This window comes from Macaca thibetana, chromosome 18, assembly GCF_024542745.1.
Source record: "Macaca thibetana thibetana isolate TM-01 chromosome 18, ASM2454274v1, whole genome shotgun sequence".
Taxonomy (NCBI): domain Eukaryota; kingdom Metazoa; phylum Chordata; class Mammalia; order Primates; family Cercopithecidae; genus Macaca; species Macaca thibetana.
The window spans coordinates 18,207,504-18,329,399 of record NC_065595.1 but is presented as its reverse complement, the minus strand read 5'-3'; the positions used below and the strand labels follow the sequence as shown (position 1 = coordinate 18,329,399).

The following is a 121,896-nucleotide window of genomic DNA, read 5'->3' as shown; positions in this document are numbered from 1 at the left end:
TCACATCTTATGTTTGTTTGTTTTGAAAAAGGAGGTACCCAGTGGTTGTGAAAGATAGATAAGTTAAATCGTGGAAAGTATTTAGCCCAGAGCCTGGCACGTAGCTGATAGTAAATATTAATTCTTATCATTAAAGAAAATCATATTTAACTTACATTATAATCCCTTTGTATATTCCCCATCTCCTTTCTTCATTCTAAAATTCCTTCCTTTAGGGGCAAAATTTATACCATAACCCCATCTTATCTCACTCCCCACAGTGCCTTCCACACATGAGGACTAAAAAATATTTTAAGTGAAAAAAAATTTATTCAAAATCACACTAATTGGGGCCATGCAAAGCAAGGATTTCCTGTATTTGACTTTACTAGAGAGTATTAAACCACACAGGGTCAAGATGTTGGAACTCAATTTTTGCAACGTTTTATTTAGTTTCACATTTTTTCTTTAAATTTCAAGAACGTTTTTCCTATTAATATAAATTACTGTGACTTCTCAATAACAATGAACTTCATTTACCCTCTCTTAAAATTTCTGTTTGTCATAGCCTCCCTTCTTCATCTCCAAACCACCATTCTTCCTATCACATAAGTCATATCAGTTACAGAGTTATAATCATAATTAAACATTGATTCACTGAAAATGCTATAGCATGAACTTACAGAGCTGCTATCTTCTTTTGGTAAAAATGCCTTTATCATCTTAGGGAGAGCCTCCTTGTGCAAAAATAATCAAGCCAATCCAGAAGCCATGAATTCCTCCCCCAGGACTGAAGGATGAATTTGCATGAGTCCATCATACTTTCTGCCCTTTAAACAAGGACAGGTATTGGCAAAAGGATGAGACATGATAATTTAATTCCATCGGATATGGAAAATGCCTTGACTTCCCAAGAGATGAAGTCCATTTCTTCATCTATGTTCTAGCCATGGATAATCTAGCCTGTCTGCACTCATGAGTCATGTTTGTTCTTAAAGACATTCCCAAACCTATTAATTTATTATTGACAACAACTCAACCTATGCTTGGTGAAAAAAAACAAAAACAAAAACAAACATGTCTTAAGGTATGGTCTATGCACTTGAGGGTCTTACAATCTAGCTGGGGTCATGAGACAGATATATTCATTGACTGTCTTCAGAAACAGAAATAGAGAGTGAGGCAAAATAATTAAATTTTCTTTTTTAGAAAATATGGAACTTTCTGGCATGCCTACATTACATTATAAAAAATAATATGTGATAAGAACCAAGAATGGTATAGACATAATAACTACTACAGGAATGAAGAGACACCAAGGAAGAAAGTCAAAAGACAGAAAAGTTTTACTAAGGAGGTGAGATAAAGGAAAGGTAAGGCCAGGCGCAGGGGCTCATGCCTGTAATGCGAACACTTTGGGAGGCCAAGGCAGGAGGACTGCTTGAGGCCAGGAGTTCGAGACCAGCCTGGGCAGCAAAGCGAGAACTCCATCTCTACAAAAAACGTATTAAAACAAAAAGGAAAAGGTAAGACTTAAATCTGATATGGGGAACTCAAATGGCCACAGAGGCCAACCAGAGAACATAAATGAATGAGACTAAGAATAGGATAGAAATATTAATTCTGCACATCCAGGGAGATGGGGAAGAACCAATACCCACTCTATGATACTGGTAACACACATCTTCTGATTTTTCAAGAAAAGTTAGAAATCCAAATATTTGTAAGAAAAGCCAGATTTTAAAGTATTGGCAACTAAGAGAAACACGTTTGTACGTCAAATGAAACACAGTTTCTGGCTGGATGGGACGACTGCTTTGCAGCTCTGACCCAGGTCAGCTAAATGAGCAGCTTTTTCTCTCATCCAACACTTTGCATTTCAAATGACTTCAGTTTTAGTGTGCGCAGAATATATTTAACCCCGCTTACCCTGATATAGACACAGTGCATTTACTCTGGATAATTCCCAAATTTTAAAGAGGAAACTTAAGATATTTTTCTCCCTGCCACATGATTTTGCTCTGTCATCAGTAATTGTTCTGAGCCTTTGGTGCGCTGGTAAGAGCTGGTGAAAAAGGCCTTGCCCTGATTAATTAAACTCTGTTTGCTGAGAGCAAGTGTCAGAGTCTCTATTACACTTCTCACCTCTTTGGCTGCCTCAGGAGGAAGCTTTAGTCTTACAAAACTGCTAGCATTCTTCCTCATTTGCTTTTTATCTTAATTTTTTTAATTTTTTTAATTTTTTAATTTTTTATTTTTTTGAGATGGAGTCTCGCTCTGTCGCCCAGCCTGGAGTGCAGTGGCACAATCTCAGCTCATTGCAACCTCTGCCTCCCAGGTTCCAGCTATTCTCCCACCTCAGCCTCTGGAATAGCTGGGATTACAGGCGTACGCCACCACACCCAGCTAATTTTTGCATTTTTAGTAGAAATGGAGTTTCACCATTTTGGCCAGGCCGGTCTCGAACTCCTGACCTCAGGTGATCCACCCGCCTCGACTTCCGAAAGTGCTGGGATTACAGGCGTGAGCCACCGCGCCCAGCCTATTTTAATTTTTTTTTTATTGTGGAAAAATAGAAATAATATTTTCCATTTTCACCATTTTTGAGTGTTAGTGCCAAGTCAGTGGCATTAAGTATATTCACAGTGCTATGCAACCATCACTGCCATCAATTTCCAGAACTTTTTCATCATTCCAAACAGAAACTTGGTAACCACTACACAGTAACTTCCTATTTCCCCTCCCCTAGTCCCTGGTAACCTCTATTTTACTTTCTAGCTCTACGAATTTGCCTATACTAGGAACATCATAGAAGTGTAATCATTCAATATTTGTCCTTCTGTGCCTGGCCTATTTCACTCAGCATGTTTTCAAGGTCATCCATGTTGCAGCATGTATCCCACTTTTTAAAAATATTGTTCTTTTCCCCCATATTTCCTTCACCTTTTTTTCTATTTTAGTTGTAAATACATACAAAAGGAATAATGCTTTTGGCATTAAAACTGACATCATTCAAAGCTTTAATTCTCTGAAAAGAAAAGGATATTGATTTATTGAAATCTATGATTTTCAGACAGCTTGGATTTTAACCTTGCCACCATTAGCTACCTATAAGGCCCTAGGAAAGTTATTTAACCTTTCTGTGCCTTAGCACCCTCATCTGAAAAACTAGGATAATAATATTTCTAATAGCCAATGTCATACATAACTTGCATATACATGTACATGGTAGCATGTATTTATTCAGAAAACTTTTAGTAATTTCATTCCATTTCAGGGACTGGTTACAGGATACAGAACTACTGATCTTTATAAATATGTAAATATATTTAAGTACTCTAGACAATTTATTTAAATTAGTCCTTTTTAGTTAATCCAGACCATTTGCAGAGACTAATGATTGATAAAGGATTGTTAATGGTAAGGATAAGAGCTACCCAGGCCCATGCACATTTCCCATAAGACATACAGTGGCCTCATCTTCAGCCTTCACACTGAAAGTTGGAAACAGAGGACACTACACAGCAGGCTCACAGGGACAACTCTCAGTAGGGAAGTTGACAAAAAATATTTGGAAAAGAAAGAAGAAAAAGAGGCAGGGAGGAACAGAAGAAGGAAGGTGGGGGAGGGAGAATCCAGCCTGGTGTGGTGGCTCACACCTGTAATCCCAGCACTTTGGGAGGCCGAGGTGGGAAGATCACTTGAACCCCTGAGTTCAAGACCAGCCTGGGCTACATAGTGAGACTCTGTCTCTACAAAAAAAATCTAAAAATTATCTGGGCATGGTGGTGGGGGCCTATGATCCCAGCTACTCATGAAGCTGAGGCAGGAGGATCACTTGAGCCCAGGGGGTCGAGGCTGTGATAAGCTGTGTTTGCACCACTGCACTCCAGCCTGGGCAACAGTCAGACCTTGTCTCAAAAAAACGAAAACAAGCAAATAAAAAGGAATCCAAGTAGAACAAGCTGCAGCCATTCAATGTAGGTGCAGAAATCCTGACTTGCCTTTCAATGGCCCCTGAGAGCATCAGCTTTTCTGATAGCCAAGGACTGCACAAGGTGGTGTGGACAGAAGGAAAAAATGTAACTAAGATCCTATCCCTCTTTACAGGCAGATCACAATCTAGTAGTGGACAGACACACATAAGCCAATGAATGCTAAGGTGATAAGCATGAGAATACAAATCCTTAACTTACCAGGGAACCACAGAGGAGAGACAGCTGAGGTCTCTCTTGTAGGGTCAGGAAAGCTTCCTGGTGCATATGACATCTGTGCTAGATTTTGAAAATTGAAAGAGTTTCCCAGTCAGATCAGACTGACAGGCAGGGAGAAACAGCATATGAACGAATGCATCCAGGGAACATTTAAAATAGTTTAACGCTGTGGGAGCTTAGAAATAGACTGGAGGGGTATATAGGTAGGAGGAGTTTCATAAGGAACCTGGGTGTTGTTATGCTAAGCTACCTGGACCCTGGTCTTATTGACGACAGGGAGCCAGAAAAGGGTTTAATGAGGAGAGGGGCATCCTCAGAAATCTGTGGTCTTTGAAGGAATGTACAAGCTTTAGTAAAGAGCCAGTGGTAGAGACAGAGCAGAAGACAAGGCCATTAGTCAGGAGGAGATTGGAAATTCCTGATGAACATCTAAATCAGGGCAGTGGCCATAAAGAAATAAAAGAAAAATAAACAAAGACAGTGCTTCTTTTATTGGTCTTTATAGTCATTCATTTAACAGGCATTTAATGAGCATTCGCTATTAAGGGAAGCATTTCATTAACCTATGTTATACTTTTCAGCTTTTTGAAGCATTTTTGCAAGCTTCATTATATTTCTTGATGCCCAGAGTAATTATGATAGGCAAGAAGAATAGGTTTTATCGTCCCCATTTGGCAGATGAAGAAACTGAGGTTCAGAGGGATGAACTCATTTTTCCCAAGGTCAATACAGATAGCAAACTGAAAAGTACGAGTTAGACCCAAATCTGCTTACTGTGGTCCAGGTTTCCTTCCACCATCACTCCATAGAATAATCAGCTCAAAACAATTTCCTGGCCAGGTATGGTGGGGCTCACACCTGTAATCCCAGCACTCTGGAAGGCCAAGGCAGGAGGGTCATTTGCACTCAGGAGTTTGAGACCAATCTGGGCAACACACACAGTGAGACTTCGTCTCTACAAAAAATAAAAAAATTAGCCAGGTGTGGTGGCATACACCTGTAATCCCAGCTACATGGGAGGCTGAAGTGGGAAGATTACTGGAGCCCATGGATTGATGAGCTGTGTTTGGATCACTGCACTCCAGCCTGGGTGACAGAGCAAGACCCTGTGTCAAAAACAAACAAACAAACAAACCTCCCCTCCCCACAATTTTCCTACTTATGCATCCCCAGAAAATAAAAGTTTGCTCAACAATATGCTATCAGTCGTGGGAATGAAAAATTTTAAAGAAAGTTGAAACTTTAACAGACTGTAGAAGTCTCAGAGTTACTGATCTAGACACAAATGGCCTGGCAAATGGGAAGAAATGCAGGAGTGCCTCTGGTTTGCTTTTTAAATAAACAGTGAATCCACTTGCACAGACACATGGCTCTGGCATAGTGAATGAGAATTTATGAGGTGCTTGACAGGAGGCCTTCACCTCCTCTCTGCTGCTTGGGTAAAATTTCTGCTTTAAATGGAAAGGCTAATAGGGCTGTGAAGATCTGTCTCCATCACTAAGAAAACCAAAAAGCATCTGGTGCCCTATTTAGGCTTAATTTGCTTTTAGGCTTCTCTGACATCATGAGAAGTGTGCTGTTGTTTGGCACATTAATATACACTAATTTTGTTTGGTGTCTCCATTCTCCTGCATCCCATATATGAGTGCATTCAAAAGGCCAAGGTCACATCTTCCCCTCTTGCTAAGCACATCATTTATTTGTTGCTCCTGAACCTACTTGTTGAAAAACATTTTCCATTCAGAGAGTTAAATCTGGCTGATTCTGCCAATGTATTTACATGACTGGGTCTGCGTTTATTGCTATAAAAAGGGATTAGTCCTGCTGTAATAATATTTTCCATTTAGAGAGCACTTTGGGCTGAGAGGCCCATTCAAAGCCTCATTGTTCTGAGGCTGCCTTTTAAAAAATCAGCCAGTTTATCCCATCGAACTTTGACTGTGAAGAAAACAAAAGGCCTCTGACCCACCTGGTAGAGGGAACGACCTTAAAGAAGGGTATGTTAGCAGTTTGTTTCGGGAATCCCTTTGAGAGAAGCTGCCCAAGTCCACATTTGGATCCAAACTAGTTAAACAAATTCGTGGGAAAAGACTGGCTAGAGAAAAAGTATAGTAGAACTGGAAAGCACCTTAGAAATCACCAAGAAATCACCTTTTTCCAGTAGAACTCCTTTTCCCAGACAAAATGTATGCTGGATTGGTTGGAGTGGCCACAGCCTTCCCTAGTCGTTCCCTGGTGGCTCCTAGGGCTCTCTGGGAACATCCTTTGAAAACTTCTACTGCAGGGCGACCTCATCATCTTTCATATAAGAAAATGGAGGCCCAGAGAGCTAGGTGGCCTGCTCAAAGACTGACAGCAAGTGACAGGAACAGTGTGGTATCCCAAGGTCTCCTCAGCCCAGGAAGGACTTAAAAGGAGGACCAAAAACAGCATTCTGGTTTTATTTCTATTGTTTCAGTATTAGTGCTTTTCTCCCAAATGGGAATCTTCAGACAATCTTCAACTCTGGTTCCCTTCAACAAGGGAAGAGTTTTGTTCCTTCCTGGCCTCTCTTTAGTGTGGACTAGCATCTTTCCCTTTTTCTCCTTGAATCCAGGTTGAAACTACTAGAGACCTTTGGAGGACACAAAATCATCTGGCCCACAGCCTTTCCCTTATTGAATCACAAAACAAATAGCCCTCCAGGGGAAGAGCCCAGACCTTTGCAGGGCGAGTGGCAGGTGTCCCTGGCCTCCTGTTGCCCTCACACTGCCCCACGAGGCTCCTCTCCGATTACTCCACTTTTACCCTGGGGCTTAGAAACACTTCTCTTGTGCATGTCAGTAAAAAGACAAGCAGTGTGAGCCTAAATGCCCAGATCCAAGAAAATTATAAGACCAACTTGCTTAACCAAGCATTTCTAGAAGGGAAGAGTCCTTTTGACTAATGTTTTTAGACTGTTTGCTTACTCTTCATCTATCACCAGTTCTTGTTTGCCAATCTCAAGCAGATCATTTGTATGTGCCCAGAATCCCTGGGTAGTGGGCAAGCTGTAAGAATCAATGAAATAAATTAGTTCCTAAGCTTCTCAAATAAATCCAGTTGAATTAGATGTATCCAGTCACTCAGTCTTGAAGAGTAAAGTGGAGATGGTAACGAGATGAGAAACAGGTTCTTTATTTGAGGGAAAAGTAAGAAAAGGGGGAAAAAGCTCTCCAAAGGCATGAAAAATTCAATGAAGTCCTATGTGCACAGAGAATCGGTCATTGTTATTTTGGGGGCTTTGTCTCCCAACTGCCTTTTCCTCAACCTCAATTCAGCTTATCTCTCTAGAACCTCCCATTGAGATTTGAATGCAGGTCTTCTCAAGTGGAGTCAGTTGGTTACTTGATAAATACTGTATATTCCCAGAGAAAAGGGAAGGTTGTTTCCCCTCAAGATCTTGCCCTCAGAAAGGAAGAGGTAACCCTCATTTACATCATCATTGTCTTTTCTAGTATGAGGTCCAGATGCTTTGAACAACAAAGTTCTACCTGGGTTAGACACATGGGCTAGAAACACCTACATGTGTGAGCATACACGCACACATGTAGCAATGCTTTGCTGAGATCTCCCAATATGCCAGGAACTGTCCTAAGTCTTTTATTTGCCTTAATTGTTTTAATCCTCACAGCAACCCTCTAAATCAGCTGCTATTACTACCCCGATTGTAATATGAGGAAACTGTTTGTTTTATTTTACTTTATTTATTTTTATATTTTTATTTTTTGAGACACAGTCTCATTCTGTCACCCAGGCTGGCATGCAGTGGCGCCATCTCAGCTCACTACAACCTCCGCCTCCCAGGTTCAAGTGTTTCTCCTGCGTCAGCCTCCTGAATAGCTGAGATTACAAACACTCACCACCATGCCCAGCTGATTTTTGTATTTTTAGTGAAGATGGGGTTTTGCCATGTTGGCCAGGCTGGTCTCGAACTCCTGACCTCACGTGATTGGTCTGCCTTGGCCTCCCAAAGTACTAGGATTACAAGTGTGAGCCACTGCACCAGGCCAGAAACTGCTAGTTTTAGATTCTTATACAGGTCACCTGATATAATTGGCTTTTTAAAAAGGCAAATAGAAAAACATAAGATTTAAAACCTGTTGTACAATGAAGGTGAATCATACGTAAAGTGAACATTTCACATCTGCATCTACAAAAGTTGACATCTTCAAGTTGGCCTAAATCATATTGTGCTTTGTTTGTTAGGTCTTCTCACTGGAAAGATAAGGTATCACCTTGTAATTTGGATTATTTTACACTTTGGCATATGCCGTATTTACCGAGCACTATGTCGAGAAGATTGCTTTGGCAACTGTTGGGAGAACCAGCGATGTGTATCTGATCTTACTTTTGATCTAGTTACAGTCAAGACTAACACATGCTCACACACACTCAAATCTTTCCCCTCCCAGTGCCAGGATGGGGTGAGGCAAGGGAGACCCCCGAAGGAGTGAGCGCCCCCTAAAATGTTCTACCCTAGGCACCTTGCCTGCCTCACCCTAGTGCAGCCCTGCCCCCTCCCTCCTAAACCCATACCAAGCAAGCACCGTAATTGAATACAACAGAATGGAGTGTGATCATGTATTCAAATTAATGGACTATGGGGAAAATGCACAGCATCTGTAAATGGTCAAAGTAGTAGGGCAGATAGAGACTTGACATTAGTTAATTCTGATTAACAACCCAGTTGCCAAGCCAGTCAGCCTTGAGCATGAATATTCTGAGGAAGAGGAAATGATTTTATTTCAGGAAGACAGCAGAACAGAAACAGCTCATTAAAATGGGTTTGATGGGCGGGAAAGAGAGAGCGAACTATTCCCCACAGCAATTGCAAGACTCTTAAGTGCAGAAAATGATGAGATCTGCCAAGAAAAGAGACCCAGCCACCCCGAATATTCCAAAGCTGTTGGTGCATCCGAAGCCTAATGTTACTCAATTGTCTCAGCAGACAGTATGACTTAGACACTCATTCATCCAGCAAATATTTACTGAGTAGCAATTATTCTCTTAGGTGCCACGGGATGCAGTGGTGAGTGGCAAGAATGGATAGATGCAGTCTATCAGTGACATTCCAGGCAGGAGCAACAGGCTCTCCGCTGCCAGTGGTGCTTACTTCAAAATCTCTCATAGGAAGTCTTCCCCATTTCACACCACATTCACTAATTCTGCTTCTCTGCAAAATTTACTATTTAGTCTATCCTATATTTTGTAAGCAAAACATCACTTACATAAACAGAAGTCATTGTAAAATTAATAACCATTTCCATATAAATATACAAAACTATCAATATCTTCTTTGTGAAGGGCTGGAGAAGCTGGACTGAAACTTAAGGAGGTACAAACATTTTACATAGGAATGAATTTTACCTTTCCAAATGTGGGTGATGAGGCAACAATATGGGATTTTTAAAAAGTAGACAATTTCTTGGTTGTCTGACATAAAGCTAGAAAGAAGGTGTGATTTGTCCTAAATGGTTGGGGTGGGGGGTATAATTTCATAGGGAACTTAGCCAATGCATAGTGGGATCTTATGTGTTTAAAGTACATAAAAACTGATAGAAATGTATAGAACATGGATAGTTCTTGTCTTGAGTATATCCTGAGCATATTTGAAAGTAAATATTACAACTATTGATTTTATTCCATGAAATTTTATTTCTATTAAAGTGATGTTTTATGAAATGGAAAATTGCTCCATTTCTCATTTATATGTATTGCCCATGTTCATAAATTTCTTTTTTTTTTTGTTTGCCTAATCTTCTAGGGAGCGGTTCTCAATGCATGGCCCTCTGCCCACTTAGGAAGGCCAATAGGTTTTATTAACAGGTTGCTTAGCAACCCCAAAACTTGTTAAATGCCTGAATGAGATCAACTCATTAATAACTGCCTACAGATGATTTGCTAAATTTTGCATTTTTGAACCAAAATGAGTGCTTTTCAGAGCTTAGAGTGTTTAGCAATGGCTCCAATTCTGTATTTTGTTAATTCGATATTTTCCCAACATTGCTGGGCTCCTACTGCATGTGCAAATAGTTGAAATTCCTACAATTTGTGGGAAGGATACTTATTATCAGTGCTGTCTTGAATTGATCATGTTTTTAAATTGCTATTCTTCTTGCTTAATAGCAAATTACTGTTGGTTTTGCTCATCATTATCAGTTTAGTTTGTTGTGGGTTATTTCTAACCCCACAATATGTAGTAATGAATATTTATAAATTTTCAGGCTATAATTTTCTAAAACTAGACTCTGATATGTTTGCACTGCATTTAAGTATGATTCATCCATACTCTTATTGCTAAAGCAGATGTATACATATTTCCCCCATAATTTACTCATATGAGAAAATTTCATTGGTAATGTCTGCAGTACATATTAGCTTGCAAATTACTTACAATATGTCATCAAGGTAAATCTAATATAAGTATTGGGTTATTTTACAAAACGCGAGCTAATGGTTCAATCTTCTTATGTAAATATGGGCACTTAATTTATAGGTTGGTGGTTGGTTTGCTTTGGGCCAGCCTTTGAGTATCACTTCAACGCAGAAATGAATGGAGTAAGTCAAAATAGTGAATTATCATTCAAGGCCAGTATTCCCCCAACCATGTTCTACTAGACATCAATAGACATTGTGCAGATGATGGATTCTTTACTCATATAAATTGGGAGAAAGCGATACATATTATATTCCCATTTTAGAGATATCCAGGGCCCCTTAGCATATTGTGATGGTTAATTTTATGTGTCAGTTTGGTTAGACCATAATACTAAAATATTTGGTTAAACACCTTTCTGAATGTTGCTGTGAAGACATTTTTTAGATACGATTAACATTTAAATCTGTAGACTCTGAGTAAAGCAGACTGCCCTCCATTATGTGGGTGGGCCTCATGCAATCAACTGAAGACCTTAAGAGAAAAAAGACTGACTTCCCCCAAGGAAAGGGGAATTCTTCCAACAGGCCGCCAGGGCTCAAGCTGCAGCATTATTTTTCCCCTGGGTCTCCAGCCTGATGACCTACCCTGCAGATTTTAGACTTGCCACAATCCACAATCATGTGAGCCAATTCCTTCAAATATCTCTCTCCCCTTCCCCACCCCCACCCCCAACACACACACAGTTGGTTCTGTTTCTCTAGAGAACCCTGACTAATGTACATATTAAAGGCTCAGAAAAGTTATGCAATTAAAAAAAAACTGTTTAACCCAGTGTTTTCCCAGCTTATTTAATCACAAAATATTTTTCATAAAATACCTACTATTAATAATATCTCAAAACACAGCTTGGAAAATGCCCTTTTCAAGACTGTACCTTAGACAGGTTTATTTGCAGCCCGTGTCAGCAATATTGGAGTCTGAATCTGTTTGATTCAGAAACTAGTGGCACAACTATTGGAATAAAAGATACTGTGCATTCTTTTCTTCTGCACAGAGCATAGGCAGAAGAAAATAATTACATGTTATATGAACATGATGAAGCAAATGTCCATTGCAGAGCCAGTTTCACACGTAATTATGTCTTATGAAAAAGTATCTACCTATAAAATCAACCCTATAGTTGTGCTTTTGTAAAATGCTCTTCTATGGGTATCTTAGTCTGTTTGGGCTGCTATAACAAAATACTACAAACTGGGTGACTTATAAGCAAAAGCTTATTTCTCATAGTTCTGGCAGCTGAGAAGTCCAAGATCAAGGTGCTGAGAGATGTGGTGTCTGGTGAGGGCCCGTTTCCTGGTTCATAGATGGTGACTTCCAGCTGTGTGCTCGCATGGTAGAAGGGGCAAAGCAGCTCCCTTGAGTCCCTTTTATAAGGTCCTCAGTCCCATTCATGACAGCCTCACCCTCATGACCTGATCACCTCACCAAAGGCCTCACCTTCTAGCAACATTATCTTGGGGTTTAGCATTTCAACAAATGAATTTGGAGGGGGACATAACATACAGACCTTCACAGTGGATATTGTTGGGGACTGGGATGTCATACTGAAACATCATCAATTGCAGTATAATTGGCACAAGACAATGTACAAATTGCAGGGAGGCTGACAAGAGAAGCCAACTTACCTCAGAGAGAAGTCTCCATGCCCTATGCCTCCTTTTTCTCTTGTGATGCCTTCTTGAGTGTGTTTCCAGAAATGTTCCTCACTGATCCCAGTTCATCCCTTAGCTCTTATCCTAGAAGCCACTTTTTCCAGAACGCCTTTTCTGACTCTGCTCCTACCCCAAACCCATCAGGCAAGCCCATCAGGCAAGGCTTCCATCTGTCTTCCTTCTTACATGCATTCAAATCCCCTACACCTCTGCACTGGACCTGGACATTGTTTATTATCATTGCCTGTCTTTCCTACAAGACTCTAAGGTTCACATGAAGTCAGGGTTCAGAACATGATACCCCAATGTATGGCACCTTGGCATACTGAGTATTTTAAGCCGAAGGAAATTGAGAAAACTTCGAAAGCAGGAAGGTCTCTCTGACCTTCTCCACCCTCTTTCTCTTGAACTGGGCCATAGAAACTAGAATGCCACCTGCCCCTTCTTCTCTGAAGCAGACCTTAAAATCTAGGAAGCTCACTCTCTGATCTTCTTCCTCCTTTCTCCCCTGAAGATCCCCATATGACAGATACGTCACCCTATAACCAGAGAAAAGAAATGGCATGCAGGGATTCCAGGAGGAATCTGAACAAACGGGTCCTACTAAGTTCCCCCAACCCCCAGTTTATCACCATTAGATTAGACCCTTTTGTCCTCCAATTATACTTCTGCATGAGCGTCCATAAAAATAATTTCTTCTGAGTCTTTGGGTCCTTTTTCTGAAGGCTCCCATGTCACATAAAGTTTATATTAAATAAATGTGTTATGCATTTATCTTATTGATGGGTGTCAGCCGTAAACCTTGTGATGGGTGAGAAAAGAAGTTTCTCTTTCTCCCTACGTGGTCAGGGGCTGTTCCCACCTTGCTCATCTCAGCAGCCATCGTCCCCGCCCATCATGGAAACTCTGCGTGAAGTAACAAAAGGTTGAAGGGGCTTTCCTTCTCCCTAATTTTCCTCATTATTCCATAGAAATAATCCTTTCCTGGCCTGGTGCAGTGGCTCATGCCTGCAATCCCAGTACTTTCAGAGGCCCAGGCAGGTGAATCATCTGACGTCGGGAGTTTGAGATCAGCCTGACCAACAAGGAGAAACCCTGTCACTACTAAAAAATACAAAATTAGCCAAGTGTGGCGGCACATGCCTGTAATCCCAGCTACTGGGAGGCTGAGTCAGGAGAATCACTTGAACCCAGGAGGCGGAGCTTGCAGTCAGCAGAGATCGCACCATTGCACTCCAGCCTGGACAACAAGAGTGAAACTCCATCTCAAAAAATAAAAGAAGTAATCCCAAATCAGAGTGTTTTTCTGATCCCTTTTTAAAGATCTTCACCCTCTTAACCTTGAAAAAAATCTATGCCAAGAGTCCATGAAATGTTCACATATGCATGCGTATACACACACATGCACACATACATGTCTATACATTCACTTACTCTTGCAAATGATAAAAACAAATACGCATGTGCCAACACAATAAAGAGGGGATTCAAGGAGCAGTTTTGGGGAGTGAGAGAGACTGAATCGAATTATAGCTGTGTCATTATATGGGTCAAGTAAAATTGTGCAAAAGTTTTCAAATCTATAAAAAGCAAAGCAGAGATTCAGTCTTGATTCTAGAAACCCTTCCACTCCTCCCCTGCCATTTACATAGCCTAGTGCTATATTGTGTACACTGAAAATGGGTTTCTCTTCCAAGAATTATCTCTGAAAACAAAAGGATTAAGAAAAATAGTGTATTGGCAGGTAGATGGGCTTCCATTTCAGGAAATTAGGTGGAGTGTTGGAGGGTTGTGTGTGTGGGAGGCCTGAGGGTGAGGATGGCATGCAGTGAATGCCAGACCTGGTTACCCTCTCTCTCTGCACCTTCATATCCCTCTGCCTAATCTTCAGCTACTCACACGCATTCTTCCTCTGCAGGGATCCTCGAGCTAGCATGGCCTCATCCTCTCCTTCCAGGCCCACATCCAGAGGCAGAAAACCTGTGCCACCACCAATAGTGTCATCTGAAGAGGTTGCCAATGTGTCTATTCCCAGGCAAGATGCACCTATAGAGCTTTCCCAAGAACCCCTCTCCTTTGCTCTGTCCCCATCAAGTCTACAGGTGAGTCTTGATAACATAAGAGTGTAGATACCATTGGCTCCCGGCATGAAGGAGCTAAGACCTGGAGAAGCCAGGGCATCTAAATGCCTTCCTTAAATGCCTCTCTGCCTTCCTCTAATCAAGTTCTTCTGTAGCTGATAGAGAGCTTCGAGAATGAGTAACCAACTCTAGCAAAGAAATTCCTGCCCACCCACCCACCTCTGCCCCATGCTACTTGAAACCAGGGAAATCCACAGATCAGAAATAAACTTGGCACATTTAAGAATACAGACAATACAATACTCCTTGCATTTTTGGTATAAGAAGTGGGTATTGAATCACAGTAATGTCTCTTATTTATTTATTTATTTATTTAGGAGAGAAGGTCTCACTCTGTCACCCAGGCTGGAGTACAGTGGCACAATCAGGCTCACTGTAGCCTCAAACTCCTAGGCTCAAGTGACTTCTAGGCTCAGCCTCATGAGTAAACTAGGACTACAGGTATGCACCACCATGCCTGGCTAATTTCCTCATTAATTTTTGTAGAGACAGAGGTCCCACTATGCTGCCCAGGCTGGTCTCAAACTCTTGGCCTCAAGTTATCCTCCAGCCTTGGCCTCCCAAAAAGCTGGGATTACAGGCATGAGACACTGTGCCTGGCCACATCTCACTTTTAAAACTATGGGGATTACTTTATAATTTCCCAGAAAGCCAGAGCATGCTTACACCTGCACCCAAGCATACCAGGTCATTGATAGCCCTTAATTACAAGTAGGCTACCTGTTAAACTAAATTGAAATTCATTGATATGATCCAGTTATTGAAAGACAGGATGCTTTTCGTCAAAAAAGGCTCTCCAAAATACCCTATTGATGAGAACATTAATTGAAGAACACCTTTCCAGACTCAGGGCCAAGAGGCCAAGTCACTCTACCTGACTACACAGGGGCTGTATGAAGTTGTTCTGTATACGGTGCAACAAGAGGGTTCTGGGGCCTGGGGCATGCAGCACAATTTCTAAACAGTGGAGGATAAAGGAAGGGCCACCAGAAGCCATGAAAACCCAAGTTGCAAAGACAAGCTTGGGCTTACTCATTAAAGATGTGTTCTTTGGCCTCTCAGAGGATCTACTTGAAAGTCACCTCCATTTGAAATCCTTGGCTCAGGATATTCTTACTGCTTTATTACCCAGGTCTACTAAAATCCTTAGAATAACTGATGATGAAAATCTCACCAATTTTTTTTCTTTTCCTGGGGTTAGGAGGGGGGAAAAAAACAATACGTGAGTCTATTTGAAATCATTTTATGAATTTTAATCATAGCAAATGTGTTTTTACAGTAGTCATAAAATCAACATTACCACATATACAAAGGACAAGACACCAGTTTGGCATACAAAAATACCATATATTAAAATTGGGTTCATTGGAAAACTCAGGACTGGCTAAGACACCATCTATAACAGAGAGAGCAAGCAAGAATGCTTTTAAGACATTCAGATTTATAAACAGCAGCTTGATATCCCCTTTATGAAGTCAATATTTGGCAACATTTGGACAGTATTTTCTACACAGCCCAGCAGCTCATTTATCTGTCGGGCTATTTGGCCCTTAAAAAAAAAAGCTCCTAAAATAAATAATCCACATAATTGTAAATGAAACACATCAAGGATTTGAGTTAATAGCCTCTGAGCAGCATTAATCTAGCCATTAGACTGGAATATTTGTTATCAAGAGGGCCAGGGAACCCACCGCTGAAGCTGTAGGGTGGGAGAAACCCTGGGCTGCAGCTACATGGCTTGTGTTGGGAGTTTGTAACAGTCCCAAGCTGAAACCAGCTTCCACACCTATGACTGTTGAGTGAGGCAAACACAAACAAGTGGTGAAATGAAAAAATATATGACAGCGACCAGGATATATAAACTGAAATAATCTTGAACTCATTTTCCCAACAGTACTGACATAATCAAGTCAGGATAGATCCACAGGAATAGGCCTTGCATTCCATGGTTAAGAGGATTCTAGAGTCTGTACTGATGTGGCAACCAACTCTAGAGCGGGCTCTGAAATTGCCTAGTGTGCTAACGATCCAAAGCACGAGCATAGGATAGGGTGACAGGGAAAATGGGGCCTCCTTGGACCCTCGTCAGCTGAGCACATTACCCCACGTGTCTTCAACTGAAGCATCCTGAATTGAACTTGGTAGTCCATACTGGAATGACAGATTGTGCTTAACTAAATTGTCCTAGTTGTCCTGTGCTTTCTCCAGCTGGCTTCTGCCATGTCTGCTTCAGCTCCTGTATGTCTTGTTTTGCAGCTGTACTCTTCCTTTATTAAGTATTTTTTCCCTCTCTGGGTATATCTGCCTGTCCCTTGACATGGATCCAATGCTTCACCTCTCCTCTCTCTCTCCCACTCCCTCTCCCTCTCCTTTTCCCTCTCCCTCTCCCTCTCCTTCTCCCTCTCCCTCTATTTAATAGTTGGGTTGTCCCTCAATCCAGAAAATCCTATGAGGATTTGTAAATGAAATCTTCATAGAATTTTCCTAAAGCACAGTGTAAGGTACCAGCTACTGTGTTCTGCCACTATTTAACAGAGGTATCAACTAGATCCCCTTTAAGAGGCATTGGTCATCTCCGTTTCCTTCTGTTTACAGCCCATGCTCTTCCACCACTATTATATCCAACTGTCTACTTCTGGATCTTCAAAAAGCAAATGTTGAATTAAAAATGGACCATCCCTTTGGAAAACTCCTGTTAGAATAACCCAATAACTCACACCCCAAGGAGATTACAGAAGACTTTCACATGGGCTACTAGCCCTACATCCCATGGCAATAAATTTAGAGCAGTGTTCTAGAACAAAGACAACTACAGGGAAGCACTCCCAGAAAAACAAAGAAAATGCATGCTGTTGCAGACTTCAAGAGGTCCCTCAGTACTCTGCCCCAAATATTACTGATTGTCCCTAAAAATATAATAGTATGAATAATATAAAAAACCTTAGATTAGAATAATAAAATCTAGCTTATGAGATGAGTGTTTCAAGCACCACTACATCATAGGTGAGATATATATATAGTGGGATACCCCAGGCAGTGAATTCTGAAAAAAAAAAAGTCATTGGCTCGACTGAGCAAGAAAATTTGTGCAGAAAAATGGGAACCCAAATTGCAGGGGTTCAGGAATAATGGTGCACTTGCCCTAACCACTTGAGCAGATCCAAAAATAAGGTATTTGGAAGAAATTAAATGCCCCACCTGCTAATGTTCTTTAATGATCAACGGCTTTCCAATAAAATGTATAAAGTAGAACCTACCTCTTCATATATTTGAAAAGTTTCAAGCGTTTATATGGACACTCCCAAAGGTAGTTAGTTTGACGTAATGTATGCAGCCCATAGCAATGGTTAAGAAATTAACATCTAATCCAATATTGTATAACTCACAAATTGGAAAACATGACTAATAAGATTTTACTTGATTTTTAACTCCAATTACAGCTAAATCATGGTGTGTGTGTATGTGTGTGTAGTAAGTCAGTTGTGTCAGAAAAATCAATGGCTTGAATTTCCACTTATCTTTTAGAAGTGTTTCATGTCCGCTGGGTGCGGTGGCTCACTCCTGTAATCCTAGAACTTTGGGAGGCCGAGGCGGGCAGATTACCAGAGGTCAGAAGTTGGAGACCAGCCTGACCAACATGGAGAAACCCTGTCTCTACTTAAAATAATACAAAATTAGCCGGGCATGGTGGCGCATGCCTGTAATCCCAGCTACTCGGGAGGCTGAGGCAGGAGAATAGCTTTAACCTGGGAGGTGGAGGTTACAGTGAGCTGAGATCACGCCATTGCACTCTGGCCTGGGCAACAAGAGTGAAACTCCATCTCATAAATAAATAAATAAATATATAAATAAGTGTCTCATGTTGAACAAAATTCGGCAACTGAACATCATTGCTTTTGAAATAGACTACTACTTTCAAAACAGCTACTGAATTATCTTGACTACCTTATTCTTCTCAGTAGTTTCTGTTTTGGTAAGAATTACCTTGTGGGTGACAATTTACTGAGAATGATGGAAATGTCAAGCAACAGCTTCTCTATCTAGGTCAGGGATGACAGACTGACTACCTGACACTTCTTATGTGGAAACAAAATGCTGACTGGTGGGCAGCATCATTTTTCTGAGAAAAGATAGAAATTGAAGTCTTTTGTGTATCACTCCTCTTGCACTGATAACTTTTGAACTTCTATCTTCCTCTTAAGGCTGAAGAAAGATTACTATCTTGGCAAAAAATAAAATAAAATAAAATAAATGACTTTTAAAGGCAAGCTAAGAAGGAAAGTCTTGCCCATTGATGAGTTCTAGAAAAAAGCCCCAAAAAACAAAACAACCCATTTCTGCTAAAATGAAGTAAATGCATTTTGTATATATTCCATTTGGAAAACAATGAAAAGTAGACTAACCAATTTTGAAACAACGTAAGTTTTCAAATAAAGGGATGGGAACTCTTCAAATCAAAATCTAGACTGGAATAAATACCAGATTATCAGTAAGAATCGGGTCTTTATGGGAAAATATATCTGAAACTGAATTTTCTGCTTCCTTTTATTTAGCTAAAAAGTAATTCTTGTAGCTTTAGTAACCTTCAAGTCTTTAAATTTCATGGACAATACTTTTTACTGTTAAAAGAAGTGCTTTTGTGCAAAGCTTCAAATCTTCAACTCTCAGTGATAACTGAAATTTTTGCTTAAAAAAGACAGTGACTAAAACAATGTCAAATCTCATTCTAAAAATAGTACCTACATTTTAGTCTGGCATCTGAAAAATGATGCCCACATACGCCCACACCAAATACAATGACAAGCTGGCCTTCAAGGGCAAACAAAACCAGTCTGAACACTGCAAAGCATGCTTGCTATTACATTTGCACCTTACTAATACAGCAATGAAGTTTGGATAAGATATTGGAAGTGAACAGGGATTTCATTAGGCTTTTTTTTTTTTTTTTTTTTCCCTGTAACATTTATTTTTTGGCCACAAGACCCAATTTCACAGTACGGGTCATGCATAGCTTGCAAGTCAAACGTTTTACAGCTACTGTCTAACTACTATTTTTGGACAACAGGTTCACATGCAACTAATGATCCCAGAAAAGCGGCTTAATAAAGCACTCTTTAAGCTTCACTGATCATTCCTTGGTCTAAAGTCTATAAGCAACAGTTCCAAAGGGCAACAATGAATTTTTACTGTCATACTTGAGATCATACACTTTTTAAGCCCAGAAAGGAATTTTTTGCCTTTTTCTACCTGCATGTTCCTAGCCCACAAACTCTTTTCTTAGCCTCACCGCTACGCCATTAATACCTTGATGCTAGATCTCCAAGCACAATCACCTAGAACTGCATTGTTCAATATGGCAACCACTAGACACATACGGCTATTTATATTTCAGCTAATTAAAATTAAATAAAATTTGAAATCCAGTTCTTACCTTGTAGTAACCCCATTTTAACTGCCTAAAAGTCTGGTGGCTACTATACCAGACGGCACAGGTTTTCGAGCATTTCCATCATCACAGAAAGCCCTATTGAACAGAGCCCATCTAGAAGATCTCACGGGTTATACTATCACATGGTTTAACCTTCAAGGGACCCAATCTGTAAGCCATGCAAAAAATTAAACTTAATTCTATTTTTAAAGAAAATATCTTAGAGCTTTCTGATCACTAAGTATGACTGGAACCGAAAACCGCGTTGCCTTTTCATCACAACTTATGCCCCAATTCATTATACAAAATTTTTCCAAAGACAATGCTTCTTAGTAGCATTCTTGGCTCTACTTAACATATTAAGCATTCTCTTACTTATTTCAAGATCATTAATAAAGATGAAAACTCATGCTTCTTATAGTTTACTATTTACACAACACTCATTGTCCTTTACATACAAGTGGGGTGGGAGGTTTGGACACCAATGTTTTACAATTTTAAAAACTCAAACCACATGGTTTGATAGTTGTCTTTCAACATCTATACTCATCCCTAAGTCAACCCTCCTTTCATTTTCCCAGAGAGGTAGATGCTAACTAAAATGAGTACATAAACCTATAAAAAAAATCCTTTGAAGTAGTAGTTGACTCAATAAAGGGTATTCATCAACCCTAGAAAGGATCATAGCCAGATAGAGATGTAGACAGACCTAGGATGGAACAAGAAGACACTGCAGTGCAAAGTTCATATCCCCCCTTGTCTGCAGAATTACAAAATGGACTAATCTACAAAATGAAGCCACTGGAGGCTGCTTTCAGCTCTAACTTTCTGTGCTTTCCAGTTGTGACTTTTCATTAATGTGCAAGTATGAATTCTGGCCTCTTGTGTCAGTGGACTTTGGTCACATGGGTAGATGTGTTTGGTAAGGGTCATTGGTAAATTCCAGAAGAGGCCAGAGCAATGGGATGCCAAGCAACATTAAAACATCACTAAGCCTATAAAATTCTATCTGGCAGACTGAGATTCTCTCTCTCTCTCTCTCTCTCTCACACACACACACACACACACACACACAAGAATGCACACCCCAACAAACAGGTACACAAATAACTGCAGGTAGAATCCATTTAAACAATTTAAACAATGTTTCTTAGGTCAGTAAGACTCGCAAAAAAAAAAAAATTAATAATCTGATTTCGGTTGTTATTGTTAAATTTAAGGTCAAGAATCTACCATACAGCCGATTAATCTTGCACGCTTAATGGCAGCTCTAGCACAGGATTGTTTTTAAGTAAAAGTTCTATGGACATTTTTACAGATTTGCACTAAGAAACACAGGACACTATCATTACACACATTAGTGTCTATATCTAACCTACTTTAACAAGTAGAACTCTATCACGTACTACACTACAGAATCAGTCATTTCATACTGTACAGAAACATATGCAGATATCACTCACAAAATTAATCTGAATATGGCATAGCTTAAAATTGCAAGGGTAAAGTCTATTTGAAATGTAGCATTCTCAATGCAACATTTCTGTGGTGTGTGTTTGTGTGTGTGTGTGTGTTTGTGCGTGTGTGTGTGTGTGTGTGTATTTTCCTCCAAGAGAAATAGAAATTAGGTCAGACATGCATTACAGCAGCCTGGGAGAGTTTGAGAAACTGACACTAACCCAACAGTATATTATGTTATGTAATAGAGGATAGTATTCAGCTAATATGATACCTAAATTATTAATACCAAATAAATCCTAGATTATTTGTTGTATAATGCCCAAGAGCTTACACAATAAAATGGCATTTTAACCTAATTTCTATTTTGAGCTTTCAAATACATTTCCTAAAGGTTTTATGACAAATTTGCAAAATCATAGCTCATAATTTTATGTTGAAATTCTCATGCCAATTAGCGGTATTAGCTTTGTATTGTAGTCACTATATTTTTGTTTTATTTCACATTAATTCCATCACTTTTATATGCATATTTTGTGCTGCTTGAAAATAACAGGTAGCATGTAAATAAATTAAATTGTCTTGACCTCACAGGGCTATTTTCTAGCCTTGCTTTTTGGAATTAGCCCTGCTTGTCTTTCCTTCACTTCCCCCCACCCTCCTCACCATTTTCAGGGATTCAGTGGAACATAAAAACAGTTATATTTATAAGTGGAGTCCCTGTCACATACCACTTGCTTCATGAATTCCTTAAAAGAAGTTAGATGAGAACTGTAAAGCTCACAGCTATTTCTGAATGCACATGCACCCAGGGATAGGAATTTATCACTCACTTCTGGCAGATCTTTCTTCATGAGCATCTATAGATCATTACACATTTAAGAATATTTGACAGTTTATGAGGAACTGGTCCACTTATATTGGGAATTTCAGCTGTTAGTTTACCTTGCCACTTTTGTCAGTAAAAACTGTTAAAATGCAGAAGATCTTCTCTCTTATATCAACAAGAGGAAACTGGAATTCTAACTGGCTTAACTCTTGTGGAAGAGCATCTTTCAAAAAAGAATCACAGACCATCTATTAAAATGCCCTCCCGGGTTGGCCGTCAATCACAACACTCATGGCCAGCACGAGACTCCAAAACCAGAAGAAAAGACCCTCTTCTGTTACTCTCCATTTGCCTCTTACAAAAGGCAGGACTTCAATACACAGATGAGGGGTGAGTGTTGCAGGTGACGGGCAGGAGACTCCCTGCTGGGTCAAGATGTCCATGAAGTGGCCACCGCTTCAGAGGCTGGACTCACTCATGCCCAATTAAGTCTTAATCCAGGATTCTTCAGCAAAGACTCAAACACCTGAGGTAAATCAAATTAGACACACATACATACACACACAAATACACAGTATTTACATTTGAAATTCTTGTTTGTGAGATGGCTTGAGAAAAATCGGCATACAGGTTTCCTGTGGGATTAGACATTTCTCATGATTTCTCGGTTTATTGCTCCCCTGTTGAGCTTTCAGTTTCATAAACACGTAGCAAGTTCTAATTGCAAGTGAAGAAAATGAAGGTTCATGACAAAACACAACACATTGGAGACACTTGTTCAAATATTTTCTCCAAAAAAAAAAGGACTGTCCATTTTGACTTATTTTGTTTTGGTGCCATTCAAAACGTATTAAAGCCTTAGCAACTAAATGAAGACTGGGTTTCAATAAAAAGAAAAAAAAAAGTAAAGAAGCCAGCAGTGCATGTCTTCACTGAATTTTTACACGGATTCGCAGGTTTAATTCTACTTGTCTACATAGCATCTTTGTTTGAATCTACCACATTTAGAGAAGGTCACATTGTACACACTTGTACAGTTTCACGTCTAAGTAGAATATGTCTATCTTGTAACATGATTTTGAAAAATCATAAATTACAGTCCATTGAATACATGATTATGAGGATGCATGCAATCATCTTCCAAGCTGTTGCCATCAACACTCAGAACAATTCGCTTGGTATCTTGTTGAGACCTCACCTTCTGCCCTTTGTGTCTGTTTTGGGGTAATCAAGAGGCAATGCAGAGGCCAGCGCTCAGCACCAAATGGTCAGTGTCACCCCCCATCTTCTCACCGGGATCTCATCATCAACCTGCTCAACCCCTAAGTTGGCACCCACAAGAGACTTCCCTGTAGCCCTGTTCAGCCACAGGATATCACAGTGAAGCGCTTAGAAATGCAAGACATGTTGTGGAGCACGATGCCGAGGAGGAAGACCAGGACGCAAGCCACCAAGATGACAGTGCACACCCCCGACCAGGTGGAGCTTTTCACCACGCCCCGCCTGTCCTGCTCCTCCTCCGCTGCCTCCTGGGGAGCCCCACCTTGCAGAGGCTGCTGTTCAGCAGGGATGGTCACCACGGTGACGGACTTCTGCTGGCTCCCGGGCAGCAGGCGGCAGCCCATGTCTCCGGGCAGCAGCGCACGCTCCTTGGAGATGGGCAGGGGCAGCATGTAGCACCCATTGCTGGGAAGTTTGATGAAGACCGGGGTGTGTTCGGAAGTGTGTGGAATGGCGATGACAGCCAGGACCTCCGGGTCATCGGGGAGCTGCGACACGGAGAAGCCGGGGGGCAGCTTGGTGACACCGCGGCACCAGGGGCACCGCACGTCCTTCTGGCTGGTCCTCATCTGCTGGAGGCACACTGAACAGCAGGTGTGCTTGCAGTCCAGCAACTTGGGCCTGCGCCGGGGGCTGTAGTAATTGAAACAGATCTGACATTCCAGCAGAGAGTCCTGGGACAGCGTCTCCATGGTGGACTGTGAGCAGGAAGGGCAAGGCCAAGGTGAAGGGGAAGGAGCTGCTTCTCAGAGGCTGCCGCCCTGTGTCTTTGCAGTGCGGGTGATGGCGAGCTCACAGGCATCCAGTACTCACAGGTGTGTTCATTTCTGAGAGAGACAAACAATGCAAACAATCTTAATCATTTCAAAGAAGTTGAGATGTCAACATATCTAATGGATTTATACCATTGCTCAAAAGACTTGACACTGGGTCAAAAGTCTAAAAATGTACCACTCTTGAGACTACAGGATTCCCATAACGCCCAGTGAAAGGTAAATGAAAGTTGTCTCCGAGACCATGTCATGGCAAATACTTCGTTCATTTCTAAAAAAATGAACACCTCCAACAGGTGTAGATGATGCCTCTGCATTTCATAAAGAGAGAGTATTTTGTTTCTGTTTTGTACATTTCAGCAAACTCTGGGTCATCCTTCTAAAATATACTGGAGAAACTCTCCTGCTTCCAATAAGTTTATAGCATTTCCTAGAAGTAAATTCCTCTCCTTAGATCCTCTGACCTTTTTTCCTGACTCTATTTACCCACTCGTAAGTCTTAATTGCAAGATTTAGGCAACTTCACAAACCTAGGTATAACTAGCTTGCTCAGTTTACATATATGGGTTAGGACTAGTCCTCTTCACAGAGAATTAAAGTGACACTACAGAAGAAGCACGTGAAGGCATCTTTCATCTTTCCCACCAAACCATTTGAAGAGAACAAAACAAAAAACCCCAAACAGCAACAAAACCAAAAGCAGCAGTGAACCTTAAGGCAGTGTGGATCACAAAGGCACACTCATCACAAACGCATCACTGACATTTTCCAGTCAGTTCTTTTTGTTTCATTACTACTTAGGCATGTACCAAGTAGCATGACTAAAAGCAAGTATAATTGACCCTTGAACAACACAGGTTTGAACCACATGGATCCACTTAAGTACGAATTTTTTGAATAGATACAGTCAGCCCTTTCTATGAGTGGGTTCTGCATCTGCGACCAAATGACATCTAAAATACAGCATTCTCAGGATGCAAAGTCCCTGTATACCAAGGGCCGTCTTTTCATATTCTTGGGTTTTATAGTACCAACTGTGGGCCTTGAGTATTTGCAGGCTTTGGTATACATGGGGGTCCTGGAACCAAAGCCCTCAGAGAGAGAGATGACTGAACCATTAATTGACTAATTGAAATAAAATATTCTATAGTTAAAGGTTGTCAGGGAAGACTGGCAAGCATTTCTCATTGTAAAAAAAACAACAAACAAAAACAAAAACAAACAAACAAAACTGTTAGCATCCTGGTATGGAGGGGAGGCAGAGAAACTCAGTTCAGCTTCACTGAAGTTTGGGAATGCCCTCTAATGTTCCACTGGCATTTCAATAAAGGCTGCCTGACTCAGTTTCCCATTGAAAGCATCCAAATTATGTGTCCCTGGATGGAGTCATGATGACTCTAGAAAGAACTACTCAATCACTATTGCAGAAAAAATTGCTAGTCCTAGAACCCCACCAACACCTAGAGATGGGAACTATAACAAATAGATAAGCTCCTTCACATTTTTCTTAAAATTAACTCTTCTTTTTTCTTTCTAATTTCCTTTGTGAAATTAAGAAAGCACCTCCACCCGTGACACATAAGTGTTAACAATCGAAATTAAGAATGCAGCAAAAGCCAACCTGGCTGATGTGGGGGCTCACACCTGCAATCCCAGCATTTTGGAAGGCTGAGGAAGGGGAATCATTTGAGCTCAGGAGTTCCAGACCAGCCTGGGCAACATGGTGAAACCCTATCTCTACAAAAAAACAAAAACTAGGCAGCCATGGTGGCACGCACCTCTAGTCCCAGCTACCCAGTAGGCTGAGGTGGGAGGACCACCAGAGCCTGGAAGGTTGAGGCTGCAATGAGCCATGTTTGCACCACTGCACTCCAGCCTGGATGACAGAGTGAGACCCTGTCTCAAACAAAACAAAACAACAATGAAAAAAAAAAAAACCAGTTCAAAGACAAAAATAACCACTGTTAAAAACTAGTAACAATCAAAAGATCAACATACTTTAAAATAAAATATATTAGCTACACTAAAAGCACTTAAGTTACCGAAAGTGAAATACAGTAATGTAGCATTCAGAAAGTTCATATCAGGATCAACTACATAGCTATCCACTAATTCAAAAAATATTTATGGAATATCTATTATGCACAAACCACAATGCTAAATACTGTAGGATATAAATCAGACCCAGATTCTACCTGAAAACAACTTAAACTTCAGTAAGAAGGAACACATGAATGTATTTTCTTCTTTCATTCATTTATTCATTCAAATTTTCATTGAATATCTGCTATGTGTCAAGCATGATGTTTCTTTCTGTCCCTTGTAACTAAGATTTTGTCATTGCCCATAAGAAAGTCCTGGCCTAGAGATGGGAGTGCTAAGTACTTAGACAACTGTAACGTAAATACAAGGTACCCTAAGGGAGCCGAAGGAATCAGGGAGAGTTTAGTGAAAACTCTGGATTATGGAATTAGACACATAAAATCAGGGGATTTGGTGTTATGGAATCAGCATGAGCAAAGGAAAGAAGGTTGAGTGATTACAGAATTATTTCCTATTCTACGTGGGACACTGGCTAGAGGATTGTTTCTAATACTAGAGTAACTTACAGAAGTCTTCTCTAAGAGTTTGATCGGTTTAGCTCTTAACAGTCTCTGATACAGATGCCTTTTAAAGAAATAAAACTCTCAGAGAACCTGCAAGCACTCTCCCCAGAACCAACCAGTGATAGCAGATCACACAGGGAGGGGAGAAATGAGCTTAGTCAGGCAGAGGCCACAGACTGCGGACCATGGGCAGCTCCCAGTTCAGGCCAAGGATTCAGGAGTAAGCAATGGGAAGACACCAGAAAGGTTAAGGGTAGCAGAACAATTCATTCAAGGGAAGACTGGAAAGACCTATTGGGAGGCTATCACAACATTAGGCCAGAGTTAATGTGTAGCTGAAGTGAATGGTGATGATTAGCACGGAATGATGAGATGTGTGAAGAGGTTCACAGAATTCCAGCAGGATCTTGCAGGGTATTACAATGAGGTTGTACAGGGAAAGAAGCCAAAAATGAAGCCTTTAGAGGAAGGTAGTATCATTATGAGAAATAGGGATCACGAAGAGAAATACAGTGAGTTCTGTTCGGGCCATATTCCATTGGAGGTGCTGGGGAAGGTATTTAAGTTAATCAGGAAGATATTAAAGAGTCAAAGAGAAGGTCAGGCACAGTAGCTCACACCTGTAATCCCAGCACTTTGGGGGGCCAAGGCAGGCAGATCACTTGAGGCCAGGAGTTCAAGACCAGCCTGGCCAACATAGTGAGATGCTGTCTTTACTAAAAATAAAAAAAAATTAGCTGGGTGTGGTGGTGTACATCTGTAATCCCAGCTACTCAGGAGGCTGAGGCAGGAGAATCACTTAAACCTGGGAGGTGGAGACCACAGTGAGGCAATATCGCACCACTGCCCTCCAGCCTGAATGACAGAGTGAGATGCCATCTCACAAAAAAAAAAAAAAAAAAAAAAAAAGAAGAGTCAAAGAGAGTAGGATAAAATTCTTCTATAATTTTATACCCAAGGTAATACATTTTTTTTTTCTTAAAACAAAATACAGGGTTCGTTGGTGAATCCTTTTCTATCTCTCTCCAGGTTAAAGTGCACAGACAGAGATCAGGTGAGACTATGATTGACCCTACGGAGATGTGGCTGTGCCTGCGGGGAAGGATTGATCACGCTGAGCTACGGGTGGGTAGAAACAATAAAATGAGGCAGGGTATAAAATTTTACAGACTCCTGCAGTTTTATGAATTTGGAGAGACTTTTCCTTAACAACTGCACCCAGGACAACCACCCTCAATTGTAAATGAGGTTGAGGACAAAAATGTTTCATGACATTCTATCAAAACAGTGACCACCGATTTACTTATTAACCTTCTTTCCTTCCATACTATTTGCCTTAACTTCTACATAACAATGTGGGAAGCAGCTCAGCAGGGTGGGAAGAACTGACATTTCGGACTCAAAGAACCTTGGGCTCTAAGCCTAGCTCTGTCACTAACCAGCTGTGACACCAGACCAAAGTCATTTACCTTTTCTGAGGCTGCTTTCTCCCTGGCCAAGCAAGGATGATGGAGCTGTGGTTGAAGGTCAAGCGAGCTCAGGGGATCCACATACTTCCACACAGTGAAAGGTTCAGAGAGGACAGGGCTTGTTCTCCACTTCCTCTCCACTCAGTCTAGTGCTCTGCGCTGAGGCACAGAGCTGCCCAGAGGCCCTTCCTGGCTATCAAAGAGCTGCCACTTGGAACAGCCTAGGAGGAGGCACGCAAGTGTTCTTCCTGGCCCTGCCCCGAGACCTACGCACCATCATTTGTCAACAAAACCACTAGGCAATTTTACTCATAAATTTATGTTCCAAGTAATGTTCTCTTGATTTGTGTTAAGCTTCCTTAAAATTAGATTATCCTATTCAATTTCCAACTCTATCCAAGTAAGTTCTAGGCCTTACAATTCAAGCTGAACGTAAAAACAGAATGGGAAAAAGTTCCTATTTTCCACGCTCAGCCACTTAAGCCATTTTGACAGCAGCCTCTCTGATTTATGCACTGATGTGTTCTACATGAAGCCAGCCTGTACTGCATTCCAGTTTATTTTCTGGAGCATAATTAGTAATGATGATGATTCGTTAGGTCAAGAGAAGGAAATTTATGAGGCTATGGAGTGAAGCTAATGATAAATCATTCTTTCCAAACCCTTTCATCATAAAGTCTAAAGATGTGCGTCAACTATAGAAGAAAGAATGGAAACAAAGTCCACATAGACCAGAGAAGAAATTCAGAGTTCCCTATCAAGTGTGTTATAATAAACACATATCAGTGATTACTTTAGGGCAGGGGTCTGCAACCCCCAGGCCACCAAGCGTTACCAGTCTACAACCTGTAAGGAACCGGGCTACGCAGCAGAAGGTGGGCAGCTGGTGAGAGATAATCCCTGCCTGAGCTCCACCTCCCGTCAGATCAGCGATGGCATTAGATTCTCATAGGAGCATGAACCGTATTGTGAACTTCATACGTGAGATATCTAGGTTGCACACTCCTTATGAGGATCTAACTAATGTCTGATGATCTGAGGTGGAACAGTTTCATCCTGAAATCATTGCTCCCTGCCCATCCGTCCTGTGGAAAAATTGTCTTCCACAAAACCCATCCCTGGTGCCAAAAAGGCTGGGGGCTTCAGAGACCTGTGTTTGGCCTTGTTTACCTTACGGGAAGAGAAAGATGTGATACTCCAATAGAATACTCATTAAGATTTAAAGGGCAAGAGTACTTCAGTAGAATGCATAAGAACAAGTATATAAGAAAATATGTGAGAACAATTTTTAAATGTCACCACAATTTATTTGAAAATAACTTAAAGTCAAGGTCAAAGAGAAAAACAGACCACAAAGAGAAGAACAGTAGCTCAGGGAGGGCATTCTCAAAAAACGGATGGCTCCCAAGATAGAACTTATTTCAAACATAACCTCATAAAACAGCACCTAGTTACATAAATAATATTAATTGAGCAACACACAGATAAACAAAAGGGGTCTTTCTGTTGTTGTTGCTGTTGTTATTTTGAGGCCATAGATATTGGGTACTTTTGAAAGTCCTTTACAATAACAATTTACTTTCACAAAATAAAATTTCTTTTTAAAAACTATACATAATTTTATTCATCTTTTGAAAAGGTACGGGTGTGACAAAGTGCGCCCATTCATTTGGTAGGTGGTAAAATAGCAAAGCTCTCCAACATTGAATTTTTATAATCCCAGTTGCTTTTAGAAGTCCAGGGATATGAGCCCAAGGACAAAAAAAGCCAGTGAAGTAGATAATCCAGATCGTTTTACTCTGCTTACACTCTTAAGAACCTTCATACATTCTGCGACAGTGGGGTTAATTATGAAGCCTCTCTGTAGAATTGTGGCCTTATCTGATATTGATTACATCTGGCTGACCTTGAAGCGTTCCAGTTGATAGTCTCTATGAGGACCTTAAATTCAATGGTTGTGTTGGGAAAAAACTCAGATGCAGAGATTAAACTAGGCACTACGTTGCTTTTCTTTTCCTATTGAAATAGCACATCTTTCTGATACAGGCCATCTACTCAAATCTTCAATAAAATATAAATATTTGAAATGGGATTAAACAAAATAATCACAATTCCATTTCATCTGATATTTCAGCTGGCTTGCCAGCCACTTAGTTATATTGGATCTTAGCAAACACTCCAATTAGTGGCAAGAATGGGAATGCCCGGTGACAGATGTGTCATTGACTTTTTGTCCTCTGGTAGCAAAAAGCAATCCTTCCAGGACACAACTGCTGCATACATGCATCGTCCAACTGATGTAACTACAGTCATTGTTTTAATGGAGCAGGACTCTGACAAATCTCAACTGAGAATTCCATTGGCTCGAGCTCTAATATTTGCACAGTTTCCTCCTATGAGCATCCTGGTTTTGCTGTATTTGATGAAGCAAAGAATCCAGAAAGTGAAAACTGTCATTTATACATGTTTTTTGTTTTTTTGAGATGGACTCTCACTCACCCAGGCTGGAATGCAGTGGTGAAATCTCAGCTCACCGCAACCTCCGCTTCCTGGGTTCAAGCTATTCTCCTGCATCAGCCTCCTGAGTAGCTGGGATTACAGGTGTGCACCACCATGCCCAGCTAATTTTTTTTGTATTTTTAGTAGAAATGGGGTTTCGCCATATTGGCCAGGTTGGTCTCGAACTCCTGACTTCAAGTGATCTGCCTGCCTTAGCCTCCCAAAGTGCTGTGATTACAGGCATGAGTCACCATGCCCGGCCTTTTGGTTATTTAAGATGTTTAAATATTTAAACAGGGAATAGGGCAGGGGATGCTGACAGTACTGGAGGCCACCTGACCGAGGTGGCAGAGGCAGGCAGGATGGGACAGAGAGAATAACAGTGGCTGACCCAGACAAAAGCAGCACACCATCTAGAAGGCCAAGGTCACTCCAGGAACTCACCACACAACTGAAGGCCTGGCCCTGCCAGCACAGCCCGCTAGGAAAAGTGTGGGCCCAACTGGCCTGGCTGCAGCCTAGGTGCTGTCCCCATCTGCATGTGCCATGGAGCCAAGGGCATCCTGTGCCAGGGGACTCTGCTAGGGCATGTGCCAATTCTGTCACTACAAAACTCAACTCATCAAGCTCCACGGTCACCAGAGAGGTATTTACCCAGCCCCGGGTGCATTTCATTTACGTCAAATTAACAAACAATGAATGAATTTGACCCCTCCATGGTTTGGTGATGCATATTTAAAAATGAAAGTATATTGGAATCTAGACATTTTTAGGAATTAAAGCCACATGTCATTATTGCAATGAGTGATGATAACTACTGGTTTTTGTTTGGACATCTGCCAATCATTACTATTAGGAATCAGGAGATAAGGATTCTAGCTCTTATTCTGTCCTCACGTAGATAGGTTACCTTAAGCAAATAAACTCTAGATGAACCTCCTATTTCCTCCCCGACAAATGAGGACTCTGGACTAGATGGTCCCCTAAAGCACCTTCTAGTAAAAATATTCTGACCTAAATAATTGCTTAAAACACTGCTGGGTTTCCAACTGCATGGCAGTACTACCAGGCCACTTATTCTATGCTTCTCATCCCTGACAGATGATCTACAAATATTATCTTTTAGTGATCTGGCAAGAATGCACATTTATGTGAGATGGGGGAGTGGGCATGTAAACTACTTAGAAAGTTCTCCCTTTATGCCTTCAACTTAATGAACGCATCTAGCTAGAGCCCATACCCTAACAGAAAATGCTACAACTTCAATTTTTTAGCAACTGTCAAAAGAAAAACTCCTTCAAGTCTAATCAGTATCCTTCCCAGATGAAGAAAGATATTCCTAGTACCCAAACTTGTTACCAGATGAAGGGGTTCCCAACTCTACCTTGAAAAGAAGCTGCACAGTTTTCTGGCTTGTGCAGGAAGCCAAGGTTAGCACTGGCATTTATCAAACACATGGCTTTATCTTCATTTGCTCTGATCACTCAATGACAGTCAAGAAAAAGTTGCTCATGGTCATTAAAGAAGGAAAGAGCTACAAAAGACTGTCAGGAGATCCCCAGGCTCCCTGGAAAGAGGGAGTGATAAAAGATGCCAACAGACAGACAGACAGACAGGTAGAGCAAATAAAGATGATCAATTACCCTGACTGCTAGAATTCTGAATAGAGTTGAAATAACTGACAAATCAAGCACACAGGGAAAGCCAAAGAGATGGAAAAACAAAAATCCTACTAAGTCTTACCAGCAGCTGAACGGCTGCAAAGCACATAGTGGTGAGTAAGCAGATGTTTATTGTGAACTCACCTTGTGTACTCTTCAAGGCACTGGGGTTGCCATGGCAAACAAGAGTCCTACCCTCAAGGAGCCTGGATGTACAACCAGAAGGAAAGAACCATACAAAGAGAACCACGGGAAAGAGAGAAGGGTAGACAGAACACTGGAAGAAGACTCTTCTTCAACTGAGCCTGTATGTCCAATTGATCATACATAGGGATTAAGCAGAAACATTAAACAGAACTATCATCGCCTGTCAGAGCCAGAAAGCACATGTGGAATTTAAGGAGCCTACAAGCTGGCCCATTGTTCTTTCCACTCCGGAGATACTGGAGAGAGAAGAAAACTCAGGGGAAGGAAGGACAGTGGCATTTCCTCTATTTGATTAAACATCACAACTGACCCTGTCAGCATCATACAGGTAGACTCCAACCACAAACCTCAAGAGATGCAAGATATTAAGATGGTAACTTAAGGTCTGGAGGCAGCCACAGACCAGGGAAGCACACAAAGTCATCACTGGAAGTGAAGAGTTTGAGGGCTGACAGTTGTGCCTTAGGGGCTGCAAGGGCCTCCAAGTAGCTAGGCTCCCTTGGAAAGCAAAGGCCTCTCTCTGCTACAGCCCTCCAGTGCCCCTGCTCCTCATGTCCAAGATATACAGGGCCCCCAAAGGCCCAAAGTTACCATGTACAAATTTACATTTTAATAAAATGAACTACACATGTTCCCTATTCTTAATTTTTTTACCAACCACAAATTCCAGAACAAATTGAAACCTTAAGTCAATTTGTTGGCTTTCAAAAATATTTTCCCATTATATTTTATCTATGTCAGGGACCCACAACCTTTTCCTGGAAATGGGCAGGTAGTATATGCAGCTTCTAGGCTTTGAAGACCCTACAGCGTCTTTCACAGACACTGAACTCTGCCATCAAAGTGTGAAAGCAGTCATAGACAGTATCTCAAGGAATGAGCAAGGCTGTGTTCTGTGGGGACCAAATGGAAACCCCAGAGTTGGTATAAAGACTATTTTAAGCTGGAGGCATTTGAGACTCAATAGATGCAGAAAGAAGACTTGTGGAACATCCCTTATCTAACCAAAAGCAGAAACTTCTGAGAAATGAGAACTGCCATAAATTCCCTCTTTAGGGCAGGTCTATTTCCAGGGGAGAAACCAAGAGAAATCCACCATAAATCCCCTCTCCAGGGTAGTTTCATGGCCACAAAGAAGAGAGAAAAACCACTCACACATGCAAACACACATCTTACCACAAATCACAAACATTCTTATCTCCCGTTTGAACTCCTAAAAACCCATTTGTCTTTCCTAAAGATACCTATTTGTTCTTCCCATAGAGGCCTTTCTCACCCCCCTCCCTTTCCCCTACTAAGTTAGGTATGTAATCCTTACATTCATCTGGGCACACGTTGTATGCATCTATAAACTTTTTCTCCTCTTTACATGTTTTTGGTTACTTTCATTTGCATGTCCGTGACACTGAACCTAGGACAAGAACTTTTCCTCCCCAACAGTTCTAATGAAACTGCATTTATTAAAACAGGCTATTATTTGTTGACCTCAGATCTATACCATTTTCCATTAGCCCTTTCCTGATTCTCCTAAATTTAGTATATTACTCTGGAGACACCTACCTGGAAATCAGCTTGTTGCTCTAACAGTGGTTACCTTACCTGAGTTTTCTGTCAAGATCCAGAATGCAAAATATTTTCAAAATTATTGTGCATTCTATTTTGGAGACAATAAGGCTTACAGATGCAATTTTGTTTTTAAGTAACTGTTTCCAGACAACCAGAAAGAGCTGAGCAAAGAACATAAACAACGGCCATTATTTGTCATTATTGAGAACATATAGGAAGGGGTCCAAGCTTTCTTCATCCTTTGAAATAGGGATCTATTATTTCAACAATATGTGCAATGATACCAAAAGTCATAATGATAGCTCCAGATTAAAGCTAATTCCTTATCTGATGAAACTCACAAAGACATGATAATAAATTCCTCCTTACAGTCTGAACTTTGGCCATAATTCCCGTGTTCCCTTGCATAGCTATAGCAGGCTACAAAGTAGCTGAATAAATTTCGATTTGGCCAGGTTAATCTCACTCTACACAGCAGTATCGTATGGTGGTTCACCCTGACAATCAAGAAGGGACACTGAATAAATTGCCCAAACACATTCAGTATTCCTTCAAAATACTAAAGAACACGTACGATTTATGATGAGTAGAGCTTCATTAATTTGAGGTACCCTAAGACTGGAAGGAGATGCATAGAGGGAAAATCTTGGCTCAATGAAAAAACAAACAACAATAACAACAAAAACCTACCTAATTGTTAAGACTCATTTACTTTCACACATTAAAAAATATGTATTTCTTTAAATTTCCTCAAATTACCCAGAGAACATTCTATAGTAACATTTGGAAAGAATGGTAAAGTAAAAGCCCAGTGGGTTTTATAGATATCTCTTTAAATAAGTCTATTCAAAAGCCATTCATAACCTCATTTTCTTTGAGCACAGAGTGTTTATTGCTGCAATTTCTCTACCTACCCTCAATATTGATGATTCATCGCACGAGTTAAGCCTTACACTGAAGTTGCAAAGAATTCCTAAAGGCATTGGTACTAAAATTAAGCACTACAGGGAGTCAGCTGTCAGTCTGCTCATTACTTCTGCTTTTTCTTACTTCCAGCTGCAGTAACTCAATGAGGGTTGATTTTCCATTTAGGCAAGGTAACAAGGAAAGAAAAAAGTACAAACCTTGAAACTAGATATGGAACAGCAGTGCAACCCAACACCATCCATCATTAATCCACCTTTTCTAACCTAACAAAAAAAAACCAGATTTCTCCTCTTGCTTTCTTAAATTTATTTTGAGGCAAAGTGTATCAGCAATAAAATGCACATATTTTCAGTGTACAGTTCAACCAGTTTTGACAAATGTACTCACCTGTGTAACCACTATGCCAATCAAGATATTTCCTCCACCCCAAAAGGTTCCCTTGTGCCTCGTGCAGTTCATCCATCTACCCCTATCTCTGCCACGAATGGCCACTGCTCTGCTTTCCAGAGCATTTGAATTTGTGTTTTTTTCTTCCTTCCTTTCTTTTTTAAGAGACGGGGTCTTGCCATGTTGCCCAAGCCAGTACAGTGACTATTCACAAGCATAATCATAGCTCATTGCATCCTTGAACTCCTGGCCTCCAGCAATCTTCCTGCTTTACCCTCCCGAGTAGCTGAGACTACAGATGCACACCACCATGCCCAGCTACTTTTCCAAAAAACATTTTTTTGTAGAGATGAGATCTTGCCATCCTGCCCAGGGTGCAGTGCAGGGACACAATCATAGCTCACTGCAGCCACCAATTCCTGGCCTCAAGTGATCCTTCTACACCCCAGCCTCCGGAGTAGCTGGGACTACAGGTGTACACCATTTCACTGGCAAATTTGTGTATTTAAAACCCAATCCATAGGTATTGGTTTAGGAGAAAAAAAAAAAAAGTGGTGATATTCTCAGGGTACTTTAGTGTGCTTTTAGAAACAAAGTTTTCGTCCAACTTCATATTCGTATTTCCCAGAGAAAGCCATAGAGTAACAAATACAACTATTAACACAGGCATATTCAAATACATATTGAGTATGAGGCACTACTCTAGGTTTGTGGAATCTAAAGAAAAAAGACAGGGTACTCTCCTGCTAAGGCCGGTGGGGAATACAGACAGCCATGCTCAACATGAAGAAACTGCAGTCATGTGATTGATCTGGGCTTCACGTGGAAGTATCAGGTTGAACTGGAAGAAGGAGAACTTATGTCTGTCTGGGGCAGCCAGGAAGGATTTTTCAAGAAAAAATACCATTTCAATTTCAAGGGTGAGGACTCAGCAGACACAAAGGCACAGAGACCAAGACGAGGGGAGGCAGTGCCTGGGGTGGTTACGGGCAGGGACCAGAGCCTGGGACCTCCAGTAAGTCAAATCCCCCTGCAATAGAGTTGTTAAGATTAACATGCATTCATACATGTTGAGCATGTAGGGCGGCACACGGCAGGTGGTTTAGCTCTTCTCACAGCAAATATCACCATAAGGGGAGGCGGGAAGGAGACGCAGGGCACAGCCTGGAGGACTGGCCTGCCCAGCGGTGTGCAGTGTGGCAGTTCTCAGGATGACTAATCAGCTCGGCCAGAGGAGGCACAGACCCAGAAACAGACGGGGGTTAAGGTCCACTCTGCTGGCCCCAGCGCTCTAAAGCAGGGGTGGTCCGGAGGACCAGAGCGGCTGTCCCTGCAGCAGGGATGGGCCAGGTCACTAGGGGGCAGCAGAAGCAGAGAGCAAAACAAGGCCCAGGGAGAGAGAGATTGGGGAAGGGAGAGAGAGAGATTAGGGGAGGGAGAGAGAGAGAGATTGGGGGAGGGAGAGAGAGAGATGGTAGGGAGAGAGAAAGAGAGAGACATCGTAGGGCAGGTGAAGGTGAGTGAAGAGGGGAGAAGGGGCAGGATGCCATCCAAACCTTTCCCCTCCTCTTCCAATCCAAAGCAAGGGGTGCTGAGAAACGCCAGGCCTCCAGGAGGAGCTGGAAGCGGAAGTTCTTATGTTGTGAGAAGCAGCGAGAATCTGAGGAATGGAAGAGAAAGGTCGGTCCCCTCCTATTCTGTAATCTGGGTTTTGTCCTGTAGGCTGTGGGGCTTGTGAAGACTTCGGAAGGGCAAGTGTAACTGTTATAACTGCGTTATTATTGCTATTAATATTCTTACTCTTTTAGCCATTTCAAAGTGTATAATTTGATGGCTTTAAGTCACCATCATGTGTAGCCATCCCCATCTATTTCCAGAGTGCCTTTTTTTTTTTTTTTTTTTTTTTTTTTTGAGACAGAGTCTCACTCTGTCGCCCAGGCCGGAGTGCAGTGATGTGATCTTGGCTCACTACAACCGCTGCTTCCCGGGTTCCAGTGATTCTCCTGCCTCAGACTCCCGGGTAGCTGGGACTACAGGCGTGCACCACCGTGCCTGGCTATTTTTTGTATATTGAGATGGGGGGGGTCTCGCTATTTGGCCAGGCTGGTCTCGAACTCCTGACCTCAAGTGATCCACCCACCTTGTCCTCCCAAAGTGCTGGGATTACAGGCGCGAGTCACAGTGCCCGGCCCTTTCCAGAGCTTTTTTTATCATCCCAGACAGAACTCCATACTCATTCAACAACCGCTCCCCATTTCTCCTGCCCCCAGCCCCTACTAACCTGTCACTGTTCTGGCTCTATGAATTTGCCTGTTCCAGGTACCTCTTAAGAGTGGGACTGTACACTATTCATCCTTCGACCAGTGTCCTAATATTTGTCTGGTTTATTTCATTAAGCATGTTTTCAAGGTCCACCCACGTTGTAACATGTATCGGAATTTCCTTTTTATGGCTGAGTAATATTTGATTGTGTATTATTTTTTCTTTTTAAGCCACTCTGGCAGTAGAGTGAGACATGAATTGGCAGAGCCTGAACTAAAGGAGAGAGAGGCAAGGCTGGAATGAAGGTAGGGATGAAGGAGGAGGAAGAAGGCTTGGAGATTGGCTTGAAGTACAGAGAGCTGAGAGTAAGGGAGGAGTATAGAAAAGATCCGTGATTTCCCAGTGAGGCAACTGGATGGAGGAAGCATTTCTGAGGGGCACAGCTGTGACAAAGTTCAGCAAAGAGAGCGGTATCTGAAGGTTACAGAAATGGCCAATACTCTCCTGCCCCTTGAGATTTTGTAACTAGCAAAGTCCTGACTTGTATGTGTAATTTAGACAACTATTGGGAAACTAGCTTTACCCTATAATTTTATTTATATGAAGTTATATTTCACCAGGTCTATTATCAGACAATAAAGAAATAGGTATTTCCATTAATAGGCCTTCTAGAAAGAAACAAAGGATATGGAAGAGACTATGAATCACAAATATTTATGTTTATAGAGATTAAACCTTAACAGCACTCAAATTCTCCTCATCTCTGAAAAGCTGCAGCTAAGTACTTAGAAGGGGTTCTGTGCGCCAGGCTGGAGCTGGTCTTTAGGTCCTCAGATCACCACTGTCTCTAGACCACAGCCACTTCTCGTCTTGTAAATCCCTCCCGCTCTAAACCCTGGGCTGTGATTACAGAATCAGCCAGGGGAAAAGCTCAGATCCATCATCTTTCCCTTTGCTGCTTATTCAGCTTGAGCTCCTTCCTCCTCTCTGAGTGGACACATTTTACAGACGAACGAAAGCTTGCCCAGCACAGTAGATGGCACACACTGGGCACTAATTTATTCAATAACACCAGGATGAAAATGCACCCTGCTCTTATTGTCTCCCTCATTATCTCCGTAATAAGAATATTCAACTTTCTAAGGATCCAGGAACTGAAATGTGAGGTTATGGATTATTCACACTTTTATATCCAAGACTATACACAAAGTATTTAAGATGTAAGAAAAAAAATAAGCAATTGAGAACACAATGCTCACCTCCTACTGTCACTAACTACCCGCAAAGCAAAACAAACAAAAACCACTGTAAATACATTTTCTATGTCAGATAGAAAACAATAATTCATTTAATTAAAAATGTTACATGTTAATGACTTCTGTTTTAAAAAGTGTCCTGTTAAATGGTAAAAACTTTGAGTCCTGTCATCAATAAGAAACAATTTGGCTGGGCGTGGTGGCTCACGCCTGTAATCCCAGAACTTTCTGAGGCCGAGGCGGGCGGATCATCAGGTCAGGAGATCCAGACCATCCTGGATAACATCGTGAAACCCCGTCTCTACTAAAAATACAAATAAATTAGCTAGGCATGGTAGTGGGCACCAGTAGTCCCAGCTAATTGGGAGGCCTGAACCTGGGAGGCAGAGCTTGCAGTGAGCCAAGACCGGGCCACTGCACTCCCGCTGGGTGAGAGCGAGGCTCCGTCTCAAAAAAAAAAAAAAAAAAAAAAAAGAAAAAAGAAAAAAAGAAACGATTTACTTCCGGAACATTTTTAAAAATTATGTAACCTATTTAAAATGTAAATATTATCATAAATATAGTAGTATGTGGGGGGGGTGTGGGTGTGTGTAGGGGAGTATGTCATGATCTATAATCATACTCACACATACAGGCCAAATAAAATCCAATTCATTTTCTTGAAACTACGAGACACAGTTCCTAAGCCTTGAACTGGTTTTGTTACAGTCGTTGCAATTGTCCTTCATAACATCAAATGTATTCAATTTTAGGGGAAGTAAAATATTCAAGTCATATTTGTAAACTTGTGAGAGCCATTAAACATCTGAATTAATCGATAATGATCAACACTTAATAGTAATTTCTACCAATGCAAAAGGATATATTTTTGATTGGGGTGAATGCATTCTAAAGCATTTCAGATGTGCACAAGTAGGAAAGTCTGTACTAGTGTTATTCACAGTATATGGATTTTCGTTTTTAAGTGCACATGTATATATGTACTACTTAACTAAAACTACTTTAAAAATAAAAATGTCTATTTTTACAATATAAAATATTTATTTGTCCTAAGCTAGTCATTTTAGTTAAAGTAATTAAGTTTCATTTGGTAAAAACTGCTATTCTAATTCAGTAAGACAAAAATATTTCCCAAATAGCTATGCATACCCTGTAGAATTAAGCCTGTTTAATCCACAAATAACATCTTGAGTTTCAGCTTTCATTTCCTTTGTGAAAATATTCTCAATAACTTATCTTTCTCAGAATAGTCATGAAAAGTATCTAAAATCAATAAGTTAATATTTTTTAATTACCCAAAATATTTTAATTACCCACAGGTAGAATATTTAATTCTACCTATGAATTAAAAAAACAGCCTGATTTAACAGGCATGCATTTTATAGGCAGAAAATCCTTACAAGAATCTTCTGGGCCAGCAAATAAAACTGACAGGGTTTTAAAAGCCACCCTGTGTTTAGAGCCCACCTGTATTACTAGGTCTCGCCAGATACAAAGAACATGGTTTCAATCACCAAATAGTAATTAGATGATAATACATCTTGCCACTCGGCATATCATGACCTTCACTCCACACAGGGATATTGCTATGGCTTTTATCAGTCTGTTCCCATTTTATGAGTACCTATAACATGGAAAATCTATATCTGCTTAATTCAAGATATTTATCAAAGCAGAAGAAATTGTAAGGCATATATTAATTCAGTCACTGTGCCAGTTAAGGGATGGCAGCGTGCTTTCTTCCACTCCTCAGCCTGTGTCTCTACTAAAATGCACTGACTTCTACCAACAGAGAAAACTATTATTTCCTTGCTTTATGCATATTCTGACGCCTTTCCTGGGGATGCAGCAATACTAGGAGTAAAACAACAAATACAGATTTAAATGAAGATAGATTTCTCACCAACCATTAGCTGATGTAGCTCTCAAGAATCAGATTAAATTGGCTTATTGAGACAGCCAGTCTATTTCAGAAAATAATTCTCTAACTAATACTCTCAAGTTATTGAGTCACTTAAAATAAAACAAGGTGAAATTTAACCTACATTAAAAAGAAGGCAGAGGTAGCAAAGCCTCAAAGAAATCCAAGTTTAAGGTGATTCACAATGCCCCACTGCCACAGCTGCAAATCCAATTCCAGCTTCCACCAAGAACTCCTGTCCTTCAAATGATCGTTTTAATTGTCGAAACTCCTCTGCATTTCCCCCTAATGGAATATCAATGAAACCACAGAACCACAGACACACACAAACACGATTTCCTGAGGAAGTGATTCTAGGGCTAACATAACTGAACACGAGGGCCGTCTGTTAGTCTCATCTGTTTGTTTTTCTTTAGCTGATGGGAAACATTACAAGAGCTCTCAGGGCCAAAGGGACTATGCATTTTAAAAATGTCATCCATCCCTGAAGCTGGATTATAATAAGCAGATAAAGAGACAAAAGCATTGTGACAACAATTTGAAGAGATTTTTCTTTCTGTCCATAGATCTAGAATGGGGTGATATATCACCTCAGGTGACCTCTCTCAATTATAGCTACTTTCATAATCTGGTTGCCACTTGGGCTTTTTAGAAAAAAAAAAAAGTTTTATCCACACGGTAAAATATCAGATACGCTAAGAACACCAACTCCTTTAATTATGTGTGGTTAGCAAAACTCTAATGCAAAACTGCTCTTTTCCACAAATCAGCAAGTCATCATTCACTCAATCAACCATCCAGTGCTTTATTAAGCACCTACTATGCACCAGACACTGGAGCAAAAGCTGTGACCCCTGGTTAGTTGTCCAATCTTATTTTTGTTATGTCCTGGCTTGAATCCCACACTCCAGCAACTCTGAGTCACTTGCACATCTCAAAAAGCAACGTGCGTTTCTCATCTCTAAGCCATTCTTTCTCTTAGCTTGGGATGCTGTCCTTTTGGCCTGGAACCAAAAAAGAGAAGGACAGCATCCCAAGCCAAGAGAAAGAATGGCTTACAGATGAGAGAGGCACATTGCTTTCAGCTCAAATGTCTATCACCTCCTCCAAGAAGCCTTCCCATTCCCCACCAGCTGGCTTAGACACCACTTCTATGTTCTCCTAGGACCCCTTTCTAGAATGATCATATTCTGTGTCCTTGTGTCTCCCACACTGAAAAGTGAGTTCTTTAAAGGGCAGGAATACACCCAGCATCTAGCCAACTGATGGACTCTGTTGACCTTTATTTACCTTCATCTCCCTTGGCTACAAAGAAGACCCCAAGGACAGGGATCTGGTCTGGCTTGTATTCTTTCTGCAGTACGTAGGCAATGACTGGCACTCAGTAAGTGCTCAATAAATGCTTGTAGAAGGGGTGAAAACTAACTGAAATTAGGCATTTAAAAAAAAAATTAGGCATATCTGGCTACCAGTATTTGTAGGCAATTCAGAAATCATAAGTATAGTAAGATTCATACATGATGAGTATGCTTTTATTATATCTCCTCGCAGAATGGTTAGTTAAAAGAAAGAGTTACTAGGTAGGTAACTAAACTCAGTTGTTAAACTAGTACTTCTACAAAATAATCTGAATCCATGCTTCATAATGTCCACAGAAAACCTGATAAATCAGTGTCTGGGGGTAAGGTCCCGCTGCAAAGATCTGCAAAAAGGCAAGGTTCCCTGGGTGATTCTGATGCCAATTGAGGGTTGAGAGTCACTGATAATTCCTCACTCTAACTAAAAAGGGCTCTAACAATTTGCCCCAAAATAGACACTCTCAAACATTGCTAAATGGGAAGACAAAATGGTAGCAGGGGAATGTGGCATTATCCAATAAAGCTACATATGATTTAACTTTTGACCCCGCAATTGCATTTGTAAGTATTCACTCTGAAAATACAGCTCCATAGTACAAAACACCATATTTACAAGGTAATTCATTTCATCATTATTTGCCATAGGAAAAAATTCTAAATTCCTATCCATAGGAATCTGACTAAACTGTATCTCTCCACCTGATGGAGTAGTATGTGTTTGTAAAACAAGAATAAGAAAGATGTTTATGAATGGCTTTGGAATAGGAGCCAGGTTATATTGTTACGTGAAAGAGTTCACCTTATTTCAAGGTGAAAGAGTAAGAATATATATTTGCTTATTTTTACAAAAATAAACACAGAAAGGACAAATCAATTAAAGGAAAGGGTCACGAATAAGGAGGCAGGTGGGAACAGACAGTAAAGGCATGGGAGACCTCTTTCAATATGCCGTTTTTGAATTTTTGACTTTTGATCCATGTAAATATATTACATATCAAACATAATAAATTAAAAAGGATGAACAAAATCAAACCCTAAAATTAAATACAAACAGAAACAAGTAAACTGGATTCAACTCAACAATAGAACCACATTCAAATCTCTTTTGAATACAAGCACTCCATACGCCTTTAGTGGGGTACATTCTGTAACAATAATAACTGTAAAGCAGTCTTGAACTTTACCTAGTTGGTTAGTTGTTGGTATTGGTATTGATACTAGTATAGTAGTAATTCTGAAACTATTTTGTATAGACCATATGCTAAAACAAATAAGCAACTAGATTGATATTGTCAGAAAACAAGGCCAAGACTTTCTCACTGTGGAAGGAGAGACAAAAATTTTAGAATGGGAGAAGGTGAGAAGGAACATAGTTGTACTGAATTTAAATTGGAACCATCAGATTATGCCCATGATTTAAAATAATACGTAAATTTCTAAGCCTTGTCAACTGAAAGGCCTAGAAACAGTGACAGTCCAGTAACAATGAGCACACTTAGTTCCTAGATCTTGGTGTCTAAATAGCATTTCTCACTAAAAAGAAGCTGACATCCTTGGAGAAATGGTTGATTCCAGGTCTACGGGAGGGAAAATACAAAGTGAGCCTGGAATGTCCTTTTGTGCTATCAAGTGGGGACATGGGTACATGTCAAAAGGCCCCAGGAGCCAGCTCACAGTGGAGTGGCCAAATTTGGAAACATCTGAATATTTAAAAAAAAAAAAAAAGGGGTGCTATAGACGTAATGTCTGTGTCCCCCCAAAATTCATATGTTGAAACCCTAACCCCCAATATGATGACATTTGGAGGTAGGGCCTTCGGGAGGTAATTAGGTTTAGATGAGGTCATGAGGGTAAGGCCCCAAGATGGGATTAGTGCCCTTAAAAGAAGAAGAAAAGATCAGCACCCTCTCTCTCTCCTGCCAAGTGAGGATACAGCAAGAAAGCGGCTGTCTGCAAACCAGAAAGAAGATTCCCACCCGAACCTGACCATGGTCAGCACCTTGATCTTAGACTTTCCAGCTTGCAGAACTATGAGAAATAAATGCTAGTTTAACCCACCCAGTCAATGTTGTTTTGTTAGGGCAGCCCAAGCTAGCTAAGACAGATGGTGATGTTTTATAAGACATTGAATTAAAAAAAAATCCTTGACTCCATAGTAACACTCAAAGAGGAAAACATACAGAAAAAGAAGGGGAAAGAAAGGCAGGGATAGAGGGGGAATTACGATTGACTAAACTTTTTGAAAGCCACCATTTTACCATCTCCAATGTAATCACCAATTTAGGCATAAATCATCAATAGATGCTAAAATCATTAGATTAAAGCTTTTGAAAGACAGGATATTTACATGTCTCAAAGTATCAGCTCACAGATTGCTTATTAAATGATAAAGAGAGTTATCTTTACAGATATCACCTTAACCGAAGATCAACTTTAGCACCCTCAATAATGGAAGAGCTGACATCATGCTTCCCAAGGTGATGCAATGGGAAGAAGGCAACATCCCTTATGAGGTATCAGGCCTAAATGTTCGTCTTGCATCCAGTCATGACAGGGATGATGAGACATGTAGGACTAGTCCTGGGTCCTCAAAACTGTCAATGTCATGGAAAGGAAAACAAAAAGCAAAGAGATTGTTCTAGATTTTACTAAGAAGATGAGGAAACCAAATTTTATTCATGAACCACAATGAGATCCAGGATTGAGTGGGGAAAATGCCCACAGTGATACAAGGCATTTTAAAATATGAACTGCATATTAGATAACATTATTTAATTAATGTGAATTTCTTAGGTGTCATAATGGTGCGATTATGTCAGAGAATGTCCTTATTATCAGGAGATATTTACTGGAAGTATTCCAGGGAAAAGGGTCATGATGTCTGCAAATGAGATGAAATGTTAAGACTGCTGACTTTGTATCAATCTCTCCACATTTCTGCATATTTTACATTTTTCAAAGTATTTTTTTAATTACTATGGACTTATCTGCATCCCCATATAACAAAATCCCTCGCACAGATCTCCATTCCACCTGTTCCTTTTATTTCTAAGATTCTTGATAGGAGAAAGCCTCAAAACAGGGATAGCAAGCCTCTTGTGCTTCTAGAAAAGCTGCCAATAGCCCTTTAAACAACTTGTGTGAGGATCCACAAAAATAACGCTTCCTAACTTGGTGCTGTTCTTGATATAATTTCTATTTTGCGCAGACAAAGTGTCTAGCAGAGTTCCTGGCTCACAGCACCCAAATGCACTCTTCCCTTCAGACTTTGCAAGGATGGCCCACAAGGTCCTGGGGATCTGGATCCAACAAAACCTAGGCCTCATCTCCTGCCCTCCTGTCTTCACCAAGGCTCCACACAATCTTCAACCTCTGATGTCTTGCCTCTGTGCCAGTCTTTGAAGAAACACACACATGGTTCCTCTGACTTGAAGGCTTCCCGCCCCCACATACAAAAGTAGAGGTTCCTTCCCTCACAAACCCTCAGCCTTTATCAGTCCCTATTAAACAATTCCTGTGCTGCATGATAATTACTTGTTCATTCACCATTCTCACCCCCATCAGACTTTGTTTCCTGTAGAGCAAGAAACACATGTTCATTATCTTTGTAAACTGCCGCATCCAAAGCACATACTAGGCATTCATATCCTTTGGTGAATTGAATTAATATGAAACACAAACAATCCTAATTCAATTTCAGACTCCTCTTTTGGCTCTTCATTTGCTTTGGCATGTTCAAGGGACCAAAGCAGCAATCATAAAAGACTCCAGAGATCGGCCCTGTAACCAGAGACAGAGGAGTCGTACTTACATCCTCCCATTTTGGATCTGCACTTCCAGCCAGCCAAATTTTCATTAACATTAGCAGAAATGAATCTCAAAGAACCAAGATTCAATGAAATGGACCTCAGTGTGAGCTTAAACCAACCTCCTTTTCTAGAACGAACAGTCATCATTCCTCTGAAGTCCCTGGCAACCCCCCAACTTGGTCCCAAAGCATCTATAGATAGCCACAGACAGTCCCCAGACAGCACTAACATTCACGGCCGGGAAGAGAAGGAAGAGCTGCGGTTTATCAGGATGGCACTAGAGGGCCGACAAAGATTGATGCGCCTCCCTCCGCTGTTCACCTCCACGTTCAGATCTATCAGTCTTCATCCAGCCTTTTCTCATGACTCGACTCCTTGACTCCCTCCTTTTGTCAGCTGATGCTTCTTGACCCTAAATTGGCTACAGCACATCCCACCTGCCCTCTCATCCTCCTTGTCCCTGTGAGAACCTGCTTCTCTGCTGATAATATTAGAAACTGCCCATTCACTCTCACCTTCCTTACACTTCTCCAATCCAAGCTGAACTTGGCCGTCATCTTCTACAACTTCAATAAACATAATGTTCACCCATCAGATCCCACTTTGTGGCAAAATAAAAAAAAAAGTACTAATAACTTTCCCTCCTTGAATGATTTGACAGTAAGCTGCAGGCCTGAGGTCCTGTTATGCCCATATGCTCCAAGTACTTTCTACATAACTGCAGTACGGTCATTAAAATCAGGAAATCTACTTTGGTACACTACCACAGATCTCATCCACATTTCACCCAGTGTTCCTCCAAGAATGCAAAGGGATAGAGCCTAAGATCACAGGTTGCATTTACTTGTCATAATCCTTTAGTCTTACTCAATCTGCAACAGTTCCTAGTCTTTCTTTGACTTTCATAACGTTGACAGTTGTAAAGATTTCCAGAAGTTATTAATATTTCATAGAATATCCCTCAGTTTGGGTTTGTGTGATGTTTTCTCATGAATGGATTCAGGTTTACCTTGGTTTTTGTTTTTATTTTGGAGAGGAGGAGCTATTACAGAAGCAATGCCATAATGTTCCCACTCCATCCTAGCAGGTAGTGGTGTTGTAGTAACTTTGCTCACCTGTCCCTCCTTGGATTCTCCTCCTCTTTTTACATTTAAGAAGTATTTTGTGGAGCAATACCCTGACTATGTAAATATCCTATTCTTTATCAAACTTTTGCCCACTAATCTATCACTCTTAAAAATGTCTCGCCTAAATTAATTACAACTGTAATAATTGCCAAATGATTTTTTAAATCCCATCTTTTTTTTTTTTTTTTTTTTTTTTTTTTTTTGAGACGGAGTCTCGCTCTGTCGCCCAGGCTGGAGTGCAGTGGCCGGATCTCAGCTCACTGCAAGCTCCGCCTCCCGGGTTCACGCCATTCTCCGGCCTCAGCCTCCCGAGTAGCTGGGACTACAGGCGCCCGCCACCTCGCCCGGCTAGTTTTTTGTATTTCTTAATAGAGACGGGGTTTCACCATGTTAGCCAGGATGGTTTCGATCTCCTGACCTCGTGATCTGCCCGTCTCGGCCTCCCAAAGTGCTGGGATTACAGGCTTGAGCCACCGCGCCCGGCCTAAATCCCATCTTTTCTTCCACATTTATTAGTTGGCATTCTAGTGAAGTTAGAACATTCTCACTTATTTCCTATATATTTATAGTGATATGGACTCATAGATTTCATATTATTCAGTGATTTATGATCTATTACACTATCTTTATTCTGATGCTGAAACTGTCCCAGGTTTCAGGTTTCAGGCCAAGGTGCTTGGCCAGGGCAACCACCTCCAAGCTGGCTCCTGTGCGCTTTTGATATGTCCCCATCATTCTTTGAGCACTGTCTTACTTTGTGACATGAAAAAATATTTCAGGCTCAATTTGTATTTCCCCATCCCCAGGCCCAGATTCAGCCATTTCTCCAGGGAGCCCTGGCTCCTTTTAGTGAAAAATGTCACTTAGAAACCAAGGCCTGGGTAACAGGTGTGCTCACTGCCACTGGGTATCACTGCTCCCATGCATGCCCATGGGCACGGCTAGGAAATAAATGTAACCTAAATGCCCAGGGGAGCTTATTTGCTCTTTCCCTCATGTAAGAACACAGCAAGAAAATACTGTGTGTGACCAGGAAATGGGTTCTTACCAGACACTGAATGTGCCAGTCTCTTGATCTTGGATTTCCCAGCCTCCAGAATTGTGAGAAACAGGGTTTTGTTGTTTATAAGCCACCCAGTCTATGGTATTTTGCTATAACAGCCTGAATGGACCACAGTGTCCAAAGTCTTGCTCCCACAAAGTAGGCAAGCCTCAACATCTGTAAAATCTCCTAGGATCCTGGTCTGTCTCTTCTTCATAACCCAGAACCCCAAGGGGCTGTGGGTACAGGGCAGAGGATGGGGGTGGGGTGGGTATTCTGTCTCTAAGTGGTCCTTCTTCTCTTCACATTTTAGTCTGGAAACTCCTAGTTCTATCTGACTGCATCATCCTTGCCATACTCTGTGCATATGCTTCTAGCTTGTGGCTTCACAGATGGATTTTTTGGAGTCCCTGGGTCCCAGGGAGCCTGAGAACTAGTCCTGAACCTTGCACAATTCCATTCCAGCTCCCAGAACCCAGCTCCTAGAAGGGGGCCTAGCACCCAGGGACCTATTTGTTCTAGAGAATTCTCCCACTGAAAAATCCAAAAAGGATGTATATTTTTAATAGCAATAGTCCATCCTTCCCTACATTAATCTCTAATGGATAGACAGTGTAGCATGTACCTTTCTAGGTTCATGGAAGTGACAAGGTCTGTTCTCTTCGGCTAGTTTTGCATTTCGGAGTCTTTTTCCTTCCCTACCTGTGAAACCACAGCTTTCTAAAAGCACGACTGTTATTCCTCCCTTAACTGCTCTTCCCAGCTTCCATCTCCAGAAGCACCTGTCCATCTGGGTAACACAAAACCACACATAAATTATCTGGTTCCTACTACCTACTGCAGGAGGCTGGCATGGGGTGAGAAAGACCCATTGGGCACATGAAGCAGCAGTTCACAGGGAAGCTGATCAGAAGTCAGGCTCGGTCCATTTCAGATTTCATCTTCTGCTTTTTAGAAATTCCTGCAGGGTTCCATACATGATGGAAGTTTAATAAGACTGTCAAGCTAACTAGCTGTGATTTCTAGTTTCCCATTAAAAGTCACTACAAAGTCCTAAAATTCTGGACATGAGAGAGTTTTCACTTTATCAAGGTGGGAGAGGCATGTAATAAATATCTGCAGACCTGCAACATAACATGACACTAGTTATTAAGGCACAAGGAGCCAATATTCATGAAATAGTCCCTTCTCCATTAATAATAGCTACAAAATGACATAGCCCACCTCTGTGCTGTGCTGCAAATTTATACTATTTAAGACTAACGAATAAATGAACTTGAGCTGGATCTATTTTTGGTGTAGAAGAGTAAGATCTTTCCAACCATCATTTCAGACATGAACCTGTACTGAGTCAAGGTCACCCTTTCTAATCTAGGGATTCTTAACTTTTGGGGGTTAGAAGTCACTCTGAGAAAGTGATAAGGCTTACAGACCCCTCTACCTCTGAGTGGGTAGAGATGCAGAAAAATACACATTTGTACAAAAACAGAATTGTGTGTATAATTTCATGGAGTGCAATCACTTAAGCCTCTCCATGAAACCACAAGTGAAGAACTGGTCTCAAACTTCAACATGCCAGTGAATCACTAATCCTGCTTTCAGTGGCAAAGTTGTAGAACATGGGTCAATACACTCTTTGTACAGGGACAGATGGTAATATTTTAGGCTTTGTGTGCCACACAGCATCTGTTACAACTTCTCAACTCTACCACTGTTAACAGAAAGCAGACATTAACAATATGTAACAAATGGACATGACTGTGTTCCAATAAAACTTTATTTACAAAAACATGAGGTGGGTTGCATTTGACCCCTGGGCTATACTAAAAGGTATCACTTTAAAGCTAGCACAAGGAATCTAACAGCAAATCACAAAACTAAATCCAGCTCTGAGTTTTATTAAGGGATCACATGTATTTTTACCACAAGTTTATCATATTCACTTTGTTATTTTCTTAACCAGAAATTCTGCTTATGACATTTTTTCCTACTGAACAATTTGTCATGAACAAGCCATTGTTCCATTTTCTAGCCATCACAGTGAGTGTCAGAATAATTCCACATTATAAACATTTCCTGAAAGCCCCTTGGTGGCCTAGTTTTCTAACTCACAGCACAGTTCTATTAATTGACAGCTGACCACATACCAGACATAAAAGCAAAACACATTCTTTCGCGTTCCCCAGTGGCCCATTTCTCTTCTGGAGGCTGCTGTCATTGCTGGAACAAGGCTGGCAGCTGTCACACCCAAGCCGGTAGTCACAAGGGCTTTGTTTCCCTGGAGACTTGTTTCCACAAAAATTAGGACCCGCAAGAGACTCTTCTCTGGCCTCTCTCCTCCTTCATGGCAAAAAGTCAAATGCTGGACTATTGAGCACCTTCATGAGTGAGTTTCTGTTCTTCCGATGTATTAGTCTATTTTCGTGCTGCTGATAAAGACATACCTGAGACTGGGCAATTTACAAAAGAAAGAGGTTTATTGGACTTACAGTTCCACATGGCTGGGGAGGCCTCACAATCATGGTGGAAGGCAAGAAGGAGCAAGTCACATCTTATGTGGATAGCAGCAGGCAAAGGGAATGCTGGTACAGAGAAACTCCCATTTTTAAAACCATCAGATCTCAGGAGACCCATTCACTATCACAAGAACAGCACGGGAAAGACACAGCCCCATAATTCCATCATCTCCTATCAGGTCCCTCCCACAACATGGAGAAATTATGGGAGCTACATGACAAGATTTGGGTGGGGGCACAGAGCCAAACCATATCATCCTCTTTCATGACTCGTTCTGGTAACCTCTCCATTCACAGCAACCTGACTCTACAGAATGGAAGTGGTTTAAATGTGTTTTCCTTCCAAGTGTCTTGCATTTTAAAGTTCAGGGCTAGCCAGGTATCTGATAACCTGCTTTGTGGGAAGGATTTTAGAATGCCAGGTATGTGCCAAGAGCACCTGAACAACTGTTGCTGAATGACTGAGAAAACTATTTTCTTTTCAGCTCCTGCACACCCTACAGAAAAGCCATCTCTCACTAGAAATGACTACGGTCAGTGGTGTGTTTCTAGTCAGTTTCACTGGTTTCTCAACTTAAGCATCACTAAATTAGATATTAACATTCTTCAGGATTGTTGGCTATTGTTTAAAAATCTATAGCAATAACTGTTGTTTTAAAACAGTATGGCAGTTCCTCAAAAATTAAATATAAAATCAACCTATCATCCAGCAATTCCACCTCTGAGTATTTACCCCAAAAAATTGAAAGCAGGGTCTCGATGAGTATTTCTACACCCACGTTTGTAGCAACATTATTTACAACAGTTAAAACGTGGGAAAATACCCAAATGCCCATAGACAGATGAATGGCAAAGCAAAATATGGTATGTCCATACAATTGAATATTATTCAGCCTTAAAACAGCAGGAAATTCTGACACATTACAACATGGATGAATTTTGAGGACATTATGTTCAGTGAAATAAGCCAGTCACAAAAAGCAAATACTATGTGATTCCACTTACATGAGGTACTTAGAGTAGTCAAAATTATAAAGACAGAAAGAATTAATAGAATTATGGTTGCCAGGGAATGGGGAAGGAGGAGTTATTATTTAATGGACATAGAGTTTAAGTTTTACAAGATGAAAAGAGTTACGAAGATGGATGGAAGTTATGGTTGTACAACATTGTGAATGTATTTACCACCACTGAATTGTATACTTAAAAATGGTTGAAATGCTCGATTTTATGTTATTTGTATTTTACCACAGTAAAAATAAATAGATAAGCAGATAAGGAGAATGAGAGAAAAGAAAGAAAGAGAAAGAAAAAGGGAGAGAGAGAGAGAAAAAAGGAAGGAAGGAAGGAGAGAGAGAGAGAGAGAAAGAGAGAAAGAAAGAAAGAAAGAAAGAAAGAAAGAAAGAAAGAAAGAAAGAAAGAAAGAAGATACTAATCATTTTATATGAAAGTCAAAGTCAAATTCATGAGCAAATATCTTTTATAACATCTCACACCAACAAACCTGAGAGGAGTTATGAGTAAAAGACTATTGGACAATCATAAAAACAATACCTTACCACTATCCTTCACCTTGGCAAAAGAAAACCATCCATTATGTCGATCTGGTGGAAAAAGCCACGCTGGTTCTGGTGAGTTTCATGTGCTTGTTGGTATTATTGTTTGTGTGTAAGAAACATGTTCAGGACTGCAGAATATTTACAGTAGCATTTTTTATCTAAAAGCTAAGCTTCCTTTTTGAAATCACTAGCACAAACAGGCCAACAAATTGTTCATCTTGTGTCTACCCAATGACTGGGGTTTACGACAGAATAAGCGTAACCAGAGCATGGGTCGGTAGGTCATACGTGCTTAAAACCTGTATGTCTAATGAGGGCAGTAAGATGTGATGAAACTTGATTTATCAAGGGAAGGTGCAAAACGCATTTTAACCCAGTTTTAAAAGGCTCTGATGACCTTTAGATATTCACAACGGCCTTGTTAAAAAAAAAAAAAAAAAAAAAAAAGGCATTTATTCACCTACTAGCCCCAGTGATTAACAATTTATGAAGGGCAACTAACAAAGAGCCTATTTCATTCATTTTATTCCTTCCGTTCCTCCTGAGGGCCATAAGTGGACATGAGGGCTGAAAACATTGGTGCCACTGGAGGATTGTTATACAAGTGCAAAGGCTGAGTTAAGATGATTTTATTTTGTTGATGGGTGGTGGGTTTTTTGTTTGCTTTTACAGACAGGATCTCACTCTGTTGCCCAGGCTGGAGTGCAGTGGCCTGATCATAGCTCATTGCAGCCTTAAACTCCTGGGCTCAAGCTATCCTCCCCCGTCAGCCTTCCAAAGCAATGGGATAATGGGCGTGAGCCACTGCTCCCACCCAAGACGATTTTCTTATTCACTTGTAGAGGTGACAGTTTTGGCTGTGCTATGTAAGAAGAGCAATGCTAGGGATCTCAAATAAAACCTCATTAAACAATGAAGTCTGCTCAGAGTGCCAGACCTCTTGCCAAGCCCACACACCAGCCCCAGCCAGCTGGGCACGCAGAGCAGACCACTCAGGCCGCCGCCGCTCAAACTTACTCAGCCACCTGGGAGCTTCTGTGCTAGGAAAACATCAATCTCTCTTCTATTTAGGTGAAGTTTGAAGTTTATAGTCAAAACGGCTGCTTCCCCTAAAGCAGGTTTGGAAAGTTTTTATAATGTTTCATTTTAAAATGGCAGATACATTTGTACTTTAAGACATTGAAGGGTTTATGTGAAGTCAATTTTTCACCAAAACAAGGCTATAGATTACTGCCCTATAATGCACTCGCCATCTTCATTCTTCAAGGAACTGACCTCCCATAGCAGAGGCAGTCCGAATAATAGTACTCCTCATTGCAACCCTCCTCTCAGGAATCACTTTTGTTTGATGAACCTGACCATAGGCCTGTTCAAAAATTTAGTCAATGCACACTGCTACAGTCTCAATGTTTGTGTCTCTCCAAAATGCATATGTTGAAACCTAATCACCAAGGTATTAAGGTATTAAGAGGTGGGACTTTGTGTGTGGGGGCTGGGGGATGGGGGGGGTGACTAGGTCATGAGGACTCAGCCCTCCTGAATGGGGTTAGTGCCCTTATAAAATAAGTCCAACAGAGCTCACTTATCTCGTTCCACCATGTGAGGACACAGCAGATGCCCTTTATGAACCAGAAAATAGGCTCTCACAAGACACCAAATCTGCCTTGATCTTGGACTTCCCAGCCTCCAGAACTGTGAGCAAGAAATTTCTGTTGTTATAAGCCACCCAGTCTATGGTATTTTCTCATAGCAGCCTCAAAGGACAAAGATATACACTTCATAATTCTCAACCCAACCACTCTCTCTTGTTCTTGCCTTTTCCTCAATGTTTTCTTTCTTTTTTTAATAAAAAACAATCCCAAAAAACTATCTTTGGGGAGTTCCCATGGTGTCATCTAATAAAAAGTCAAAGGTACAACAGTCACACAGTCACTTACTACCAAATAGTAAGCCCCCTTCTCACCTCCCTCTACCCACTGTGCCTGTGCAATCTCATCTCATTCAATCTCATCTCATTGCTACCTTGAGCCTCTGTTCATGTTGCTTCTGCTGCCAAGAGTTTCTTCTCTACCTCCCTGACCCTGGACAATTCATTGTCTTACAGGTTGAGGTAAGGGGAAAAGTGGTCCCCAACTCACAGATGCACACTCATTGAGCACCTACTCCTTCCTTTCCCCGCAACACTTTTCTCCTGAGTGATTCCTTACTAAATGTTTGCTAGGGTGGAAGCTCCAGAAGTCCTTGCTGCCACCAACTCAACACTGAGCAAACACCTGGCACCGGACAGGTGTTCTGTACAGTCTGGGAAATTCATAGAAACATTTATGAAAGAAGCACCAGACATAGAAATATTAATACTGCTCTCCTCACCTTCATTAGTACGAAAGCCAGACAATGCAATGCACTGATATCTAGAAGCACTAAACTGCCTGCAGAGAAAGCTTTGCCTGAGCTGTGGAGACTCTGGAGCTTGGAAATCCACTAGTCTGGATTTGAGTCTCAACTCTTGTCACCAATTAGTAATGCAGCCTTCTGCAAGTTAACCTTACTGAGTATCTGCTTCTTCATCTGTAACTCAGGGACAATCACACCTCCATCAAAATACTGTTATGAGGATTAAATGGGGGTAAGTAGCAAGGTATCCAGCCCAGAAGTGCACATAGTAGCTGTTCAGCAAACACTGGTACTCCTCCCCCAAACTTAGCCTCACCTCACTATTCGGAGCAACTGCAACATTGCCACCAAGAAAACAGAACTTTCAGAAATAAATAAAAAGAGAGAAGTGGAGAGAAAAACATACAAAAAAAGAAGTACCAGAGTAACATTTAAAAGCAAAAATACATCTAAAAGGGCAGCAAAGCTTTAACACACAAGCAAATTGGGGCTTTGAGAAATGTGCTATTTCTATTTGCATGGGGTCTGCTTTTGTGGGCGACTTGAAACTTTCATTGCATAATGCCATAAAACACAGCTCTGCTCTAAAAAAGGGTTTGGTATTGTTACAGTCAGAGCTGGTCAAACAGTGGCAGAAATCTCTCAGCTCAGAAAAAATTCCCGCAAGTGTCCTCAAATCTGTTAACTATGCAGAGGTGGTTTTCCTATCAAGGGAGGATACAGGCATTGCATATTCTGCCCCTAGGCTTACTCTCAAAATCACTACCGAAACCATGGTGTAAACATTTATGTTTCTTAAAACACACCTCAGAGAAAGCAAGCCACCAACAGTGATACAATTTGAAACTTAAAACTACTAAACATCAATAGTCATGCGTTTGAGATCACTCCTTGGGTTTCTCACAGGTGTCTCAAAGCTAGTATTTCCAAAATGGAATTCCCAGTCTCCCTCCCATCCACTTCCCAAACCTGCTCTAGCCACAGTCCTCCCCTCCAGTCAATGGCCTGGCCTTCCTACCTATTCTTCCCTCTGCTTGGAATCTCTTCTCTCAGATGCTGATGTATTTTTCCTTTTCACCTCCTTCAAGTCTGAGCTCAAATACCACTTTCTTCAGAAGGTCTTCCTCGACTGCCTTTTCACACATTGCAAACTCTCACAACACTCACGCTTCCCTTTCTGTGATTATTTTTCTCCAGATACAGATCATCTTCTAACACCTTATGTAATCTACCCATCTGATTTTACTTGGTGTCGCCTGCTATCTCCCCAGAACATAAGCCCCCTGTGTGTTTCAATCGGGGCTGCGTTCCCAGCATCTAGAACTGTGCCTGGCGCACAGTAGACACCTGATTTTAAAAGTGCCTCTGGGCTCTTCTCACATCAGCTAACTAAAACCCTATGAGGCTGTGAGGTAGCATGAAGAGCAGGCTCTAACTAACTCTGCCCTGTCTCTCCCTCTCCCTCTCTCTCTGACCCACCACAACAGCTAGTTTTCTAGCTTTCTCAATATTTTTGCAAGATATCAGTGCTTCCACAATTTTTCTAACCATTAGTAATTATGCCACATTTTTTAATGATTCCATAGCCTAAAAGAGAAGCTCTAAGTTTATATGTCAAATATAGTCAAAGAAAAAAAAATCAACGCCACCCTGCTACCATCACCTTCCCCCAGATAAAACCACAAGTCAGTAAGAGAATAGCAAGCAACATCCGTACGCTTTCTACACACAGCCCCCCAGACTGTATGTGGGCTAAGCCTAACACAGTTACCTTCCTAAGTAGTATTTGTGGAGAGGCTTTGGAAGGAACTGTGTGTAGGTCTATGCAGGGTTAATGGTCCTACAAGGCCCCCAGAGACCAGCACCTGTGGAAAGCCCCTACTGACCTCAGAGAGGAGGGGTCAAGACAGCAGCTGTCACCAGAAGCAGTGAAAGTTTGGAGCCATGGAAGAGGCGTGCCCGGCAGGAGCTGATGTACAGATGGGGATAAGAGGCTCAGGCAGGGAGGAGGAAAGTACTCAGAATTCTCCATCTTGTCTTTCAGTCTCCTGCCAGTGGCCTAACCCAACCTGAAGCCAGAGGACAGGAGAGCCAGGACACAGCCCACAGAGGTCTCAAAAGACTGCAGAATGATCCACAGGGATGCAGAATGATCCATAGGGATGCAGAATCTCCAGCACAAACCAATAGCCCATGGAGATCCTGGACTCTGCACCAGCCCAGGGAAGACAGGGAAGGGGAGCCTGGAGAGGGCCTTCGAGCATTCCTTACTTTCCTGTCATTGTCAACTGTGAATCCCCCGGGATTTGGGAGCCAAGTCTGTGTCAACCCGTGCTATGACTCCCTGCCTCCTCTCTCTCACTCCACTGAGGGGAGATGGGTGGAGAATCGGGGGAGTACTGCCCTACGGGGCTTTACCAGCTCATAATCTGAGTACTAAATCCTTTGTCTGGGGCAAATGGTCTCCAGTACACAACACATAAAAAACAAGACCCAATCACTATGTGGCATGGCCAGAAATTTTCCTTTTTAGAAAATCTACATTTTTGCTACCTTGAAGTTAACCCTGAGGAATTTCCCTGGACCCATAATTACTTTTGAGAACTTGGCTCCCTTTTCTAAAATTATGTCAAAAGTATCACAAGTGGCCAATCCCTGAGCAATTACAACAAATGCCTACAAAGCTTTAGGTGTCATTAGCGCCTCTTCCTCCCAATAGCCATATGAAGGGGGTTGAAGTAACCTACCCAAAGTACCACTGAGCTGATGCCAAACCCTGTGCAGTGTTCCAAAATATGCAGAAAGAAATTTCAAAATTTAACTCAAATGGAAAGTTCTTAAAACTATGGTTTTAGATTATCCAAAACAAAATGGATCTCTCCTCTATCAATTAGTTTGAAAGCACGCAATTGTATGGACTGAATCCTCATTGAATGAGTGTTGTTGTGGTTGTTGTTTTGGTTTGGCTTGGGTTTTTTTAAGAGAAGGGGTCTCACTATGTTGCCCAGGCTGGTCTTGAACTCTTAGCCTCAAACAATCCTCTGCCTCAGCCTCCCAAACGGCTGGGACTACAGGTTTGAGCCACCATGCCCTGACATCATCAAATGAGTTTGAGGAACACCTGGCTTCTGGGTTAAGTTCTATCAAGTACTGTGTGACCTGAGGCAATTCTCTCTCTCAGTGCTTACTATCTCTAAGATGTCTAAATATGGTTTCTCTTCATCCAAACCTGGCAGGGACATATTGGGGTGAATTAGCCAACATTTTCTTCCTCTCTCTTTTAGAGCTTCTTCTCTCTCAACCACCTAACTCTGGATTCTACCCAAGGCAATAATACAGTAGTGTTGAAAGCACACATAAGTATGGAATCAAATGGAAGGCCTTCCACTGAGAAGCTCTTTGAACGTGGGCACGTTATCTAACCTTGTTATTCCTCAATGCCCCTTGTCAGTAAAATGTGAACACTAAGAAAGCACGACGTCATACCGCTTCTGGCTGATAAAATGAGAAATGTGTGCAAAGCCCTTGACATATCGCCTGGCACAGAATAACTCCTTGAATGCAGAATGCTATCATTATCATTATTACAATCCTCTCATTTTTCATATTGGTTTTTAAGTGAAATTGGTGACAGAACAAAATTTCTTTGAGCATTTGCTAGAATTATTCTATACCCTTGAAATAATTCTTTTCCACTCTTGAAAAGCAGAGTTAAAAATAACACAGTGCAATTATGATCACCATCAAACTTGGTTAACAGTTCTAATCACTAATAAATTTCAAGTTACTGAGAGGCAGACTCAAGCTCCATATACTTGATTAGAGCACAACAAATATTTACTAAGGGAATCTTGGAAAAAGGAGGATTTCAGTTTGGACCGTTTGCTATGAAAAAGATATAAATTCAGGACAACAAAGTAAACCTGTATGTGAATGTTACTCTAAAAACAGAGAGGTTAAAATATAGACAGCTTTATGGTTTATCCAAACCACTTCTTTGAGCTCATGGAACTGATGAGAGCTTACTCACCTTCTACCTTGCATCCTCCCCCTGAGCACCTCACCCTTAGGCTGTGAGGTGTGCAGGTACTCAGGAAGCTCCATCCAGCAGACAGCTTGCACCCCTGAATGGCTAGTGAAGCTCTGGGCACATGGAAATGCCCAATTACCATGTTTGCTTTGATACATGATTGACTGTGTAGCCAATCAAATCAGAGAATCACGGCCACTCCCCAGGGTACCTACCACCCGGTGCATCAGCCAGCAACCTCTCTCTGCTTGGTCCTCGAGACCATCTGCTGATATACACAATGATTAAAAACAAAACAAAACAAAAAAATCTTATGATCTGACACTGGTCGGAGCAAATAAACCTTCTGAGGTCTTATCTTTCTGACCCATTAGAAAGAGACAGGCTGTACTCACCCCATCCCTCCCTCCCATCACTACTTTGTGTCAATATTTTAAATCAAACTTTATTTTTTTATTTTCATTTTTTAAATCAAACTTTAAATCACTGAAGTCCTTCACAAGGGTGTCCACTTTGCATAAACACTGCATCTATACCATATTTCTACCAGTAGTAGGTGTCCAATAAATGCTTATTGAAGAGAGGAGGGAGGAAGGAAAAAAGGAGAAAACGCTTACCCAAGTGCCTGGGCTGCCCCAGCTTCAGGGGTGAGGCTACAGTGAGACGCTCAGGAACGGTGCCCAGTTTTCCCCGTGCCTTATCTCATCCTTACAACAGCCCTGTGGAAGGGGATCTTATTTATCCATTTTCTACAGATGAGGAAATGGAGGTACACATAAGTGACGTAACTACCTGAGAATCCCCCAGACAGTAAGTTTCAGAGCCAAGGGTTAAACTGAGACAATATAATCCAGACTGTCTGGACACCCAAGTTCACCCAGGGCAACCTTAAAAAAGCCAAGCATTAATGTTTCCATTTATAGTTGAGAAAATTAAACTCAATTGCTTAAATAACCAGTAAGAAGTTACATGGCACTAGAGCCTCTACTTGGTCAATACCATAGGATACTAGAAAATAACAACCCCCATCTGTTCTTATACAGCAGTACATGAATATAATAAACTTATTCTACAGGCTTTCTATCATCTTTCCAACCTCAACCTAGAAGTCTCATTGAAAATACAACAACGACATCTGCAGAGCACCTTGTGGCTTATTAAAACAATTTTATCTATAATATCCTCCCTGTGACATATATAAGGCAAATGACATCACCTACTGTCAAAGGCCAGGGCGCTCTCAGTGACAGGCAGCCCAGAGCCAGCCAGGGGGCACATCTGCTCTCAAAACACCCAGGAATATGACAAGGCCAGCAGCAATGGTAATTTTCAAAAACCGTGGCTTCTAGAAACAGTGGTTCCAAAGGAAAACATTCCAATATGATTATTTCTCCTCCAGACTGGAAACATAAGGACATAAGACAGAAGTAAAAACAATATTCCTCAAGTCTAAAGGGACTCACCCATTTGAGGAAAAGGCCTAGACATCTTCCTTTTTTTCCCCTCACTACTGCTTTTTAAAAAACCTCTGGGCAACAAGAGGAGAAAAATGTTGGCTGATTGAAAATGTGTTTGCCACCAGGACATACCAACCTGTGTGCTGAACATACTCAAGAGTGTTAGGTAACAAATACTTTTGTATTTCCTGCCACAATTACATCATCGCTCACTGTATATATCATTGAAACATACAAGACAGAGTCCTCAACAGACCACCCACTTCCCCCAAAACTCAAAAGAACATCTAGATTGTCAGTCTTCAAAGAGAAACTGATTTATAATCTTATTCAGCAAACACAATACCTCTGCAGTGAGTCTCAAACTTAGCTGCACACTTCCATCACCTAGAGAGATTTAAAAAATTCCATTGTTGTGGTTTGACTTCCTGAGGTTCTGATTCAATTGTCTTGGGGGTGCTGCCTGGACATCAGGACTTTTAAAAGCTCTCCAGATGACTCCACTGAGCTTACAAGGTTGAGACCCACAGCTACATAAAGTGAGGCACACACCTGCCTGCTCCCCTAAAAAGTGCCTCACAGGTACTAATGGCCATGAATAATTTCACAGTGAAGAAGCATTCAATAACATGGGTTTAACATTTTCAGAGACAGTCTGTTCACTGCCTAATTAAGAAGCCCTTTTTATTGTTCTCCTGGTCTTCCTGACTCATTCTAATCACAACCTGGAAATCTAGATGAATGTAAAAAGATCCATTTAAAAAGGGTAACATCTATGTAGCACTTTGAAATGTATAAATATATAAAATACAATGTCACATATGACCACTACAAGAACTGGCATAGGCTAGTTTATTAGTTTCCTATTGCCACTGTAACAAATTACCACAAACTTAGCAGCTTAAAGCAACATGAATTGATTATCTTACAGGTCTGGAGCCCAGATGTCTGAATTGGTCTCCTTGCTAAAGCGAAGGTGTTGGCAGAGCTGGTTCTTTCTGGGGGGCTCTAAAGGAAGAATCTGGTTCCTTGTCTTTTTTTTTTGGAGACAGAGTTTTGCTCTTGTTGCCCAGGCTGGAGTGTAATGGCACAATCACGGCTCATCACAACCTCTGCCTCCCAGGGTCAAGCAATTCTCCTTCCTCAGCCTCCCGAGTAGCTGGGACTACAGGCACGTGCCACCACACTCAGCTAATATTTTACATTTTTAGTAGAGACAGGGTTTCACTATGTTGGCCAGGCTGGTCTTGAACTCCTGACCTCAGAAGATCCACCCACCTTAGCCTCCTAAAGTGCTGGGATTACAAGCTGAGCCACTGCACCCAGCCAGTTCCTTGCCTTTTTTAGCTGCCAGTGGCTTCCCCAGCTCACAAGCCCTTTCCCTGCATTACTCTTGTTCTGTCGCTGTATCTCCTACTACTAACTCTGACTCTTCTACCTCTTTTTCATAAAAATCCCTGTGATTAGATTGGGCTCAACCAGATATTTCAAGATAAACTCACCATTTCAAGATCCTTAACCTAATCACTTCCTTGAAGTCCCTTTTGCCATGTAGGGTAACATATTCACAAGTTCCAAGGATGAGGTTCCAAGGATGAGGACAAGGACTTCTCTGGGGTCCGTTATTCACCACAGAGTAAGGCAAATATCGCCACCCCTGTTGTGCCCATCCTCCCTGCGCACCTGCCCATTTTTCAACTGAGAAAACTCAGGCTGAGGGTTGCATGACTTGCCCAGGTCCACACAGGGAAATGGTCCAAGCTGATACCTAATCTTACAACTCCAAGCCCCACTTTCTTTCTGCCACTGCTTATTGACTCCCCGTGATAAGGTGATGTTTGCAATATTTTTTTCTTTTCCAAGCTTCCACTATACAGTTAACAAGAAGTGTTTTTACTTTCCCTCAGTTATCTCTGCTTCTCAGCCAATGCATACCAAATGAAAACTAACCAAGCCTTTCCCTAAGGTTCAAAGGAACCAGAAAGCCCACCAAGGCAGGAATTCATTATACAGACTACAATGTCACAATAATCTAAGAGACTGGTCATGCAAGAAAGTATATGGGGGTAAAAAGCAAACTTTCAGTTTTGAGAGTGCAAAATAATCTGAACTTGCTAAGACATACACACAGCAACAGCCTTGAAGGAAATGCACAATAGGTAACACCAGTGTTTTCCATGTTCAACACAGTCTATTCAAAATTACACAGGAAACCATCCTCTCAATGATTTTCCATAGTTTCTTCCCCTCTTCTTCTTTCTCAACTGAGGGAATTAAAGAGGGCTGGAAGGTGGTATCTGGAGCCTCATTTAGTCGTTTTTTGAATGAGGTATTATTTTAGCTGGGGTAATCAGAAGGTAGTGACTACAATTTGCAGTTTTCTACTATAATGGTCATACTGCCATTGGTAACCTGGAATTTCCTCTCTCTCTCCTTCCACTAGCACATCAGGGAGAAAAGAACCCAGTGCTGAATCATGGCCACTTTACCAACGAGAGAAGTAAACAAGCCAAGCAAAGCTCGCTGCCAGGCTTATATTTCGCCTATGTCTGTGTTCAACCTGATGTGAAAATAGCGGGTGGAAAAAAATCAATGTCACATCAAAATGCAACTGGTATAATAGCAGCAAGTTACATGACTTTCCTGAACTACAGATAACTCATAGACTGTCTCAAATACTATAAAATACCAGCAATAGGGCTTTTAAAGGTCATGTGGAAGAATTCAAACAACCTAAATATTGTATTTTAAATAAGCTAATGGTGGTGGGGAGAGGGAGCTGCTGGCTTGTGTTCACGCCAAAGCCATGTTCTGAAGCTATCATCTTACACAATTATAACCAGTGGGAGGAATGATTTGAAGGACAGCAAGATTCCCCAATATCTAGGAAAGAGTCAACTGTGGTCACTAATTCAGAAAACTAAAACAATGCATTTTATAAAGCCTTTCAATAAGGATGTCATTGTAAGAGAATTCTGGTTTACCAGGAGTCAACCTTAAAAGTTGAATAAAATTAGGAAGTTCTGGTTCATGTAATTCATTATTATGATGATATCATAGTGATGGGAGAAGTGGCCTGTCTGGAGCAGCCACTGCAGGGATGCCAGCTGTAGTGAGGGAGGCGCGGCCAGGACTGTGTACTTCATAGCCCAGACTTAGGGGCTCCCCGAGCCAGGGCTGTGACACCCTCTTTGGGGCTTTGCGGTTCCTGGCATCTCCAACCTTCTGGGTGCCACTGCGTTCTCGTCCAGATGTGGGTGCCTGCAGTGGAAGCCACGTGCAGTACATATGATGCAGCTGCAGCCTCGCATGGAGCCAGCACCTGTGCCAGCGCCTGGAGCTGCCTGCCCCACCACAGCCCCGGGTGTGCCTGGCTGCGCACAGTGGCTGGACCCCACACTCGTTCACCATACAGTCTCATCACTCCATGCCTGGCTCATCCTTGGCAGGTGTGGGATCTGGGCCAGTAGCATGAACTGAGCGCAGCTCGCCAGGCCAAGTGGGCAGAACGAGCCCAGCAGGCACGAGCAATACTTAGGCAGAAGGTGCCGTTGGCCACAGAGGTTTCCGGCTGGCGAAGTGACTCCCCAAGGATCCCGTGACAATAGCATCAAAAATAAACTGAGTAAACTGAAAGAGAGTACACCTGCTAGGTATTCACTACTCCACATACTTTAATATGACCACGCCATGTTGCCCTACAACGAGGTACTTAAAGAACCCTGGGTTCTAGTCCCCACTCTGACACTAACTCACTAGCCTAGTCACATGATTTCTTTGGGTGTCAAGGTTCTCATCTGCAAGGGGAGAGGGCTGGATGTGATGACCTTCCAAGGTCTTTTCCAGTTCTGACTCTAAAAGCTTCCAAAAGATCCATTAACAAAATTCACTGGCTGATTTCTATCTGAAATGAGATTCTAATTGAGTTGGTGAGTAAAGCAATGACAATGAAGCCAATGTCGAAGACTCTTGAAAACTAAATGCTGGAGAACACATGTAAGCTGGAAAACGACACCAGGAAATACACAATGGGTTCCTCCCCTGGGAACACTACAAGGCTGGGGGTCCCAAGAGTTAATTTCGAAGATGCCTGTTGGGGACTCATCTGCCACAGCACCTGTTTCTTTCATGCCAGCTCTAGCACTCAGCGCCCCCTGAGCACAGGCACAGAAAGGGGTGGGAAGACAGTCGTGAGATGCAAATCCCACATAAAGGGTCATCGCTAGGACCCTTCTAGCCACCAAGGACCCAGCATCACTTCCGGGTCTCTTGGATCCAGGGATGGCTATTCCTGGGGGTTGAAAACTGGAGTGGTTAGGAGATGTGATACCCCTTCTTTCTGCTGTACGTACTCATTCCACATCCTTACTAGCGGTGAGGAGTTTGGGGAGGGGTGGTTGAGCAATCTTCTGTACTTCTGAGGATTTGCAAAGTTAGGCACGGAAAATGAAAAGTGGATTCACAGAGCTGCTGACGTCTCTGGGGATTCAGTTCCCGGAACAGCTAGCTCCACGTAACAAATGTGCTCCCTGAAGTGTAAGAGCCCAGGAAAGAAGCGACGGGAAAATTGAGGACTAGCTATAAAGCTCATCTTCAAAAAGCTATAATTATCACAATAGTGTCACCTAAGCATTATTTACAAGCATCTGTACACACAATCCCTCCTCTTCTAACAGCCCTCATTTAGATACAGAGCTATTACCCAGGGCAACATTTGAAATTAATTAAGTAGTAAAACAAGGAGAAACCAGCATTATTCAATCAAAACTCTAGAGTGAATATAATTAAAATACAGGCAGGGTAACAGGCATAAAAGAGAGGAATCTCACTTTTTACTTTGTGCTGATAATTCCTACCCTGACTTGCATTACACGTCAGGGTTCAAGCTCTGTCTCCATTACCCTCAACACTGTAACAGGGAGAAAGTGCAGACACTTTTCTATCTTACAGATGAGAAAACTGAGATTTAAGGCGATTAAATGATTTGTCCAAAGTCAATTCATGTCAAAAGCCTAGATCTTCAATGCCTGCTCCGGGAACCACACACTGTGTCCACATGATTTTATTTTCATGGTGAAACTGAAATAATTTTTATACTAAAAGCTGCCAACTATTTTGCCTGGGAATTGCTTAGAACCTTTAGGGCCTCAGAATAGTCTAGTTTGAATCCTGGCAGAATGAAGCAAATTTTCAAAAGCCATAAAAATGGCTTTTTCTCTTCGAACAGCAATAGGCAAGAGAATGTTCCCCCACAGTCTGTCGTTATTGCTATAATTTTTCTTCAAACCTACCGTTACTTCCTTTAAATGACCACAGCTTCCATCTCATGGCCGTGTTCTGACAATACAGGGGCACAAAAGTAGCAAATGACCCCACAAGTTCCATATCCTCCGGGGACTCGCCAGTAATAAATAAAAATAAATAAATAAATAATAATTAAAAAAAAAAAAACTACGGGCTTGTTCATTCTAGTTTCAGATAATAGCCTATCACAAAACACCTTTCAGCCTCAGTCCTGTTCATCAATAGTCATTTAAAGTAAATTTGTCATGGAAGTGTATAAACATCTACATTCAAGAGCATTTTCCAAATTAACACATTTTCCTTGTGATTATATAAATAATTAGACAACTAAAACAATAACAGCAGGAGCAAAAAACAACTCTAGTCAATCTGAGGTAGTGGGGATGGTTTTAGCTTTATGTTTGGGTCTCCTCTGCTATAATCTACTAAATAAATGAAGCAGAGCCACCCCAGCAGAGGCTGAAAAAGACAATTGTCTGTCTTTCTGAAATCTTCCTCTGCAGTCACACGCAAACCCTCTACCCCAATTTCCAGGACCAGCCCTAAACTTAGTAAAGACATTTAGGTAGTTTGGTATAACTCTCTGGGACTCCACCCAGGTCCCGCTGACTGTGGGCTTGGCTGTGACCTCCTGCCCAGAGCTCTGTGACATTGAGTGCTTTCTTGATTCCTTAGCTCTTTGAACCTGACACTTGTTAGATTCCTGCCAGCCCCTCCCTCCCCCAAGCCCTCTGGACCTATCTCCCCTGCAACTGTATACCCTAGGATAAGGAATCTGCCCTGAGATCCAGCCACTTGTTAGATTCCTCTCAGCCCTTCCCTCCCCCAAGCTCTCTGGACCTATCTCCCCTGCAACCGTAAACCCTAGATGAGGAATCTGCCCCTGAGATCCAGCCACCTCTAGAAATATTTCCCCAATACCTTCTCCCTAGATTTCACATCCCAACCCATCACCCTGCCTGAAGGATGCCCCGGGCCCCCAACTCTACTGCAGCCCCTCCACTTCCCCCAGTTTTCAACTTCCACTCAGGGCTCCCACCAAGCCAGTCCGCAGTACCCATTCCTAAGTCTGGCCTTGTTCTTACTGAAATCCTGTGTCCCAGCCTAAAACTTCTGTATTCCGTGGAGACGAAGCTGGAGAGCGGCCATCCTCATCATCACCCCTGGCTGTTTACTTGAGGTCTGCCAGAAGTTTGCATTCAGCAACCTATTAATTGCCTTGCAGACATCATGATGCAGCAAATTTCACTATTTTCACAAAAATGGAGATCCCGTTTTAATAGGAAATGTGCTTAAGTTCGGTCAGCAAGCCTGCGACAAAACAAAAACTAAATTTGGGGTCCCCTGGCTTTGTTCTTATTGTATAAATCATATTTGGGGAAACTCCATGTTTCTCATGCACTGGGTGATGTCAATATCTAATTACAGGAGGGTGAAGGAAGCCCTTTCTAACCCACATGGGCCCGTCTGATGTCCCTCAGCCATGACCCCCTATTATAGATGAGGGCTGGTGGCTGCCTACAAGTCATCACCACCATTCAGATGCCACTGTGCACTTGTTCCACCCCACAGACTGGGACGAGTATGCACTTGCTCAAATTCCCACCTCGGTACTTCCAACCAAACCAATTGTTTCAAATAAAACTGGAAGGACTTTTGTCCTCCCACCGGTACCATCAAAGGCCCTCAGTTTCAGGCTTAGTTGACTGCAGTGGAATAGGCAACAGAGCATGAGAGGGCATGCTCTGTTGCGGTGCAAATTCAAACCTGACATGCTTCAGAAACGTCACGTCTCTTTCACACAGTGTTCCCGGGGCTCCCAACACATGCGTCAGAGACATAATTGCAAGGCTAAGGGTTCTGGAGAGTCGGGGAGCTTCATTCCCATGCAGAGCAGGAGATGCTGCCTTCAAAGAAGGGCCTGGAGGCTTCGGAGCAAAGGAGCATCGCCCACCTGTGTGGGGCAGGGGAATGGGCTGAGTTGTGTCTCCCAAAAAGAGATGTTGAAATCCTGACACCTAAGCCGGGCACGGTGTCTCATGCCTGCAATCCTAGCAGTTTGGGAGGCCGAGGCGGGCAGATCACTTGAGGTCAGGAATTCAGCACCAGACTGGCCAACATGGTAAAATCCCATCTCTACGAAAAATATAAAAATTAGCCAGGTGTGGTGGCAGGCGCCTGTAATCCCAGCTACTCAGGAGGCTGAGGCAAAAGAATGGCGTGAATCCAGGAGGTGGAGGTTGCAGTGAGCCAAGATTACACTACTGCACTCCAGCCTAAACAACAGAGACTCTGTCTCAAAGAGAAAAAAAAGAAAAGAAATCCTGACCCCCAATATCTCAGAATGTAGTCTTATTTGGAAATTGGGTCACTGCAGATGTCATTAGTTAAGATGAGGTCAAACTGGAGTAGGGTTAGCCCTTAATCCAACATGACTAGTGTCCTTCAATACAGAAAAGACTCACAAGGAGAGACAGCCATGTGATGACAGGAGCCGAAAGCCAGGAATGCCAAGGACTTCCAATAGCATGAGAAGCTGGGGAAGGGAGGAAGGGTTCTCCCCATGGGTCTCAGAAGTGCATGGGCCTGCCGACACCATGCCTGTGGACTTCCAGCCTCCAAAACTGTGACAGAGTTTCTGTTATTTGAAGCCACCTACTTTGTTAAGGCAGCCCTAGAAAACTCATATAAGGGGGAAGCAAGCAACTGAGGAATCATAAAACCTTCCCAATTTAGAAGCAGCACCAAATAGCAAAAAGAAAGTGCAGTCATGTACCACATAACGTTTTGGTCAATAACAGACCACATCGAAGATGCTGGTCCCATAAGATTATAATGGAGCTGGAAATTTTCTGTTGCCTGGTGATACAGCCATCAGAGCATCGTTGCATTGCAATGCATTACTCACATGTTGAGGGTGAGGCTGGTGTAAAGAAACTTACCATGCTGCCGGTTGCATAAAAGTCTAACACACACAATCATGTACAGTACATAATACTTGATAATGATAATTAACAACTATGCTACTGGTTTCTGCATTTATTGTACTATACTTTTATCATTATTTTAGAGTGTACTCCTATTTTTTTTTTAAGTTAACTGTAAAATGCCCCAGGCAAGTGGTTCAGAAGGTATCCAGAAGAAGGCACTGCTGTCTTAGGAAATAACAGCTCCATGTATGGTATTGCCCTGAAGACCTTCCAGTGGGACAAGATACGGAGGTGGAAGGCAGTAATATTGACAATCCTGACCCTGTGTAACCCTAGGCTAATGTGTGCATTTGTATTTTAGTTTTTAACAAAAAATGTTTAAAAAGTAAAAGAAAAAAATTAATCTTACAAATAAAAAAAGCTTATAGAAGAAGGATATAAAGAAAAACATTTTGGTACAGTTGTATAATATTTGTGATTTAAACTAAGTGTTATGATCAAAGAGTCAAAAAGCTAAAGAAAATTTAGATGTTTACAAAGTTACAAAGTTACAGTAAGCTAAGATTATTATGGAAGAAAACTATTTTTTATAAATTGAGTGTAGTCTAAGTGTACTGTTTGTAAAGTCTACAGGAGTGCACAGTAACGTCCTAGGCCTTCACATCCACTCACATCCTGACTCACTCAGAGCAACTTCCAGTCCTGCAAGCTCCATTCATGCTAAGTGTCCTACAGATGTACCTTTTTTATCTTTTATACCATATTTTTATTGTATCTCTTCCATGCTTGCATAAACAAATACTGTGTGTGTTACAACTGCTTGCAGTATTCGGTATAATAATATGCCGCACAGGTTTGCGGTCTTGGAGCAATGGCTGTACTGTATAGCCTACAGGTGTACTAGGCTACACCACCTAGGCTTGTGTAAGTGTACTCACTCCATAATGTTCACACAACAAAATCACCCAAAGACGCATTTCTGAAAATATATCCCTGTCATCAAGTGAGGCATGACTGTACATGTTACGCTCAGTGTCTTAGTCCTTTTAGTGTTGCTAGATAGGAATACATGAGGCTGGGTAATTTATAAAGAAAACAGGTTTATGTAGCTCACAGTTCCATTGGCCAGAAGGTTCAAGAGGGCCTCAGGCTGCTTCCACTTACAGCAGTGGGCGAAGGGAAGCTGGCATGTGCAGAGATCGCATGGCCAGAGAGGAAGCAAGGGTGAGGAGGCAGGCTCTTTGTAACAACCAGCCCTCATGGAAACTAACAGAGTGAGAACCCACTCCCCAACCCACAGAGCATTCATCTGTTCACGAGGGATCTGCTCCTGTGACCTAAACACCTCCTGTTAGGCCCCCACCTCCAACACTGGGCATTAATTTTCAACATGAGATTTGGAGGGGTCAGACATCCAAACTACACCACTAAGGAACACCTTTCACAGCAGTGGCTTGGTTAAATTGGAAAAACGAAGACGACTCCCTGAGGCCCTCAGAAGAACCTTCCTTCCCAGAAGAAGCTGGACCTTCTATCTAATTCAGGTCCTAAGTTGGGGAAGGACCATGAGTGGGAAAAGGTAGGAGTTGAGGCTTCTTTCTCCCTATTTACATGTTAATACAAAGCCCTGCCTCCTCCATCCTGACCCCCATTTCCTCTCTGCTTCATATGCTTCCAGAAAAGCACTAGACGCAGTACTTTCATGTCTATCATCTCATTTAATCTTCACGACAATGTGCGTGGCAGAGAAGGAGGCAAAAATTCTCATTCCCATTTCACACACGAGGAAACTAAGGCTCAGATGGGATCAGCGACTGCCCAGAGAGGAGATGATGGTCCTGAGAAGAACTTTAGCTGACAAAGCAAGAGCAAGAGGTGAAGTAAGAGCAAGAGGCTTTTCAAAAGGTGGCAGGGAAGGGTAAGAAACCGTCTGTGGTGTTATGATATGTACTGGCTTTCCTCTGTGGTTCCCAGCTCATGACTTCCATAGCCCTTGTTACGGTCTTTTGTTATAATGCTGGGTATGTTGGGTCTCGGGGCGGGCCTCTGACCTTCTTCTGCCTCCCTTTCACCTGTCCCAGGGCAGAACACTACTGTCTTTCTGATGGAGGGTCTTAAGACCCTCCAATGAGGGGTCCCACCCTGTGCCCTGGGGGAAGGAATGCTGACATCATGAAACTTCCTTAAAACCCAGTGGACAGGGTTCAAGGAGTCTCCAAACAGCTGAACATGCTGAGGTTCCTGGGGGGTGGCACGCAGGGAGGGCATAGAAGCTCCACACCCTGCCCCGCATCCCTCATCCCACGTTCTCTTCATTGGTATCCTTTGCAATATCTTTTACAATAAACCAGTAAACATAAGCAAGGGTTTCACCAAGTTCTGTGAGCTGCTCCAGCAAATTCATCAAAGCCAAAGCGGGGGTTCTGGGGACCCCAACTTGAAGCTCGTGGGCCAGAAGTTCCAGAGAGGCCCAGACTTATCACTGGTGTGCGGGTAGGGGCGGTCTTGGGGACTGAGCCCTTAACCAGTGGGATCTGACACTATCTCTGGGTAGACAGTGTTGGAACTGAATTAGAGGATACTCAGCTGGTGTCTCTAGTCATGTGCTGATGATTGTTGTCGTGTGAGAACAAAGAAAAAAACACAGAGAGTTTTCCCTACACACAGCCCAAAATACTATCTTTAAAAAATTTTGAAGACAGGTTAACCAAAGGTTCTGGAAGTCATCCATGTCCAAAACAAACCAAATGTGTTGCCCGTAAAACATCTGCTCTTGAAAAGTAGTCCCTTGGCGAGGTGCAGTGGCTCACACCTGTAATCTCAGCATTTGGGAGGCCAAGGCAGGCAGATCAGTAAGTCAGGAGATCAAGACCATCCTGGCTAACACAGTGAAATCCCGTCGCTACTAAAAATACAAAAAATTAGCCTGGTGTGGTGGTGGGCACCTGTAGTCCCAGCTACTCAGGAGGCTGACTCAGGAGAATCACTTGAACCTGGGAGGCGGAGGTTGCAGTGAGCAGAGATGGTGCCACCGCACTCCAGCCTAGCAACAGAGTGAAACTCTGTCTCAAAAAAAAAAAAAAAAAAAAGTAGTCCCCTGACTTTTTTCAGTTGTTCAGGTAACATCACTGCAGACACAATCTGTAGATTCTCCTACTGACTTTTTACATGAAGTATTTAATATCTTTGGGGGAAAAAACTAAGCACATTTTCCAGGCTGAAAAAGCCAAGTCTTCAGCTTTTGCATCCTGTCTCATTTTGTGCTTCCAAATCTTCAAGCAATCCTGTCTAACTGTATGGCCTGTCCACAACTAGCATGCTGTACAAAGAATGTTTTCCTGATGCTGGGCTTCGAAGAGTGCTTGAGTGGTGGGTGCATTACACACTGATGTCCAAGGACATCTGATGACTGGACAAATCTTTTCCCCAAAGCAACACCTGACAAGAGTAAGGAAGGCAGAGCCAGGGTGGACTGGCAGGTGTCCAAGGTAAGAACAGGACTGAAAGGGTTGAGCTGAGCAGCACTGCTGATAAGGAACTTGGGTGGGGAGCTCCCACTCTAATCAGCTGCCTTTTCCATATATTTTAATCTTTCTCTTTCTGAAAAACACCCTGTCATTGGTTATCAAGAGAACCTGACTTCATCTTTCCTGCCCCTTACAGCCACAATCTGTTTCTACCCATAGAACATTTCTGACATCAAACACATGGGTGTCTTCCACCTCAACAACCAAGTCTCCAACTCTCCAACGCCAATCGGGTGTCCCGTAATTCAATTCCATTGTGACCCTAACTACCCGGAGTCAGCACAGACCCCACAGGTCAGGGGCTCAGCCCCACAAGTCTGCTGCCACTTCAGACACCAAGCATAAGTCCCAGGCCTCCTGTGCTTCTGACTGACTGGCTATCAGTGGGGTTTCTCACTACCCCCTCTCCGGTTTAATAACTTGTGAGAATGGCTAGCAGAACTCTGTGAGAATGGCTGGCAGAACTCAGGAACAGTTTATGATAATGGATACAACTCAGATCAGCCAAATGGAAGAAATACACAGGGCCAGGTTGGGTGCACAGAGTTTCCATGACCTTGTAGAAGGCGTCACCCTCCCCCAGCTCCTCCAAGTGTTCACCTACCAGAACCCTATCACTTAGGGGTTTGATGGAGGCTCCATCGTGTAGACATGGTCGATTAAATTATTGGCCACTCTGGATTAACTCCATCTTCAGCCCTTCTTCCCTACCAGGAGGTCTGGGATGAGGCTGAAAGTCACAACCCTCTAATCACAGGGTTGGTTCCTCTGGCAACCAGCTGGCACTCTGAGGCCAGCTAAGAGCCCACCAAGAGTCACCATATTAGCATAAGCTAAGGTACGGATGAAAGGAGTTTATGGTTGGGCACGGTGGCTCATGCTTGCCAAAGTGAGTGGATCACCTGAGGTCTGAGACCAGCCCGGCTAATGTGGTGAAACCCTGTTTCTACTAAAAATACAAAAAAAGTAGCCGAGCGTGGTGGTGCGTGCCTGTAATCCCAGCTACTCAGGAGGCTGAGACAGGAGAATCACTTGAACCCAGGAGGCGGAGGTTGCAGTGAGCCAAGCTCGCACCACTGCACTCCAGCTTGGGCAACAAGAGCAAAACTCCATCTCAAAAAAAAAAAAGGAGTTTATGATGAAAAACAAAAGATATTCCCATAACCTCTATCACGCAGGAAATTACAAGGGTTTTAGGAGCTCAGTACCAGGAAATGGAGGATGAAAACCAAATATATATGTTTCTTATTATATCACAATATCACACCCGTAGAACCTGCAGCCAAATTGTCTGGCACATATACTCTGATACCTACCAATAATCATTCTGGGGAAACCACATCTACAAAATGCCATGCCACATTTTGTCAGCTTGAAAATATTAAACACTACTGAAAAAATGTAAGGTTTCTTCTTCAGATTTAAATGTCTACTTATTTCGAAATGAATTAATAGTTCTCTGGGTTTCATAATGTTTAATTCATTAATAACTACAGCTCAAGAATTTGAGAGGAAATTGCTTCCAGGATAAAATTAAATGCAAAACTCTAAGCAGTGGTTCATGGCTGTTCCTATCTAAATTACTAATCCACGTGACAAATCTGGTTGGCAGCACAAAAAAAAAAAAGCAATACTATTTGTCCCCCATTGCCTTTATAGACTTTGCTGAATTGTTTTTGCAAATTGCCTAAACCGGAGTACTAGATAATCCCCTGCTAGCAGCTTCCATTCCGTTATGGAATTTAGTTCTTAGAGTCTCTGTTGCCACAAAGAGTTTCACAATAGACTAATACTTTGTACCTCAGAAAAGAATTTTCTGAACATTAGAGTTTAGACACGGAGCCTAATGGACTTCCAAGGAAACTCACTTTAAGTTGAAGGCAAATATTCCCATGAAAGCTGTCCCAATCCCCAAAGAAACCTACAAAAAAAATCTGCTTAAAACCATTTTTTAAAATGCCTATTTTCTTTTAGTCTGCAAGGAAGGCTAGTCAGCTGAGTGTCGATTACATATCTCCCTGTTAGAACAATCAGGCACTAGAGTTACCCTGTTGTCCAACAGATGATATAAGGCTTCCTAAATGTTACCAAGCCCTGGTTATTCTGCCTCCTAAAATTTCTCTCAGGTCTGTTCCTCGCACTGCCTGGGTTCACTCTTATGGCTGAGTGGAGGAACAGGCAGGAATATTCCTGGCCACATACTCCCACCTCCAAGGGAATTTGGAGGGCTGAGTGGCACAGGGCCCCACCCCCTCTGGTAACCACTGCCCAGATCATCACAAAGCCCTGCAAACTAGGTTCTCCCTGCCTCCCATCTCTCCCCAGTGCCAACCATCCAACCTACTGCTTCTAGACAGCAAGTTGGGCCCAGGCAGCCCCATGGACGGCTACTCTCCACCAGGTGCCTTATACATGGGGATTCCTTTATCTCAGGACAACTTGAGGAAGTCACCTTCATTGTCTTCTTATTACAGACCAGGAGCTGGCAGCAAAGATGTTCAAACAGTCCCCCAAGCTATAGAGTGAGGATCTGTGAGGCCAAGATTCACACCCACATTCTCGGCCTGCATTTCTGTGCTTTGAGCCACCTGATCGTGCCATCCCATGGCTCCTTAGTACCAAGAGGGAGGCCACACACCCCAGCAGGGTCTCCGCGTCCTTTGGTGACTTGGCTATGTTACCAGCCTCATCTGAACCCTGCCCTCCATCTGCCCTCTATCTCCATCAGTTACTTGCACATGGTGTTCCCTGTGCTTCTCCGTGTCTCCTCTCCCTGCTGTGTGCTCCTACAGTGCCACGTTCATCCCTTCATCAACTGTTCACTACTTCCTCCCAACATTGGCGGTGACACTGGGGGTATGACCTCAAAGCAGCGGCTCTGGCTTTCCCCTAGTTGCCCGCTGTCCCCACCACTGAGCAGCATGTGACAAGACGGCCCATACCTTTGGCACCAAGGAACACATTAAGGCAAATCATCAGTGAAACTTTAAAAAGCAAAACAACACAAAAAAACAGACTTAGGGGCTTGTCCCAAAATGACTGTCAGATCCCTTATAAGCAGGGGTGGAGGGATGGGAAGGGGCTTATGTGGCCTTATTAACACTGCACATCAGAAATATTTTTTCTCACCAAACGTCAAACATTGCAATCAACAGAGGGGAGAACACCTAGAATCTCACCAGCTGAAGTAGGAAGAAAGCCTGTGGCAGAGCAAGAGGTGGGAACTCAAGAGTTACCCATGCATGACAAATGTAAAGAGATTGGGGACTGGGCGTGGTGACTCACACCTGTAATCCCAACACTTTGGGAGGTGGGTGGATTACTTGAGATCAGGAGTTCAAGACCAACCTGGCCAACATGGCGAGACCCAATCTCTACTAAAAATACAAAAAAGTAGTTGGTATGGTGGCATCCTCCTGCAGTCCCAGCTACTCAGGAGGCTGAGGCAGGAGAATCACTTGAACCCGGGAGGCAGAGGTTGCAGTGAGCGGAGATTGCGCCATTGCACTCCAGCCTGGGCGACAGAGCAAGACGCCCTCTCAAAAAAAAAAAAAAAAAAAAAAGATGACAAACTGAATTGTTAGCTCGGTCTGGTTTTTATAGCTGTTTCCTGGGAGGAGGGGGAGCAGGGTCAAAGAGATATTTGAAAGGAGTTTGGTTGTTCTGCTTTTTATTTTTTTAATTTTAAGGAGGGAGAGCACCCACTATTGATGAAACTGTATGGCAACCCCCAACCCAGGGTGAACCATATGTAAACCAGGCTGAACTCTCCACATCGCTGGCCTCACCATCCTGGGATACATTTCTGACTATAAACTCAGCATCAGATAAACCTAGATATTACCAGCAATGCAGCAGGAAAAATAAAAATAACAACTGGATTCACAGTAATCATTTAAAATGTAAAATACTGCTCCTAAATCCTATAAAATGGCCACGAACGTCCAGAGCACACTAATTCTATAAGGAACCCCCACTGTAGTATAAAAATACACAAAACACACATAAAAATACAACTTTACTATTATGTAAATTTAACCTTAAATGAATATGCTAGCTAACACAAATAATATATTAAATCAATTTTGCTCACCTTCTTAGAACTTAACGAGCCTCCTGGGGCAATTCAGATACCCCAGCTCCTCACTTACAAAGCTGTCCGAGGAGATTCACGGTAATGTGGGCAGTTGCGCTTTTCCTGGCTCCTCTCCCCATTTTCCTCGCAGCCAGCACAGGCATTCAGAACATGCTGCCCACTGTAGAGGTTGGCCTTCAGGGGTTGCTGTAAACCTACAGCATATATCTGTGTTATGTTTCAGGGATGTTTAAAAGCATGTTAAAAACTTGTCCCAATATTTCTCTTTTCCTCCCAGCTTATTCCATGTCTCAAGAGGTGCTACACTGCACAGTATCAATTCAGAGACCACAGGACAGAGGTAAACCCAGCCCAGCCACCCCTCAGCTGATCCTGCAGGGCACTGGGAAGCCACTGAGGTCATTAGAATAAGTACAGGCTTTAGGCCAGGTGCAGTGGCTCATGCCCGTAATCCCAGCACTTTGGGAGGCCGAGGTGGGTAGATTACCCAAAAGTTCGAGACCAGCCTGGCCAACGTGGTGAAACCCCATCTCTACTAAAAATAAAAAAATTAGCCGGGCATTGTGGCGGGCGCCTGTAATCCCAGCTACTCAGGAGGCTGAGGCAGGAGAATCGCATGACCCCGGGAGGCGGAGGTTGCAGTGAGTCGAGATCGCGTCATTGCACTTCAGCCTGGGCAACAAAAGCAAGACTCCGTCTCAAAAAAAAAAAAGTACAGGTTTTAGAAGGAACTTCAAAGTAAATGAATGTCCAGGAAATGAATGAAAAGCATAAATCAGTAGTGTGCCTTGTAGTTACGTGGCGGAAAGACAGAGCAGTGGAGCGTGTAGTCAAGTCAGCAGCAGGCATTACAAAGCAACAGTGCGAAAAGACCAGCGGCATCCACACATCTTCATAGATGACTTAAAATCGAATGGACAATAAATTGCCCATACTTGAGGTGCTTAGGGTTCCCAGTTTCACGGTTAGAGTAACTAAAAAGCATTCACCATTTGTAAGAACACACACTTTTCATAAGCATTTGAGGTTATCAGAAAAGATTCTGAGAACATTCTAACATCTCAGAGGTAATCTCATTTGTTATATAAAATTTCCTAAGTTCACCATGTCTCTTTAAGTAGGATGAGCTAAAGGAAAGCCCAGTCTTAATCATTTCACTGACCACAAAACCCTAATTAGTAAAATCCAAAGAAACAGGGAATGTCTATCCTCAAATTTCAACTGCTAACTCCACAAAATCACCGGTGGGGTCAAAAGTTGTCAGAGACCTTCTTCCAGTCATATTTCCAAGCAACTCAAGTGTTCAAAAAAACTGGTCTCCAAGATTCATCTTTTAGGATACATAAAAACCACCCCTACTTCCAAATAAATGTGGGCCCTGGAGGTATTGTCTCCTGCACCTGAAAAGAGATTCTGTTACTGAAAAAGAACTAAATGTGGAATGCCCTGTCACCTCACCACAGACGGCACTAAAGGCGAACACCCAGAGACCCACTTGACAAAGGAACACAAACTTTTGTGTTATTTCCATTTGTTTGGGTTTACTTTACACTCACACCTTCAATAAAGGATGCAGCAAAGTTTGGCATCAAGAACTTAGCTGATCCTGCAGGGTGCCGGGAAGACACCAAAGATCATTAGAATAAGTACAGGTTTTAGAAGGAACTTCAAAATAAATGAATGTCCAGTAAATGAATGAAAAGGAAAACTCATATAATTGAGTGGACACACACACATTCACACACACACACGCACACATATCCACACACCTGGAAGCTTATCATCTTCATAAACTCAGACAAGCCACTTACCCACCAACTTCCTCAGCTTTCATGCATCCATGAACTTGGCATAACAATGATGTAAAGGAAAATCAGAAAGTTTAGAAGCAAATGGACCTTGAACAGGAAACCATGAGAGAAACAGTGTCACTAGGATTTGCTAGAAGCATTTGTATTTCTTGACAGAGGCTTTTACCTTGGGCTTGTTGACTCTGATTTCTATCCACGAAGAAAAAGACAGGCAAGTCACCATATAACTTGTTATACCATGAAAAAGTATTTCCATTTCTTCTACACCTCACACTCTCTTGGAAAGAAATAATTTGAAAACTTGGAAATATTACGTTCCTGCACCCACATCAGGTATCACGAATACCCTGCTTTTAGGATTACAAAGAAGCTGTGTTGGGGTGGGGGTGTGGAAAACACAGCAGGGAGCTTTTGGTGGTCAAATCCCATTGCAGCTGTGACGTGGCCTCCGCACTCCAAAGAGAAACAGGCTCTCCTGATCCCAGCCTATGAGGGTGGGATTGATTACTGTAAATACGCACAGGCTTGGAAATCTTCATGTCTGATGCATTTCCTGTCCTCATCTCCCACATGGTATTTTCTTACTTCTGGGCTCTCCCCTGCTCTGGTTTTCTTCCACCCCAGGAAGAAAGGGGAGACCACGCCTGTCACATTACCCACTGGCTTGCTGTCCCTCGAGAGAAGACTTCAAATCCCTGCCGACTCTGTGGTTCCAAAGCCTGCTATGCCGTTTGCCTCTTGGCCAAGCATGAACTCTGAAAGCTACCCCCTGTAGGTTTTCCATCAGGGCATTCTTACTCTCCTTTTTTAGGATGCAGGGAGAAGGGGAGTTCTTTCAAGGTTAACCAAGAAAGAAAAACGATCAAGGTCCTATTTTCCTACTATGGTTTATGGACCTCCCTTCTTTGGGCCCAACAAGAAAGGAAGCTAAACCCACACAAGGAGCCAGGTCCAGTTCAGGCAAAAGAATCCAGGGGAAACTGAGCATCCCTGTTTCTCTCTGTCCCCCTAACTCCTTCTCGACCTCCGACGCCCACCTGACTCCTAACTCATCGCACACATCACACCCATGATTCCAGCCCCAAATCAGTTCAGCCCAGCTGTCTAGATAATGGGCCACCTTAGTCTTTTCCACATTCCCTCCATCAGACATCCCCAACCCCATCCTGATAATGGCATCCCAAGGCCCTGCAACTGCTTCCCAGAGAGGCTATTAGAATTTACTAGAAGCATTTGTATTTTCTGTTAGAGGCTATTACCTTAGGCTTCGATTGAAATCATTGGCTACTACAACCTCTCGGAAGTGTGTGCGTGTTACCTCACAAGGACACCGTCAGTCAGTTTAGGATAGGACTCACAGACAGTGAACCGCCCCCCATCCCACCATCCAAAAAAAAAAAAAAAAAACAGAAGGGAATTGATTCACACTGAATTGTCCACCTATCAGCTTCTGGACTCAGACACATCATTTCATTCCTCTGGGCCTGCCTCTGGATTCCCACCTTAGACTACTGTTCTGAGAATTAGGTAACACATATACAATACTGAAAACAGCACCAGATACCTTGCAAGTGCTCCACCACATCAATAACCAGGATTCATCATCTCCATGACCTCTTGAGATAGGTACTGCTGGTCTCACCTTAAACCAGAACACAGAGGCTCAGCAAGGCTGAGTAATTTACTTAGGATCACAGGGCTGAAAATAAACAGAAGGGTTATTGCCCTCAGCTGACCAAATGAACAAAATTCATGCTGTTTTCACCACATCATTGAGAAATGAATCTCTAATGGTAAAACCAGGCTACTCTGCAGGTTGTGGGATTCTATGGCAGGGGTTCATGGTATCCCGATGCCAAACCTTCAGAAGGTAAGACTGGGCTTCGGAGCATGAACAGCCTGGCTTGTTCTGGCGTGGACAATTCATGGTCCACCTCGGAGCTGCAGAGCCCTTGGTCTATCGAATTACCTCTTTTAGTCTCAGGTTTTCCAAGTATAAAATAAGAGCAATTTACTTGGGAGGTAGTAAGCCTCTGACAGCTACATATCTTCATGGCAACAACTAAAACCTCTTGTGAGGGAGCCTCCAAGAAAGGATCCTATATTAAAGGCAGCATATGGGTCAGTTCTCACATTGCTATAAAGAAATACTTCAGACTGGGTAATTTATAAAGAAAAGAGGCTTAATTGGCTCACGGTTCCGCAGGCTGTCCAGGAAGCATGATGCTGGCATCTGCTCGGCTCTGGGTAGGCCTCAGGAAACTTACAAACACGGTGGAAGGCAAAGTGGGAATAGGCATCTTACATGGCAGGACCAAGGACGGGGGAGGTGCTATAACTTTTAAACAACCAGGTCTTGTGAGAACTCTATCAGGAGAACAGCACCAAAAGGATAATGCTAAACCATCATGAAGGTTCCACCCCCATGATCCAATCACCTTTCACCAGGCCCCATCTCCAACACTTCATAGAGCAACAAGCTAGAGACTAACAAACTTCATAGAGCAACAAGCTAGAGACTAACAATGCTTGTTTAAAAATTTTACTATCAGAGCCAAAACTATTACTAACAACCTTGAAAATGTCTGGTTAAAAATTCCAAATTAATTCCTCGAAGTCCAATTTTTAATCGCCAAAGTATTCCTGAAACCACCCCCTGCTCCCAATCCCCCATTTTCATGATACATTATAAACCCAAAGTTAGGTCTCTTTCCCTTCTGGCTTGCCCTACATTTGAAAAGCATTTGCTATTCTACTGTAGTGGACTTCCCTCAAAATAACCTCATTATTCTCTTCTTCCACAACTATGTCATTGATATAATTACTACTATCATGATTTTCACAGCTATTTGTTGTGCTATAATTTCCTGATGAATTTCTGGTATAGAAACAAAATAGCCACAATAATATATTACAACTCTATTATTACTATAGCACACCATGACTGAAATTAAAACTCTTAAAATTTGTAATATTTCATTTTTAATACCATGCTCATTTTTGTAGTGAGCAAATAATTACTCTAAAGATGTTTATTATTAGTTTATTTTGTTTCTGATAATAGCTTCCTTTTGTTGGTACTTTTCAATAACTTACAGCAAAGTTTTGAAAGATTAACGTATTTTAATGGACTACAACATATCAATGCTTCTACTTACCAGATTTGGGGTTCTGTTCTGGTTCTGCCACTTGCTAACACAATCTTGAGCAAGCTACTAAAGTTCACTGTGCTTTCTGTCTGCCCATCAAAAAATACAGGGCAAAGACAGAACCTACTCCTAAATTATTATGAGAATGAAATTGGGTAACTTCTGCAGAGTTTCACAAAATGCTTAAAAGTTATTGCCAAGTATATTAGTAATTTTTTAACTTACACAAGTACAAATATCAGAAATATTTAATATTTAAAATTGTACTTAAATTTTTGCAGTCTCCTTTCTTTTTCTTGCTTGTTTTTTGAGATGGAGTTTCGCTCTTGTTGCCCAGGCTGGGGTGCAATGGTGTCTCGACTCACCGCAACCTCCGCCTCCTGGGTTCAAGCGATTCTCCTGCCTCAGCCTCCCAAGTAGCTGGGATTACAGGCATGTCACCACGCCTGGCTAATTTTTGTATTTCTAGTAGAGACAGCGTTTCACCACATTGGTCAGGCTGGTCTTGAACTTCTGACCTCAGGTGATCCACCCACTCGGCCGCCCAAAGTGCTGGGATTACAGGTGTGAGCCACCACGCCCAGCCTCAGTCTCCATTCTTAAACATGGGCAGGCCTCACATCTTACAGCAGTGGGGTTACCACCACCATTTGTTTCTTCTTCTGCTGACACAGTAAACTCGAATTATTGAAAAGTCCATTATGAACATCAGTTTACCTGACATATTTTCTGAGGAAATAAAACTTCCTTCCCCACAACCCAAGGAAAGTGGACTTGTTTTCCCAGAAAATGGAACGGTCCAAGCCCAGGGTAACAGATCTTAGCTAATCGGTACTAATTACTGGGAGTTTGTTGAGGCTAATGGAGATGAAATTTTATTAGTAAACAAATCTCATAAAAGGAACAGCAAACCCCTTGCATCCTCTAAAGTATTTTCCTAATCTATCTTAATAAGCATAGTTTCATTCTGCTTATTCATGATCATTCTTCATACCATAATAAGTGTACTTTGTCTAATTAATTTAATTTTAGAAATATAAAAACTAAGTTTATACTTTACTACTGTTTTACTTGTTTGGGCTTGAGTGTACTTCAGTTCCTGAAAAGGAATCTTAGGTAACACCAAAGGCAAAATGACACAATAATTTCCCCTAATATTACTTCCTCGCTGCCACAGTTTAACAGCGCATGAACAGACCAAAGAGAAGAATCCATCAAGGTAGTCAGTGTCTTTCGAAGAGCAGACAAATATAAACCTAGACATTGGTGATAGCCAACATACTGTATTTCTGATTACAGACACAGGATTCAGCTACCAAAGTGTAGTTAGCGTGCACAGAGTGGAAAGAACATTTCTTGATGAAAGAGCCCTCAACCAACCAACCAGGACCACCCAAGAAATCATATTCAAAAAAGCGTGGGACTATTTTAAAAAGCATTAGATCACCACAATCCCTAAGAAGACAGAACTAGTGAGAGACACAACAGTTCTTATGGTTACTTCAAGGCCTTTTTAGGGTTTGCTGAAGCTGGTGGTATACAGGCTGAGTGGCAAGAGATGGTGAGGTATATCGGGGTTTATCGATTATAGAACAGGCTCTTCTACAAGGATATAAAGCACCGCCAAGTAGGTGTAAGCTGTTGCTTGTAGTTCTCTGGTGAATAGTTTTGTTAATTTAACTACTTGGGTTTAGGGCTAAGCATAGTGGGGTATCTAATCCCAGTCTGGTTCTTAGCTCTTGTGTTTTCAGGATATTAAAGTCACTTCCACAGTGTATTTTATTTCAACTGGGCTTTTTTACAACTTAGATGAAGTTTAGCTTTATTGGGTACAGACCTTAAACACTCTTTATGCTGACCTGGTGAAAAAAATAAGTAAGATTCTTGAGATGCAAAGATGAATAAGATAAGTCCAGCCCTCAAAGACCCACCTGCATCACCGGCCAGCACCTGGCCATCCCCAGTGATATGCCATGGTCTGCAAGATGTTGGAGGCAGCAAAGGCCATTTCCAGTCGGAATCAGGGATTCAGAGATGGGATCTGAACAGGGTATTGAAGGAAGAGTTAGGGTTTGAATAGAAGGATAGAGGAAGAAAGGCAAGGCAGGCATTCTAAATGAGGCAACAACTTGGGGAACAACTGGAGGCTAATGAGTTAACCAATTTGTATGAGAAGAGATCTGCCAACCAGATTCCCAATATTCCAGACAGGGTCCTATATGGAACAGTCCTTAAGCACAGTCTGTAAAATATTTTCAGTATTTTAAATCCAGTTAAAATCATAACCAATTTGGGAATAATAAACATAAGTTAAGCTACATCTTAACTTTAAATAAGACATATAATTTAATTGTCAGTGCATGCAAGTGTCCTCTCTTCCAGAAAACACATTTTTTTTCTTCGTTCCTTCAATCCTTCAGACCTATGCCTTTACATGGTCAGCTGTTTAGAGGGCTTCTCTCCCTGATGGCAAGGTGTTTAAGCCTCACATTCATAATGACCATTTGGGCATGGATTACCCACAAAGGTACAGCTCTGACCTGTCCACTCAATGCTGTTTCTAAAGCAAACTCTTAATTTTTCCCAAATCTGTTTTTTTCCCTGCAATTTTATATTTGTTACCATTATTCACCCAATACCTCAGATTTGAAAACCTGTGTATGTCTCACCACTCATTCAGTTAATCTCCAAACAACTATTAGTTCTGTCTCTGAAACGTCTCTTGCATTCACTCACACTCCCATTCTTGCCACCCTCTCCAGGGGTTCAGGTCTTCACTACATCTCTGGACCTCCCCCACCCACCTCCATGGTCTCCCCACCTTTGTCCCTTCCTGCTCCAATCCATATTGATGACTGCCTGATTAAGCTTCTAAAAACACAGCTTTATGACCACATCCTCCTCCAGTCCCCAAACCATCAATGGCTTCCTGGCAAATAAATCCCTAAGTCCCCCTCCCACCAACCTTTCCAATCCTTTTTCATACTATTCCTACTCTCATACTCCCATACTCCCAGTCCCAGTCATAAAGCATTACTCACTGTCTGGAAGACAGGAGTCACCTATCCCCATGCTGTCACCAATGCCATTCCTCACTGCCATGTGTCCAGACAATTACTATCTACCCTTCACGGGCATTGTCAAATACTACATCTTTTGCGAAAGCATTCTGAATCCTCCGAATTCCACTACCGTTTCATTCCCATACCACCTGACATTTGCATACCTTTGTACACATGTTCTTACTCCTGCAGGGTAACCTCCTAAAGGAGCATCTTGCTATAAAAATAACCAAATCAACATGCTAATGAACTACTTCCTGACATGGAAGCATTATGCCAAGAGTGAGGAAAGATACAAGAGCATCAGCTGACAATGAAGTTGAGAAAGTACACTCAGCCCACACAAAAATTAAGCAATAATATGAACAACTCTTTTTAAGCATCATATACAGATGTTAGCTGAAGTCATGCAAATTCAAGAGATCTCAGAGAAAGCACATCTCCTTAACAGAAAAGACAAGGCTGAGGCAGCACACTGCAGTGGCTTACAGCATCAATGCTGGAGACATCCTGCATGGGTTCTAATCCCAGCTCTGGCTTTTACTTGCTTTGTGACCTCAGGCAAGTCATTTAAGCTCTCTGTGCTTCAATTTCCTCACCCATATAATGGAGATATTAATAGTACTGTCTACTCTCCCCCTTAGGATTGCTGTGAGGAGTATGCACGTACTATAGCAAACCCCTTAGAGCCTGGCACATGACTCATGGCATAAGTGTCAGTCTTATGCTAATTATTGTGCAAATGCTTTATATGGCGGAACAAAACACTAGACTCAGATATTTGGAAGTTAAGATGCCTAGCAGGATATTTACTAGAAAAAGGGACTTGACCATTGTATCCTCAAGCCAGATCTGCTATATTTCCTGGAGACAGGGATTTTGACTGACAGGTAGGGTGAAACTCAGTTGGGGCTGCTCTTTGTACAAAGGATTGAATCCTGTGCAAATAGAGCAGGCACACAGACCACTGAACCAAACACAGAGCTTCCAGCCACCAAAAGACTCATCCACAAATAGCCATTGTCTCCCACAAACAACTCGGCTGTTGTCATCCAGATGGGCACCAAATGAAACCATTTGACTTACGTATTTTGGTCAGGGGTTCTGCGTAGACACAATGACAAATACAATTGATTGCGGCAGAATAAATTTAGAATGGTGCACTGAATTTAGTCTGATGAGCAAGTTCTCGGGTTCAGCATTTTACAGGACACTAATCCATGGCATTCAGCTGGACTAAGCATATAAGAGTCCATTCCAAAGACTGTCATATCATACAGTGATGTATTTATTAATGGTGTGGGAAACAGCTGTGACTGCAGGGTAACCACATCTGTCACTGTTTCCAAAAAAAAATGTTAAAATGCATTATACATAAATTGCCGCAAATATCTCAACTTGAACTTGTGTTGCAGATACATATACATACACAGTGAAATGAAAACTGCCAGTACACTTGAGGTTTTATTACTTTCTACTAAAAGTATTTACAGCTCAAAGCTGCTTGTTAATCACACGTCAACATTATTAGAGTGGCAGGAATAACAAATTTTATCATCATCTCATTTTCTGATAAAATATAGAAATTATAATCATTATAGCAATAAGGCTGATGCTGCACACAAAAAAACAAAATCTGTCCCATTTTTTAGTTTGGAATCTTTATTTTTATTCACTGGCATGGCTGCTTTAGCAAGGTCCCTTCGTCCCAAATGTCAGGGAAGGTCAGACAGTAGACTGCCGAAATGAACACCCCCAAATCTGAGAGGCCAAATGCAGTAATGGTTTAGTCTCTTCTTCACAGTGTATTCCAATGACACTTGGCAACGGAGGATCTGCTCCACAAGGTCTCTTAGGAACCCAGGTTCCTTCTGTCATATCCTAGGACTTCAGACTTCTCCCCTGGACCCTGGAAACTGACCAGCAGATTAGAAAGAAATGAGGGTAGAAAAGGTATCCCACTCTGAACTGTCTCTCATTTCCATACACATCCCATTGGTGAGAACCAGTCACATGGCCCCACCTAGGTATAGAAAGTGGTATAGTACAGTGATTGTCAACTAGGGGCAATTTTGCCCCCTAGGGGACATCTGGCAATGTCTGGAGACATCTTTGATTGAACTGGGACAACTGACACCTAGTGAGTAGAATCCAGGGATGCTACTAAACATCCCACACTGCACAGGACGGTCTTCCCACAATAAAGAATTATCCAGCCCCAGAGGTCAAAATGCTGAGATTCTGGTGAGCATCTAGCCAGCCTCTGCCACAGTCACAGGTCCATCCTCAGGTCTAACATCATCGTCCACTAACACACACCCTAAGCAATCCCAACAAACTCACGTGTAAATCTTCTGTCTGTTCCTTTGCTTGTTCGAGCCTCCATTCATTCATCCAAACTCCTGAACAAGACAAGATTTCTGTCCTAGTCTGTTTGTGCTGCTACAACAAAATACTTGTGATTGGATGATTTGTAAATAATAATTATTTATTTCTCACAGTTCTGGAAGCTGAGAAATCCAAGATCATGGCACCCGTGGATTCAGTGTCTAGTGAGAGGCCTCTGTTTCTAAGACGACACTTTATTGTTGTGTCCTCATGTGGCAGAAGAAATGGAAGGGCGTGGCATTCTCTGAAGCCTCTTTGGGCATTAATCCCATTCAAAAGGGCAGAGCCTTCATGGCCTAATCAACTCCTAAAGGCCCAGCTCTTAATACCATCATCTTGGGGTTTAAGTTCCAACATGAATTTTGGAGGGACACGTACATTCAAATGATAGCAGTTCCTACAGCTAAAGAACTTACAATAGAGCTGCAGAGGCAACCATATGCAGAATTATCACGCACAGGGTAAGTGGGATTAGAAAGAACAAATGGAAAGAAAAGTAAGTCTGCCTGAGGGAGCTGGAGGAGGATCAATAGGACAAGTGAAATGGGAATGAAGTATCGAAGAAAGTACAGTCTGCCCTCCATATCTGGTTCGCACATCTGTGGATTCAACCAACCATGGATCAAAAATATTCAGGAAAAATAATACCAAATGGTTACCTCCGTACTGAATGTGCACAGACTTCTTCATTTTGTCATTACTTGCTCAACAATATGGTAAAACAACTTACATTTATATTTACATCATGTTTACATTATATTTGCATAGCATTTACATTGTATTAGGCTTTAGAGGAAATCTAGTGATGATTTAAAGTGTACAGGAGGAAGTGCATAGGTTATATGCAAAAACTATGACATTTTATATCAGGTACTTGAGCATGCATGAATCTTGGTTTCTAAGGGGGTTCCTGGATTCAGTGCCCCATAGATATCGAGGGACGACTGTATATGTGGTACTTACAGCTTTCCATCACTATGCTGTGTTTTGCGGGAGGGCAGAGAGGAAGATAGGGAGAAAGGGTGTTCCAGGGAAAGGGAACTACACAAAGGAATGGGAATAAAAAAGGGTATGATTTATTCCACTTTCTGGTATGGGGTCAGGGGGAAACAGTAACCAGGGAGGGAGGATTGTAAAAACAGTTTTTTGAGGCCAGGCACGGTAGCTCACGCCTGTAATCCCAGCACTTTAGGAGGCTGAAGCGGGAGAATCACCTGAGGTCAGGAGTTCGAGACCAGCCTGACCAACACGGAGAAACCCGTCTCTACTAAAAAAAACACAAAATTAGCCAGGTGTGGTGGCTCACGCCTGTAACCTCAGCTACTCAGGAGGCTGAGGCTGGAGAATCGCTTGAACCCAGGAGGCAGAGGTTGCAGTAAGCCGAGATCATGCCATTGCACTCCAGCCTGGGCAACAAGAGTGAAACTCTGTCTCAGGAAAAAAAAAAAAAAAAAATTGTTGTTCACACTTTTTAGTAGTGTATTCCCAAAAGTCCTAAGCTCCTAGCATCTGACAGAATCTCTCACATAACTATATACACTGGTGTTCAGTTAAGTGGCCCTTCTAGAAACAATTCACACCACCTGACTTCACAGAAACCTGAATTAGCACAGGACAAAGCTCAGGTAATAGCCAGAAATCTCGCTGCAAATTTCCCTACAAAACTTGACATCCATGTTTTCAAACAACCCGTTCTCTAAGTTAACATCAAACACATTCAACAGATGGGTGGCCAAAATTGTCCATCTTTGTTCCCAAAGACAGATCGGCGAAGAAGTCGGATCTCTTCCTAAATTACGTTACACTGAACCAGTTTTCAAAATGCTTTCGAACCCTAATCCCAGTTGTGAGTGTGGCTCACAGGCAGTGAAGAGGAAGGACTCAAGCCAGACTGCCCAAGGTCACACATCCCAGTTCCAGCTCCAGTACAAACTCACCACGTAACCTTGGACAAGTCACCTGACTTTTCCAGGTTCCACTGCCTCCCAGGTAATGTGATTAAAGCACTTTAAACTGAAAGCAGGCAAGCGTCTAATAAACACTATCTACTGCTATATTTGTACTACAGTTATCTCCCCCACTCTCCCAAATTGTCTTTTGGTTGTCATGAAATACATTGTGGAATCCAAAATAGTTAGGGAAGGAAAAGTATCTGATAAATTTCCATGTCATTTTGTAAAACATCGGGAAAAATGTTTTTAATTATGAAGCCAACACCACTATGTAAACAACAGTTGTTCTTCATTTTGACTAAAACTGAATTTTAAAAATACTGTACACCTACACAGTTCTTTACCCTTATTCTTCTCTTTACTCACTCCTCCTCCCTCAAACTGTTGTCTTTCTCTCTCTGGTTTTCTTTTCTTTTCTTTTTTTTGAGACAGTTTTGCTCTCGTTGCCCAGGCTGGAGTGCATCAAGCGGTTCTCCTGTCTCAGCCTCCCAAGTAGCTGGGATTACAACAGGTACACGCCACCATGCCCAACTAATTTTTGTATTTTTCGTAGAGATGGGGTTTCATCAGATTGGTCAGGCTGGTCTCAAACATCTGACCTCAGGTGATCCACACACCTCGGCCTCCCAAAGTGCTGAGATTAGGCGTGATCCACCACGCCCAGCCTTCTCCCTCTCATTTTATTTTCACTGTAATCAGCTTGGGGAAAACAAAGTGTACTTAGCTATTAAGTACTACAGATTATATCGAACAACACCAGTCACCTGGTACTATAAAGCCTCATAAAAGGAAGAAATTTGTTTCTTTACAAGTCAGAATCTCGAGGGAGAAATAAAAATGAGGGAAACAGACTCCAGAACCCAGAGGACAAAGAGCCTGTTCAGAACTGCTTCCCCTGACGGGGAGAGGAGAATTGTAGATTTTTTGCAGGCAAACAACCTATTTCTAGGGTTTTTGTCTCAGTAAAATCACATTCACCTTTCCTAAAAGCGGTAACAGAAGCTAATACTGTTGTCCTTTGCAACAGTCAAAGACATGAAATCAAATGAATGCCGAGGCAACTATAAGAAGGCTGAATCAGGTTGAGAATCCAAAATTGATTGTCACTGTCCTCCTAATTTATGAGGAATTCTAAATTGTCTAGATGGCATCCATTTTTCAATCTTCATTGCAAACTAGATTTGACCCCAAGAGAATGTTATTTTAAGGAGCACAAAGAGAGGGTTTAACATCTCCACGCACAAGTTCTACAAATAAGATGAAATAAATTTGGGGTGAAATCTGACATATTCTTATTTCCTTCCCGGTGAAGACATTTTCCTTGTTAATTAACAGACTTCTTATAGGGCAGTGTGGACTGCCTTGAGATGCAATTCTTAAATAATTTATTATTTTGTTATAAGACATAGGGTGTATGAACAATTACTTTTTGATAGATCTGACGTCCCTGTTGGAAAAAAGAAAAGTAAACTACAGTTGGGCATTCAAATTCATATATCCGAAATCCGAAATGTTCCCAAATCAGAAATTTTTGAGTGCAAACATGACATTCAAAGGCAATTCTCATTGGAGCACTTTGGATTTTGGATTTTCAGACATGGAATGCTCAACCAGTAAATATAATGTTTGAATGTTAAGTGTAATGCCAATATTACAAAATCAAAAAAAATCCAAAATCCAAAACATAGATTAGCCTGTACTTAATCTGCAGAGAAATGAACTCTTTGTACTAATATTTAGCACTTTGTGTGCAAAAATAAAGGCAATTTATTAAATGCATTCTGTTTGCCTATAAGATTCCCCTTCCAAAAACAAGTCATTTGCCTTTTTATTCGGTGAAGTAATAGACTATGAAGAAATCTGGCGTGCCAGGAACACAGTGAATACAGTATCTTGGTGTGCATCATGATTACATGGGAAAGAGACACGCAAGTGTCTGGCAATTGCCTTCAGGTGCTCTGTGCATGAGGTTTACAGAACTGGCAACCGACAAACTAATCACTGTTGCCGGCAATTTGCTAAGGTTCCAAGGAGAAAGAGAGCACAAAGGGTTATCATCTGCGGTATCAGCGAAATCCTAGAAGAATCGGTGGCTTGGCTAAGGGCCTTAACAGTCTCCATCAATCCCACATGTTAGTAATGGAGACTCAGAGAGAGAGAGAGAGGAAATGCTGGCAAATTGGAGTCCAGCTCCTGAGATCTCTAAGATCTCTGCCATAGGGTGGAACCAGGCCTGGTTCCCTTCCCAACCACCACTTAGTATTACAGACTCATCACAAAAACCCTCTGGAATCTTTGGAAAGAAAACACAGGGTGCTGAGTACACAGTGCCCCACTCCACCCAGCCCACACTGCCATCATGTTTACAACACAGGAACGTTCCAGAGGCACCCTAGCTTCAAACAAAAGACAAAGCAACTCGTCTGCTAGCATCATGTGGTTCCACCAGAAAGAAAAAAATACAGTCATGAAGAGCATCAGCTCATACATAAACACACTCAGATATCAGCACAGGAAGCCCAGAGCATATCTAGACGCATGCATTTTCAAATGAGTGATGGAAGGGCCCAGAAGAGTGAGGCACAGAGTGGTTCAAAGCCCACAGCGTTCAGCCACTCAACCTGTCCTGGAATGCAGGTCTCAGAGGCCCCTTGCACTTCTCTATGCAGCTTTCAAAAATATTTCTGAAGAAAAAATTGATGCCACCATTTCAATAAGTCTTTACTGAGTGTCTAGTGTGTACCGGGCCCCAAGCAGCTACCCCTTTTTAAGAGGAATTTCTAAAAGGTCTCATTCACTTTATATTGTATAGCCTAGTTTCCTTGCCTTTATTAAACAGTTCTCTTCTTTTTAATAATCATAATAAATAGCCCATTCCAAAAAGCAGATTCCTAATAAAGGGGTTGCCAAAGCCACGATGTTTTTTTCCCATCTTTTTCTGCCCCATTTGCTCCTCTCTTGTAGGATGGCTGTATCTCTACTAACCATGTTAGATCTCTACAAAGCCTGCTTCAGGATGCCAAACGACAATCACAGAACAAGACTGGAGGGTGACCAGCTCATCCCAATTTTTCTGGGACTGTTTTAAAATGGAAAGTTCCATGACCCAGGTATGCTCTTAGTCATGGGCAAATCTGGGAGTCACTCTGTTTCCAAGAAAGCAGACCCTGGGAAAGAAGATGTCCTTCATTTCACTTGGGAAGAGTGAAGCCACAGGAGAAACGCGACTCGTCTCCCTTAAGGAAGGCCCAGGTTGCCTATGGGCTAGCTCAGAACCCCTTCTCAGACTCCTCTCCTCCAGTTGCTTCCAGCTTTTTCCCGCTTCCTCCTGAGAAGGCCTATCATTTTAAACTCAGACCCACTTAAAGCTTTACAAAGACTTTCCAACCGAAAGACTCTGATAATAATGACATGCAAAAGAAACTCCCATGTAAACGCTGGAGGCTGTAGTTATTTGGATGTCCTTACCTCCTTGGCTAGCTTAAGAGCTTCTTCAGGTGAGACCATGCCTATTCATCCCGATATTGCCAGAACGGAGCCCAGTGATTGGTGGATGGTAGATGCTGGGTGTAATGACGTTAGCAACAGCTGCCATTTATTTAGTCTTACATTGTGGAGGACAACACGTTAAGCATTTATATGTAAGTCTCTCCTTTTCTCACACGAACTTAATGAGGTTGCTTCTCCCCCATTTTGCAGCTGAAGAACAAAGCTCAGTCAGACCTTGTGCACTCAGGTCACACGGCAGACGTGAAATTTAAACCCAAACCCATCTTACTTTTTAAAATTCCAGTTCATAATTACTTACCTGAATTAGAGCCATGTAAGGCAGGCACATATGCTAAGGTATCAAGAATTGAGAGAATATCAGATACATTTCTTTTATTCTCTACCCTTTTAGCTTTGCCATTACAAAAAAAAAAAAAACAGAAACACCAACTTAATTATGAGTTAAATACATACAGGACGCTAGAAGGCAGGGATTTTTGTTAGAATTATGCATGGAAAAACATAGGCATTCAGCATTATTTTTTTTTCTTTTTTTTGAGACAGAGTCTCATTCTGTCGCCTCGGCTAGAGTGCATTGGTACGATCTCAGCTCACTGCAACCTCCACCTCCCAGGTTCAAGCAATTCTCCCTGCCTCAGCCTCCAGAGTAGTTAGGATTACAGGTGCCCGCCACCATGCCTGGCTAATTTGTATTTTTTAATAGAGACAGGTTTTCACCATATTGGCCAGGTTAGTCTTGAACTCCTGACTTCAGGTGATCCGCCCGCCTTGGCCTCCCAAAGTGTGGAGATTACAGGTGTGAGCCACCACGCCCAGCCATTCAAATACATTTAATGAATGCAATTGTTTGCCCAATAAGTGGTTTAAATCCCTGATGCTCGGGGTTTCAAATGACACTTTACACACCACCACAGGTGAATAGATGGATCTGTACCTTCAGTTTCTGAAGTACCAGTGCGAAGGAGTGGGAGCGGATGGAGAAGTATTTATCCCAGTTAAGGACGCCTCTTTAACTGCATGGCTGAATTAACTATTACTCACTTAAAACAGCAGTAATCCTATGTCTCATGCAACAAAGCAGTAAATTCTCCAAAGTACACAAATTTGTCCACGTGCTCACCAACCACTTCTAATCTCATATTATTAATCTTTGAGGAAGCAATTTGCAAACCTACCCCAGAGCAACACAAGTACAAAAGAATATCACAACAAATACTTGGTTCCTGAGACATTTATCTCAACCCCATTCACTACCCTTCAAACTGAGAGTGTTTTTTGTTTGTTCATTTTGTTTTGTTTTGTTTTTTGGAGATGAAGTCTCGCTCTGTCCCCCACGCTGGAGTGCAGTGGCATGATCTCAACTCACTGCAACTTCTGCCTCCCAGGTTTAAGCAATTCTCCTGGCTCAGCCTCCCAAGTAGCTGGGATTACAGGTGCACACCACCATGCCTGGATAATTTTTGTATTTTTAGTAGAGATGGGGTTTCACCATGTTGGCCAGGCTGGTCTCAAACTCCTGACCTCAAGTGATCCACCTGCCTCGGCCTCCCAAAGTGCTGGGATTATAGGCATGAGCCACCACGCCCAGCTGAGAGTATTATTTTTAATATTAATGTATTTTTGGTCATTTTCTTCAAGCAGCTGAACTTATTTCCCTCTTTCATAATAACACTCTCATAATGATCAAGCATTTCGAGTATCAAAGAAGAGTTTCTATCATGTCAATGAGTATTCCACAATCAAAAGAAGAGAGGAAAAACAGATGTATATCACAAAGGCATTGAAGCCTTAATTATAAAGGGAGATGGGGTGATCAGCCGTGGGCAATTACACCCAGTCATTGCAAATCCAGACATCAATGCCTGCCCTTTTAGATTGTGGGGTGGCCTGGTGGGCTGTAAAGTCCTGAAGCTGCTGTTATATGTCACCAATGAGAGGTTTTTTTGTGTGTGTGTGTGTGTGGGCAAAGTAGGAGGCAAATGGAAGTTGAAAAACAGACTTGGAATAACAATTAATTTTGTTAGAATGATGACCCTCATTCACCTCCCAAACATTGGTATACTCACTGCAGCCTGGTCATTCTAATTTGATTCAACATTTAATCATTATGAATGCAAGTAGGGGAAGCTCTTAAAAATAAGTTTCTCTCTTAACTTCCTTTGAGACTTCAAGCTAAAGGGTCTAAAATTCCTTTAAATCACTGTAAGTCAAAATCATTTTCTGTGTTGTCAAAGAGTCACCAATGATTTGTTTATTGAGCCCTTCCTGTGTACAAACATTGTTAGATACACAATAGTGTAACGCCTCATCCAGTCATCTTTAAGGAGCTTGCAAGAGAACTGAGATCTCCTTGAATGCCTATACCACCAATCTGCTTTTCACCTTCAATACAGTGTTAATAAACTACAAAAGATATTTGATGCTTTAATACAAAATAGGCTTTTTGTTACATGATTTTGCCCCCATTGTAGGCTAATTGCAGGTCACAATTGCTACATCAGCCAGCCACAGGTCTTCTTGGAAGGAACTGTGCCCCAACCCTCTCCTGCAGCTAAGCAGGTCCAGGGTGAGCGATAACTGGAAGGGTCCCATTCACCGGAACTCTTAGGAAATGTGGCTTGATGACAAGACATCCGGGGACATCTTTTCAATTTACCTCCCTTTATGCAAACTAGCTTGAGTGAATTTCTATTCTTTGCAATTAAACAGAAAGAAAAAGACACTTCAATCTTAGGTGATAATAGAAGACAATCTATGACAAGTGCCCTTTGTAGAATGAATGAATGAATGTTGAATGAAATGAGACATGGAGGCAATTTTGCCAGGGAACTTTGGATTATAAAGAATTGCTAAAGGCTAACGTGATCAAGTTAAATTTTTCAGAAGAGTTCAGAGCTGAACTGAGGCCTTAACGATAGGATAGAGGCAGAGGAAGGAAGAGGACATTTTAGGCCACAGAATGTGCTAGAATAAGAGGCGATGAAAAACATTTTGGGCAACAGTGGATTAACCATCCCAGCTAATGATCAGTTTTAAAGTCAGGCAGAGCAAAAGTCAAGGTTGGAAAGGAAGTTTGGGGTCAACCTGCGGAAACTTGAAAAGCAAGACTGAACAGTATGAGCTTCCTCCCACAAGAGCAACGAAAAGTTATTAAGTGAGGGGATGAAGGATTAATGGCCTAGTGGTCTAAGAGTGGCAGCATTTTCCAAACTGGAGTGAGGGTGGGAAAGTCAGAAAGTGAGCAAGACCACTGTTATAGCCCAGAGAGAAACAAGGTTCTTGACTAAGATGCGGCAGTGGGAACTGTCACTAAGGGGGAACAGTAAATCTGCTAAGGAGCAGAACAGCAATATTAAGAAGAATGCTCCTGGCTAGGCGCAGTGTCTCACGCCTGTAATCCCAACATTTTGGGAGGCCAAGGCAGGTGGATCACAAGGTCAGGAGTTCAAGACCAGCCTGGCCAACATGGTGAAACCCTGTCTCTACTAAAGATAGAAACCAATTATCCCAGTAATCCCAGCTACTTGGGAGGCTGAGGCAGGAGAATTGTTTGAACCCAGAGGCAGAGGTTACAGTGAACTGAGATCATGCCCCACTGCACTCTAGCCTGGGTGACAGAGCAAGACTCCATCTCAAAAAAAAAAAAAAAAGAAGAAGAAGAAGAAGAAGAGTATTCCCTATTTCCATAGTACCTGTCAAAGTTTTCACCAAAATCTCATCAATTCTTGTCAAACCTCAGTGAGGAGTGCACTAAGTGTGATTATCTGGATGTCTACATCAGAACTGAGCCGGGAAGGTTACACTTCCTTGGTAGGTGGGAATGCGACAGTGGCAAGAGAGAGGAGGTTGTAGAAAGAGAAAATGCAAGCACAGAACACAGCATTTGGAGATTCCACTTCCTCATAACTTTGCTCCCACCAGCAGCACATCTTCATCTGCTCAACCCCTCCTTTGCATGGAAGGCAGGTACCCAGGAAGTCTATGTGATGTTTGAGTAAGTTTCATCATGCAGGATGTTTGCAACGAGTTTTATTTATGCAGGCATTAATACATCAAGGGGTAAGTAAGGCATCCTCTCCACTCCCAGGAGATCACAAGCAGCCCCCTCACAACTCCACGAAGAACATAGTCCAGGCCTCAGCAGCCAAACATGATCTAGGCCAAGAAATCATGGATGTCAAGAACCACCCAAAGGAGATGCAGGTCACAGATACACTATTTGAGGCCTCCCTCTTTAAATCCTACAATGACAGTGAGTCAATTAGAAATAGAAAATCCTTAAGCATTTAACAAACACAGATGGTTCTCTACTTACAACTGTTTCACCTATGACTTTTGATTTTTTGACTTTACAATGGTGTGAAAACAATACACTTTCAGTAGAAACCATACTTTGAGTGCCTATACAACCAATCTGTTTTTCACTTTCAATAAACTACATGAGATATTTGATGCTTTAACACAAAATAGGCTTTTTGTTACATGATTTTGCCCCCATTGTAGGCTAATGTGCATGTTCTGGGCACAGTTAAGGTAGGCTAGGCTGAGCTGTGATGTCAGTAGGTTAGGTGTATTAAATGCATTTTCCATTTACAATATTTTTAACTTATTTTAACTTATGAGGATGTAGCCCCACTGTAAATTAAGAAGCATCTCTACCAACTTTATCCCAGTTGTGATTTCAATCATGGAGTCAGACTGCAGGATCACACAGTGTAACTCTCGAAGCCATGGGGAAAGGAGCAGGAAAACCAACGCCTTCTTCCTTTCCGGTTTCCATGACGTCACAATCGGCAGTGCCAGAAACCACTTTCACGCCACAAGTGTCCTCTACCTGACCAGCTGACTTGGGTATGAAATTAAAGTGGTAGGGATGCAGAGGCCAGAGAAAATATAGAAATGCCTTTTAGGGCTTCCCAAATATAGTTCAAGACTATCCCTCAGGGCTTCATTTTCCTTCTCCCTCAGTCTGTGCCTGGCCCTCAGCCCAACCCCAGGCACCCTGAATGGGTTTTTGGATGGTCTATATCTGGTTTTTCCTGCTGGTCTCCCAGCTGCTCATCTCCCAATTCAGAAACCCTCTGGGTGCTACATCTTATCACTTGAATGAAGCCGGGTGGTCTCAACCTCCCTAGGTTGATACTGATATCCCCTCAGTCCCTCAGTCACTGTGACTTGGAGACTAACATAGTTTACCATACCACTTCCTTATTTGGAGAGCTATCTTTATAAAAATGACTTTGCCAAGGTGAGTACTGAACCAAAAGCAATATCATTTTGTTAAATTCTATGCTTATGCTTAAGGTATTTATCAAATCTTAAAAATGCTCATCCGTGCATGCAGTTATCACAATGTGAACAAAGATGTATAAGTGAAAAGCTCTTCCCCAAGCAAAATCTCTGCAAGCCACCAACTGCTGAATCCAGAGCACCTTGCAATGCCTATTCCATAGCATCCAACTCTTTTTAGGGAGAGTGAGGTAAGGAAGGCTTTAAAACTCACCACCCTCCTAGTCAACACAGTTGCTGATGGAAGCACAAATGTCCCCTAACTCTCTGGGTGTTCTGCTAGTCCTGTAACCAGAAAAAGCCTCTTGTCCAAATTTCTTTTTGTAAACATCAAAGTAACAAAAGGGTGACCCAAGCTTACCCTAAACACATTCCTGCCCCCTTTAGATCTTATCTGTTGCCCTGTGGTCTCTGCTGCAGGAGGCTACCTCCTGGGTGGTCCTAGGCCCATTGCCACTCTCTTTCTACCCTGGGCTGTTCCAAACAAACTCAGGAAGCCTTAAACAAGAGGCAGATGGTGAGGCAGAGAAAGTGTGTAAGTAACGCCTCTCTATTACATAATGCTAAGCTCACAACCTCCTTGTGAATCAGCCTTGAAAATACCTAATGGCCTTTCACTTCAGAGTAAACATGCACTTGAAATAGGCAAAGAGAGGATTATAATTATTTTATTTGATGACCGGTATACAACCATGTTAGTAAATAATATATCAACATATTAGTAGTACATTACAGGTTGGGGTCGGACCATATATTAGTAAATTACAGGTTGTAAATTACAGGTTGTTGATTCAGTCAATACTCTTGTGACATCCAATACCTACCAAGCACTGAGCTAGGTCCCGTAGGACACACTTTCTAACCTCACCTAGACCAGATCACTGTGGAAGTCACTAGTGCTACTCACCCATATCCACTTCTCCCTTTTTCAGCACAAGAAATATTGAATTGGGATTAAATAGGGTCATATGCCGAGTTCTGGCCAAAGTGATGGAACTCACCTCTGGGTGAGATCACATAATTGCTAGAGCAAGACCCTGCAGCATTTTCTTCCCAATGCTGCAATGATCTTGCAAGCTCACATCAAGACCAAGACTCCATCAGTTTGACTCCTTGAGTGACTACGATGAGCAGGGTCCACCTGCCAACCACACTGGATGCAGCACGGGAAGGAAAGAAACTATTTAACCATGGAGACTTGGAGGTATTTGTTACTGCAGCATAACCTCACCTATCTTGCTGGTACGTCACTGTTTAAAAAAGAGAAAAATCTGCAAAAGCATCCCATCAATCTGTTTTCTAAATCAGATAATACGGAAAAACAGCATTTGTTTCAAAATTCAGCTTCATCAGGAACGGAACACTATCTTGAAAAGCAGAGGTTGCTGACAGTATACGTGGGTTCAAACAACTCTAAGGAAATCAGAAATGAAACCAGAATGACCCTCAACAATGTAAGGATTGAACTGTATGGAATTCAGCTAAAAAGACTACAATGAAAAGGCCACCTTCTGACAACAGGAACAGCCATTTATGAAGCAGTGAGCTCCTCAGTGAAAAAGGCATTAAAGTCAAGGGTGGATGACCATATTTTATCTCCCCAGAAGTCCAATCCTACCATTCTTGAGGTTCCATCGAAGTTAATTAGAATCAGGTCTTCCTATAGGGAGTTGAATTTTGTGTCTCCCCCTACACCCAATCCCAACCCCTTGAGTCCATTACCTATCACAGAGTCCATTATCTATCAGGTGCCAATAAACATCTGCTAAATGAATAAATGAGCATTGTAGAAAGGAAGCAGGCATTGGAGACAAAGATCAGTCTAATAGTGTCTAGGGATCCTCCAGCCTAAAGCTAAACACATCTGAGGGTGGGGAGCCTCCTTCTTATAAAAAAAAAAAATAATAAGCATCAATGGACACTTTATTATGATTTATCACTGTACACAATTTAAAACCACAATGAAACCTAACACTGCACTGTGGCTATCTTTGTTCTTGGACGTGCATTTACATGCGCAGGCTACTGTTTTGCCATATGGAATTTTGTGTGTGAAGTGTCTATTCTATTAAAAAAGAAAGCCACACCCTTGTTTCTATTGCATTATTACATTCCTTATTATGCCATCACATGTGTTTTCTTCTTGCAGCAACACAGTACACACCCTGTACTATTGCTGACATAAAAATTACTTGTCAAAAATACCTCTAGCTTAGCACCATATTACTCATCTGATCTTTGCAAAGCACTGGCCTTTGTTTCACCTGGGACTAGATAACCCAACTACTTTTACTAGTGACTCCTGAATGCTTGTAGTAGAAGGATAAATGCTAGTGTCACCTATGGTTTTAAAGTCACCTTCCAAAACAAAACTACATTAGAGGTGAATAATAAATCTTTCAAGTTTTTAACTTCATTTTTCAAGGGATCTGGAGGAAAATGGTGAAGAGAGAATCTGTCACAGATACCAAGGTGCTACTGCAGTGTAAAAGAGAGTATACCGGGAGCCTTTGGCCCTCAGCAATCTGTCTTCCTACAAGAAAAATCGAAAGCCCATTTCCATAACCATCCTTATTCCCTGCTACTAGTGTAGGATGCGCAGGACTCTGCCCTCTAGGAGAAAATGCTAATGCCGGAGTATCCTGCTAAGTCTGAAGGTTATGTTTTTTCATTGCACTCTTACCAAGATAACCCCAGATCCGGTTAGGCTGACATCAAAACAGAACTATCCTTGGAAAGAAAAGAACAGGCCAGAGTTTTTGGAAAAGCCCCAATAACCTAAAGATAAAATACAGATGAGAGGTTCATGGCTATCTAAATGGAAACTTCACTCAAGCTGTTTTCTCTGTTCTCTTTCTGCTGCCCCCAACGGCCCTTCCTTCCACCTCCCAGTACTCACTGCTAGGGTGTCTCTCTTAATATTACAAACACTATTACAATGAAGGAACAGGAGAAAGTATTTCATAAGAAGGTCACCTCATTTGACCAGTGCTCAATTAGAGCACTGGGCAAAAGTACAATCAGCCTTCCAATGACACCTTTTCAACAAAGGATACCCCACCTCTAGACTGAAGCCTAAATATATTACTACAGATAAGAAAGCAGGCATCTATGGAAACCTCACATTCAGATACAACCGCCTGTGTATTAATTATATCAAAATTCCCATCAAAGGAAACCAGGTGGGATTTCTACAATCTCAAATTCACCCTGCACCTCCCTCCAATGGCTTCTTCAAAGGGAAGGTATAAAGTCATTTGCAATTTCTTTCTCTGAACCTGGAGTTTTAGCAGCCCCCACACCTTCTCACAGATAGGAACGATGCTGATGCAGAAACCACCCAAACAGCCCTGTGCCAGCACTGTCGGCCCAAATGACCCAGAGACACCCAGGCGGCTACCCAGATCGTGGGGGGTTACCTGAATCTGTCACCGAGTCTCTTTCACCCCCTTCTGCATGATGACATCAAGTGGAAATGGTACGCGTTTAGGAGGCAAGAGGCTGACAGGCAGGAAACACAATTGAGACTGAGCTTTCTTCAGCCTGCAGTGAAATACATGCAGGAAGGGTTAGATACGCGCCTCAGAGAAGGAAATCCAAGCGCCCTCCCGGGCCGGCGGGGCTGGAGCGGGTACACTGGGGAGGTGGAGCAAGGCGGTTGAGGTGTGGAGGGCTGGCGGCCGAGAAGGGGGCGTCACGGCTCCTAATTGTCTCTATAGGATAAATAACCACCTCTCTTCTCCTCCGCAGTCTCCCCCGCCCACGAGTTCCCCTCTGGTGGCAGAGCGTCTACTAGCAACAGTAAGCCCTAGGAAAAAGAAATCGGAGCGGGTGGAGAATAACATCTTGGGGCAAATACACACTAGCAAAATCTACTAGGTAACCCGGTCATGTGGGAATGCGGGGCGCCTAGTTATCCGCGCAGACAGACACACAGCGCGGCAATCCGGAGCATCTTTCTTTCGTTTGCCCCTGTCCGCTACCTCATCAAGTCACCGTCACTCTGTTTTGGCGATTTCTCTACTCTCTCCAGACCCGCGCAGCGCTCCCCAAGCCATGCCCCCACCCCAGGCGGGATTGGAGACCGCCGCTTCCGAGCAGCGCCCCACGAGTCCAGCTGGCTTTGTCCTGCCGCTGTCCTTCCAGGAGCAAGCGCCCCCGGCGAATGTGTCTGCACAAAAGACCCCCAACATCTGCCCGTCACAGCGTCTTCTCCTTCCGGGAGGGGCCCCGGGGCAACTTCTAGGGGTGGAGAAGGCGCGAGACAAGGGGACCGAGAGTCGACGAGCCGGGGTGTGTGCGGGCCGGGGGCGAAGCTGGGACAAGCGCGCGCGCACGTGCACACCCAGGGGCGCGCGCGGCGCGGGCACGAGGCGAGCTCCCTCGGACCGGAGCTCCAGGGGGCATCCGAGGACTCTGCCGAGCCGCCAACAGCGCCGCTCTCCGCCGCGGCCGCCCGCTCAACTCCGCCAGCGCTCGGGAGACACGCAACTCCCGGGACCACCTCCCGCGCGCCCCGCCAGACCCCGCGCTCCTCTCCCCGGGACCCCTGCGGCCCCGCCACCCCATCCGCCGTCCAGAAGATCCCCCCCGTTACAGCAGGCGGCAGCTGACCTTTCCCGCTTTCCCGGCTCCGGCGCGGCCGCCGTAGGGGCGCAGACATCCCCGCGCGCCCCTCTGTCCGCCCCCGACCCGGAGCGGGCAAAGAAACAAACCGAAACTCACCGACCTTTCTCCGCGGCGGGCTTGGGCGCTCGCTACAGAGGCGGCGGCGGCGGCGACAGCATCGGCAGGTGGTCCCGACGCGCCAGCCCCGCTCAGCCAGACGCGCGCCCCGGGCAGGCGGCCGCCGCTCCTCCAGCCGAGAGCCACGGGGCAGGCGCTGACAGCGCAGCGGCGGAGCCTGCAGCCCCAGCTCCTGGCCCGGCCCTTCGGGCTACACCCCCACCTGCGTGGCCGCCCTCTGCGTTCGCGGTCGGACACCGCCGCCAGGCGCTGGGCACCGAGCGGGAGCTTTTTGTCACTGAGACTCCGGCACCAAAGCGGGTGGGGGGAGAGGCTGGGCTCCGCTCCCCGCGGCACCGCCCTCCCCGGCGGCTCCACCCCCTCCTCCCCGCCCCCAGCCCGGCGGGCCAGGGACGTCTGTCCTTCAGTCCCGAATCGCCCACCTCCCCCGGGGTGAGGGGCTGCCGGCCCTCTCTTGCGCGCTCCCTCGGCTTTGCACCTGGTGCCCACCCTAGGCCGGGATCTCGACGCCGTCTCTCTACGGTGCAAAAGCGGGACCCGAGCTGGCGGCAGGTGTGAAAGCAGGCCGGGGCGGCTGGGAGGAGGGGCGGAGTCGGGGTGGGGGCCCAGGGCCGCGGTGGGCGGGTTGGGGGGTGCCCAGCCTGTGCCTAGGACCCGAACAGCGAGAGGGAGGAGCTGAGATCATCAGGTTTCCAGAAGCCGCCCTGCATCCTCGTCACCGAAGATACTTTTTGGTTGCCCCTAAAAGTTCACGTAGTCCAGCCAGGGTGGGGCCCCGCTTTCCAAAGAGGCCCGAACGGACACCCCACTATTTGAATCCCTCAAATGGGGGACAAGAAGCAGGGGAGTAAGGAGATGCAAGTCCTAGGGGTTATATGGAAGCGCGAACCCCACGGAACCTCGGGGCCCACCCTATTCCACACCTTAAAACCTAACTTCGACCTAGGAAGGTGCTTAGAATGTCTTGTTCCCCGGAGAAAATCTCCCGCCTCTTGAGTTAACTGCGAAGTAGGAGAATGGAGGAGAAAGGTCCTTGGTAGAAGATGGTTCCGTGCCCTTTGGTGCCTTTTTAAAGGATTTCCCTGCAGAATGAAAACCTAAAACTCGCTTCTAGAGCTCAGATGAAGTTCAGCCTGCGGACGTTCCCGGTCCCCAGAAGCAGGGCTCAGCTGTGTGTGATCCCCACGGATTCCGGCGGTACTTACCGCCTTTCCTCACTGCTGGAGTGGAGCCATCTTTGTCTTACGGTAGTATCCGCAAGGAAAGAGCTCCCAGTTTCACTCCCCCAAGTAGCTTACTGAAAAGCTGCTGCCAAGATTTCTTTTTTTTTTTTTTTCTTATTTTTATTTTTATTTTTATTTTTTTGAGACGTTCTCTCGTTCTGTCACCCAGGCTGGAGTGCAGAGGCAGGATCTCAGTTCACTGAAACCTCCGACTCCCAGGTTCAAGCGATTCTCCTGCTTCAGCTTCCCGAGTAGCTGGGATTACAGGCCCGCACCACCTCGCCCGGCTAATTTTTGTATTTTTGGTAGAGATGGAGTTTCGCCATGTTGGCCAGGCTGGTCTGGAACTCCTGACCTCAAGTGATCTGCCCGCCTCGGCCTCCCAAAGTGCTGGGATTACAGGGATGAGCCACCGCGCCCGGGATTTTTTGTTTGCTTTTTGTTTTTTCAGAGGAAGCCCTATAAACCAATGGAGAATCTAGGTAACCTACCATAAAACTCTCAATGTACTCAAAGCACCCTTGTCATGTCCCACAATTACGATCTGTTGATCGGGTTTCCAAAAGTGCTGTCCTTAAGCACATACATAAAACTGGTCATCTAGAAACAGATAAAGCTGCATGGGTATCAGTTGTCCCTGGAATCCCAATTAAAACGTTGCCTTCTATGGTCTTCTGACCGATCCTTATCCCTTTGTTTGACCAAGCTAAAACCTCTATGGTACACCTGAAAAGAGTGAAAGCTGTATCCACGTTTTAGAAGCCTAAGGTAATCTTGAAGTAGAAGACTTCGAGAGTCTTTATTTTAAGCCTCAACTTCAGGGCAGGAAGGAGAATTCTTTTTTTTTTTTTTTTTTTTTTTTTTTTTTTTTTTGAGACAGGGTCTCACTGTGTTGCCCAGGCTGGAGTGTGGTGACCAAAATCCTGGTTCACCACAACCTCGATCTCCTAGGCTTAAGCTTCCTCCTGCCTCAGCCTCCCAAGTAACTGGGAGACTACAGGAGTACCACCACGCCCAGCTAATTTTTGTATTTTTTTATTTTTGTAGAGATAGGGGTCTCTCTTTGTTGCTCTGGTTTGGTCTTGATCCTGGCCTCAAGCTATCTTCCTGCCTCATCCTCCCAAAGTGCTGGAATTGCAGGCATGAGCCACCATGCCCAGCTCCAGAAATTCACTTTAAGGAGAAGTTAAGGAGGGTCTTGAAAACTCTGACGTTGGCAAGGAGTTGGAATGAGGAAGGTAAGTTATAACATCCCAAGACTTTACTAGGAAAGTTCAGCCTAGAAATGTTATGATTATACAAGAGTGACTTTAAAGACTACTCTTCAGAAGCTAATTTCAGGGATCAGTAATTGTTCCAAAATTTTTCAGCTCTTTTATTCAGCTGCTTTTGAAACAATTATTTGGGGGAGTCAAGCATTCACCATGATGTGGAAAAACTACCCCCATCCTTAGTCTTTCGCTGCCACTGGCTGGGATTTTAATTCACAGAGCATCATGGGTGTTCTGCCTTCTGTCCAGTCTTGTAAAGCTGTCACACAGAGAAGGTTAATTAACTGGGGCAGACTGGGATAGGCCAGTTCTTAAGGCTGGTTGTAGGCCAACACTGGGGCGGGCAAGAACAGTTTGAGTCAGAGGAGGAACAGGCAACAACATGTCCAAGCAGAGTCTTCAGTGAGAAATTCCAGGATCAAGGCCGTTAGGACCAGGCAGTGTTTAGAGCTGTGAGCAAGCAGGCAGCATGGTCGGAGAATCTGGCATCGGCCTGCAGACTGGGCACTGCCCATGTGTGGGAGAGGGAGAGGGAATCAAGGCTGCATCCCAGGTCTTGAAGGATGGGCCATCAAGATGGGACCCCAGCACTGGGTACCGAGATAAAGATCCAAATATTCGTGAATTCATACAACAAATATTCACTGAGTATGGACTATGTACTGGGAACCTAGTCCTAGGGTTAGGATAGAGAAAACACCCCCAAATTCCTGCCCTAACAGAACTTATATTCTAATGGAGGAATCAGACAATACAACTGTGGACGAAAAGAGTCGAACTCTGTAAAATATTTGAAGGGATTTATTCTGAGCCAGATATGAGTGACTATGGCCCATGACACAGCCCTCAGGAGGTCCTGAGAACATGTGTCCAAGGTGGTTGGGGTGCAGCTTGGTTTTATACATTTAGGGAGGCGTGAGACATCAATCAAATACATTTAAGAAATATTGGTCCAGAAAGGAGGAACAACTCAAAGCAGGGGCTTCCAGGCTATAGGTGAATTTAAACATTTTCTGGTTGACAATTGGCTGAGTTTGTCTAAAGACCTGAGATAGATAGAAAGGGAATGTTCAGGTTAAGATCAAGATTGTGGAGACCACAGTTCTTCTGAAGTCTTATAGCGGCTGCCCATAGAGACAGTAAGTGACAAATGTTTCCTATTCAGATCTTAGTTAATCTCTTTAGGATTGAGAGGGTCTGGAAGAAAAGTATCTCACTATGTTAACAGGGATTCTTTACAGATGCAAATTTTCCTCCACAAAGAACAGCTTTGCAGGGCCATTTCAAAATATGGCAAAGAAACGTGTTTTGGGGTAAAATATTTTCATTTTCTTCTTTGCCTTATAATATTATGCCAGAGTCAGGGTGGAAAGTAAATCATGATATATAGAGTTAAATAAAACCTATCTGATGAGAATTTATGATTTGTAGGGCATGACTCCCCCAGACCCCTTAGATAGGAATTTGGGCAAGATAAAAAAAAAAAAAAGTTGGAATTTAGTCCCATAATAAATAAATAATTTGTAGGTTGGAGAGTGAAAAAGGTAAGGGAGAAAACAAAGCAGGGGTGGGGCATTATGAAGTCTGTGTGTTGGGGGAAATTTTAGATCGGTGGCCAGGGAGGGCCTTTCTGAAGAGGAGTTTTCTGAGCTAAGAACTGCAGGAAGAAAAGGAAAGTGTCATGCCAGTAAATAGGGAAAGCCTGTTCCCATCATCAGAGGGAACAAGTGGGGAGTGCCTGCACTTCCCCACGGGCAAAGGTCGAGATGCTGGAACTGGGTTACAGGGTCAGTCAGATCTATAACACTGATTGATGCTGAGTCACCTGAGGTTGTATGAGAGTTGCTTACATTGGGGCAGGGATGAGCTCTTCATCTTTGTACCAGCAGCATGGAGCACAGGTGCCCAATAAATGTTTATTGAGCTGAGCCCTTAAATCTCTGAGAACCTGGCATGGAGCTGAGATTAATGTGATCCCATAATACCCAGGGCAGCCCTTCTGTCGGGGATGACACTTTCACAAAAGAATGTGATGATCTCTTCAGTCACTTTTCATTACTGTCTTCCTGATCTGGGAGGGCAGAGATCATCTTTCAACTTGGATCCTCAGCACCTAACACACTAAGAAGAAGGCAGACAGTGGGGCAAGAAGGCAGAGAGAGAGAGGAACTGGGATGAGGAAACAAGCAAACCCTGTTCAGTGGTTGATATCCCTGCAGATCCTAATCCAGCCCAATATTGGGAGTGACTTTTCTACTCAACATGTTTGAATTTTACATGTTAAAATTGCACCTTGAAACTGAATTAGGGTGGTAGTTGCACAACCCAGTAAATCTACTAAAAATCATTGAATTCTACACTTAACACGAGTGGATTTTATGGTGTGTAAATTATACCTCAAAAAATTGTTTAAAAGCATTGAAGTGGGATCCCATGTTTAGACAACTTTCACAAGGTGTCAGTGATAAGCCAGAGTCGTCTTTAACCGAACACATTATCATCCTTCCTAATAGATGTTTAAACCAAATTGATCTGCAAATTTACTTTTCCCTTACGTGATATTAGCCACCTTAAAGTATATATAGTCTTAAAAAGTCTAAGAAGTCTTAAAAAGTCTAAGAAGTCTTAAAGTTAGTCTGGGCATGGTCCTCACACCTGTAATTCTATCACATTGGGAGGCTGAGGCAGGTGGATCACCTAAGGCCAGGAGTTCGAGACCAGCCTGGCCAACATGGTAAAACCCCATCTCTACTAAAAATACAAAAATTAGCCAGGCATGGTGGCATGAGCCTGTAATCCCAGCTGCCAGGGAGGCTGAGGCAGGAAAATGGCTGGAACCCTGGAGGCTGAGGCTGCAGTGAGCCGAGATCACACCACTGCACTCCAGCCTGGGCAACAGAGCGAGACTCCATCTCAAAAAAAAAAAAAAAAAATCTTAAAGTTTATTTAGCCTCAGAAAGTTTACTAGTAATGATTGCTCAATATAGTGCACATTTCAAAACTGTTTTTATTTTGGGGCCCTATATAAACGAATCCCACAGACTTCTTATTCTGGTAAGGTGTTCTGAATGCAAAAGGTATTAATTTGACATATTATCTAATCTTTTTCCTATTTAGAACCCAGTGCTACTTAGGACAATGAAACTTCATCTAGAACAAAATACTGAAGTATTTTGGAAACCTCAAAAGATTTAAAACCTCAATCTAGGAAATAACCCAGATTGCTTTTCTAAAAGTAGTGGTGGATTAAACAAAGCCATCTCTTTTTTTTTTTTTGTTTTTTTTTTTTGTTTTTTTTTGGTTTTTGAGATAGAGTCTCCCTCTGTCATCCAGGCTGGAGTGCAATGGTGCAATCTTGGCCTTCTGGGTTCAAGCAATTCTCCTGCCTCAGTTTCCCAAGTAGCTGGTATTACAGGCATGTGCCACGATGCCCAGCTAATTTTTGTATTTTTAACAGAGACGTGGTTTCACCAGTTGACCAGGCTGGTCTCGAACTGCTGACCTCAAGTAATCCAACCACCTTGGCCTCCCAAAGTGCTAGGATTACAGGCATGAGTCCCCCCACCACGCCTCTGTATTTTTTTGTAACCTCATCTTTGATATGCACAACACACATTCCAAAACAGTTGGCTAGAATGATGTGACCATTGCCAAGAGTGATGTTCAGTCACCATGCAACATGTTAACAATCTGCAGGCATAGGCCTCCATCTATCATTTTGGGCAATGGCCATACAAAATCAGTATGGCCTTTATGGTGTGTGTCCTGGCTAAATATCAGCTCAGACTATGATGACAAAGTCCTCTGGACACCCTCCTAAACAGCAGGTATCTGCTGTGTTCTTATCATGTTTGTGCAATTTGGGGTTGAGTAAGATCCTCACATCCACTAGCAAATTGCTGCTGTTTTTGCTATAAGTACGATAGAGGAGAATCATCATACACTGAGCTCCATTCCTTGTACAATCAACACAAGACAGTGTTCACCCTCCCTAATGGATTGGAGTGACCACATATGATCAGCCAGGGAAGGGTTGGAATGTGGAGCTCCCCTCTCACCCCACTGTCTGCCACCTCCGCCATCTGTCCTATTCACCTTCCCTCCAGCTGACCTTCTGTCACCCATGTGGTTCCAACTGTCCTCCTTTCCTTTCCATTGGCTGTCAGATTCCTGGCATCCACTTGGCCCCTCCCCTCATTTGGAAACTAAACCTGCTGCTCCAGCTGCCAGATCATGGAATGGTGCCACTTTGAGAAAGGAGAAAAGGAACAAAGGAACCAGGAGGTCCCACCACTGTTTTTTGAGACCCCCAAGTCTGAATCCAATGTCTTGCCCTCTGGTGGTCCACAGAATTTGGCTCCAGTTTCTCCAGGGTCTATTCTTCTGTAATCCACCTGCACCTCATCCAAGTGGACCTGTCACCCCTGTACCTGCCCCAAGCCCAGACCTAGCTTCAGGCAGTTCTTCCTCCCCACTGCCTCTGCTTTCAGCCACTGCCTGCCGTCATCATTCAAACTCAAGGAATCCAAGCATCTGTTTATATTGCACCTGTATCTAGGGGATCAAGTCAGTTCACCCTCTAGTGGTCAAGAGGAGAAGTGGCAGCCTCTGCACATCACCCAGGTCAGACCTTGAGGAGGTCAGCACAGGGAAATGCCACGTAAGACGTCTACACAAACCCACCTCCTCTAACTCTGACTTCAGTGTTTCTCCTCTGCTGTTCCTTCCCTGCCTTGCCAGTGGGTGAAGTGTGCTGGGAGAGGGCATGGAGTAAAGACCCCCTGTTTATTCCTCAAACCTTTTCCTTCTATCGCTTCACGGCTCCTTAAATGTTCACAGCAGATTTGATGGTTTTAAAGGACACAAATTATTCTGCTACAGGACAAGGGAACTTCAGCATATCAACCATGTCCAAAATTAATAGATGACTATAACTTCTTTTTTATTGGCAAACATTTATTAAGTCTATGTACCAGATTGTGTATTTCCATACATGTCCTTGCAAGATCACTAGAAGTAATTTGATTATCCTCACTTTACAGATGAGAAAACAAATGCCTAGAGAATTTAAGCATCTTTCCCAATATGATGTAACCAGTAAATGGTGAACATGGACTTGACTCAGGCCTGCTGAACCCAAAGCACTTTCCCCTAGTTGCTGCACTGATTCCTCCCATGGACCAAAGAATCCAGGCAATTGCACTTGATTTGCCTTAAAATGCATCTCAGTCTCTTCCAAGCCATTCCTATTTTAGGTCAGGGTGCCTGACATTGCAGCTCACAGTACTTTAGGACCCCATATCTCCCCCATGATTTCAAGTGGATCTGCTCCTCCTTATCCTCATTCTCACAGCTCCTCTGTACCTTTCCTTATGCAGCAGTGCAACCCACATTTGTACTTGTTAATCCCAAAAGATATGGTAATTTCAAAGTTTCTGAGGGCATTTACATCTCTGCCTCTCACCTTGACCTTCTCCCCTTCAAGGCTCACTCAAATTTCCCCAACCACATTCATTTTTACCTTCTTTGCACTCTTATAACACATTGTTTGCTGCTTTATTTTGCGCTTGCATTCTGCCTTATATCATAGTTAGCTGTTCACACATTTGTAATGGTCAGTAAATCCTAAGCTGTTATTTACCCATCTCATCCACCCATGCACACCCACGCCCCACAGCATCATGCAGAATAAAGTGTTCATGCCCTGCACGCATTCAGTGTTTAATAAATGTTCATTTAAAATGGGCCGGGCACAGTGGCTCATGCCTGTAATACCAGCATTTTAGGAGGCAGAGGTAGGTGGATCACTTAAGGTCAGGAGTTCAAGATCAGCCTGGCCAACATATAAAAATATGCAAATTAGCTGGGTGTGGCGATGAGCACCTGTAATCCCAGCTACTTGGGAGGTTGAGGTGGAAGAGCACTTGAGCCCAGGAGGTAGAGGTTGCAGTGAGCCGAGATCACGTCATTACACTCTAGCCTAGGGAACAGAGTGAGACTCCATCTCAAAAAAAAAAAAGAAGTTCATTAAAAATTACCAATCAGGACTTCCTATCTTCTCTTCCAGAGTCATGTTTCCTATGCCCCTCTAGGGGAATTATCCCTAAATTGTCTCTTCACAAATCTGTTACAACTCAGTTCCCCCAGGCTCCATGTAATCCCAGCTACTTGGGAACCTAAGGTGGGAGAATCACTTGAGCCTGGGAGGTGGAGGTTGCAGTGACCCATGGCACTCTAGCCTAGGCTGGGCGACAGAGTGAGACTTTGTCTAAAAAAAAAAGAAAAAAGAAAAGAAAAAAATTATTTAAAATGACCAGTTGGGACTTTCTATTCTCTCTTTCAGAGTCATGTTTCCTATAGCCCCTCTAGGGAAATTATCCCTAAATTATCTCTTCACAAATCTATCACAACCCAGTTGATCCAGCTCTGTCAGTGTGAGACTTAGGATTATTTTCCAAATTCATTTAAAACAGAAATTAGAGAAGGCGATGGGTGTCGGTAGGGTAAAGTGTTACGACATGACATGAGAGTTCTCACTCTTGGTTTTAAGGAATATGGACTTCCCAATGCCAATCTTCTCCTTATGTGACAGGTTGAATTATGTCCCCCAAAATTCAAATGTTGAAGTTCTAACCACCGGTACCTCAGAATGTGACCATGTTTGGAGATTAGAGTCTTTACAGAGATCATCAAATTAAGATCAGGTCAGTAGGATGGGCTCTAATCCTGTAGGACTGATGTTCATATAAGTAGAGGAAATTGGCTGGGCGTGGTGGCAGGTGCCTGTAATCCCAGCTACTTGGGAGGCTGAGGCAGGAGATTCACTTGAACCTGGGAGGCAGAGGTTGCAGTGAGCCGAGGTCGTGCCACTGCACTCCAGCCTGGGTGACAGAGTGAGACTCTCTCTCTAAGTAAATAAATAAATAGAGGAAATTATGGGCATAGACAAATACAGAGGGGAGACAATGTGAAGGCAGCAGTCTGTAAGCCAAGGAGACAGGCCTGGAACAGATCCTTCCCTCACAGCCCTCAGAAGAAACCAATCCTTTTGACACCTTGATTCCAAGCTTCTGGCCTCCAGAACTGTGAGACAATAAGTTTCTGCTGTTTAAACTACCCAGTCTGTGGCATTTTATCATGGTAGCCCTGCAAGCGAATATGTCCTAGGACTCTGGTTGACACAGAATTGGATTCCACAACCTGCAGCCGTTCTTTCTCTAGATGCCATTTATTTTCTGAGTGTTTACCTCCATGGGTAACCGAAGAAGATAACCAAGAAATCGTGTGTTCTCCCTTTTGGGAGAAGAAAAATCATAATGATAGCTGTTATTATGAAGCATTATTGTGTATGTCTGCAATGAGATGATATTCAGTACAGTAATGTGTAGAAATCACTATATTAGGTGCTTTGCAAACATTCTCTCAATCCTCCCAGCCACCTAATTGGGGGCAGGGAGTATTGTTAGCCTCAGTTCACAGTTGTGGAAATTGAGGCTCAGAGGTATTAATGCAAGTCACCCAGGATTATACTTCCAGTGAACTTCAAGGCTTGGCTGTGTCCTGTTGGTTGTCTATTTTGCCCTTCCCCCATGTGGCATATTCCTTTTTCTGTTCCAGTGTCCTCCCCAACCCGAGTGCCTCAGACGATCCTGACTAGTTATGCAGTAACCTCTGGTGGTACCATTTCCTGTGCTATGATTGGTTTAAGGGTGGGATGTGACCAGTATTGGACAATGAAAAATGAGAGGAAGTCGACTAGAAGGCTTCTAGAGAAAGCATTCCTCACTATCGAAAAGAGATGCGCAAAGCGGCAGCTTATCGTCTGCTGCTGGATGTTACCGAATCCGCATATGATGGTAGGATGTCGGCAACCACCTCGTAGCAGAGAGCGGAGTTTCCTCGAAGAACATTATACAGGGAGAAGAGGGAACAGCCTCTTCCTGTATAGATACCGGAATGATACCACTCTGCCTGAGTTCACCAACCTTACAGGTGCTCCCCCCCACCCCCGCGCCATTTTTCATTTTGTGAGATAATAAATTCCTTATTATTCAAGCCATTTTGTGTTGCCTTCTGCTATTTGCTGCTGAAATCATCTCAATATGATTTTTCTACCAATATGCTTTGATTTTCCACAGTAAGAGCAGTTTTTAGGTATCATAGTATTCGAAATAAATAACCTCAGATTCACTGCTATACAGAATTTCAAAGGTCCAACAGAGAGAAACAACGCTTTGTGTGTTTTTTAAAGCTAGTCAAAAAATATATACAATTTGCCATTTTAACCATCTTTAAGTGTCAGTTCAGTGGCATTAAGTATATCTACATTGTCGTGCATCCATCCCCACTATTCGTTTCCAGAACTTTTTTTTTTTTTCCTTTTTCTTTTTGAGACGGAGTTTCACTCTTGTTGCCCAGGCTGGAGTGCAATGGTGCGATCTTGGCTCACTGCAACCTCCACCTCCGGGGTTCAAGCAATTTTCCCTGTCTCATTCTCCTGAGTAGCTGGGGTTACAGGCGTGGGCCACCATGCCTGGCTAATTTTTGTATTTTTAGTAGAGACAGGGTTTTGCCATGTTGGCCAGGCTGATCCCGAACTCCTGGCCTCAGGTTATTCACCTGCCTCGGCCTCCCAAAGTACTGGGATTACAGGCGTGAGCCACCATGCCCAGCCTCCAGAACTTTTTCATCATCCCAAACTGAAACTCTGTATTCATTAAACAGTAACTCCCTATTTGCCTCCTCCAACCCCTGGCAACCACCATTTCCCCTTCTGTCTCTATAAATTTGACTTCTCTAGGTGCCTCATAGAAGTGGACTCATAGCAATATTTTTCTTTTATATGTGGTTCATTTTTTTCCTCTAATGCTTTCAAGATTCATTCATGCCATAGCACATATCAGAATTCCCTTCTTTTTAAGGCTTATAGTCCATGGTATGTGTATATCGCATTTTGTTTATTCATTCATCTGTCAACGGACATCTGGCTTGTTTCCACCTTTCAGCTACTGCGCATAATGCTGCTATGAACATCGGTGTACAAATACCTGGTTGAGTCCCTGCTTTCAATTCTTCCAAGTATACCCATACGTGGAATTACCAGATCATACGGTAGTTTTACTTTGAAATTTATGAGCAAACTTCCTATTGTTTTCCATGGCAGAAATGCCATTTTACATTCCCACCAACAGTGCACAAGGGTCCTAATTTCTCCTCAACCCTGACAATACTTGTTCATTTCATTTTTTAAATAATGGCCATCCTAATGGATGGTGTCTCACAGTGGTTTGGATTTGCATTTCTCTAATGATTCGTGATGTTGAGCATTTTTTCATGTGTTGACTGGCCATTCGTATCTTTTTTGGAGAAACGCCTACTCAAGTCCTTTGCCCATTTTTGAATTGTTTGTTTTTGTCGATGTTGCGTTTTAGACATTCTTTATACATTCTGGATTACTATTCCTTATCAGATATGTGATTTGCAAACATTTCTCCCATTCTGCAGGGTGCATAGTATCCTTTGAAACACAAAAGAGAAGCAGAATTTCTCTTTGGAGGATTCTCTAAAGAATATGGACCCCATCCATTCTTCAAATACTCTAAAATCTATCCCAGAATTAAGTCAGACCACCAGAGACAGACATCTACTTTGCTTCGTGTACCCCATCGTATTTATTCATTCATTCACTCAGTGGGCACATATGGGCTGAGCCCCTGCCATGGGCAAAGCTATGCTAAGCAATTGTACCAAATTATGTGTTGCCTCCAGTGTGAGGAACATCAAAAGAACTGACCTGGTGCCACTTGTTGCTGGGTTCACGGTTTGGAAGTTGCCAGTCACGTTGTCCCTAAAGAGTATTTTAGCGTATCCCAATTATGAAGACCAATGAGAGAAATTTCCCACTGGTCTCCTGTCAAGGATATTTGTGCTTCTTCGTTAGCCACTGATCATGTTTAAGGCACATCTTATAACTGGTCATTCCTTCCTTCTCAGCATGGCTGCTGGGATTGCCATGGGCAATTTCCAGCAGGTGAATTGGCCATCCTGACATGCTTTCCAAGGGAGTGAACTCAGTCCCCACTCCATCTTAACTTCCTAATCTTGTTTTTCCTTTGCCTCATTAAAGAACTGCTTTTAAATTTTATCTTCCTTCATTTTAGCCATTTTTAATACTGCCTTAAATCCTTTTTAAAACAATAAAAAAGAAAATCGATGAATAATCAAACATTATCACTCACTATCATTGTGTAGGCCCCAATGCAAAATGGAAATGTAAGGTGCCTGCCCAAAAGTTATTAAGAATTTCAAGATGATGACAGCAGAGCATTAAACCACATGTTGAACCCTTCTGAGTGTGGGACCTTGTGTGATTGTACAGGTCACATGCCCATGAAGCCAGGTCTACCAACTGTTGTGATCTGGGGAACAGACACAAGTTATTTTTCCATTTGGTAATTGAACATTGTATCTATTCATCTTTCAAAGCTTTTTCAAGAATTATTCAAGAGCCAGTGAGCATTGGGCACACCTTTGTGTTAGAGAATACAGAGGCAGAGAGATGGGAAGATTAAAGATGGCTTCAGGGATTGTATTGATCTAAAATTGATCATTTCTATGAGCTTCTGATGGTCAGCTTCTTGGTTCATGTGCCTCTGCTTCATCTTCGCATTTTCCCACAGTTCTAGCACAGTGCTGTCATATAATAGGAACTGAAACCCTGGTTGGCTGACTGGCTAGCTGGGTGGTGATGGTTGGACATACATGGGCCATATTTAGGAAATAGAAAATAAGGTTAGAAAAATTCTTTGGGTTTCAACTTAAGTAGGTGTAGAGTGGTGGACTTAGTTTGGTAGAAATGAAAAAGCAGGATTGTTTTTGGGCAAAAGGATGATTTAGAAAAGCTGACCTGGCCCTGGTATAAAGGGTGAGTCGGAGAGCAGCTACCGGAGGAAAAGCATGCGACTAGAAAGCCATTTCCCCAGTTCCCATGGAGATGATTAGACTAGAATTAGACCGAGTAGCAGTAACAGTGTGATCATCACAATAGTAATACCTACTTCTTTACATTTTCACATCTTTTCATACCGCTGTTTCATTTGCTCCTTCGGTAATCCTGCTTGGAAAGTATTATTGCATTTTATAGAATTGCAAATTGATTCTCGGAAAGTGCGAATGATTTCCCAGGTGGGAGTAATTAACGAGCGCAGCCAGGTCAGGTCTGCATGGGCAAGTCTTTTTCTCCTCCACCCTGACCGCACATTCCAGTTGCTGGATGAACTTTCAAACAATGAGATGTCTAGACGCCACCCCCAGATATTCTGATTTAATTGGTCTTGGGTGAAATCCAGGCAAGGGAGTTTTTCAAAACATTCCGGGACTCTCAACTGCAGCCAGGTGGAGAACCTGTGGGTTGTGGCACAGCCTGGCTGTAAGGCAGGGCCTGAAAGCCAGAGACCATGGGAAGGCAGAATTGATGAGACTTGACATTGAACTGCAGAGAGATGCCAAGGCAATGAGGTTTTTAGCCTCAGGGACTAACTACCTCTTTAACCTCGTCTTTAACCAGACCAGGATGGATACACATATGCCTGAGAGCAGCTGCATTCAGGATTAGAATAAAAGGAAAGTTGCTGCTTTCAATGTGATCAAAAACAGGCATCCATCCCACAGTTGGTAAACAGCGTAGGTATGTGGACGACAAATGTGTGTTCTTCAGTTGGGGCTGGAGGTGGCAAACTCTAAAGGTAGTGATATGGACAATGCTTCCCCTGAAATGTCCCACAGACTTCTATCCAGTGGTGCTAAATTCTGTCCTTGGAAACATTCCATGAGATTGTTTGCCTCTTGGATTTCCACATCTATACCCAGATTCATAACCCGTGGGGTAACGACCTGGGAGATGTCAACCACAGCAGGGCCATTCTTGAGATTGAAGGCAGGATGGCTGGAAGGAAAGATGGATTTAAGAGACAAAGTATTTGAGTTGCTGGTAGCATATGCAGGTGCAGAAGACAAGCAAACCGTTGGCGGTGTGAGACTGAATCACTGGGTTGCATCTTAAACAATTCAGTAGAAATTGATTAACATCTCAGATGTGGGGGAGATCAACAAGCAACTCAGTAATGAAAGAGAAGAGGTTCAAGGACCAAACAGTAGAGACGGTCGTCCTTAGGGGTTTGAGTGAGAAAGAGGATGCACATAGGGTGCTTTACTTTTGAGTACCACCACCTTTCCTGATCATCTCCCACTGGTTTCTTACTTGCACCATTGAGGTAAATCACTGAGACTGTCCCTAGGCCCTGAGCATGATCTTCACTTTTCCATCTCCTTGTTCTTTTTCCTGAAATGTTACTTCTCTTCTCCATATGCACAAGTGGGGTCAGTCCTCTGAGAGACCCATCTCCAACGCCCCCCCTCTCCTTTGGAGAGTTTTCTGCTGTCTATCCTCATGTGTGGATATCACCTCTCCCTTCTTTAACCCTCATTGCACTTCTCTGTGAAGCTCTTATGCACTGTAACAGTTGTCTATTGCTGCATAACAAATTAACCCCAAATTTACCAACTTAAAAGAGTCAAACATTTATCATCTCTCACAGTTCCTGGGGGTTAGGAAGCACGGAGTGGCTTAGCTAGGTGGTTCTGGCTCAGGGTCTTTCATGAGGTTGCTTAGGTGTCAGTTGAGGCCACCCTCTTCTGAAGTCTTGACTGAGACTGGGTGACCTGCTCTCAAGATGGTTCACTCACATGGCTGCTGACGGGATGCCACTGCTTCTCACTGGCCTGAGCAGAAGGTTTCAGCTCTTTACCATATGAGCCCCTCCACAGGGTTGCCTGAGTATCCTCACAGCATGGCAGCTGGCTTTCCCCTGAGCATCTGATATGAGAGAGAGAGAGAGAGAGAGAGAGAGAGAGAGAGAGAGAGAGAGAGCAGGAGGCCATTTGTCTTTTACAGTCTCCAAAGTTGCCAAAGTTGCACATCAATATTTCCTCTTTATTCTATTTGTTATAAGTGTGTCACTAAGTGCAGCCGACATTCAAGAAAAAGGGAATTGACTCCAGCTTTGGAAGGGAAGGGTGTTAAAGAATTTGTGGACATATAAATGATCTCCAATTTATTATTGTTCCATTTATGATTTTTTTGACCCCACAATGAATTTATGGGGTATTAAATGCATTTTTGACTTACGATATTTTTGACTTAAAGTTGATTTATTGGGGCATAACCCCCTTTAAGTTGAGGAGCATCTGTATTTATTTATTTATTTTTTTTTTTATTTTTTATTTTTTTTTTTTTTTGAGATGGAGTCTCGCTCTGTCGCCCAGGCTGGAGTGCAGTGGCCGGATCTCAGCTCACTGCAATCTCCGCCTCCTGGGTTCACGCCATTCTCCTGCCTCAGCCTCCCGAGTAGCTGGGACTACAGGCGCCCGCCACCTCGCCCGGCTAGTTTTTTGTATTTTTTTTAGTAGAGACGGGGTTTCACCGTGTTAGCCAGGATGGTCTCGATCTCCTGACCTCGTGATCCGCCCGTCTCGGCCTCCCAAAGTGCTGGGATTACAGGCTTGAGCCACCGCGCCCGGCCGGAGCATCTGTATTTAAAGCCACCACATTCACTTGCCATAATCTTCCCCACATTCAAACTCTTGTCTTTTAATTCAAAACAAGGCTTATTTGGTAAGCCTTTATGGAGCACCTGTCATGTGCATTGCATTGTGATAGATAAAAATAACAGAGAGAACCTTCACTTAATTCTACAAATAGCAAAGTGAAACAAGTAAATAGGTATTGCTGTACAATGCAGTAAGTGCTCTAAGAGGGAAATAAGAAAGTACAATGGGAGAACAGAGATAGAAGTAGCTAAATATAAGAGAGACAGGAAAGGTTTTGTGTAGAATGTTTCACCTTTGTTGTTTCTGCATACTCAGCACCCTTTCCCCTGTCTTCTGGTAATCCAGTGCCTCTTTTTATATCATTTGAAGGAGCCCTTCCAATTACACCCTGGACACAGTGTCTCTCTGCCATAGACACTGGTTCAAGGATGGGTACATGGCACAAGCTAGGCCAATGCAAACCATTCCTCAGAGACTTCTGCTGGAACTCATGGAATAGTTCCTCTCTTCTTCTGAGATAGGGACATGCAAGTCTGGTGGAGCTGCCAGCAAGCATCCTTACCGTGACCTGGAGAGACTGACATCCACATGGAGGGAAGTTGAGATGGAGAAGAAGCCTGTCCTGATGACCTCACCAACTCTGGGATTCTCTGAAGTCACAGCACCTCTGCATTTAGTTATTTTTATTTGCTAAAAGCTACTTTGAGATTAATGACTGTCAGTGTTATTCAACAGAGGCTTGACTCCTAGAGGTTGTAGGGAACTGGGTCTTGCAGACCATGCAGAAGTTTGTCAGATATAGGTAAAAACAGGCTTCAAAGGCATGTCAGAAAGAAAAGAAGATGCAAATACATAAAGTCATGTGATCTAGAGCCCACGAGAAGTCCTGCATGGCTCCTACAGGGCTGCCTGGCTGGACAGTGAGAGGGAAGAGCAGAGGAACCTGAATGGCAAAGGAGCCTTGAACCCCAAACACTGAAAAGGTCGGGTGTCTGAGTCGGGGTCAGAGGGGGTTGTTGCGGGAAGTCAGGGACCCTGAACAGAAGGACTGGCTGAAGCCATGGCAGAAGAACATCAATTGTGAAGATTTCATGGACGTTTATTAGTTCCCCAAATTAATATGTTTATAATTTCGTATGCCTTCCTTTACTGCAATCTCTGAACATAAATTGTGAAGATTTCATGGACACTTATCACTTCCCCAGTCAATACCCTTGTGATTTCCTATGCCTGTCTTTACTTTAATCTCTTAATCCCATCATCTTCGTAAGCTGAGGAGGATATATGTCGCCTCAGGACCCTGTGATGATTGCGTTAACTGCACAAATTGTTTGTAGAGCATGTGTGCTTGAACAATATGATACCTGGGCAACTTGAAAAAAGAACAGGATAACAGCAGTGTTCAGGGAACAAGGGAGATAACCTTAAACCCCGACTACCCATGAGCTGGGCAGAACAGAGCCATATTTCTCTTCTTTCAAAAGCAAATAGGAGAAATATCGCTGAATTCTTTTTCTCAGCAAGGAACATCCCTGGGAAAGAGAATGCATCCCTGAGGGGAGGCCTCTAAAATGGCCGCTTTAGGGGTGGCTCTCTTTTACAGTTGAAGACAAAGGGATGAAATAAGCCCCAGTCTCCTGTAGCGCTACCAGGCTTATTAGGACGAGGAAATTCCCACCTAATAAATTTTGGTCAGACCAGTTGTCTGCTCTCAAACCCTGTCTCCTGATAAGACGTTATCAATGACAATGCGTGCCTGAAACTTCATTAGCAATTTTAATTTTGCCCCGTCCTGTGGTCCTGTGATCTCACCCTGCCTCTATTTGCTTTGTGATATTTTATTACCTTGTGAAGTATGTGATCTCTGTGACCCATACCCTATTCGTACGCTCCCTCCCCTTTTGAAAATTGCTAATAAAAACTTGCTGGTTTTACGGCTCAAGGAGCATCAGAAACTTGCTGACCTGTGATGTCTCCCCCGGACACCCAGCTTTAAAATTTCTCTCTTTTGTACTCTTTCCCTTTATTTCTCAGACCAGCTGATGCTTAGGGAAATAGTAAAGAACCCATGTTGAATATTGGAGGTGGGGTTTTCCCCAATAGGGGATGCCACTTTTTCTAGCCACAATATTCTATAATAATCAATCTCTGCTTCAGGAGGGCAAGATAAATAAATATTGTATATATAAATTGTGTTTGCTGATTTTAAATTAGAAGGCACTTTGGGTTATATATAGCAGAGTAGTGCAGTGGCTTAAAAATTTGGGGGTCACACAAGGGATGAGACGGTGCCCAGAAAAACATGATCTGTAACATTAGATAAGAATCATCTGTTAAGGTGGGGGTCCCAGAGTACATTTAAAAGGGTATCGCATTCCTATAAGTAGAAGGAGAGGAAATAGGGCCCCCACTCTGAGTGGAAGACCTGACAGCTACAAATTATCAGCCAAACCTCTGGATATCCTCCTCTGGGTCCCACTGACCCCTTGCTAAAGAGACAAAAGTTCTTGGCAGCTTGGTCATGGCATTCACCTTCCAGATTCATGGAGACTGGTCCTGCTGTCCATGCTTGTGACCTCAAAGCCAGAGTTGCTCAAACCTTTCAGCCTGCCCTTTCCTCTCGCCACTCTTAACCTCTCTGGGCTAGAAAAGGGTAAGAAGAGGAAAGCATAATGAAGCCACTGCTCAGAGAAGCCACTGTTCTGCCTTTGTTCTCCATTCTTCCTAACTAGCTTCGGAATAAGTCTGTCTCCTACCAAGCAAAGTCAGAGGACCTTGATGTGAGCCTTGGAATTCAAACCCAGTGCAAGCTCTTTCAGATCACAGATCTCATCACACCTTTACTGCCTACCTTGAGTAGATTCTCAATGAATGCTAAAAGGTTTGAAATTTAAGGATGCAAACCTTTTGCTTCAGGGGAGCAAGTAATGAAGTCCTGGTATGTGAAAGTGTGGCCAACACTTCTAAATACAGTGCATGTAAGGGGAGAGGCAGCACTTCCTCAAAGAAGTACCAGCATTGAGAGAAGAATTTCTAAGGTCAAATATGTTTACATACTGAGAAGGAGGGAGATACTGTAAAGTTACAAAAGAAGCCCAGGAATATTTGACCAATATATTTAATTTAATACCTGTCTGTATTCATTTAAGAATTTACATTTATGGTCAGGCACAGTGGCTCATGCCTGTAATCCCAGCACTTTGGGAGGCCAAAGCAGGTGGATCACCTGAGGTCAGGAATTCGACACGAGCCTGGCCAACATGGCAAAAACCCGTCTCTACTAAAAATACGAAAAGTTAGCCAGGTGTGGTGGTGGGTGTCTGTAATCCTGGCTACTCAGGAGGCTGAGGCAGGAGAATTGCTTGAACCAGGAGGTGGAGATTGCATTGAGCCAAGATCATGCCATTGTACTCCAGCCTGGGCAACAAGAGTGAAACTCCATCTCGAAATAATTAAGTAAATAAATAAATAAATAAGAATATATATTTACCAGGGGAGGAAAAAAACTATCTATTGGGTACCATGTTCACTATTTGGGTGATGGGTTCAATTGAAACCAAAACCTCAGCATCATGCAATACATGCATATAATAAACCCACACATGCACCCCCTGAAGCTAAAATTTTAACAATATACCTATGCTTATAAGTGTCTATTGGAGATTTATAATATAGACACACAAACACAAGTGTATTTGTATATGTATGTTTAATATACATACTACTGTGCTACTATAAAAATGCATACTATTTAGAAGAAAC

At 42.7% G+C, this 121,896-nt stretch overlaps 1 protein-coding gene and 1 long non-coding RNA gene across 21 annotated transcripts; one reads left to right on the top strand and one right to left on the bottom strand.

Moving 5' to 3' along the window:
- Positions 1 to 722: 722 nt before the first annotated feature.
- LOC126941393 (uncharacterized) lies at positions 723 to 27,936 on the top strand. Its single transcript, XR_007721290.1, has 3 exons — positions 723 to 1,352; positions 14,224 to 14,407; positions 27,851 to 27,936. It is a non-coding gene; the product is annotated as an uncharacterized LOC126941393 (long non-coding RNA).
- Positions 15,674 to 102,113, bottom strand: RNF152 (ring finger protein 152). 20 transcript variants are annotated; one of them, XM_050767915.1, is made up of 6 exons: positions 102,016 to 102,113; positions 100,706 to 100,829; positions 83,017 to 83,126; positions 76,123 to 79,635; positions 50,460 to 59,530; positions 15,674 to 24,269 (listed from the first exon to the last, which is right to left on the bottom strand). In XM_050767915.1, the coding sequence occupies exon 6, from the start codon at positions 24,132 to 24,134 to the stop codon at positions 23,523 to 23,525; it is 612 nt and encodes a 203-aa protein (XP_050623872.1). In that variant the 5' UTR covers positions 24,135 to 24,269; positions 50,460 to 59,530; positions 76,123 to 79,635; positions 83,017 to 83,126; positions 100,706 to 100,829; positions 102,016 to 102,113; the 3' UTR covers positions 15,674 to 23,522. The 20 variants fall into 20 exon arrangements, with proteins under 20 accessions (XP_050623872.1, XP_050623876.1, XP_050623878.1 ...); XM_050767919.1 differs by having other exon boundaries at positions 102,012 to 102,091; XM_050767921.1 differs by lacking the exon at positions 102,016 to 102,113 and adding an exon at positions 101,270 to 101,623.
- Between the last annotated feature and the right edge of the window lie 19,783 nt (positions 102,114 to 121,896).

Coding starts and splice junctions, on each gene's coding strand:
- RNF152 (XM_050767915.1), bottom strand. CDS start 24,134: ATGGAGACGCTGTCCCAGGACTCTCTGCTGGAATGTCAGATCTGTTTC.